This window comes from Helianthus annuus, chromosome 14, assembly GCF_002127325.2.
Source record: "Helianthus annuus cultivar XRQ/B chromosome 14, HanXRQr2.0-SUNRISE, whole genome shotgun sequence".
NCBI lineage: Eukaryota > Viridiplantae > Streptophyta > Magnoliopsida > Asterales > Asteraceae > Helianthus > Helianthus annuus.
The window spans coordinates 111,686,885-111,831,063 of NC_035446.2; the positions used below are offsets into that span (position 1 = coordinate 111,686,885).

A 144,179-nucleotide genomic window follows, 5' to 3' on the forward strand; every position below is an offset into this window, starting at 1 on the left:
CATGACCAATGAGTACTTTATGTTCCTTTGTATATACAAACTATATTCTACCTTTCAAACCAAGCTCAATCTAATTTTGATTCGACAAACTCAACGTTTTGTTTAAACAACTATACATGCACATCATCATACACATTTTAGTCGATATCTCGCGATAACATCATTTATATCGTTCGTATCTACATACTTAACCTTTTTTTTTTCTCTACAATGTCTCAACGTACACCATATACGCAATATTTATTTTTCATATCTACACCTATGTTCATACGTTTTATGCTTGTACTCATACACATACTACTTATACGTTTTACGCTTCTGCTTATACACATACTACTTACACGTTTTATGTTTATGCTCATACATACATGCGTATTCATACTTAAACTTATGCTCATACTTTCATCCTTACTCATGATTCGTACATTCGTACCTATACGCGAGCGTAATCCGAGGGATTCGCTTACGTGGGTCCCATACATGCTTAAACATAAACATGCTTACATACGACATTCTTCTACGTAAACATTCTTATTTTCAAATTCATGTATACCTTGATTCATACATAACTAGTACAAGCTATGTGGATCATGCGACAATCAGTATAATCGCGGGTGCACACGGGATTATAGTGATAGGCGTATGAGAACCATAGAGTGTACTACTGTGTATGGTAAGACACGGAACGTAACATGACCCCAAGTAACGAAACGGACGTAATGTGGTTAAAACATGGTGGATACGCCGCTGGTACTTCCTATATATAAGTGATTTCACCATGTTACCAAACTTTCGTAAAACGTGCCATGAGAAATTCAGTGTGTTGCAGACCTTTTGGACCTAATACAACTTCACGCAACTCACAAACGCATTATATCCGATTATTCATGACGAGACTTCATCCTTAACACACTACGTTCATCTATCCAACACTTATGTTATTCACATACTTGTACTCTTTAAGAGTCATTCGTTCATTCTATACTCGTATTATTTTATACAAAACTCGTTCGCAATCCAGCTTGTTTAAACATTTGAGTCCTAACTTACCTCGTTACCTATAAAATAGCCTCCCTATTCTTGATTCTTGTGAAACTATACTTAGTATACCTCTATTGCTTTATTTAAAGTAACAAACCTTTTCGTTCCTCTCAATAAACAGGTTTTACGAAAGTATGATTTTTTATACTATCCTTAAAAACTTCCCCTTGCAAATCTACCTTGACGTTCTCCAAAATTTGGTACTTTTCAAAACTTTCAAACTTCCCAAGTTTCAATTCTTAATGATCACCTTTATGCCAAAAACTCTTTCAAGCCTTCCTCTTGAATAAATTTCGGGACGAAATTTCCTAAAGGAGGGGAGACTGTAACGCCCTGCGTTTTCAAACATCCTACATTTAGAAACCTTACGTGAAATTCTATCTTTGGAAATCTTGTGTTCTTATAACCATTCTTTCATCGTAATCGTTGTAAAATACGGAACTTGCTTCGTAAATAAAACTTGTACATTACACTTTTTACCTAGTTAAATCATGTTTTATTTCATATTTCACCTTGTTACAAGTTAGGGGAAACATTGTTGCATATTATTACACAACTTAATTAACAAAATTACTCATTATAATGTTTTAAAAAATAAAAAAAATAAAGAAATATGGCAGCCCAATTCAGCAAAATTCAGCCCCATATAGTTGGGTTTTGTGGGCTAGTTTCAAGGTGTAACCCCTTCTAAACACTTCCAAAGCCCAACCCATTGAAACCCTAATCCTTCCCCCTATAAATACCACTTATAACCAGCCTCCCTACCACTTTTGCAACCCTAAAAACTCACAAAACATCCACCAAACCGTAGCTGAAAGCAAGGGTTCGAGTAGATTGACACCCCTTCACGAAAATGAGCATAACTTACTCAATTCTTATCCGATTCACTCGATTCTTTTTCCTACTTGCTTGTATAATCATGGGGTTCGATTCCTAGACTTCTCCTTGGAGAAATCAGACCTGGAAATGCCCCGAAATAGTCCATAAACTTTCTGTTTGTTTTTATGTTCATCAAAAACTTGTTTAAACCTATGCAACTTGTGTCTAACACATCTCATACCTATGTCCTAATGCTTACAACTTATCCCATGGTTGGTTAAGCTTAAAAACAAGGTTGAGACATTTAAAATCAGAGGATTAAACCTCATAAACTTGGTGTTTTGTTTAGGGTTTTTAACCCACAAGTCATGTCAAACTTTGTCTTTGATACATGAGTGATTATGGAACAACTTGGGTTGTCCAAACATACAATCCTCACATGATTTGATGATTTCTCTTAGTTAGTGTGTATATTTCTTATTCTTTATTGTATGTTCATGACCCTCCTTGGTTGTTTTTTTTACATCAAGTGTAGTGGTGAACACATAGAGGTGCCTAAATGGAAGACTTGATCTTCCTACCTCCTACATGACTTCTATGACATTTAGAGGTACCAAAATGAAGATTTTAATCTTCTACCTCATGCTTGAACTATTGGACATATATTATATAACCTAAATATATTATTCGAATAATCGAATCTTTGATGATGAACTAGTGTTCATATGTCGGGGTACTAGATTACATCATCCTAGACTATGATAACTTGTCACGATTCTAATGGAACCTTGTTCCATGAAAACATCTAAACTCCTTCGAGTTTCCTAGTGTCAAGAACAAGCATCATATGTACTAAATGATTATTTTCCATGTTATTCTCATATCTTATTTTTATGTTGTTTTAAACACCGAATCTCGACTCTAAACATACTTGAACCTTAACCCTTATACATTCGGACTCTAAATCTCTACTCGTCAATAATTGGATAATCGGAAAACATATGCAAACTTTGTGAGTATACTCGTACTTTTCCCCTTTTTACTTTTACTACTTTTGGGGTGTAACATGTTTACCTATTGAAACTTACACATGAACTTTTGTCTAAACACATGAACATTCCTATAACATGCTTGTATATGTGATGGCTTGATACTTTAAATTTGGGTGATTCTTATGTGTTGAACTTATCATTAACTTCGTACGAGCCAAACCTTGACATATGTAGCGCTATAGGATTAACGACCCGCCTCTACTGAAACTTTGGTTATGTCATGAGCAAGTTGCGTTTTCTTGGTTTGATATGTTAGACACATGCCATGTTTAAATGTTTATCTTGAATCACATGCTTGCTATGAGGAATTGTTCAAACTTATCTTTTGCTATGTACGTATCAAACTTGTATACTCGCCTTTGCTTTTGCATTGAACTTTATTTTAAACATGTTACAGGTTGATGAGGACGATGCTAAGAAAAGAAGTAGCGTTGATGCCTAGATACACATATAGACGTTAGGGTTTAATATGTTATATCAAATTTTGTTATGTTATCATGTTGTTATGTTAAACTTGTTGTATTTGAATTTCTTGTAATGTTGACTATTTGAAGTTATGAAATGAAATGAAATTTGGAATTTCTAAATATTGTCACAAATAGCGTTATGATGTCTCTAGCAATCTTCACACTTCGTCTCATCCCGATGTTTCCGCCATTGGTTGGGGTGTGACATATCGGGTCGAGATTTATTTTAAGGGGGTGAGGATGTAACACCTCGAATTTTTGTGTCCAATAATGTGTTAACACGTGTCATTTGTTTACACGTGGCATTGATATTTAATAAAGGACTAATTTTGACAAACCTTGAAAGTATATAAATTCGAGGGTTATAAATGTCAACAAGGGTAAATATACTGTATAGTAACCCTAAATAACGCTTGAACCTTCAAACGAATGAATCATAGATCGTACAGAAGCGAAACGCGAAAGAAAGTGAAAGATTACAAGCTACAGGGGTTAACCGTGTCAACATGTTTAATTATACCTCTGAGTGACCCTTTGACGTTCCCAAGGCTTTGTAACGGTATTGTACACTCACTAAAATATAATATATAAATTTCGCGAAGTTTCATTATGAAACGAGAAAGTTACGATCGAATTCGTGAGAGAAGGGTTAAAAGCGTCAATAATGAAAGTTAAGGCTTTCTGAATAATTAATAAACTAACCGGGGACTTAACAACGCGGGTAAATAACACGAGGTCCTTAGTTGTAATTAACCGAGGGCCAAACCGCAAAGTTACCCCTTCAAACCCGAAAGGTCAGGTAAATCATTACGAAAGATTTCGTTATTAATTACCGGATTCTGATAATCATTACAAAAGATTTTAAAAATCTGAAAAACAGGCCTCTCGCGACCCGCGTGATGTTTTGGCCTAAGTTGAGGCGGGCCGCGAGCCTCCTCTTTTACACGCCTGATATTTAATTCTCAGGCGACCCGCATTAAACATGCATGGAACTCCCATGCGGGCCGCGTGGGACGCCCAGATGCAGAAACATTGTGTTTTCTTGCCTTTTGAGCTTGTGAATGATCAAATCTCCAATAAATGAGGCATGGGCACCCTACACTTGACCCATAGCTCCAGGAGACACATGCCCATCATCCATACTCCTCTGTAGTGTGAGTTGTAATGATCTCATGGCCTTGTGAACACTATAAATAAGCACATTTGGTTCATAACATTCACCACAACACAAACACTTCTATCTGATCATTCTAAGAGCTCTCTAGCATTCTCTTCTGCTCTCTAAGCAAGATACCACTTCTGTAAGTCGTTCATAACCATTTTGGTCTTACATTTCCATAGTTGTAGCTTATAAACTCAACCGTCGTAACTAACGGTTGTTATAGCAATAACTCACAAATGGTCCAGTGAATTGTCGGATCAAAAGTAGTTTTGAGTTGGTATTTATGTGGGTAATAAACCTCTAAAAGGGTTCCCTCTGATCACCACTCTAACTATGTCAAATATCGAGTCAAACGCGCACTTAAAAAGTCAACAGAAAGTCATTTTGCCGTTTTCTACATAATCGGTAATGTATACGTTATGAAACCTGTTTTGATATTCATAAAACATGATATTAAGCATATAAACTTGTTTGCGCTCGTTTGAATCGACCATTTGCTATATTGACCCGGTTCGGAACCGAATGTCGCAAAAGTTTGACTTTTGCATTGACTTCAGTTCTGACCCGTTTTAGTGAGGTATAGATATACCTTAGGACTCTCTTAGGACCAGGTTACATGATGGTATAAACCTCTGTGATCGGTTCATGAGTTATCCGAGTCTTTTGCGCATTCCCGTCATTCGCCTAAAAGTTGACCGTAACGGCCTTTTGAAATTAAAACGAGTATTTCGGATACGTGAACGGACCAGAACCTTGCCTATTAAATTATAAGCATGTCCTTAAAGTTTCACGTCAATCCGAGGTCTAGAGTGAGAGTTATGCTAGTTAGCACAATTTAAATAAACTTTTGTAATAAACGGCGCAATTAGCATAACGTCCATCTAAACCAAGATTTCGTCACCAAAACTTTTACCCACTGTTATAAATTAATATTTTGGGAATTTTAAAGATTTTTAATAATTTTTACCTTGCTCATAACCTGCGGTTATGGCTACGGTTCGGTAAATACCGAATATGCCCTTTTCGGCCAAAACTTGAGTTCTACAAGGTCTTTTGACCCGATTCCAGTTGCTACTGATTTTAAATAATAAATAAAGTATTTTAGACTTTATAAACTATTCGGGAAACTCAGATTTCCTGTAGAACTCGAAAAGCTCTTTAAAAGTCTTTAAAATGACCAAAAAGCCCCTACGGGGCATAATATTAACTTAAACTCGTTACGGGCATCACGGGAGGTATCCTACTGATACCACAACCTCTTTGAGGCATATTGACTTAGGAAATAAGCGTAGGACTCTCATGGTTAACCGTTTCGCCTGTTGCGCGCACGGTTCGGCTTATGAAACTAGTTTTCATAAATTAGCCGATACGGGTCAAATTATATTATTTGAACCCCAAAATCCAGAGTGTGAACCTTGAACCCATATAAAACAAGTCTCTGAACTTGTTTGGGGCAGAATCACATTCCATTCTCGGTTTTCGCCTTTTCGCGCGATTAAACCATATCTATATATATCGGAACCAACCGGTCTAGGCTACGGCTAATATAAGGACCCGTTAGGATTCTAAGAGGTTAATTAAAACCTTCGTTCCAGATTAGGAGCCCCGGTAAAAGCTATCGGCGATTTAATCGAACTAAGGATTTATACTTGCAAAGGTAAATACTTTAACTTATTTCCCCTATATGGGCTTGGGTTACGGTATGTTAATACCGCTTGATTGAGCATTATATTTTTCCATCGCTTAGGTGGTTAATTAAATAATATGATCGGCTCATTTAAACAGTTTTGTTTCTTAAAAGCCTTTGGGGGGTTTAATGACCGTTGTCCCGGATATCCTTGGCATCATTTTACGAAATGGCCACGACCATCGACATCCCGGTGTAGGCGTACACCCGGTATATATTGTCGACATTAAATTAAAAGACGTACCGTTGGTTTTTATACTACGGTTTTACGCAATGTGGTGTGTCTATAAATCTTTAACCCGGCACGACCCGGGCTACTGAACGCATAAAAGAACATGTAAAACGTTCACAAGATTTTAATAATTTTCCCAAGTTATAAAAGAGTTTGTGCCTTGTGCATTCAAATGAATTTTAATAAACATTTTCAAATGTGTCAGTTGAATGTATTTACCAGTGTAAACTGACGTATTTTCCCCAAAAAGATTAAGTGCAGGTACTATACGAAATGGGCTGGTATAAGCGTCCTAAGCATCGTACATAGTCTCGCAAACTCGATGCTGCATCTGAATGAACAATATTTTATTATTTTTTTGATCCGCTGTGGATATATTCGACTTCTGTAATACATTTGATATTACAACCAGAGGTTGAAGTATATATTTATCTTTAAGCTTCCGCTGTGCATTTATATAATTGTGTGGTTTGACTATATTGTTGCCAACATCGTCACGGTAATCCCCCACCGGGCCCACTGGTGAGACACGTGGAAATCGGGGTGTGACAATCATAAAGTGTGTGAGTCGTCTCGGGATCCAAGATTGATCGTAAGAGTTCTTGACAATCAAGGCCATGTTTGCCTAAGTCTCTTACATCACTTGGTGAAGACAAGTGTTTAGTATAATACTTTTTATTTTTAATCTTTTGCACTTTTTATTTGGTTTTGTATTAATGACTTTAATAACTAGTTTCTTATGTTGAAGGTGACTTTTCCTTATCGTTTGTCCGTGGTGTCTTGGCACTATTTTACTGTCTATATAAAATAAAAGATTTTCACCATTCATATCTCCACGGTCTATATGGAGGTAAGTTGGCTACCTGGTCGGGGGTTAAGGGAACGGTTTGGTAAGGGTCTTGCCCTTGTTCAGCGTTTAGAGGTCCTGCAAGGGACCTGGGTCAAATTTAGTAGGATCTCCTTCAATACCCAAAGGTATTGGATGACGGGGATCCAAACTCTTTGACCCCCTCATAAGTAAACTACTATTAATACTATAACCCGACTATTTAGGATTGTATCCCTGCTGACTCAGACTACTTAGTCGAGGCTAACGTCACCTCCAAAAGAGGGGCCTACCATAATTTGCATTAATAACTTAATTCATTATCTTTCAAGAATCCGACCCTTTAGGATTGTATCCTTGCTGACTCAAACTACTGGGTTGAGGGTAACGTCGCCTTCAAAAGAGGGGCCTACTACAATAACTAAGATAATCTCTTAAACAAGTGCAAAAGTGCGAAAATAATCAAAGGTTATACTAATACACGAGTCGGATCCAAGTGATTCATCTTGTCTATCTGTTTTTATTTTTATTTTTATTTTTCAGCATTTAGTTAGTTTTATTTTCTTAGTTTAAAAATCTTTTCTAACATTTTGATTTGGTTAGACGTTGAGGATAAACCGGTACTAAAAGCTCTTATGTCCTTGGACGACCTCGGTATCTTACCAACACTATACTACGTCTGCGATGGGTGCACTTGCCCATATGTGTGTTTAGTGTTAGTAAATATCGTGTTTTATAAATTTAAAACTTGGCTAAAAGTGTAAAAAGGGCTTAAAATATACATCAAAAATATATTACACTACACACGCATCAGTCATACAATTGGGGCTGGTTGGAAGCCGGTCGTGATTAACCGACTCACCACTTATAGAACCCACAAAGGAGTTATCCCCAACATGTGGGTTTATATTTTAGCATTTGCATCTGTCAGGTGTATGCCTACACCCCGTGCATAGGTCGTGGCCATTTTCAAATGAAATGAGCCGAGGATATCCAGGACACGGTCGAATTAACCCCCAATGCTTATGTTATCAAACAAGACAGATTAAAACGGGTTATGCAATTTATTAATCACAATCCGATTAAATAATTTCATACCCGACCAAGTGGTATTATTATAATACCATATCCCAAGCCCCTATAAGGGAAAATAAGTTAAAAGTATTTACCTGATGCTAGCAGTATAATCTTAAAGCTTTTTGAAGGCACCTTCTACCGGAAGCTATTTAATCTGTATAGAAGGTTTATTAACCTATTAGGATGCTAACGGGTCTTTAATTAAGTCAAGGACTTAGACCGGCTAGCTAGAAGGAAACCTTACGGTTCTAAACGCTAGATTAAGCGGAGACCGAAATAGAATGTGGTTTAAACCCGACAAGCTTGGATACTTGTATAATATGGGTAAACTAAACACATTCTGGAAATTGAGAATTTAATGATAAGGTTAAGCCCGTTTCGGCTATTTTACGTAAACTAGTCACGTAAACCAATCCGAACGCATAAACGTGTAACGGGTAACCAAATAAATTATATACAGGTCTTAATCGTTATTATGCTCAAAATATGTTAATACAACAGTAAGATGTTAACATATATGCCCAAAAAGTAATTTAAACCAAAATAAGTCCCATAAGGGCATTTTGGTAATTTTAATGCTCATAAAAGAGTTTAAATATTAAACTGAGTTTCAGGTCTGATCAAATTAGTAAAAATATGTATTTTTATAAGTTATAACAGTAGGGTACTTTATATATGTGAAATTTATCTTATATAACCAAATTATGCACCGTAGGGGCATTTTGATAATTTCATATAGGCTTTAAAGGTCTAAATAGACTTCTGAGTTTAAAAACTTTGGCTTACTATTTAATTATATAAATTAACTTAAAACATCAGTGGGTAATAAGTTTTATATGCCGAAAATAGTTTTGACCCATACTAGGTGCTTAAAATGCTTACAGGTCGGTTTTAAGCGATTTTCGGGTTAAAATAAGAAATCTGAGTTTTTGATCAGTTTATAAAGTTCAAAATATTTATTTATCATATAAAATCAGTAGCAAAAAGTTTGACATCAAAATGTTATGTAAAACTCATTTTATGCATGAAAAGGGTAAATCCGACAATTACCGAATTCAAGCTATAATCCTATGTTATGCTCAGCCTAAAAATAAATAAAAATCTTCAAAAATCCCAAAATATTATTTTACATCAGTAGGTAAAAAGTTTGGTATCAAAAATCGGGTTTAGATAGGTTTTATGCTAATTACGCTATTTAATTAATAAAAAACTCCTTAATTACGCTATTGAGCATAACTCCTAATCTGGACCTCAAACTGATGTCAAATTTTCGGGACAAGTCTAAATATCAGTAGCAAAGGTGTTTGTCCATTCACATTGCTAAAAATCTCAGTTGTGTGTCAAAAGGGCGTTTATGGCATTTTTAAGCATAATTACGATCAAGTGCATATAATTCAAACCACTAGGCACCATGCAATATAACTCCAGAGGGTTATATTACTAAGTAATGTGGTCTTAATGGAAGCTTAAAACATGGTAGCATCAAGCTTAAACGGGTCAGAACTGAAAGTCAAAGCAAAAATCAAGCTTTTGCGACTTTCGGTTATAAACTGACCTTAGACTATTAATTGTCGGGTTAGGACTGATAAAACATGTGCTAATATTAATTACCAAGTCATTAGAATGTTAAAATATAATTTAGAACTTCTATTTTATTAATTTTAATCATTTTCAAACATTCTGTCCAGTTTGATTTTTTTGTCAAACTACTTTGACCCGACAATTGACTAGTCAAACGAGATAATTAGGAGGTGCCCTTTTAGGGGTTAATTACCTACCTTAATATGGTCCCATAACCACTTTCAATTTGATCAGTGGCTGGTCCATATGTAATTAAAACGAAAGTCAAATCTAAATTACGATAAGTTTGACTTCTAGGTAATTAAGCTAATTAAAACGACTAAGCAAGTAATTAGAAGCTTACTAATGGTCCTAGCTGTCTTTTCTACCCTTGAAAGTCTTCTCCTTGTCCTTTGCAAGCTCCAGAAGTTGAAGTATAAGAAAATGTTGCAAGTGTGCTTGTGAACTCAAGAACAAGTCCCTTTATATAGTAATTCACAAGATCTTAGATCATTTCCAGGTGTTAAGGGAGGCCCTAGGATCACCCCAGGTGTCCTAGTGAGTGAAATAAACCGACATACAGCCCCTAGAGTCGTTACAAACAAGGTTAAGGCGGTGGAACAGCCAAAACCCGCACCTGACAGCCATTTTCTGCGCTGGGCGTTCTCAGGCGGGCCGCGTAAGCCATAGAGGGGGTTTACGCGGGCCGCGTAGACCTGATAACCTGGTAAAACAATTTTTGTAACTTGGCACCTTTAGTCCCTGGTCCATTTAAACCTCATATAACCTCATTTTTGACATATAAGGCCCTTGTAGTCAGTTTGTTGAGGCTCAAGGATGTATGAACAAACTTCGTTAGGCTCGGGTTCGTTAAATATCACTATAAAAGCAAGTTTCGTCAAGTTAACATTTATAGCCCAAAGTCTTGAAAACATGCTTAACGATCTCGAAACCACGTGAAATTTTTATCACTTATTCTTGAGAGTATATTTGAATATTTCGAAGCCTCGGTTTCGTTAAAAGGTCACTCAGAGGTCAGAATTAACATGTTAACACGTTTAACCCTTGTAGTTTTATAATGTTCCGATTATTTTCACAAACGGCTTCTTATATCTAATCAATTTCTCATTTAAGAATTTATTCTTCATGTAATGTCATTCAGAGGCCTAAGTTTGGCATGTTGACACTTTTAGTCCCTCTGTAGACATAGTTTCACTGTTTGTCAACTTTAGTCCTTCAAACTCAATCTTTCACATATTTAGAGTTTAGGACACGTGTCTATACATAATTGGACACGTTTTTATGTGGTGTTATAGATTATTACATTAAAACCATTTTCTACACTTTTATTGTTTACAATTAATTCACATATAGCATTTGTCAATACTTAAATACTTGAACTCAACAGATAATACCACAAAACTTTGCAAACAATCATTTACTCAAAGAAGTTCCTGGTAACGTTGGCGTTATAGAGTGTGTAAACGGTATGAGATGGGATTACCGATTTTCAAAACACAATGGAACTTTTGCTCTAAAAGAAGGATGGTCCTCAGTTGTCTCTGACCTTTCATTGAAAGAAGGATGTCTGTTGGTATTTAAAAAAACTGCACCATATACATACCTGCTAACACCTTTTGAAAAAGTTCATCATTATCCAACAAAACTTCCAATGATTTCTATGTTCACATCAATATCGTTTGAGAGGAAGTTTGGATGTATGGATTCATTCTCCCATAGTTTTACTGATGTTTGTAAAGACGTGTTGGTAAGTTTTGGTATTTTAATCCAATACTTAAATGTTACTATAGGAATTAGTGATATATTTGTTAATTTTACTGTACCTTTGTTTGATTCATAATTTTATATGTTTTTGTTCAGCTAATACCCAAAGAGTTAGTCAACGTCAGTATTGGAGTTGGTAAACTTAAAGAGACATTTAAGATCTATGTGAATCAGTGGGACTCTTTTGATGTACTACTTCAACGTGATCCTCTTCAAAATTGTTACTTTATAACCGATGGATGGAAAACGGTTGTACACTACATGGGTATGCAAACAGGAATTGTACTTGTTTTAAGATACGCAGCGGATTACATCTTTCTGCTTACTGCCTTTTATTTGAATGGATGTGAGATTGTTGCACCAAAATCCAATGACAGTCCGATAGACGATACTTCCTCACCCAATTTGGAAGTTCCTCAAATTACCGAGGATCTACGACACCAGTCGGATGTTGAAGAATCCAATGACACAGATTCTGATAGTGATTATGTTGTATCGAATGAATCATCCGATGATATCGACGATGCAGATTTTGATGCCGCTGTCTCAGATTATGAAGTTGATACTGATGAATACCCCATACAAATCGTATGGTACTGCAGCAAACATTTTGTAAGTTTATTCTGTTAATATATTATTCCTCATTCAAAGGATGTTAAATGTTTGTTACAATTAAGCTGTAATTTTTGTTACTTTACTTAAATACATTATGTATTTCTATTAATTATTGGTATTTTATATTTATTTTTAAGCGTCTGAATGTGGAAGTAGCTTCTTTATCAAGGATTCATAGAACATTGAAGATGACAGTTGAAAATCTGAATGGAGTTAACACTGTAATTGACTTTCGATGGGAGAAGCATGGCAAGGGATTTAGATACGCGGCTTGTCAATTCACCAAGAAGTTCACTAAGCCCAATGGTATCTATAGAAATATGAGATGCAAATCTGTCTACTCTGAAGAAAAAACCAAGCTGGTCTTAAAGAAAGTCTACAGATAGTTGTGGTTATTGGTATTATCTCATTTGAGATGAATTATGGGATGGTGATGTATCAAACTTCTATATTTTGAAACCTTACGACTTACGAATATTTAAATTATAATCATGTATTCCTATCTTATTATTTATATTAACTTAAACCTTTGTTGTACATTCTCCATATATTTTAATTGGCTCTTCATGATAAATTATATATTGAATTATATTCTGTAAATTTATACACTCAACCTCTATTTAGATAAAATCTGACAAACCAAAAGCTCTGTCAAACAGAAAATCTGTTCAAGCAGAGTCTGTTGTTCCAAACAACATCTGCTAATAAACACTAGGACTGTTATAGCAAATAACATCTGCTAATAAACACAACCTCTGCTAATAAACACAAACACTGTTATAGCAAATAACCTCTGCTAATAAAACAACCTCTGCTAATAAACACAAAGACTGTTACAGCAAATAATCTCTGCTGATAAAACAACCTCTGCTGCTGAATATAAATACAAAAGTATTATAAAGCTAACATCTGCTGTTGAAACAAAGGTCTACAAAACATAACATATGTTGATCATTCCACAGTATAAATTGCTAACATGTGCTGTGACTTAATAGTGATACACTTAAACAGAGGATTTCAAACATCTGTTTACACATGCCTCATGATGAATATCTGCTGATAAATACCGCTCCAGTTCAAGAAAAGGTCTGCCAAAGAGAACCTCTCCTATGGACTAACAGATAATGCAGTTCAACAGAGAATGTTTAAGAGCAGTGCTTTAACAGACCACGATCAACAGATGATAATATAATAACAATAATATTCAAACTGTAGCAATTACATTTTAATAAATCTAACAACCATCATCGAAGCTGTAACAAAATCTAAACACCGATACACTAGACACTGTTACACAAGAACCACCGCTTCAATTCGTTTGAAATTTCAAATTACCCTCCCATTTTAATGAGCATCAGTCGTTTGAAATTTCAATGAACATCAGCGGTTGGACATGCTCTCTAGCTGACACATCAGCTTCTCTTATGTAATCCACTGTAGATACTGAACCACTGTTGTTACTGAGCAGTGGTTTTCCTTTGGTTGATCAGGCCTTAGGTACATAAGTGCTTCCTCTTTAACAGCTTTCATACACCAATGCAAGCATCTGAATAAACAATAAACAATCTATACAAATCAAAGAGAAAATCAAAAGCTACAAACATATCAAACAAATTTCATAAAATCATTTTATAACCTTGATCACATTCGGAAGCTCGGCCAACGAACTCAAGACTTCAACACCAAATAACAAATCCAGCAAGATCTACCTGAAGAACATTTAGCATCCAAACTTTCAGTTCATGATAAAAAGAAAAAAATCAAACATATCAAAATCAATCTACTCGTAATCACATGGTACACCAATGCAAGCATCTGAATAAACAATAACAAATCAAAGACAAAATCAAAAGCTACAAACATATCAATCAAATTTCATAGAATCATGATTTATTTTAAACACACACAGACATTACTCTTCATCAATAAAGTTGAGATCCATTTTATAACCTTGATCACATTCGGAAGCTCGGCCAACGAACTCAAGACTTCAACACCAAATAACAAATCCAGCAAGATCTACCTGAAGAACATTTAGCATCCAAACTTTTAGTTCATGATAAAAAGAAAAAAATCAAACATACCAAAATCAATCTACTCGTAATCACATGGTACACCAATGCAAGCATCTGAATAAACAATAACAAATCAAAGACAAAATCAAAAGCTACAAACATATCAATCAAATTTCATAGAATCATGATTTATTTTAAACACACACAGACATTACCTCTTCATCAATAAAGTTGAGATCCATTTTACAACCTTGATCACATTCGGAAGCTTGGCCAACGAACTCAAGACTTCAACACTAAATAACAAATCCAGCAAGATCTACCTGAAGAACATTTAGCATCCAAACTTTCAGTTCATGATAAAAAGAAAAAAATCAAAAAATATCATAATTTTAAACTACCGTTCGTCTGCATAATATTCAAATCGATACAAACCATGATGAATAAACAGACATCACCAGGTTTTCTAATTTGCATTGGGATTTCTCCTTTTTACAAACATATCAAAATCAATCTACTCGTAATCACATGGTACACCAATGCAAGCATCTGAATAAACAATAACAAATCAAAGACAAAATCAAAAGCTACAAACATATCAATCAAATTTCATAGAATCATGATTTATTTTAAACACACACAGACATTACCTCTTCATCAATAAAGTTGAGATCCATTTTATAACCTTGATCACATTCGGAAGCTCGACCAACGAACTGAAGACTTCAACACCAAATAAGAAATCCAGCAAGATCTACCTGAAGAACATTTAGCATACAAACCTTCAGTTTGTGATAAAAAGAAAAAATCAAAAAATATCTATTTTTAAACTACCATTCAAATCGATGATAAATGCAACGCCTCTGTCGTCTTCATCATCTTCTCTGTATCTACAGTTTTAGAAATAGAGAGTTGAGAGAGAGTAGACAGAGAGATTGAAATGAGTTTTTGAAATTATGATCAACTTTGGATTTGGGTTTGAATTTATATTTGAGAGAGAGAAGAATTCAAGCTCTGATGACATTAAATGCAAATTACATATCCCTATGAAGTTTTAAATTTCAAATTACCCTCCCATTTTAATGAGCATCAGTCGTTTGAAATTTCAATAAACAGTAGCGGTTTCATAATTGAATGTGGGCCAGACCTTTGAAATTAAAAGTTGGGGCAGTGGTTTGGATGGCAGATCTTTGAATTATGATGTCACTATGCTTCCTCTATCGATGCCACCTCATCGCGGATGACATAAGAAAAGCCTTGTTGGACATGCTCTCTAGCTGACACATCAGCTTTTCTTATGTCATTGAGATTTCTCCTTTTATAGAAAGTATAGATAGATATAGATTATTGTAGTTTAAGCTAATTTTTCATATTGAAACACTTTTATATAGTTTACTTTATTTTCATGTTTATGTATTTATGTATTTGAAATGCATCTTTTAGCTATTTAGAAAAAATAAACTAATTAAAGAGCTTATCAATAACCGTTGAGCATTATAAGCAGATAATCATATATATTATTATTATTTATATTAAACATCAAATTAGTTTTTCTTGCTTCTTTTACTCAGGAACAATTAGAAGGAACTAGTTTTTACTAGAGCAATAAAAATAATATATTTTTTTTAATTAAGAGTTACGATTTGTATAATAAATAAAAGTATTATTCTCTAATTTCGAGTTACGGTTTGTATAATAAATAACATATTTTTTAACTAAGAGTTACCATTTTTATAATAAATAAAGATTTCCATAATTTGTCGTTCCTTTAAATGTTAACAATACGTGTCACGTATAGCATGTCTCAAACAAAGACAACATGATAGGAGGGACTGGACAATATCATTTTCGAATCTTAGGGACGGGACAATGACAATGTACGATTGTGACAACGTCTTTTGAAATTTTGAAAATCAAATCAGAAAGAGTGGAATTTGTTGCTATCAATTTACGTAACACATCAAGGTAATATTTCATTGAACAAGTAAAAAATAAATCTAAATTATAAGACCATGTGTTGTGGGAAGTGTGAAGGCCATGGTGAAAAACTGGGCGCATAACACCGCCACCCAGGGGTGTTGTGCAGGTTGGGGTTGCGTGCGGGAGCATGCCAAGAGCTGCAAAGTTCCATTTTACATTTTGATGGACCAATCGCATTCACACACCTCACACTCTTTTTTATATTTGTATTTACGTATAAATCCCATTCTCTTATATGTACATGATCATAACACATGTTAGTAGGTATGAAAGTTGAAATCCCACACTGATCATCACAAGTGACACATATTTTTTTCTTTTCTCATTTCACACACCACAACATATAGTCTAATCTCCAATACTTGATTAATGATTATCATAAGTGATCTCAACTGTATTAACAACCCAATTTGGCATTTAACAACCCAATTTGTCATATCATGGAGAGAGTTTTGATGAGGGTTTTTATTGTCGAAGGGTATGCCGGAAAGGTGGGGTGGCTGGTGAGGAGATGAGTGTGGACGGCTGGATAGTGGGATGGAGGAGCTGTCGACGTCGGACGGTGGTCGACATTAGTTTGTCCAATCATGTGGTGGACCTAATCATTTGAACTACTCATATTAAATCTTCCAAACATATTTTATTATGTATTCTAAGATTCTTATCTTTTATCTTGTTCAGAAAGTAAAAAAATAATAATACTAATATTTTTTATCTTTTTTATATTTGTAAAAAAAAATAATATTTTTTATCCTTTTTATATTTGTAAAAAAAAAAAAAACAGAAGAAGTGGATGATGGGTGGTGTGGGTCACAGTAGGGTTTTGCTACTTTTTTAGATTTAGATTTAGATTTTAGATACATGATTTTCTTAAAATCTTAATGGGAGGTGGTTAAATAGAGATCGTTTGAGCCTTTTAGGACAAACCTTAAGTTTGGATGTATTTTTCATTGAATTTCTTTCTTTAACCCCCTTAATACAACTTAACCAGCTCAAGATGTGTTTTACATTTTTTTTTTTTTTTTTTGAATGACGAATGTTAACTTACATTTACACCTACTTTTACACCTACTTCTAACCTCCATAAATATATTTCTAGTTTCACTCTTTGTCATGAATTCAACCTTGATCTTCTTCCTAACATATAAGAGTCTCTAACACGCAGTAAGTTGTAATAGATGACTCCATTGGTTAGTAGGGCATTAGTGAGGTTTTGTAAAAAAAAAAAAAAAAAAAATTTGACGGGTTATTACGGCTAAAAATAGTTTTATTATTATGTGTATTTGCAAACATGTATTTGTGATATGTGATATGTGATATGTGAAGAATTTTTCTAGACTTATAGTTATGATAAGGACGTTAATTTGTTATGTTAAATGGTCATGTTTTCATGTAATAAAGTGGTTGATCATTATGAGAGAATGATCTTAAACTTCACTCTTCTTGCTATCGATTTCCCACTAACTCTTTTCTATCAACACTTCTTTTTACGGCATCATTAGAAACCTTCTAGCTACTACTTTATATTGCAATTTAAAAATATAAATTTTTAGATAGAATTATGATTTTGACTTTTTTTTACTTGTTAATTATATTACAATTTAAAAATATAAATTTTTAGATAGAATTATGATTTTGACTTTTTTTACTTGTTAATTATATTACAATTTAAAAATATAAATTTTTAGATAGAATTATGATTTTGACTTTTTTTAGGTCCAACCAGCTCTTCTATTACTGTTGCAAACCTGCGCATGCGCTAGAACTGATCCGCCAGTTCGCGTGCCTCGCTTCAAGGATCTCATGCCATGCTATATGGAGTCACGCGCCACACGGATGCTACTGCACATACCAGGACGCCACCTGGTCATGCGCCATCCATACTCGTGCGTATTGATAAGCCGGAAAAATATACAACATATTTTAAAAATAATAATTACATAAATGAAATATTCATAAATAGTTGAAAAAATAAGAATGTTTAACTATTTGACCCCCTATAGATAAAACTTAACTCAAATAGATATGTCTATAAAAAATGGTTGAAGTTGTCAAATGAGGCATACTTAGTCGACCCATACGAGCCATGAATGTAGAGAAGATTAGGAGAACGATGTATGCGTGTATGATATTACACAACATGATTCTTAAGGACGTCGGGCATACATTCTCACCAGTCCACATAAGGGGTCCTTTAGTTCAACCCGTTTTGGACAATGATGCCCTTGGTGAGATTATGGATCCACATACGCATTTCCGACTTCGCATGATCTTGTGGCACATATTTCAATTCAAGATCTATCGTATCTTGAAGATTTAGACGAGGAATAGCTTATTTTTATTTTGTATTATGTTCTATAATTTATTTTTTTAGTTGGATTTTTTTATTTTCTAATCTATTTTATTTATCTGAATTTGATTTATGTTTATTTGGTATTTAATTGTTTAATTTATTTATTGTTAAAAAAATTCGAGGATACCTTAGGGTATGTTTCGCCAGTTTTTGTGGTTTTAAGGTGTATCTTCCCCCAACTATAATAGAAAAAAAAAATATAATAAAATATGTTAGAAACATATGATAAAAACTATGCTATTAATTAACCTAGATGTATATAAACTAAATACGTGTGAATTTGTTTTTCTAACTAATTTAAATTAATTAATATCGACACATGCCAAGACTTGTTTTTAGATATATCTTTTTGTTTAACCAAAATAATGTAAGATCATCATTAATCTTAAAATTCGTTTTAAAAAATTATCTTCTCACTATTGATATATGTAACATTTTCTTTATTTTAATATCATTGGAGATAAAGTTAAAAATTATTATTTGTTATTTAATAAAGAGGTTTTTTTTAAAATAATGGCAAGGGGTATGAGAAAGTGACATGTGTGTCAAAAGATTTTTGTTTATTAGTATAGGAAGATTTAGGAAACAATGAACTTTTATGCTTAGAAAGTATATGATTTGAATTATTTTTAAGATATCATATTATAAAAGATTGAATATACAATATTTTTAAGTGATTTGGGCATTCTATTTAAGGTCAAGTACTCATAAAGCCCCGTTGTGGGCGTTATGCGACACGTGTTGCGACACGTCACACATGGGCTTTATGGGGCGTTATATAACTAGAGTTTGTAGTCATAAAGCCCCTACCCATCATTACCTAATTATTAATTAATTATAAAAACCCTTAACTAGTTTTGATTGGTCAAAGTTTGAAAACCAAACACACATAGCGCCGCTATATGCATGGTGTCACCCACCAAAAAAGCCCCCATAACACCGCCCTTCGTGGTGTTCGAGGCTTTATGGGAGAAAAAAACCAAACATCACACCCTATTATAGGGAGTCTAACTATTTATCATATGATATATTTATTATTTTTTGGTACCTGATATGATTGTTGTTATAAAGTGAGACATAAATACCTTCTTGACATGTTAATTACGCCACATGGCAAACAGTTAAAATCAATAACAAACATTGTAGTTTTTCCATTTCACTTGTAAATCCTTAAAAAAAACTAGAAAGGATTAATCAAAAAATTACTGAAAAAAAAAATATATATATATATATATATATATTTGCTTTATTAACATCATTAAACTTGTTTATAATAGATACATTATAGTTCCGTGTATTACACGATTTAAATAATAAAAACTATTTATTTGCACAACACAACAAGACAAGTAGATGTACCTTATAATCTTCTCACAAACTTACAATTTTTTACTCATAGTAAACAATACCCTTGGTTTTAAAAAGCGCATCTGAAGCACGAGGCGCACTAAGTCGCAGCTTCTGGGGCTTTTTCGCTCAGCGCCTTGTGTAATTACAAGAAGCGCCCAAAAGGCACAAATTTTTTGGTTTTTGGGGGGCTTTTTGGCCTGAGGCGCGCGGCTCATGTATCTAAGGCGTTTTTCTGCAGAAAAAAGTTGTCCATGGGTTTTTTGACTTGTACATGTAAGTAAAATGGTATAAAATCCTTATCTATAGCTATATTTTGGTTAAAAGAAGCTAAAAAACCTATGGGATATGTATGGGATATATAAAAAAACCCTATATAAACACCTTGCGCCTCGGGTACGAAAAGCCCACCGCTTTTACGCCTTGTGCCTCAATTTTAGACGTCGTCGCTTTTCTGCGCCTATCGCTTTTTAAAACCAAGTCAATACCCAACCTGCTTCTAAAATGCTTATTCATCAATTTTTTAAGAAGCTTTGTAGTTATTTTTACATCGTGTAGTTAAACACTGAAAACATATTTTTATAACCCATAAGTTTATTTTCCTTTATTTTGTAATAGAAATTAGCCTATCTTGCCTCACGTATAATTCAAAAATTGTTAGGATGTATTAATAAACTGTTAAACTATACTGATAAATGTCGCAACCCCCGGCCTCTAATCACCTGGGAACGGGCGGCCGTGAACCAGTATCAGTGGTATCAGTGTTTATCAATTTGGCAGCGGAATTTACATCAGGACCGTAGTTAGGAAATATTTTATCAGATTAAAATACCACATTTTTATAATATTAAATACATGGGAAATTCCCAAGTTTCCATTACAAACATGTTTATAGGGATAAACCCTAATTTATTGAAATAAAACATCTTCTTTATTTAGGTAACTTTTATAGGTACTTTTCCAAGCCTTCAGTGTTGTCCAGCTGCCTTCTATTTGGCTTTCACATTTTGTTACCTGGAACGCGTTTAAAAACATTTTATCAGCAAGAAATACTGGCGAGTGAATCCCAATTTAATCAAAACAGGTTTTATCATTGTACAGCATTGAGGGCGATCTCGCAATTACATTTGTTTACCATTCTACCTTAATTACCACCCACGGTACTGTCAACCCGACTTGTGGCCATGTTATTACTCACAGTGTAGTAACAAATTTTGTATACAAAACCCCAACATGCCAACGATAATTGTAGAATTACAAATACTCAATCACTGTGAAATATAATTTAAAACATTTGAGGTTTTGTAAAAACAGTTTGTGAAAAGGAGGATTACTCACATTGCTACTTTTAGGTATCTCCTTTGTGACTTCCTGGTTATAATTGTAACGCCCCGTATTCCCGCATTTATAGATATTTAGGAAATACGTATTCGCTTTTTATTTATTTATTTAGTATTATTATTATTATTATTATTATTATTTTATCTAAACTTTAGTTTACGACATTACGGAGCGTTTGGGTTGCAAAAAACGAGTCTCGTAGGATCTTACGGGCCGTTCTAATTATGGAGAGCGGGCTTGTGAGCCTTTGGCCCAAGCCCAAAGCCCACTAACTAAACCTACCTATATAATAGAAGTTAACCCTAACACCCTCTTCACTTATCAGCCGCTCACCTCATCTTTTTCCCTCTCACTTGTCTGAGCACCTTATCCTCTCATTTATTGGAATCACAGAACAATTCACACGCACAAACACTGAAAGCCTTCTTTTACATTACAACCCTAAACTAGATATACATACACATTCAGAGATATCCATGTCCCCATATCACTTTGCAAGACATCACAGACTCTCATCACTCCACCTCTCCCTCTCGTTGACGACAACAGCGGACGAAGACACGCTGCCGCTCACGGCGGCGGTGGTGAGTCGGAATGCCGGCGATAGCCCCCCTTAACTTGTTTTTGCTCCGGCGAGACTCCCCCTTCTCCGATCGATGTGATCGGCCGACCACCACCCACACCCTGTGTGGTGCAGTGGTGCGATGACGAGGAAGAGAGAGCGAGAGCGGCGGCAGAGCCGCCGGTGGTCACTGGCAGCGGTGGAGGTCAACATCAGTCAATGTCTCAGCTCTGTGTCTCGATTCGACAAACTTTCCGGTAACCATCTCCCTCATTTTTCTTCAATTCCTGCAAATTTGAAGATGGTTATGTTTATACCAAGTCTGATGATGTTCGGTTCCTAGCTGTTTATCAGTTGGTTCAGCTTCCGGGCTCGGGTTTGGTTCACCGCGGTACAGACTAAATGGTCAAGTGCTCGGGTTACGTTCAGATTCGATGTTCGGTTCATTTTTCAGTCTATGGGTCAGCTTTGGTTCACAGCCAGTTTCAGTTCAGGTTACTCTTGGTTGGGTCTCGGCTTTTGCTTCTATTCAAGTTTCATAAATCCCCTTGTTATCTAGCAGGTTCGAGTCCTGGTCGAGTTCCAATTTAGTTCAGTCGCGAGTTCGGATCAGCACCAGTCAACATCGGGCCTGGTTGTCTCGGTACAGGTACGGGTTTGAGTTATTCGATTCAGTTCGGTCAGTTTGTTTCAGCTCCGATTGGTTTTCGTTTCAGGTCAGTCGGTTCAGTCCCGGTTCCGTTCAGACTTTGTTTTGACTTTATTCGATTCAAGTTGCGTGCAGATGGTTTCGTTTCGGACTATGACCAGTCTCGGTTCAACTTTGGGTCTCGATTAGGTTCCCATCTGGTTATCAGTCGACTCGGTTCTTTGTGGTTCGAGTTCCGTTTCCAGATTTGGTCGGGCTTCCGTCGGGTCAACAGAAGTCCACGGCTGGTCAACAGTCATACTTGTCCGGTTCAGTTTCGTGTTCATTCTGGTTCCGTCAACGGACTAGCTCGGTTCAGTTTTGACTCGGGCAAACCGAGTCAATTTGGTCAAGCTGGTCAACTGTCGATCCGATACTCGGTATGATCTTAAACGACGTCAATATTTTTATTATTACTGTTCATGTATGTTTAGTCGCTTGAAACTTGTATAAAACTCGTATAGAACTCGTTTAGTTACGCGAAACTTGTATAAAACTCGTTTAGAACTCGTTTAGTTACGCGAAACTTGTATAAAACTCATGTAAACCCATATATGTTTTCGTTATAAAACTTGTAGTTGATTGTTGAATTTTGACAAATAAATCGACAACATGTGTTGTTGGGATCGTCCAAAAATAGAGGAAACCCTGCCCGTTTTTCGTAAAATTCCGTAAAACAAAACGTGTAAATTTTGTAAAACGAAACCTATCAATTCGGCTAAATTTTATGAAATAGATATAAAGGCATAATTATTTTTATTTTTGGACAACCTTTCAATAATACTTTTGAAAGAATTAATTTAGAAATATTACTAAAACTATATAAAATATATACATATATAAATTTATATATATATATATATATATATATATACACATTTATATCAACTAGATACTTTAATTTCCATTTCAAATCATCTGTCATAATTCCGTTACTCATGCACCATCGTTTACCCATATAGGGTGACCTTGGTGTTCCATCCTCCTGAACTTATACACTCGTCAACACTTGGATAATCGGAAGACTTAGCAATTTGTGAGTATACTCGTATTTCCCCTTTTTACTTTTACCACTTTTGGGGTGTAGCATGTTTATCTATCAACAAAACTTACACATGAACATTTTGCTTAAACACATGAACATTCCTATAACATGCTTGTATACGTGATTGCTTGATACTTTAAACTTGGGTGAAACTTATGTGTAGAACTTATCATTAACTTCGTACGAGCCAAACCGTGACATATGTAGCGCTATAGGATTAACGACCCGCCCGTAAACTTGAGGTAATGTCATGAGCATGTTGCGTTTCCTTGGTTTGATATGTTAGACACATGCCATATTTATCGTTTATCTTGAATCACATGCTTGCTATGAGGAATTGTTTAAACTTATCTTTTGTTATGTACGTACCAAACTTGTATACTCGCCTTTGCTTTTGCATTGAATTATATTTTAAACATGTTACATGTTGATGATGACGATGCTATGAAAAGAAGTAGCGTTGATGCCTAGATACACATATAGACGTTAGGTTTAATATGTCGTATAAATTTTGCTTATGTTATTATGTATTTCTTTTGAACTTGTTGTTACTTGAGTTTATGTAATGTTGACAATTTGAAGTTATGAAATGAAATGGGAATTATTTAATTATCGTCACAAATAGTGTTATGATGTCTCGAGCAATCTTCACACTTCGTCTCATCCCGATGTTTCCGCCATTGGTTGGGGTGTGACAATAATCTATTAATTAAACAATGCACACGTGTTAGTATAATAACCAAATTTACATTAGTTATACCCTCCCCGAGATAGAACTCCAATGACTACGTCGGGCAGAGCCTCGACAGGCGTTACGGAGCACTAGATCAATCGGGTAGCGTATCTAATACGTAACCGGGGGTTATGATACTTACATCGAGGCAGAGCTTCGCTATTTTAGTGGGTATAATACCCGACATTATAATTGCTATGTAGGAATTTTGAGAGAGAAAGATCGAAATGAACGAATTGGACTGAAGGCTGATGACCGCTATTTATAGGGTCTGATCTCGACTTCCTCGCGGCCCGCGAGAGATAAACAAAGGGGCTTCGCGACCCGCGAGCTAGACTATCTAGGGTTTAGCTTTGTTGAATCACGAGTGTAGGTTTGACACGCTGCTGCCATGTGGCAGCTCAGGGTTCCGTCTGGTGATTAGGTGCTCGGGCCCCGCGAAGGGTTATGTGTAGTCTGTCGTGCCCCGCGACAGACTTAAATTATTGTTTTTATTTTATTTTTATTAAATTAAATGTATTTCGGGATCATTTCTCGCATACGGGGTGTATTTTAGGACGTATAGAGACGTTCTAAATATTTTAGGAGGGTTGTTATAATAAACGTAAAATTTTTTAATAAAAAGAATATACTGTTAAATCATGTAATATGGTTAAATATGAAAAATATTTAAACTCATACTTGGGTTTACATTTGATTATTCTCCATAGTAACTCAAAATTTGTTTAAAATATATAATGTTTTCTATCACAATGCTTAAAAATCCATAGATTATGCATTTTTTCGGTAATACAAATCAAAAGTATCATTATTATTACTACTATAAATATAATAGAATTTAATTGTTTTAGCCAGTTTTAATACAAAAATATCATGATCTTTATAAATTATAAATTAAAAATATATTTGAAGTAGGAACGGATATAAAGGTAATGATTTTAAAAGAAGCAATATTGTCATTATATGATATTAACATGGCTAAAAAGGTAAAAAAAAAATCAATTTTAATTAGAAACGATTTTTTAGGTATGATATGATGTTGGCACATAACATACTTTAAAGTCGTGTATTAAAAGTAAGAATTGTTCTTCTAAAAGTATATAGAAAACCCATAAAAATTTTGTATCGATGAGATGTAAACAAATATGAAAACTCATAAAAATATTAACTGTGTACTTCTACGCTAAAAGTAGGAAAAAATAGTATATAATAATACAACACTTCTTAAATGTTAAAGATAATGGTAATAAAAAATGAAAATTAATGAAAATCATGAATTATAATTTCGATAATAATAGAAAAAGATAAAGACAGATAATTAGTTTTCTAAAAATTTAAATTGAAGGAGACGAGTTAGATTAAATTAAATTAAAATAATAAATAAAACATAAATAAAAAAAATGAGAGATTGTGGGAGAGAATGTTATGTAACATTAAATAAATAAAAATAAGAGATTGTAGGAGAGAATGTCATGTGACATTAAATGACGTCTTTTATCAATATTTAGATTAAATTAATAATATTAAAACCTTATAAATAACCAACAAGTTTATGCATATAGTAGTTGTAAAAGTGGCTTTGGGAGTTTTTCAAAAAAAAAAATGGATTTTTTATTTCTAACCCTAAAGTTTCAAGCTTTGGCAAGTTAAGTTTAAAGTTTAATCTTTATTTCCATTTTAACCCTAAAGTTTTAATCTTTGACAATTTGAGTTTAAAGTTTTAATATTTGGTAATTTAACCCCTTTAATTAATTTGATTTTTCACTTCTAATTCAAAAGTTTCCATCTTATACAATTTAACCCCTTTCATTAACTTGATTATTCATTTCTAACTCAAAAGTTTCCATCTTTTGCGATTTAACCACTTTGATTTTTTTTACTTATGTGTTGTAATCTTGGCTTTGATTTTTTTTACAAATCTATCCTCACAACTTTTTTTACTTTCAACTTTGTTCCTTTATAATTTTCATTTTCTACAAATTTTTCGCTTTATGCTTCGGTTTTTACGTTTCGTTCTAAATTTTGCGAGTTAACACGACGCAACGTGCGTGTGTGGGTGAACGTTTTTACATCGTCTATTTTTTCCAGTTTGACAGGTTCAACATAACGTGTGCGTCCTAAATCGACTTAGTTATAACTAAAGAATCCCCGCCGCATTGCGGCGGGTCGTAATTCTAGTTATTAATATTTAATAAGTTAAAGGAGAAAATGTCATGTTGCATTATTAGACCATGTGTAGTGGTTTGGGTGAATAAAGCCCCTACCCTTGGGCGTTTTCCGCGATGTGGCAGTACAGTCAGCAAGAGGCATTATTAGACTTTTTTTCTAAAATGGGTGTAGTGGGGATGTGGGCATTGTATTAAAAAGAGGTGTTAAACAACTAAATTAAAAAAAAAACATCCAAAAAATGGCATTGGGCAAGCATAGGAAAGAATGCATGTGATTGGCCAAACCATTTGATGTTTGGTGTGATTTAAAAACGCCGGAGGGTTTTTTTTTATGAAAAAACAAGCCAAATAACACCCATGGGGATGGGGATGGGGCAAGATTGGGGGCAAATTTTGAAAAAATCACGCCGACTACACATAGTGTTAGAATCATTTGTTAATATTATATATAGTTGTAAAAAAGTAAAACCATAACTTACCACCCCGCATATCAGTCAAAATTTAATGAAGTGATATTCCAAAGGTACAAAAACGTTGGTGAGGATTGTTTTCTTTATCATATAAAATTGGAGTAGATATGCATAGATTGGGGTGGTAGTTGACATGTAAAGTTTTTGTATTTCCTGGTGTATTGTACCCTTGTAAGCTAGTAACCTGCTAGCTGGTTTGGTGTGATAATGAATTTGCTGGCCTTTCAAAAAAACATATAAAATGTTATAAATTTGTTATATGACAGTAAAATTGATGAGCTATTGTACGAGCATTCACAATTCATCCATCAAATTCTGTGAGGTTTTTATATTATAAGAAATGGTTGTTACCAATCATCTTTGTATTTAAGGAGACACTATTGCCTCTCTCTATAATTTTCTAATATATTTTGAAAATGGTTGTAATTGAAGGAGAGAGAAAAAAGTAATGATAAAGATATAAAAATATTATTTAATTGAAAAGAAAAAAAGAAAATCTTGATTTTAGTATAATTATAGAGTAAAAATGGTGGAATGGATATACCCAACTTTTTTTATTTTGATAGAGTCCATATATGCAACGTGTGCGCGCGTCAATACCCGACTTTTTTATTTTTCAATATTTGCATTTTAAACATGTTCACAAACTTTAATATACCAAAACTGGCTTGAAGAATATTTTCAAACAAAATGAATAATTTGTTGAATTTACAGTATTACGCTATGTTTATATTCGATTCCAATAAGGAACTGTGACTTTTTTTTACCAACAGTAATGATAATATGATTGTTTTTCCCATTAGCTACGCCGATGGCATATGCAATATTATGAATATCCCATACACGCTCCACCACAATGTTTGCACACTACCATGACCATCAATTAAAAAACACCACACACACTTGAAAGCCTAAATCAATTTAAGATTACCTAAATTTTATTCAAGTGGTGTGTGTTCTCTTGTTGGTATTTGTTACTTTTAGGTGTTATGTTGCAACACATCGGATTTTGTGTTTATATATTGTTTGGAAGGTTTTGAATATTTTCATAATAATGTTTTGTATTTAAGTATGTTAGGTACACGAAAGACGCCACTTAGGTTTTGGCTTAGTGGGAGGTGTAATATTGTGTGTTTATATGATAATACGAATAGGAATTATTTCTGGTGAGGAGATCAAGGTTCAATTCTTGAGAGTTGTAATTTAGTATAAGATTTATAGGGAGAAAACATAGCTGTTAAAAAAAGGTATATGAAGACACTGACTTGTGTGTTTATATGTAGGGCTGTAAACGAACCGAACGAACACGAACAGGGCCTTGTTAATGTTCATTCGTTAAGGAAATAAATGTGTTTACGAACGGTTCATGAACACTTACCGAACGAGATTTTATGTTTGTGTTCGTTCATTAATGAAATGAGCGTGTTCACGAACGGTTCACGAACACAAACGAACACAAATAAATTTGGCGAACGCGATGAATGATAAAGGTGGATGTCCTAGAGCTAGAACTTGAATCCCTTATTGTGGAATGGAGGTAGATCATATTCGTCGATGTAAATAATGAGAAAAGAAAGGGAAATGATGCATAAACAAGGTGAAAAAGGGTTTCCTAGTTTAATTGTTAGGGTAATGATATAAATAAAAGTTTAATACTATAAAAAGTATAGAAAAATATATGAAAGTATAAAAATCTTTAATTAAAACACGAACACAAATGAACGAATGTTCACGAACACCTTACCGAACGTTCATGAACACAATTAAACGAACGGGACCTTTGTTCATGTTCGTTCGTTCATTTAACTAATCGAACGGAATTTGTTGTTCATATTCGTTCCTTTATTAAACGAACGAACATAAACGAACTTCCCGCCGAACGGTTCAGGAACTGTTCGCTGAACGTTCGGTTCGTTTACAGCCCTATTTATATGCTAATGTTTGACTAGTAATATTGTTCGACGTTGATTTTAGTGTTAGATTTTTTTATTATGTTGTTTTAACTAGGTTACAACCCCGTGTATTACACGGGTTTATAGATGTAATGTTATATAATTAATAATACAAAACAATGTCTTAAATAAAACAGATGAATTGCACTGGTAAATAATAACTGAATAAAGTATAATGTAATTTGCTAACATATAAATTTGTCAAGATATGTATTTAAAAAATGAACATTGATGTAACAATTATAAATTTTGTTAAGTTTAATTTTTAAACTCGTTAGCATGCATCAGCCCAAGAGTTTGTTTGTCGGCAATATATCGGTGGTCGTAAGGGTTTGCATCGGTTTCAGAAGGGATTTTTTATTTTTTTTGTTTATCCTCCTTTAAAAAAAAATTACAAAACTAATAAGGAATCTTCATAAAGTTTTTAATTATTGTTAATGGATTAGATATAATGCTTGAGACTCGGATAGTTAATTAAATGAGTTTATTTTGGTTATATGTTACTAACAAACGGAAGGAAAATAAATAAATAAAAAATAAAATACAGTCAATCCAGTTATATAAAATAAACATTATCTACAACTTATGGAAAGTTTATATATATATATTTTTTTTTTTGAACAGCTAATTTCTTTAATCCCCTAATGTCTGTGAGACTTGAACCCAAGACCCCCCCCCCCCAACCTTAGTGTTTTAAAGGCTTTTCTAATCATACCAATCTGCCAACTTTCATAACCAACTTAAAATAAAAGAAAATTAGATATATTTAAAATAAAATAGTAAATCCTTATCTAAATAAGTAAAATACAGTCAATCAATTTATATAAAATAAACCTTGTCTATAACTTATGGAAAATTTATATATTTCGAATCATACAAATTTGCCAACTTTCATAACCAACTTAACAGAAAAAAAAATTAGATATACTAAAATAAAATAGCAAATCCTTATCGTCACTAACCAACTGTTAGGTGGATTTTTTAATCAATATTATTAATAATAAAAATTTGTATTAATTTAGATTAAATATTATTATTATTAGTATTATTAATAATTTTAATCAATTAAATAAGAGAATGACAAGTGTCACAAAACAGTTTTCTTTTATTATATAGTATAGATAAGGTGAGCATGTTTGATTTTTTTTAGGTCAGTTTTGATATAATGATTGATTTCTAAATATGATTTCAAAAAAGTTTGCGTTTAGTGATGTATTTAAAAAAAGTGTGGGTTTAGTGATTGATTTCCAACTTTGGTTTCTATAATTTTTGGTTTAATGATTGATTTCTAGAGATTCTGATGATGATTGATTTCTAAATTTGGTCTCAAAAGATTTAGAGGAATTCGAGTGGTGAAAGGTGGTGGTAGTTGATGACAACACCTTATTATGTTATGTTCAAGTAATACGTATTTCTGGGTGAGGGGTGGGGTGACGTTATCAGTTGTAAATGTAGGACAACCGTTCACAAAATAAAATAAGATAACATCACAACTTTATTAATTCTAATACAGATTATAAATCAGAAATAAAATAAAAATAGTAAATAAATTACAATGAAAGTAAACAAAAACATGAAAAGAAACATGAGTGACTGATGTACGTGTTCAACACGCTTTTCTTAAAACAAATTTTGGAGGCACCCAGGTGAACCTGTTTGTTTCCCAGGTTACATCAGCCTAAGCAGGTTGTACTATCGGGGTTAGCCTTGCACCTAAAAGATTACCTGGAACAAGAGCTCGTAAGGATGCAAAATCTGGAAATTCGTTGGAGGTTGTTTGTGGTGAATCAAACATATGATTTTTTTTTATATTAACAAAAACACAAGTTTTTGTTTATATTACCAGAACATAAACAATCTTCTGCAATCTAGAAACTCAGTCAATCGATACGCACCCAAAAAACAATGAAGGAAGTGCAAAGTGCGCCGTAAAAACGTCACGTTATGCCCATTTCCCTCTTCCTGTGCCCGGGCGCGTGTTGGGTGCTACCCTCTTGGCTACCACCGGGTGTGGCTTGTCAAATAGAAATACATTCCCTTAAAGATTTTTACTTATAAGCTAGTTTTAGGCATAGTGGGCTTGGTCAGTTAATCCCTAGGCTCACAACCCACAAATCTGAAATCCTTAACTATTGGGCCAAACTCAAGTAATTGGTTCGGGTTAAAATACGGGTCAGTTTGCAAGACCGAGATCCAAGTATCCAACCGGATTTTCCACCCTGAACAGACAGATGATATGATTTGACTTCCAAGTCAAAAGAGAAGAAACGAAACAATATCAGACTTCAGAGTGACAAAAAGCTTCGAAGTTTATCAATTTCACAAAAACAGAGTTATAACTTCAATCAACAATCACAGATTCGAAACGGATTAACAATGACGCTACCAGTTGTTCCAATTGGGCTTTTGTTCATGATTTCAATCTTCGGTTTTTGCACAGGGTTATCTACTTCAAGAATTTTCGAACACATGCTGATCAAAAGCAATAGCACCAGTAAATATCTCACCACAGATGCACTCTGGTTCAATCAGACTCTTGATCATTTTTCCCCTTTTGTATGAATTCTATTCTCATAGTTCTGTTTGTGATTTATTTATTTATTTTTTTGGGTTCAATCTTTTATACTAAAGTTGTGAACTTTTTAACAGGATCATCGTAAATTTGGACAAAGATACTATGAATACTTGGATGAATTCAGGGTTCCTGATGGTCCGATCTTTTTAAAGATATGTGGTGAATCTGCATGTGGTGGGATACAGAATGACTATATCAGTGTATGTCCACTTAATTTGCCAAATTTCAAGATAAATGTGATGTTTTTATAACCTTTAAGGTTTCTTGTGATATAGGATTATAAAATGTGTATGTTTGTGTAAAGTTGGAGTTAGTTTTTTCTTACAGAATGTTTTAAATTAAAATAGGTTTTGGCTAAGAAGTTTAGAGCTGCTGTGGTGACTCTCGAGCATCGGTATTATGGAAAGAGTTCTCCATTTAAATCTTTAACTACCAAAAATCTTCAGTTTCTTTCATCGAAGCAGGCACTGTTTGACTTGGCTGCTTTTCGTCAGTATTATCAGGCAAGCTCTGCATTCAGTTAATTTAGAAAATCTGATAGGAAAGACCAGTGGTCCATAACAGGTTAAATGGGTTGGTGGGTTGACCCGTTGATCAAACAGGTTAACCCAAACAAGATACATTCAATTAAACGGGTCAACATGCACAATTGCACACGACCTGTTTACTAAACGAATTAGATATGACAACCCAAACTTGAGTATTTATGCCGTGTTTCGGGTTGTGTTGGAAATTATCTTATCGTCCCTAATTATATCCATGATCATGTAGGAATCCTTAAATTTGAAACTCAACAGAACGAATGTCGAGAATCCGTGGTTTGTTTTTGGTGTTTCGTATGCTGGAGCTCTCAGTGCATGGTTTCGTTTGAAGTTCCCTCATTTGACATGTGGCAGTCTTGCAAGTTCTGGTGTAGTTCTTGCTGTTTACAACTTCACTGAATTTGATCAGCAGGTGAAGCAAAAAGTTTTAACTTAATTGCATTTATTTTAATTTTTAGGCAGTATGTTTCTTATTTTTCTAATATATGTTTCTTCAAATTTGTGATTACGGCAGGTTGGTGAGTCTGCAGGACCTGAATGTAAAGCTGTATTACAGGAAGTTACTCAACTTGTTGAAGAAAAGCTTGCATCAAATCCTAAAGCACTAAAAGCCACATTTGATGCTACCGAGGTATAGAAAACTAATATTTTAGTTTAGCCATATGCCGGTCACATGTTGCATATATTTGGCGCAGAGAGAGTAGTTGAATAATTTTTTTAAGGTTGATGAGCCACTGTTATGTTTAATTAATGAAATGTCCTTTCAGCTAAAAATAGATGGAGACTTCTTGTATTTTCTGGCAGATGCTGCAGCCATAGCCGTAAGTTTGTTTCTGGTGTATCTTGTTCATTCAGTGGTATATATATGTTTCTGCCATAGGCCATAGCTCACATTCTAGGTAGGGCTGTCCATTTTTATCCAAAATCTGAAACCCGACCTGAATTCAAAGCCACCCGAGCCCGAAGTAGAGAATACCCGAAAAATATGAGCCCGAACAACCTGAAGCTTCTATGGGTTGGTTATCGGGTTGCTTTTTCCTACCAAAAACCCAAACAACCCGAAATACGAAAAAAAAAACCCGAACATTTATTGCCTGTTTTTATGGACGTGCTTTGGTTTGGAGTCTCTGGTATTTGGAACATTAACTTTTGGGACTTTTGAACATTTATCATATTGTCAAATAACGTTTGAACTTTAATATTTTTTAGTAGCAATATGAATTTTGGTGATGTTTTGTAAAAAAAAAAATCATTTATTTTCATTGTACATCTAAACCTGAAAACAAACAACTCGACCCGAAATAACCCGAACCCGACCAATCCGAACATTAAATGGTTCGTTTATTAGGTCACTTTTTCCCAGCCAAAAACCCGAAACCCGAAAAATGAGTAATTTTTGTATGGGTCAAAATCACGCCCTTTTGAAAAAAAAAATTGTTTCTAAAATAATTTAATATAATTACATAAGTTATATATTTACGATACCAATCTAATTTATTGAATAAAATGATTTAAGGAGGTTTTATGTATTAAATACACTCTTGGTGACTTTTGACTTGTTTGACCCGTTTGGTCGGGTTCTTTTTAATCTAATATTTTTTTTTTATTTAAATCCGCTTTAGCTGACATGATGTGTGAATTTGGTAGTTTCAATATGGGAATCCCGATAAACTTTGCACCCCCATGATAGCAGCTAAGAAAGCCGGAGATGATTTAGTGGTAATCCCAAGTTTCTTTGAATTTCTTTCATAGACTCATTTTTCTCTAATAATCTTTGATCAAAAAACTAAAAGACCTTTTATGCAGAATGCCTATGCGAACTACATAAAGGAATATTACGTTGGAAGTTTTGGTGCTGAAGTTGAAACATATAACCAAGAAAGCCTAAAAAAAACCACCCTGAGTGACTCATCTGGTGATCGGTTATGGTGGTTCCAAGTTTGTACAGAAGTTGCATATTTCCAAGTGGCACCTGCAAACGATAGCATTCGCTCTTCAAAAGTTGACACAAGGCATGAACACTACCGTCTTTCGTATTATTAAAATAATTTCCATGACTTTTTATTGTTACAGCACACACCACGGGTCTATCATTTGTTGTAATTTGATAGTGATTTGTGACAGGTACCATTTGGATCTATGCAAAAATGTGTTTGGAGAGGGCGTATATCCGGTTGTTGATGCTACAAATCTGTACTATGGGGGCACAGACATTGCTGGTATGAGCACTTAAATTTTACAAACTGAAGCTATCAATGATATGATTTGGTCTAAAGATTCATGTGTTCTCATCCTTAAAGGGTAATTTGGACATTTGATTAGTGGTAAACTGGTCATAATTTTATATTTCAACATGTACATCCAGGATCAAAAATAGTATTTACAAATGGATCACAAGATCCATGGCGACATGCATCCAAGCAGGTGTCGTCTCCAAGTAGTAAGTCGCCAATGCTAATATTTTAGCTGATTTAACTTTTCATTTTGTTTTTCTTTTACGTTTTCCGACCACGAAACTTGTTTTTTTTTTTTTTAATCTGCAGTGCCATCGTATCTAATCACTTGTGATAATTGCGGTCACGGAACTGATCTAAGAGGATGCCCACAGTCTCCTTTAGTTCCTGAAGGTCCGTATTTTTTGGACATAAACAATATAGTTTGCATCAATTAAATCTTTTTTTGAACAAGTTGTGACCAAATTTCTTAATCATATATTGCAGGAAACTCTGGGAACTGCAGCTCACCTGATGCGGTTAACAAAGTAAGACAAAAGATGATAGAACAGATAGACTTATGGCTCTCTCAGTGTCAAGCAGCCAACAGGTGCTCAAGTTAACCAGTCTTCAGAAACATGTAACCGTATACATGATGCCGATTGATTAACTGAGCAGCAATTTCTGTACATTTGTTATAGTTGCTGTCACTCATGATGTTATATCTTCTTATTGAGTCATAGCATGCATCCTGATGATGACATATGATGTATACGACCTTCGTTATTGAATAAATTGCATCTTTTTAAGTAAAGCTCGGCATTATTCTCAATTTCTTGCGTCCCATACACAAAGATATGATATTCGTGTCTCAGGTGAGGTGGAATCATACTTAATATAACTATTATGTTGTATAATTAGGAAAATGCGTCTTATTATGGGCCAAATAAGTTGAACGGGTCAAAATTAGTGCAAAGTGTAACTTATATAATACTGTTTGTAATGAGAAGGCTAAACGACAAAGGGGTAGCACCCCAAGCAGCGAGCTCGGGAGGTATCAATGATTGGATTTTGTTAATGGTATGACTACTGAAGAATATGAATAATTCGATATCTTGGCTCGCTGGAAAGGAAAGTAATCCCAATCTCTGATCCTAGCCGCTATGGCCCGTGATTTACCAACTGCCCAAGCTTTTACAGTAGCTTCGGAATCTGCAATTTCTCTTAGTGGTAGGGTTTTATCGATACGAAAAACATGACTCACTCCGCCGGCGTTGGAGATGTCCATTTGTTTAAAGGATCACTTGGACGCAGTGGATCGTGTACAACACCAAACAAGTCTCGAAGACGAGACGGAAGTTGCAGAACAGATACACAATGAAGAGGCGCAAGAGGGGCTAGGTGATCCCCTATCCGACGAAGAACTCACTTACGATGTATCGATTCGCATATACAATAGTTTGGGCAAAGAATAAGCACAAAATAAAGAAGTAAAAATGTATTATTAATATATTTAATTTTTAGAATTGCGTTATTTTGTTGTTTCGAAAACTATAAAAATTAGTTAAAAAAACTAATAAAAAGTTGAATTTTATGAGTTTGTCTTTTGGGTCTTAAAAAAACTTAAAACGTGCGCGTACAAACTGGCTCACGAATTGAAGCCGAAACCAAACCGGTTTCTCCCCAAACCGGTTCCACTATGAACTGGTGGAGGCCCCAACCGTTTGAAACCGGTTTAGGTTTGGGGCCCTACTCAATTTGTGCACCTCTACGGTTCTACCTAGAGTCCAACTTAAATCTAGTTTTAGGCATAGTGGGCTTACTCAGCTACTCCTTAGGCCCAATAGACTGAAATCCTTAACTATTGGGCCATTCTCAAGTATCCTATTCGTAAATTTGGTCAACAATACTATGAATACTTGGATGAATTCAGGGCTCCTGATGGTCCGATCTTCTTAAAGATATGTGGTGAATCTGCATGTAATGGGATACCAAATGATTATACAAGTGTATGTAATTCACAGTGGTTAAATCCTTGCCATTCAAAAAAAAAAAAAGTTCAAATGGGAGGGTATTTTGGTAATCTGAATTTGACACAAGCAAATACCAGCGCTAAATCAAGTTCGTTGTTCGAGTTCTCAAGTACAATGGCATCAATCTCTCGAACATTAACCCCCACCAAAACCCACAAACTTCAACCTCTTCAATACAACAATCAAAAATCCCAACAAACCCTAAACCCTTCAAATCCAATCTCAAACTCCCACCAAACAAAAATCTTGGAATCAAAACTAGTCTCCTTACTCGACACCTCCGACAACCTCAACCAATCCAAACAAATTCACGCTCACATCATCCGTAAGGGCCTTGATCAATGCTGCTACGTAATTACAAAACTTATTCGCGTTTTAACTGCTAAATTCAATGTCCCTGTTGACCCGTACCCGATTCGGTTGTTTCAACATGTGAAACGACCCAACCCGTTTCTGTTTACGGCTTTGATACGTGGGTATGTGATGCAAGGGTCGTTAATGGAGTCTGTGGGAATGTATAGTTTGATGAGACGACACGGGATTGGTCCGGTTTCGTTTACGTTTACCGGGTTGTTGAAAGGGTGTGTTGGTGTTGGTGGGGGCGGGTTGGGTGTGCAGATTCATGGGCAGGTTGTGAAGTTTGGTGGGTTTGAGTCTGATTTGTATGTGGGTAATACTTTGATTGATATGTATGTGAGATGTGAGTTGTTGGGTAGTGCGCGTAAGGTGTTTGATGAAATGCCTGAAAGAGATGCGATTTCGTGGACGTCGTTGATTGTTGCGTATGCGAGGCAGGGGAGTATGGAAGAAGCGGGTGAGTTGTTTGATGGAATGCCTGTGAAAGATATGGTGGCGTGGACGACGATGGTGATGGGGTTTTCGCAAAATGGTAAGCCGAGGGAGGCTTTGGAGTGTTTCGATAGAATGCTTGAGGCGCGGGTTGAAACGGATGAGGTCACATTAGCTAGTGTTATTTCCGCTTGTGCTCAGTTGGGTGCTACTAAGTATGCAAAATGGGTTCAAGATGTTGCTGACAGGGCGGGGTTAGGAGCTACGGACAATATCGTCATTGGGTCTGCGTTAATTAACATGTACGCAAAATGTGGTTGCATTGAAGAAGCACGTAACGTGTTTGATAAAATGAAGAACAAGAATGTTTACTCCTACAGTTCGTTGATTCTTGGACTCGCAATGCACGGTTGTGCACAAGAAGCAATCAGCTTGTTTGAAAAGATGTTGAAAACGGATATAAAACCGAATAAAGTTACATTCTTGGGAGTTCTTAGTGCTTGTTGCCATGCTGGTTTGGTACAACAAGGTCAAAACTTTTTCGTAGCGATGGAGAAAGAACATGGTGTAGCCCGGACCGTTGACCACTATACATGCATAGTTGACCTTCTTGGAAGGGCTGGACTCATTAAAGATGCCTATGATATCATCAAAACCATGCCAATGGCACCACATGCTGGTGTTTGGGGAGCGTTGCTTGGTGCTTGTCGAATACATGGAAACCCCGATATTGCTAAAATCGCTGCTAGTCATTTGTTTGAACTCGAACCAAACGCTATAGGAAACTACATACTACTCTCAAACACATATGCATCTGCTCGAAAATGGAACGAGGTTTCAAGAATTCGAGCATTATTTAGATCAAAGGGTCTTAAAAAGAACCCTGCAAGTAGTTGGGTAGAAGGGGAAAAAGGGGTGATTCACGAGTTTTTTGCTGGCGATATGAATCATCCGAGGACTTCTGAGATCAAGCGAGAGTTGGAGGATCTTGTTTATAAGTTGATGTTAGACGGGTACACCCCTGTATTGAGTTGTGTGCCGTATGATGTGAGTGATGATGAGAAAAAGAGGATATTATTGGGGCATAGCGAAAAGCTAGCGTTGGCGTATGGTTTGTTGGTTGATTGTGGGATTATCAGGATCATGAAGAATGTAAGAATATGTGAAGATTGTCATGTGGTTATGTGTGGAGCGTCGAAGATTAGTGGTAGGGAGATTATTGTTAGGGATAATACGCGATTTCATCATTTTTGTAACGGTGTATGTTCTTGTAATAACTTTTGGTGATAGGTTCAGGAGGATAACAAGTTCAAATTGATATTACGTAAAATAATTTAATAATTCAGTTAATTGTATATATTAAGTTATTAACACAAACCAGAACCAAATATATAAAAAAGTACATCACATCCCCTGTATGGTTTCATATTATATACAACTCTTTTCTTAAAGAAATATATACATCAAAAACTTCTTTTAGAATACTATTCCTAAACAATGACGATTCAACGTTGTGATGAATTACATGATCAAAATACTAAAATGCTCTAAGATTAAAACCAAGATACAAACCTTAGAGATTGATTATGCATGAAGAACACACCAAATGTTGAAGGAAGAAAACCATCGTACCCCGAAAAAATATTAAATTCGGCTTACGTACCTAAAACATTTCCAATAAAGTCCTTTAGCTTTTAAAACCATCCATAGGTACAACAAACTTCCCCTTTAAACAACTTTAATCCGACAACTTTAGAAAATTATTTGTTTTCACTCAAAACATAAAAACTATCTTAGAAATTTTAAACCAAATATATATTCTGCTTTGTGTATTGAATAATTACTTTCAACACTTTACCCTCATCATAAACCAAAATATAATATGCATACGTACATACACAACAATATATCTATATATTGTGAGTATATTCAACAAGACATATATGGAATAATGACCGATGACTCTCATATAATTCGTCATTGCTTGTCCTTATCTTCTTAGTTAAGACTTAAATTGCGGTTTCTTATAAGAAGAAAACATAGACTAGCACTATTTCATATGGTTAGTCAAACACTTTTTGTGATTATTTGTGTTTTGAAGACGTCAAAATCCAACAATCTCCCGCAAACCACACTCCCACGCACACTCTTAAAATTGAGTAGCCACATTGGTTATCGAGAGGTGTTACTGAGTCTGTTAGCTCTAAACCAACATTATGTGCATGTTGGCACTACTATTTTTCTTTTAAAATTTACAAGGTTCGAAAAAGAGGGTAGCAAGAAACGTGAAACTAGAAAATAAACAAAAAAAATCATTGCAAACCATACCAATTCATCCTCTTATCTATTTCAACAAAGAACCACGACTCACCACCAAAACACAAGAAATCAAGGTTAGAAAAGGAGGGCTAGCATGGAAGGAAGAAGTTGTCAAGTTAGCCAAGAAGACTGCCTGATAGCCAAGTTTTAACCAAGTTTTAAGATAGATGTGATGTTTTTATAGGCTTTGAGTGATTTTTTTACACAATGTTTTTATAACATAACAGGTTTTGGCTTAAGAAGTTTGGAGCTGCTGTGATGAGCCTTGAGCATTGGTATTACGGAAAGAGTTCTCCTTTTAAATCTTGGACTACCGAAAATCTACAGTTTCTTTCGTCTAAGCAGGCGCTGTTTGACTTGGCTGCCTTTCGACAGTTTTATCAGGCAAGCTCTGCATTCAGTTCATTTATAAAATCTGAATGGTCCATAACAGGTTAAATGGGTTGGTGGGTCGACCCGTTTGATCATACAGGTTGGCGGGTCACCCCTTTAATCAAACAGGCTGACGGGTCTATTGAAGTCTAAAAAGATGATAGAACAGATAGGCTTATGGCTCTCTCAGTGTCAAGCATCCAACAGGTTCTCCAGTCATCAATAACATGTAATCGTATACATGATGCCGATTAACTGTATATATATCTTCTTATTGAGTGCATGCAATCATGATGATCATGAGAATAAGACATACGATGCATACGACCTTCTTTGTAACATATAGTGCATCCTTTTTTAATAAAGCTTGGCATTATTCTCATTTTCTGGTGTTCTAGTGTCTTAGGTGACGCGATATCATACTTAATATAACCATAACTAAGAAAACGCGTCTTATAGATTTCTCTTGAAACTACAAGATATAAGAATCCATGATTCCATCTCATTATCATCAATAGCATGAAAAACTTATAGTAGATATGCTATGAACAAAAGTAGCAGTCTCCATGGGCTAACGACGACACAAATTCATAACATCTTTTTCTTAAACTTAGTAGACATAGCCCTTAACAAACATTCCCTTTTTAGCCTCCTCGGACTCACCCTCACCAGTGTATTTCCCGAGCTGAGCAAGTGAGTTGGCACTAGCCCTAAGGAGCAAAGCGTCCTGAGCCGCCTTCACATTCTCGGGCCTTCCTCCCCATGTCTTGAGGCAAGTGTTCTGAAGAGCACGTGCGTACGAAAAGGACACGTGCCATGGGTTCGGGCTCTGGTTCATTGCATTCAAGTTGAGTGTAGCCTCCACCTCAGATTGGCCACCAGACAAAAACTGCATATCAAATTAAAATGGCCAAGTTAGGTAACAAATTCGGGTTGGAACGTGTCGATTTTAGTACAAGTATAAACGAGCCGTAAATAGTTAATGGTTTAGGGGTACTTGCCATGATTCCGGGAACTGCAGGTGGGATTCTTCTCTGAAGAAGGCTTAAAGTGTAAGCAGCAACCTCTTCGGGTGTGGCCCGTTCTTTGCAATCGGCTCCGGGTGTAACCATGCTGGGTTTCAGGAGGATACCTTCAAACAACACATTGTTTTCGGCTAAGTAAAAGAACACTTCAGCCCACACCTTTTGTGCAACCTCAAAGGTCCTGTCAATTCCGTGCTCTCCATCAAGCAAGATCTCGGGCTCAACAATCGGGACCAGACCGTTGTCCTACAAAACACACCAAACCAAAATTTCAGACCTTGAACCACATTAAACCATTGTTCATCAGTCAGTTTATTACCTGAGAGATAGCAGCGTAACGAGCTAGACCCCAAGCTGCTTCCTTGACCGCAAGTGCTGATGGACCGTTGGGAATGCTCACGACTGTACGCCTACATGATCCATAAAACTGAATTTAGTGATTGTGATTTCAATTTTTGCCCATTTGTTTTTCAACAGATGATTTGGGTTGTGTTTTATTTCATTCGGGTAAACGGGCCAGGAAAACAAAACTCAACCCATATGAAATGGGCCAAATAGGTTGAACGGGTCGAAAGTAGTACAAACTACAAAGTGTATACATCCAAAACTGTAATACATATATGATACAACCTACTAATCACTTTTTCCAAAAGTCTATTTTATTATTGAAAAAATCTGGTTTTGTAATTATATTTAACTTCAAATAATACATAGAATGTCCAACAGCAACCCGGCCCGTTTAACCGTTTTGACCCGCACTATAAAGTTACCCATTTCGACCTAAACCCGTATTGGCCCGTTAACTAACCAGCCTATCATTAACCAAACAAGCTAGCGAGTTAAGCAACTAACTATATGGACTTACCATTTGGCGAAACGAGCCCCCTGCTGGTAGTAAGCAGCGGACCGTGAAGCAAGTCCATCAAGACCTTGGCACCAAGACTCATCATTCGAACCAGCCAACGGCACAAGACCCTATCAAACACAAACCTTCAGTTAGCCACTCAGTCAAAGAGACTACAGTTGTACAATAACTAACGTCGAGTCTAGACACATTACCTTGTCGACCTTGATTCCGGGAACAATCCCCTGTTCCACAAGGATATCCACAATCTTCTTACCATCGACGGTTGACTGGTACAAAGTCTCCTCAAACAAGATAGCACCCGAGATGTAGTTTCCTAGACCCGGTGCACTAACCAGGAGTGTCCGGTAAGCTTGACGGTTAGCCTCAGTGTTCTCCAAACCGATAGAGGCTAACCGCTTTCCGCATGTAGCATTTGACTCATCCATGGCCAGGATTCCTCGGCCCGGGGACGCAACAGTTTTCTACATAAACAAACATGTTTCATGTCATTGGTCTTAACATGTTTGTAATAAAACAATGCATAAAGATGGATAAAAACACGAACCGCGGTTTTGACGAGCTCATCAGCGTATGAGCTTGCATGGACAGTGAGTGCGGATGGTGCGGTGGAGTTGAAGCGGACGAGGGAGACGGGTTGGCGGAGGGTCTGGCCCTTGACCCAGTCGGACTTATCAAGAATGGTAGCAGGAGATGGCTTGAAGAGAGAAGCTGAGGCCATGGTTGGTGTGAATGTACTAGCCTTCTATCTATCCTTTTGCATTAAGCACCACTCATTGTGTGTTTGGGTTAACTGGTTATATACTGATCTACTAGTGTCACTGCTGATATGCTTTTTGAGGTTGTGATGCGTTGCCCAATGAGAGGTTGACACGTGGGTTGATAACGTTGCTCACATCGAAGTGGGAATTGGGCAGTTGTTTAGAGATGATATGTGACGAAGGGACCAAATTTGATTTCATTCAGGAAGTTCATATTTGCCGTTAATTGAACTTGTGGTTTAGAGTGAGTTCATAAATAGTCCCTGGACTTTTGCTTATGTTACTTTCGGTTTCTTTTCATTATTTTTGTCTATATGAATTATTGTTTTTTCTGGTGATCATTTGAGGACGATTATTGAAAAACTGACGAAACCCGTCAATAATCTCTAATCAATGAGATCAGGTAAAATACAGTTTGGGTTGTGTAAATGACCTTCAAGATGGATGATGTATATTAAACATGAATTGTATTGATGAATAAAGATTACATACTAAAGGATAGATAAGCGATTTGATCACTCCTAGGTATGAACCTAACATTTAAATCACCTTGAGCCACTTGTTCACGAACAAAGTGAAAATCTATTTCAACATGTTTCGTACGAGCATGAAACACACTAGATTAGCTGAAAGATAAGTAGCTCCAAATTATCACACCAAAAAGTAGGTGCAGTGGCGGAACTAGAAGAAAAATTTAGGGGTATCCCAATTTTTTTACCTAGATCCGTCCTTGAAAATTTGAGGGGCTCGGTGTGGTTAGTAAAAATGGGCGGTCTTAAAAATTTTCTTTTACCTAGGGTCATTCCTAAGAATTCGATAGTCCCAGGGGCTTATGCTTGTGTGTGTGTATATAATATTACGAGGTTACAAACCCGTGTATACACGAGTTGAATAAAAAAAAGTTAAATAGGTGGTATCACATGCATGAAAGCGTTAATCAAACTTTAAATGTTATTTAAAAGTTTTATAAATAATATTTATTTTGCAATAAAAATATTTTCAACAACAAAAAGTATCGAAAACTCATCTTCCTTCAATATTTGTTAAAGTATGTTGTCTTATATGACTTTTCAAAAATAGAAATCCTGGGCTTTAAAATTAATCCTTTTCCAAAATCTTTATCTTTAATTTCATATAACTAAAGTTTAAAAACTTTGTTATTTCTATATCCGTAGAATCGTAGAGATAAAACATTCATATTTTTAAACATGTTTATAAAATATTTCTTTTCATTTAAACAAAAAAGATAACCTATTAAATAATATATATAAAATGAACTATTTTGATGTTTTTTCCTTGTAGTATTTTCACTTGTACCTTTTATATAAAAAAGATCTTTTAATGTTTCTTCTATTTTCAATTTTTACCTTTTTGTTGTTTAAAAAAAGAACCAAGAGTAAATGTCAATTTACGTCCCTGAGGTTTACACCAAAAGACATGACCATTCCTCATTGGAAAAAACGCTACAATCAAGTCTCTATGGGACAAATTAAGTAAAGTATGTGGAAACTATAAAGTGAGCAATAAACAAAGTAAAATAAATGTTGGTGCAGTTGTCTGTCAACTACATCTTCGTTTGAGTCTTAGGTTAGGATTGTTTGTACAGTGCACGAAAATCAAGAAAACATGTTTTAGTGTTGATTTCGCTCGTAATGACCTCTTGTCAATTGGAGCGAAATCACCATAAATCTTGATTTCGCTCATAGAGTTTGTGACTGATTTCGCTCGTATTGTTTTGTCTGATTTCGCTCGTATTGTTTTGTCTGATTTCGCTCGAAATGCACTTGCATGTTCGAGCGAAACCCCAAGCCTATATATAGGCAGTTTGGGGTGAAATCAGTAAGTTAGTAGTCTTCTTTCCGACGGCGAAGCTCCGTCGAAGTGTCTCCGCGTCTGTAACAGCTTTATAATCAATACAAGAGACAATTAATAGTGAAATCAAGCTAAACAAAGACTGAATCAATGAATTCCGCCTCTGATTCAATCTGAGCACTCTTCTGATCGACTCATTAGGTCGTCTAGCGATCCTACAAGTGGTATCAAAGCTCAGGAGGAAGAGTTCTTACCGTTTAGCTCGTTTTCGCTGGAAAATTCTGATTTCTACACATTCTTTTCTCAGATTTTTAAGTTTTCACGGTTAAAATCAGCCAAATTTTTGACATATTGTGTAAAATTAAACATTGACAAACCCTGGAAAGTTACACACCTAAATTCGACCTAAAAATTGACAAAATAGACATCCGAGCTGATTTCGCTCGAAGTGGAATTGTCTGATTTCGCTCGTAATTCAGACTTAATTTCGCTCCAAGCAACCAAAATTTGCTAATTTCGCTCCAAAGTGCAGTGTGATTTCACTCCAGATTGTTAATCTGGGGATTTCGCTCAAAGGGTTAAATTTCTGATTTCGCCCGAAATTAAGATTCTGATTTCGCTCGAGGGTTAAATCTTGATTCCGCTCGAGATTACCATCTAATTTCGCTTAAGGGACAATTGTCAGTGATTTCGCTCCAAGTAGCAAAATCTGATTTCGCTCTTGTACAAATATCAGATTTCGCTCCAAGTGATCAGGATTATTTCGCTCCAAAGTGTTTTCCACTTGAAAACTCTAATTTCGCTCGAAACATTATTTGTGTAAGAATTGTCGGGACAGTTTAAAAGATGGAAACGGTCTTTGATGAAAAAGAAAACAATGATCTTGAAAGAATAAATGGTTGGTATCGAGGATATTTCAGTAGTCATTATCAAGGTTTGCCCAAGAATGTTTGGAGTATCCGGTTTGAATGTTTTCTGTGTAAGAAAGATGAAAAATTGGATGATTTGTAGAAGCGATTTGATCGTTTGATTGACTATTTGAAAGAAAATCAGATAGTAATCTCATAAGCTGAAATGGTATCAAAGTTTGCTAATGGATTACCAGCTGAATGGGATGATTTTTTGAAAAATCTGAGAGAAAATGCTAGTTTTTCAAAATTATCTTTGAGTAAATTCATCAGTAAACTTAAAAATCACAGTTATGAAATTTATAAAAAGAAGAGAGATTTGATGGATAAAATAAAAATGAATTTAGATGATTTGAATTTAGATGTGATAGATGAAATAAACAAAAGAATCAATATTTGTTGTGCAGCAAAAAGAAATTTGAAATACGATATGAAGAGGGGTTTTTGAATTGACGAAAATGGAAATCCTCTTGATTTCGTTAAAATCTTTGGTGCATGAACATACAAAACAGAGACAAAGGAAATTGCAAAGAATGAAGAATCTGTGAAGAATGAATCTTCAAATTCTGAATCAGTGTGCTCCAAATGTGACAACTTTAAGACTGACAATGACAAACTCTTGAAGGATGCGGAAAGTTTGACATCGGAAGTCAAGAAGTTGAAAGATGAGAAGCAAACTGATGTAAAGCAGATTCTGGATTTACAGGGAAACTGTGAAAAGTTGAAGTCTGAGAATGTTAAACTGTTAAATGACTTAAACAGTTTAACATCAGAAAATAAAACTTTGAAAGAAAAAGACTTTGAAAGCAAAAAAGAAATCTTCAGAAAATGAAGATTTCTGGATAAAACTGGAAAACAAGAATCTGAAAGCAAATGAAACAAAATTTCAAGAACAGTTAAAAGTTTTGGAAAATGAAAAATCTGTTCTTGAAAACATTAAGATTGAGAATGAAAAATCAATCAAGTCTCATCTTGAAAGAATATCTCAGCTTGAAAATGAAGCTGAAAATTCAAGAAACATGATTAATGAACTTGAAAAGAAATTGAAAGGTTTTGTGACTTCATCAGATATTTTGAATATTCCATGTCCAAAACCCGATCAATTCAGTTCCAATAAGTGAAAATGTCACAAACTTTGACAATGTCAAAGTTGAAGATTGTGATGAGAAATCTGATGATGAAAATGAAAAAATTAAAAAACAAAATTTGTTTTTGAAATTAAAAGAAAAGTTTCAGAAAATTGTTTTGCAATCAACTGAAACAGGTGAATGTTCAACACAGAAACCTGTTAAGAAGATTGTAAAACAAAAACAAAAAGGTAAAAATTTGAAAATGTTAAAAAAGAGAATAACAGCTCATCAGATCGATCATCCAATCAAAAACAAAAATTACAAAAAGTAAAAAATGAAAACTCTAAAATTGTTGGCAATAAGTGGTGCAGGTCGGACCACAGTGCTCAAAAGCCAAATCCAGCAAACATGAGGAAGGAATATCACCAAGCCAAACAATGCTATGATCTGAGCATCTGGTGTGAAAGTGGTGAATGGTACGATAACAGAATGTGTTACTCTTGTGGAGTGAAAGGACACATTGCTGTTAACTGCCAGAATTTGAGATATAAGACGAGAAGATGCTATAACTGCCAAATCAAAGGTTACATTGCTAGAGATTGCCCAAGGAGATCAAATGAAAGATTGAGGGCTAATTCTCAGAAATTGGCAAAGATTTCAGTCAATGTCAAGCCCCATGAACAGAAGGTTCTAAAACCTAAAGTTCAAGAACAGACAATTCAAGAAAAGAAAGTTAAACTTTCACAGGGGCAGAAAGACAGACTGCGAAAAAAGAGGAAGAAGGCGAGAGAGTATCTGGAAAAGATATTGTCCTCGGGTTCATCTGTTGGAAAGAATAAGAGTTCTGATGAATCAACTCCCTCGATTGCAAAGTCAAGCAAGACGAATTCATCGGATACGAATCTGAGGACGAAAGAAGAAAAGAAGAAGAAGAAAATGGTCGGCGATGAATCTGACGTGTCAAAGTCAGACAAGCCACCTTCAGGCAATGAATCTGACAGGTCAAAGTCAGACAAGCCATGTGCAGGCAATGATTCTGGTTCGTCAAAGCCAGAGGAGCCTGGTGTTGAGGTAAAAAAGGAGAATTCGGGTTTAACAATGGATGATGCAAATTTTCCACCATTGTTGAACAAGAATTCAAAATCGTCCAAGGATCGTCAGGCTTGGGTGAATCTGTTCAAATAGAAAAGCCTGACTTGCCGGAGTTCCCAGGTTGGTAAGCGTGGAACATGAATCGGCACATTTCTTGAGAAATTTCACTCTGGTGATTTTTCGCCTTACATGTGGTAAATCAGGGACATTAAGTTGTACTTGATTTTCTACAAGTGATGTTTGAGATTTAAAACTGAAATTGTAAAATCTGTCATGTGTATGAAGAAAACAATGTGATGAAGTGACCCCGAACCTACAAATGATTGGTAAACAAACTAATTTTTCCGGAAAACCCATTTTGATTAAAACAAACTTAAGTGTTTTGAAATCATAATGGGAAAATAGTTTGTTGTGAGGGGGAGTTCTGATTGTTTATGTCAGGTGGATGGAGAATTAAAGTGATTCTCATCAAGTTGTCAAGTTTGTACAGTTTGCTTCAAATTTTCCCAGAAAATCAAAATTGAAACATATTTTGATTTTAGGGGGAGTAAAAATTTTTAAAAAAATAGAAAATTTGAAAATGTAAAACACATTGAAAATTTTAAAAATGAGTTTTGCTGAAACAAGAGGAAATGATAGAAAATCAGTGGACTATCACAGCATGCTAAAGAAATGTAAAGTCTAAAAGTGATAAACGGTCTCACTAAAGATGTGACGATAGACTCAGCTAGACTAGTAGATTTGCAATAACGATACAAACATAAAGAAAAAAAGCCTAGTTCTAGTGGAAAACATGATCAAAAGCATAGTACTTAGTTTTGTCCTTCTTGATTGTATGCCTGCTCAGTAATTGCTGAATGCCAAAAGCATAAAAACTGGTTAAGTTTGTGAGCTTTCACAACTTCACTAAAAATGACACTGTGATTGTGCATTTCATTTTGCAAAGATTTAAACTTGTTTTATTTCTTTATTTTGTTTAAGCATTGGACATCCTCTGCGTATACGTGAGTATCGAGCTGGATGTTAGTGCCGAAACGTTCTGCTTTATTTTTTTGGTGTTTCGTTTAAGCTTTGGATCACCTCTGCGTATACGGAAGTATCGACCTGGTGGTTAAAGCCTAAACAATTTCAACTTATTTTTATTTTCTTATTTTGTTTAAACATTGGACTTTCTCTGCGTGAAGTATCGACCTGATTGTTAATGTTTAAACATTCTGCTTTATTTTTGCATAAATCACAGTTGATCAAAGTTTAAAGGCATTACTTGAGTCTGTGTATTGCATGATGAGGGGATATGCTGAGATCGTGGGGTTCATAAGAATTTAGTGCAAAATTAATATACCTAAGCGTATCGGAAAGCATTTCGAAAGTTTTTAGATTGAGTTTAAGTGGACAACAATATCGTCAATCTACGTGAATCGTTTAGAACTTAAAACGATTAAAAGCTTAACAGTGCTTGTGATGTGTCTAAAACCTGATATGATCCTCTTTCGCAAACTCACAAAAATATTGTTTGTACATATTTCATCTCTGCATTTAATTTCTGTTATTGCATTTATGTTTCATATTTTGAAAAATCCAAAAAGATTTTCGACAACTGATGTTGGAAAGCTGATATACAAAATCTCAAAGGCTAAACATGATGAACAGATGGTATGGTTAATTGGTTTGAAATGTTTAAGATGATTCATTAAGTTGAATCAGAATTTGGAATGTTTCAAATTTTTGATCAATTTTAAATGAAAATGATTCTCAAAGGTTTAGTTGATTCATTAAGTTGAATCACAATATTGTTTGTTTGTAATAGAGTGTTTGAGATGTGTAGGTTTCTGATCCTGTTGCTACGGAAAGCCAGGAGATGCATCAGAACCTGAGAAGAGCTTAAACTGAAAAAAACCAGGATTTGATTTCAAAGGTGATAACAAATTCCAGACAGCGATCCCAGCTCGATGATAGGGGGAGTCTGACGAAAGTTAGAACCAGAGAAAGATCCGGGTATATGATTCCAGGAAGAGTTCCTGAAGAAGACCGATCAAGATTGAAGAGTCGTCATGTTGAAGACTCTCACTGAAGATTCCGTCAACATTCAAGGGGGAGTCTGTTGGTGCAGTTGTCTGTCGACTACATCTTCGTTCGAGTCTTAGGTTAGGATTGTTTGTACAGTGCACGAAAATCAAGAAAACATGTTTTAGTGTTGATTTCGCTCGTAATGACCTCTTGTCATTTGGAGCGAAATCACCATAAATCTTGATTTCGCTCATAGAGTTAGTGACTGATTTCGCTCGTATTGTTTTGTCTGATTTCGCTCGAAATGCACTTGCATGTTCGAGCGAAACCCCAAGCCTATATATAGGCAGTTTGGGGCGAAATCAGTAAGTTAGTAGTCTTGTTTCCAACGGCGAAGCTCCGTCGAAGTGTCTCCGCGTCTGTAACAGCTTTATAATCAATACAAGAGACAATTAATAGTGAAATCAAGCTAAACAAAGATTGGATCAATGAATTCCGCCTCTGATTCAGTCTGAGCACTCTTCTGATCGACTCATTAGGTCGTCTCGCGATCCTACAAGATAAATGTTTAGAATGCCTTTTAAGTTGTAAAGAAAAAAGGTAATGTTAGAGTAAAATAAATACCGTAATTCAAATAAAGTAAATGGCATATTAATTGAAAAGAGGAGAGTGTGTCAGGGGCTCTGATGAAGTTTGACTAAATATTTCATTATCCCATATTTCTATTATTATATTAATATAATACTATTCATCATCTTCATTCTTTAACAACGTCCGACGTTGCAGACTTCCGGCGACCGGAAATTTTTGTTTCCGTTGACCATATATAATTTCAGTTCATCTTTTCTTTAGCTACACTCAGGGGTATCCTAATGTTTGCTCAGGGGTATCCTCGATATATAAAATGGAGATTAAACATAAATTTGCACTTCGTCAAGAAAGTTGAGGGGTATCCCGTGCACTCCCTTGCCACCCTATAGATCCGCCCCTGAGTAGGTGATGATTTTGTAATAACACCAAGTTCGCGAGGAAGGTCCTTTAACCAAGTTAACTCTGTCACAGTATCAGCAAAAGCTTTGTATTCTGATTCGGTAGAAGAACAAGATACAATTCGTTGTTTTTGTGTTGTTGATGAGATAAGATTCGATCCCAAATAGACAACAAACAAATTGTTTCACTGAATAAACTCATTTAAGAGATTGTAAAATCTGAACACAATCCGAACCATTTCTAAGATGCACAAAAGAATATGGATTTCATCTTTTACAACTTTAGCAATATTTTTGGAAAGCAGTTACAACTTTTATGTATCAAGATTAAATCTAAGATAATCATAACACAAGACAGTATGAACTCAACCATCGAACGAACATTATTCTTCAAACAAAACTAGAATCACTCAGATGAATGGTGGTGGTGGCAGCAGCGGTCATGGTGACATTAATAGGTGGTTTAACGTGATAATGACGAAGTTTTGGCGGTGAACTGACATGAACTCACCACTTTTCTGAAGATCATTTCGACACTTTAAACTTAATGGCATAACGAAATCAAGAGAGAATAAAATCATCATAAGCACAAAAGGTTTAAACAATAAGTCACAGTAGTAATGTCATGAAACCCCTTGATACAACATCTTAAAGGCAAGAAACTAACCGAAAAAATGACCTCTACCATCTTCTTAAAGAACAAAATTTTGGAATTCACTTGAAACAAACAGTTGATTCTGTCATTTAAGATAAGTAGAAGAAACCCATAGAAGCACATAAGTTACCAACGATGTTGTCACTTCTAAACTCCTTGGCCCTTTGAGTATTGGTGGGATAACCGACACCATCAAGAACGTTCCCAACAGCCATGACACAGCAAACGTTCCAACCCTGAAAGTCAAAATGCATCAACATTAGCATGAACTTCTTTATACTAAATTCCAGAACTTTGGTTTCTTGAAGGGCTAAATGCTTAAGAAAGTAACCAACTTTGGTTAAATAATGTTGTGTAACCAACTTTTACTAGTTTCTATTGATTTGAGGTAATTATCTAATGTATCCAATTTTTAGACCAACTCAGCCGCCACATGAAAATAAAAGGTCAACATGGTCAAAAGTTACTAACCTGTCAGCTGCCACACATAGTTGTCAATAGTGGTTGCTATGGTTGCTAGAGCGAATAGCGTATCGGTCGAAGGTCGCTACAGGGTATGTAGCCATAAATAGCGGGATTTCAGGTTTTTTTAAATATAAGAGTAAATTACTTTTTGAGTCCCTATGTTTTAGTGGTTTTAACCACTTGAATCCAAAATCAAAAAGTTTACGCCCTAAGTCCCTACCTAACCGCTCATTTTATAACGTTTTGAGTCCCTGTGTTTTAGTGGTTTTAACCATTTGAGTCCAAAATCAAATATACAAGTTTTAAAAATTGGACTCAAAACATTATAAAATGAGCGGTTAGGGACTCAGGGCATTAAACTTTTTGATTTTGGACTCAAGTGGTTAAAATCACTAAGACACAGGGACTCAAAAAGTAATTTACTCTAAATATAAATAGCAATTAAATATAGCTATAAAATAGCTGGATTATAGGCTTTTGTTAAATATACATGTAAAATAGCGTATATAGCAGGGTATTTTGATATAATATACATACAAAAAAGATCATTTTTTTCTAGTGTATCGCTATTTATAAAATAGAGTCCCGCTATTTATCGTTATTCGCTATGTAGCATATAGGTACCTTATCGCTATTTTTCGTTTGTTCGCCATTAACAACTATGCTGCCACGTCATCATCATTTTGGCCCATTACCATGTGGGTCAGATACTCAGATCACCTTAAATCAAAATTCTGAAACTTTGATGTTTTTTTTCTAGCGTAAACAAAGTTTGTTACTAAAAATAGACATTTGACTAAAGTTGGTTACTTTTTTATGCAATTAACCCTTCTTGAAGTATAACCCAAGAATTGCTAAAATATCAGAACCGGTTACAAAAATGGCAAGTATGAAGCATACCCGTAAAGAAAAGCTCGGAGTTTGCTCTTGAGCCGGTCATGTATGAAATATATTGTGGTAAACAGTGATATGGCAACCTGAAGGGTGGGTCCTTCTTCAGTTGGAAAGAGAACCGTAAGAGCTGCAAGTACCACAAATGCGATGGATGTTTTGATAATGAAGTTAGTAGCCGGGGTTCTAAATCTGCTTGTGACAGCCTGGACAACACGAGACTGGCTTACTTCCCTCATCTTTTTCTTCACATTGATCTTGGGGTTTTTCCGTTCATAGAACTTTTGCATTATTATTTTGTCGTGTGCGGATTCAATTGCATCAACGCTTGGTTTGTGACCGGCGTATTTTTGAACTAAGAAGTTTCTAGCACTTTGGATTTCGTCTTCAGAAGCTTCGTTACTGATACCAAGTCTTTTGTATGGATCCTTTATGTTGATTCGTGGAAAGATGACTGCGGTTAGACAAAAACATAACGGTTGTGGGGATTGGATTCCATTAAATCTATCGAATAAACTGAAATTCACATAAAACAATAAGCGTAATCTTGGAAACGATAAAGGGGTGTTTGGATGTGTGTTTTGGAAGTGATCGAGCGATATGAAATGAATAAGAATCGGATAATCAATTATAATCAAATGGGTTACAAAAGATTGTGTGCGGATCATAACTCATAAGATAATCAGATGTTAGGTATCGCAACGGAAACACAAACACACAATAATCACGTGGTAAACAGAAAAGAATAAACGATACATGACACAAGAACTTTACGTGGTTCGGTCCTAGTGGGCGACCGACGTCCACAGGCTTCAACTAGGTTATTATCAAAAATTTCTAATATTTTAAGAAATTAATTAATAAAATGACCACAAAGGATGCATTTGAAGTTAAAAACGAGAAAACATTTTGTGAAATGAGAGTAAAAAGTCCCTCAAATTTGGTAAAAACTAGGTGTAAATAAGCAACTTGAGCGTACCCTTAGATAATCAGTTTTGTTGCAGTTAGTATGAATAAATAATCATCTGATCACATATCGGTTCCAAAACACAAATCAAAAACCCTGAAAGAAACGTGCAAAACTATAGATTGTGACAGTTCATAATTTATAAACCTAGTCCACGTCAAAGATATTGTTTTTCAGTGAAGAATGCCACACACATGTTATGACTTATGAGTTATGACCATTGTATCATACAATATAGAACTAAAAAGTTACCAGATGATTCATCTCTAGCATCACCGAATGAAGCATCCATGGCACATTTCATCAAAAATGATCTCTTTGTGATACATCTACTTGTTGAACCAGCCAAATTATTCCGTCTATTAAGATAATCAATTAATATAACATAAGAAAAATAGTTTCAAAAAATGTCATTACCACATACAAAGTCATAAAGAGTGATCAGTAAACCTACCTTTCAAGACAAAAGAAGTTTCTACGTATACCCTTATCTTGGAAAGCCGGCGCGCGCTTACAAGGTACAGCCGGACTTCTTGAATGTAGACGGAAGCAATACTTTGCCGGGCTACCAGTCAATCCAGACAGATTCATCTTCTTTATACGTTGAACTAAACTTGGTCACAAGCCTACAAAACACTACCAAGATTGGCCATAAATACGAAAGCACCAAAACATAAATCACAGTTCCCTAAGTGAAAAGAAACAACTTTCACAGTAATTTTAGTTAACCTAATCTGTATTAAACTAATCTTATCACAAATGCAGTTATTAGTTGTTGTACAGTACAAACAAGACATTGGCTACTACACCAGTAAACCCCAACAGAATATAATGCAAAAATACATCATAAAGTTGAAATTTTTAAGGTGAATCAACAAAGAAAAAAGAACGCAGGTGTTGAGTATCAGTTGCAATGTCAAAATTCAAATATAACTAAATCAATTTATACAAAAGTACATATCAGGGCATGTGGTATAGGATAAAGGTCACACTAGCATGACATAATCAACCAACATATAAAAGGCGAATTACCTGAAGAACGAAGAGTTCAATTGCGCAGTAATTTTGATTAAAAGAGGTTGAAGAAGATATACATGATTTCCATGAAAAATTAGATGGATTAGGAGCAGCACCGAAGCAGTCAAGGGTTTTTTGTCCGATTTCTGAACCCTAAAATAAAAACTGTTGATTTTATTTTAAAGAGAGATACAAACATCAATCCGTTGTAGTCTAGTTGGTTAGGATACTCGGCTCTCACCCGAGAGACCCGGGTTCAAGTCCCGGCAACGGAACTTTTTTTAGTGCTTAATAATTTTCTTGTGTATCATCTTTCCTTTTCAATTACATTGCTATTTAATCATATTCTATTTTTACTTATTTTATGATTTAAAATTACTTAACCAATTAGTTACACGAGTATTCTTCATGTTATATTTACATCACATATTTGATCTTTTGTTTTCAGAAGTTGCAACTGGGCTACTACAACTCACCCAACTGTAACTTGTTTGAATATTTCCATTTCATCATCAGAGGTCCGTTTCAATCGCTAGATGAAAATGCCAATGTTTAATTGACAATGGAAAGGGAACCACCATTAGTCGTCAGAAAATACCACCAGAAAAGTAACGTGAATTCAAATCATTGTAAGTGCACGGTCAGATGATATTTAGGTGTAAAATGTTAATGTTAAATCGGACAATGACACAATCTTCCGCTTATTCCAAATGAGATTTTCCAAATGGGAAGGAGTATAAAGGAGTAAAATGTTTTTGTGGTGGGAAACTATTGAGAATGTTAATAAGGTGAGGGTGGAGGGAGTGGGTTCGACAATATGGTTTTGGCAAGGTGTGGCATGAGAAGTATGGAAAGCATGCCATGTTGTGGGGTGTGGCAAGTCACGGTAAGGTAGAGAGTGGCAGTGTGGGTTAAACCTTTGCCACAAAGTGAGTGTGTGTGTGTATGAGAGAGAGAGAGAGAGAGAGAGAGATAATGGTGGGTTCCTTCCTAAATTAATCAATTACACTTTAGTTATGGCAAGTAGTAGAAAAAAACTAATGTGAGGGATAAAAAAGTTGGGACAAGTGTGGTAAGAATGGCAAGCACTCCTTACACCCTTAAAGAATCATAAACCTTTAGTTATGAATTGTAAACTAGTTTGGCAAACCATGAGTAGTTATCCATGGGTTAGTGATGGGATGTACAGTTTGTCAGAGCACCCACAATGTGGGTGTTTGTCTTCATCCGCTCCACATGGAAACAAACAGACTTTCCCCTATCGGCCTTGCACATTGTGAGAGGCGTCCGCTTGGAAAGTTCGAGAAATTGGTCTGGTTCTACGGACTTGGCCTAGATGCTATGGTGCCCCCATTCTCCCTCTTGCCATTTGATCTTCCGATCAACTACGGTGATCCGATGATATCGATGTCGATCACCCACATTGTGGAAGCTCAAATCTAGCACCCATGATGGAATCAAACGAGTATAGTAGGCCCCTTTACCCTCCTTCTTGCCATTTGATCTTCCAATCAACTAGTTAGGGTATGACTTTTAATCTAGTGGTTGGTGGGACCTAACTTCCTGAAAAGTGTGTTGAATGGGGAAGATACCTTCCTGCCATGAATCAACAAGTTGCTACTACAAACTATATTGTGGATCAAATTACAAATTTGCCATCATTGTACGAACTTGGTGAAAAGTCGAATTTAGCACGTTGGGTCATTGGCTAAGGAATCAATTTCAGATTTTTTTGGTTGAAGTTGATGCAATTAAGCCTTGAAATGGTGTCCCGTCACCTACTTCTAGAAGGAATAATTTTATTGATAATTTGTTTAATGGGTCAATGGACGATTTTAGCCCAACTACAGACCTGGGTCGACAAAATGAAGGGTTTCGCTTCATTACATATAGTCATTTATGTCGTCAGTCCACGGGCTTACAATTTTCTTTGGGGCTTGAGAACAAACCCATTTGTGTTATTAGTATTCCTCAGACAAAAAATTTAGACACTGTAGGTTTTAAGTGGGTAGAGCATTATGCTCTAGCATCTTTGCCAAGACAAGATTGATATAAATCATTCTACCAGGGGTGAAGTTGATATCAAAGGCCTACACCATAGCTGTCATGGCGAAAACATAGGTCATAAGGAAGTTAATTGTGAAAACGAGTGAACATGTTAAAGCATAGGTAGATGGAACACAAATTCGCGGGTTTCCAGATGTACATGTAGATGAGGAAGAAGGTGAGTTTATCCACCCGGGGGCGACACCATAACTACTAGCACCCCAACTACTACTACCCTTATTCCAATTGTCACAACAACCACCGCTGACAATGGGATTGGACATGGTCATTTTACGAAGACTTAGGACAAGGATGATAATCTCAAGGAACCATAAGTATAGGTTGTCACACCCCAGACTTTTGATACCTTAAGCGTGCTACCGAATCGGTTGATACCAGGGGCGAAACCAGAGGGGGTCAAGAGGGTCCGTTGACCCTCCGGTCGCCTGAACGTTATGAATTTTTATTTACAAATTTTGAGTTTTTGAAGAACAAACTTAGAGATAGAACCCCTAATTTGAACCAGTATAGAATATAAGCTTATGATGACCCCCCAACTAAATCGTTCTGGTTCTGCCACTGGTTGATACCTTGTTTTAATTAATCACAATGGACAACATTTCTCTTTCTTTTATAAAACAACTTTTTATTCTTTTATAAACGCTGATTTAAATACCCCTTGTTCGCACAAAACATTTCTTTAAAAACCGTAATCTTCTACATCATTTTTGTCTTATGACAGTTTTACAAGATTCTCGCCACATGGTATTATCATGCCTAAGAAGTTGTAATTTCTTCAGCATCTACCCTTTCTAATACATTCATTCATGATTACATAGAAATGTTTTGAAAATAATATATCATTGTCAGTGATAAAAGCTAATGAATAACAACTAACAAAATTTCATATAAGCAGTGTTAAATCTATTTGCACATAATAGTATGATCATGATGCCTAAATGAAGTTCATATGGAGTTGCGACTTGTAGTTGCCTCTACCTATCATTCAACTAATCTATGTTAAAGACCCACTGGAAAAACCTGAATCTGATGGAAAAATCGAAACCCAAAGTACCCAGTATGAAATATGTTATAAGATTAAGGTAGTGTTTGGTATGCAGGAATGAGAGGCGTAATGAAGTGGACCATTACGAGGGAATGGAGAAAAGGGTTTTTGTGTAACAACCCGACTTTTGAAGTCAAAGTACAAGTCAAAGTCAACGTCAAAGTCAAGAACAGTCAACGTTCAGATCTGTCATTTCTGACTTAATTACTGCTTGTACTCCCCGACCCGATAATCGATACTTTAGTTTACGCTATTTTGTACTACGATTTGTAATATGTGAAGTAACAATGCGATAAATGCAATTAAACGCTAATCTACTTAAAGCTATTACATCGCTACCGCATCGCAACTAGAATCGCAGTTATTTGATTGTTCTATATGTGTGTGTGTTATTAAGTGCTTTACTTGTGCATGTTTATATTTGTTTAAAGGTGTTATTCGTAAACGCAGTCGCAACTCTATCGCAACGCTATCTAATCGCAAACGCTAAACGCAAGTTTACATACTTTTATGTTGTTATGTGTTAGTTATGTTATTTGTGTAACTATTGTTTAAAACTATATCATCGCTTACTCGACACTCGCCTAAACGCAACGCAACGCTCAACGCACGAAACGAAAGTCGAAAAACCAACTCACGAAAGCCCTCCGATCGAACGACCATACGATCGAACAGTCGTCCGATCCATCAACCTTGCACCACCTTTCACCTCTCCCCCTATAAATACTCAGCAGTCACATCAACTGTTCACTTGATGTGACAGCTCCCTCAAACCCGTGCACTCTCAGCCTCTTTTCTCTCGATTCCTCGCGATTCTTGTAAGTTTTCACTCTAAATCTTGTACTTCCACAATCAGCACACACTTTCTCATCATCTTCTCCAACAAATCACAACTTTTCACCATGAAATCACTGGATTTGGGTTGTTCTAGGGTGACGTCATCATGGAGTTCTTATGAACATTGAAGTGTGACCTCATCTCATCAAGAACGGTTCGGATCTAATGGATTTCTACATGTTTAAACACTGATTTCGCCTAAATCTAAACATTTTTCAACTGATTTCCACTTTTCTTCAACATCTTTCACTTTTCACTTTTCATTAAAAAATCGTTAGAATCTGGACTCGTTCGGGCTCTTCACCCATTCTCTAGTGAAGAACCGGGCTGAGAATGGATTTCTAACAAAGAGAAAACTGATTTACGGATTAAACATGAACCTCCGTCAAGAACAGTTGGTTCTGATCGAACAGGGTGATTCCCGTCCGATCGAACGAGTTGGACTTGACGAGATTTCCGTTGTTTAGCACGCTGTCACACCATCTCCGTCAAATCGCAAACTTTCTAAACTTAACTGATTTTACAAGTTCTCAAACAAACTGGTTACTCAATCGAATAGTCGTCCAATCGGATCGAACGACTATTCGACCAGGTGCCATTGATTTTATATGTCACACCCCAACCGATGGCGGAATCATCGGGGCATGGCACTGAGCGAAACAGATTGTCCAGAAGTTTCCACAACAACTATTAATACTATTCAGTTAAATGATACGTCCCATACCGTATCCCAAATAATACAATAAATTATTACAGATAACAACTAGTCAAGTAATTCTGTTCCGACAACTCAGATTTAAACATAGTAAAATGAATATTGTTTCTGCTTCTAAAGACCCCTAGTTTGACTGCTACAGACAACTATTTGTTGGGGGCTCTAGACGCTTTATTCTAGCCTCGCTTCCCTAGCAAGAATGCATCTTAAACACCTGTCACATACGTTAAAATAATGTCAATACATAAATGTAAAGGTGAGCATACAAGTTTGATATAGCATATAGAGTTCGAAATAGTTTACGCATAACCAACACGTACACAGAGGAAAACGAAGCATGTTAATTATCGACATGGATCTATTGATACCAATGACTGCAGGTTGACTGTCCGAGACAGTTCGCAATACATGATTACCACCGTAATCCATGCAAGTAATTGTCCTTAACAACCCCCGTGTGAACGGGTGCTGAGTCCAAACTATAGTACTACGTCGTTAAGGCAGGTAGACAACATTCCACGTGTAAACACAATCAACAAGCATTCATTTAGTCACATAATACATGCGAATCGGTTAGCGTTCAAATAAATTGAGTAGTGTGTTCGATTGTGTTTTAGATAGGTAACGTATGTAACACCCAAAAGTGCTAAAGCAAAAAGGGTTCGAGTATACTCACAGCGATTGATTGATGGATTGAAGGGGGCGCTTGAGAGTAGGGTTAGTCTGAATAGTTCGATAGCATAATGATGAGTAACGCGCAAAATGGAAACAAGTGATGATGGGTCGAACAGCCTGGTCGATCGGACAGTTGGTTCGATCGAACGGGTTGTTCGTTCGGCTGGACAGTCTGTTCGGACGGCCTATTCGATCGGCCGGTAGGCTCGATCGGTTAGACTGTTCGAGTGGATTGTTTCTTCCTTTGAGTAGGATGTGTTTGTGTATGATGGTTTGACCTTTTGAAGTTTTCGTTGTAGTATTTGAGAACACTTAAGTGTTCTTACCTTTCAGGTCGATCGATCGAACGTCCTGCTCGATCGGCCGGCTTAACCGATCGGTTAGACACTTCGCTAGTGAGTCCTCAGCTGGATGTCACCTGATCGATCGAACAGCATGTTCGATCGGGTGGCACTTCGTACGACGAATGAGTTGCAAAATCGATTAAGGGTTGAAGCATAGTATCTCATGATCCGATGAGTAATGTTATCGAACAGCTCGTTCGATCGAACATCACCTCGTTCAACACTACACTTCATGAAATTGTCAAAGTGTGGGGCCACTTGCTAGCCGATCGGCTGACATGTCCGATCGGCTGGGCTGTTCGTTCAAACAGCCTGTTCGATCGGTCAGCATCCTGACCTGGTCGGCCTGTTCGTCTAACACTTGGCTGTTCTGATTGTTTGATGTTATATCGAGTTATTTTGACAACGAGCTGAACAATGGAACCTTCGTTCTTACTTGTTTCTCCTGCTCGGACAGGAATCACCCAAGTCCGGCCGGTGAACGGTTCGGAACGGTAGTTTAACGTTTAACCCGAAGTCGGTGAACCTCGTAGATAGAATCCGAATCTTGAACCACACAACCATGAGAATGATTAGTGAGTTGGCTCAAGTTCCGTTTCTACCGGTTTGAAAGCATTGAGTGTAGAAGAGTTGAAAGAAGGTTGAAAATCATTCTTTCAATCCTTCACATTATGTAAATGTTTAGATCTGTGATAGATCTTAGTTTGTTTATGTGGAAATCGGCTAGATCCAATTGATTCTTGGTGGATTGAGGCCCAAAACATGCTGTTCTTGAAGAACACCATGATGACATCATCCTAGAATGCTTAGATCTTGATGATTTCACGGTTAGAAATCAAGATTTGAAAGATAGAAAGGTGTAGGAGCATGTATTGATCAAGAAAGTACAAGATTTAGGATGAAAACTTACCGAAATTGGAAGGAATCTGAGAAAAGAAGGGGAGCACGAGCTGGTCGGTCAGAGAGTTTCCAAAAGTGGAAAGAATGGCAATGACATGCCTATTTATAGGCTTCCCAAAGAGGAAAGGGTTGGCCGATCGGCCAGGCATCCCGATCGGACAGCCTGCTCGATCGGACAGTCCATCCGATCGGCTGGGCTGTTCGATCGGCTAAGAGCCTGATCGATCCACAGCCTGTTTCGAGTGTTCGGCGCGACGATTTATGATATTTCGATTTCTATTGAAGATGATACGAGTACGATAGAGTTTCCTATTCAAATTACTTTTAATCCCAACCACTATATCTACATACAAGCATCTACATTCCATATTCGATTTCGATTTCGATTGAGTTCGATTGGGTTTCGAGTTTCGATTCGAGTTTCCATTGATTCGATTGAATACCACACAAAACATAAAGTAAGCACGCACAGGTAACACATAAGGCACACACACAAGTAATATAACACCAATTTCGCATAATTCGAGTTTCGAGTTCGATTGATGATTCGATTAGCTTGATTATGGATTGATTAACTTTATCGCATTGTTACTTCCTACTATTCACAGTCGTAAATCATTTCGCGTCGATTAAACATTCGATTACTTCGATTCCTTTGATTGACAACACTTATTCCACATAATACAAAACATAAAATAGACTAATTACAGTCAAGAAGTCAAAGTTGACTTGGACTTTGACTTTGACTTTGACATTCGAAAACACGGGGTGTTACATTATAAGTTAAACACTTGAAGTTTGTAAATTTTCAAAGATCATCAGTTTCAAACGAACAACCATCCGATCGAACGGCCATTCGTCCAGATGACCATCCGATCGAATGACTTTATTTATACTACAACGAAAACTTCAAAAGTTCAACATTTTACAAACACACTCCCCTCAGTCGAATGACCATCCAACCGAACGGTCATCCGTCCGGATGGCCATCCGATCGAACCACCATTCGATCACTCTTCTCACCGACACGTTGTTTTACGCACTGTCCAACGCTTATACAGTCGTGCTGTGATCAGGCTAATCTCTCAAGCGCTCCCTTCAATCCAAGCTTGTGTTTATTTATTAAACACGATCTGTGAGTATACTCGATCCCTTCTTGCTTAACGCACTTTTGGGTGTTACATACGTTACTTATATCAAATCACATCGACACACAACACAACTACTTTTACACGCTAACCGCTCTGCCTGTTATACGTGTTATTCGATGAATGCTTGTATGTTATGTTTACATAGTGATTGTTTCCTGACACCTTGGCAACGATAGTACTATAGTTTGGACTCAACACCTGTCGTGGACAGGGGTTGTTAAGGGTATTTCTTCACGTGTCACGGTGGTGATATGTGTTGCGCATTCTACAACTCGCAGTCATGTTTGTGCATACTTCATTGTCGATAGCTTACTTGCTTCACATTTCTACATGTTACATGCTGGTTATGTGTAAATCGCTTTTCGCTACTATTATGCTATTAAACTTGTATGCTCACCCTTACACTATGTGTATTGACCTACTTTAACGTATGTGACAGGTGTTTAGGATGCTTTTATTTGCTGGATGTCATGGAATCAAGTTTAGGTGGTCTAGAAACCCGCGAATAATTTATGAGTTGTCGGAACAATATTTGTCTTTGAGAACAATTATCTGTAATAGCTATTTTTACTTTATCTGTTAGTAGTATGTGATATTAACGTTAAGGATTTGGTAATATATTAGTTGTTATAGATTCTCTTGGACAATTTGTTTCGCTCAGTGCCTCACCCCGATGTTTCCGCCATCGGTTGGGGTGTGACAGTTTGGTTGGACAATAAAATGAAATCACCTATTACATAAGGAATTCCATTCCCTCAAAATCATTTCATTCACCCCCCATGTTTTTTTTTTCATTCCATCCCTTCTTGCACCCTTTATTAACAACACCACAAGCCACCATTGTCGTCACCAACCACCATCACCACACACCACCGCCACCACTATCCACTAGTCGCCGCCACCCGCCATCGCCTTTGCCGCCACCCCGATGACCACCACTGCCACCGCCACCCACCTGTCACCGTTGCCACCCACCACCGCCTTCGCCGCCACCAACCACCACCGACGCCCACCGTTGCCACCCACTGTCGCCTTTGCCGCCACCAACCACCACCGACGCTACTAGCCACTCATCGCTACCGACGCCACCCAACCGATGCCGCCTCTACCACCACTAACCACCACCGCCACCACCCGTCGCCGTCACCACCCACCGCCGCCACCGCCACCACCCACCACCTATTACCACCCACAATAGCTGCCACCACCAATTTTATTCCTTCATCTTTTCTTACCTACCAAACAATACACTATAATAATTCATTATATTCTCACATGGTAATCAAACAAGACATGGAATGATAATGATCCATTGCATTCTCTCGTCTATTCCATTACCCCATACCAAACATACCCTGTTGTAATCTTTTTTTTTTTTTTTTTTTTTTTTTTTTTTGCATCATGGGAATGGGTTGATATTAGATGATAGTATTCAGTTACCCAACATTGATACAAGAGTAAACTTTTGTTTTGCTCCCTGTTGTTTGGTCATTTTAACGGTTTTGCTCCAATAGTTTAAAAATAGTCATTTTCCTCCCCGATCTTTCGAGTTTGTCGCTAGTTTGCTCCCTAGTCTTTCGAGTTTGTCGCCAGTTTCCTCCCTGATGAAATTAGAGGCTGGGAGCAAAATGAAGATAAGTTAGAAAAATTAGGGAGGAAAATGGCTATTTTTAAACTATTGGAGCAAAACCGTTAAAATGATTAAACCACATGGAGCAAAACGGAAGTTTACTCTTGATACAATACCTATCTATCTACATTAAAAGTAAATGCTTAAATACTATTTTGATGTGGTTAGTAAAGTGAAATTATAAGATTTATGGAATTGTATTTGAGTATTTTATAATTCAAGTTAATTTTTAGCACGGGTTTAATATTAGGTTTTAGGTGATATAATTTTGTATCTAAATGCTTGTTGTCTAATGGTACCAAAGTATTGAAAATGTGTCACTGTCTATGAGGTTGAAGGTTGTAGTTCAATAGTGGACAAAATGTTTAAATTTATAAGTAGAATTAATTGGTGTGAGTTAGTTATTTAAAAAAAAAGTAGAATTAATTGGTGTACTTTGCCTAACTTTTACCTTCGAATACTGTAGTAAACTATACCAATCACTTTTGATACTAAGAGGCTGTGTGTTTATTTTTTAATGAGGCTCTTAATGGTTTAGATCTTTTACTGGTTCTGCACTTAATGATTCAGACTGTTTGTTTCACGAGCACATGTCTGAATGGTTCAGACATTTGGCTCTGAATGATTAAGATTTATAAGAGTCTGAATGGTTAAGACCTCTAATCTGAATTGCTCAGACATTTGCCTCTGAACGGTTAAGCATTATATATGCTCTTAATGGTTCAGACCCCTTACTGATTCAGCACTTAATGGTTCAGACCTCTTACTGGTTCAGCCCTTAACCATTCAGATGTTGCCAAACAGCCCCTAATACCGATACCCATTATTGACAATTTATATGCCAAGCACTTTTAATATTAATACTGATACCATTGACAATTTTGAATTGGTACTTTTTTTTAAAAGGTGTGAATTATTTGCAAATGTCGGGAGGTCTAGCATACGTTGTCTTAACCGGTTCCGCTTTAAAGAGCCCCCTCGCACAATAGATCCCCAATTTAAACCACTCAACGAGAAACCCCTATCACCCAGACTCGAACTTGAGAGCTGAAGGGGAAAACTCACCCGGACCCATCATAGGTGAAATTTAAATACCCGTGGCCACCACTAGAGTACTAGTGATGGTTTGAATTGCTACTTTTGACACTGGTACGTCATCGAGCTAATACCTACATACTAAACAAATAAAAAAGTCAAACCAAAATAGAATGTGAACATTGACATACTAAAGGGGTGTTTGGTGTTGCGTTTTCAAAATAGATTATGCTTTTTCAAAATAAATTTTGCGTTTTCAAAACTGCGTTTGAAAAAGCATGTAGGTATATTCTTCTCCAAAACTGCGTTTTGAAGTCATATAATCACTTTTTCATCCAAACACTTTTTTAGATTACTTATATTTTAAAAACGCAATAATCAAATAATTACTTTAAAACGTAATCTCAAACACCCTCTAAACGAATAAAAAAGTCAAACCAAAATAGAATGTGAACATTGAAAAAGATGAAAACAAATAAAAAGTCAATCCAAGAACACGAACGGGCACGAAACGCAGTTTAAACAATCACGAGGGACGAATCTTGCAACAAACTCAATCAAAGTTCAAAACGGTGGATCACGAGCTCTGCCGACGAGTTGAATATCCAGACAAACAGACGATCAAATCAAACCGATCAGTGACAAATTTTCTAACCAAATCATCCAACACATGCAAATTAACAACCAATTCAACTTCCACCATCGAAATGCCTTCAAAGTTAACACACACACAGAGATATGCGGCTGCAGCTTTATTCGGGTTGGCCCTAAACCAGGCCCAGATTCACCAAACCCTTCTGTTGGGCTCCTCCTACAATGAACCCACAGAAGATCGTGTTAGCAGTTCAAGCAGTAGCGATTCAGTTTCTGAAGATCCTCTGCTTTGGGTTAACGAGTCATCGGGTCTGCTCCGACCCATTTTCAGGTTTTCTTTAATCGTATTAAACGAGTTGACAATTTTATATTTTTATTCTAATTTTGCTAGTCTGATTATGAATTTATGATGTGACGTTTGTTCAAGTAGTGAAAATGTGATTGCATTAGTGATCAAATATTGCCCTAATTTAACAATTCTTTGTTGTCATAGTTACTAACTTGGTTATAAAAATTAAAAAGTGTGTGAATATCCGATCCCAAAAGCCCACATTGCGTCATGTATGCGAGGCGTTGGTTATCAAAAGAATACGAAAAATCATTTGTAGATTAATATATTAGGGGGCTATTTGTTTACATTTTAATGAGGCACTTAATGGTTCAGTGGTTCAGCACTTAATGACAACACTTAATGGTTCAAACTGTTTGTTTCACGAGCAGATTTCTGAATGGTTCAAACAATTACCTCTGAATGGTTAAGCATTATACTGAGTCTGAATGGTTAAGACCTCTAATCTGAATTGGTCAGACATTTGCCTCTGAACGGTTAAGCTTTATACTAGCCCTTAATGGTTCAGCAGTTCAGACCTCTTACTGGTTCAGCACTTAACCATACAGATGTTGCCAAACAGCCCCTAAATTGTTAACTTTTAAACACTTAAATTTAAGATATTCTAATCATGTTTGGTGAAATTTGTTCAGTCGATGGTCTGATTTGTTCAAATACTCAAACCCATTGCTCGATCGATGGTTAGATTTGTTCAATCAGTCTGAAAGACTCGGACCCATTGCAACTGATGGTCTTGTTTGTTTAAATATTGGTCCACTGTATAATGCGTCACATCAGACCGAATCACGCATCAGGTCGCATTAAACAGCATCAGTTGCGTCACATCGCTGCACTTGATGCGATATCATTAGTGCATCACACATTATGCACTTTTGATGTTTAACAGCTAACTTTTATGTGCTATGCTATTTAAAAGGAACTGGTTCGACTATATATGCTTGTGATCGCAATTTGTTATGAACATTAACTTTCGTTAAAAACAGGTTCCTCGACATCAAAGATTCATCCTGGTCTGGGCTAGAGGAAACTGCCGGTTCTTCTTCAACAAGTAGTCATATTGGAGCGGTAAGCCACATTGCACCTTTCTAATTTTTTATTATTCAAAATAATTTCTTTAGCAATCACAAAGGCACCCACCATATATTGCATTTGCGTGATATCTTCTCACGGGTCACCATTTAATTATTTTCTCTGTAACCATTATTTATATTATGACAGTTTTTAAGATTGCTAGCTGAAGAAAGTGACGACGAATCTGTAGAAGCATTGGACCATGAACTTGCTTTGTCCAACGCTGTCAATGCCATGGTGGCAAGCATAGAAACAACTCCCGAAGATTATATAGTAAAAAAAGAGAAGCAACGTGCATACGCTGATGAGTTGCAGGAAAAGCTTACCACTAATGAACCCACTAATGAATCCACGCCTGAACTGGAAAATCAGTTGAAAAATCTAAAAAGTGAGGACGTTAAAAACGAGCGGGAGAAAGATTGCGAAAAGGAGAACCTAAAAAACGAGGACGTTAAAAACAAGCAGGAGAAAAATCTAAAAAGTGAGGACGTTAAAACCGAGCAGGAGAAAGATTGCAAAAAAGAGAACCTAAAAAACGAGGACGTTAAAAACAAGCAGGAGAGAAATCTAAAAAGCGAGGACGTTAAAAACGAGCAGGAGAAAGATTGCATAAAGGAGAACGTTGAGAACGAGCAGGAGGAAAGTTGCAAAAAGGAAAACATAAAAAACGAGCATGAGAAAGAGCGCAAGCCGCCACCTGGCACTAAAGAACCGCGTATTGCATCCAACAGTGACATTGAAGAAAAACTCGTTGAAGAGAGGGGGATGCTCAGTTATGGAAGAAAAGTGACAGTTTTATACGAGCTTCTTTCCGCTTGTTTGGCAGATATACCTGAAGACAATAAAACTAAAACCAAGAGACGAGGTAAAGGTTATGATGCTAGACACCGTTCTGCTTTGCGGTTGCTGACAACATGGTTTGACATCAAATGGATAAAAATGGTTCGTGTTGGTATGCTTGATGTCGTTTTGACGTTAAAATATCATCCCCGTTGTTATGTTCTAAAAAGCGGTTTTGTTTTTTCAGGAAGCAATTGAGATAATTGTTGCTTGCTCTGCAATGGCTGTACTGAAAGAAGAAGAGGCAAAAGAAGAGGAACAAGCACCGAAAAGCATGTGGAGTAAGTGGAAACGTGGAGGTATTATTGGAGCTGCTGCTTTAACTGGCGGAACCCTAATGGCAATTACTGGCGGTATAGTACGGCTATCTCGAGTTTTGTAATCTTTTTCTACAGTTTATCTCATCTGCAAAATGCGAAATGGTAATTATATTTCTTTATTTCTACAACAGGTTTAGCTGCTCCAGCAATTGCTGCAGGGTTTAGTGCTTTAGCACCTACATTGGGCACCATTATACCAGTAATCGGAGCCAGCGGGTTTGCTGCTGTTGCAACCGCTGCTGGAAGTGTTGCGGGATCTGTTGCAGTGGCTGCCTCTTTTGGAGGTGAAAAAAATATTTTTGTTAGTTTTTATTCTATGTAGACTTAAAAAGAAAGGTATGTGGCTATGCCACAGACAAAATAAAAAAAAGAGACCCAAACTTTAGAAATTGACTAAAACAGCCCCTTAACTTTCGAAATTTACATTTACACCCCTACATTTTCAAAAAAATTATAAAATGTCATTTTCACCCCCTTGAGTTCTACTTTTCACACTTAAAAGAAAAAAAAAACTAATTTTGTACGTGGTTATTTGTATGTATGTGTTGGTATAAATTCACGTTTCTACGTAATTATTTTTGGAAACGAGTCGGGTCAAATATAATGCGCTTTCATGCTCTTTATATGTACATTTTTAGTTGGTCTACATTTTGATATTTTAATATACGTGTCGGTATAAATTCACGTTTCAGCGCAAGCGATAGTAACTCATGTTTCGACATAAATTTTTTCAGAAACGAGTCTGATTAAATATAATACGTTTTCATGCTTATATTTGCGTACATTTTCGGTTGGTCTATGTTTTGACGTCAATTGTGTTCGAAAACGAGTTGGTTCAAATATAATACGTTTTCATTCGGTGGTATAAATTCGAGTTATTGTACATTTTGACGCCACTTGATTGTAGTGGTTAGGTGGAACCTTCACTAAACGAACCAACTTGGGTTCAATTCCGTTTCTTTTGTAACCGCAATGTGTTAGATCGGATACGTCGAAACATGCGTTTTCATATGGTTAACGCATCACATAACGTGCCGCGAGCTATGAACAACTAAGACGTCGCTGCCGCAACGCGCTGCCTATGACAACAATCTAGTTATTATAATAATACATGTCATTCAGTCTAGTAACAATCCTGATGGCTAGCATTTAATTCGATTTAGCTGCTGGAGCGGGACTTACTGGGACCAAAATGGCTAGAAGGACAGGAAGCGTTGATGAATTTGAGTTCAAAGCCATAGGGGGAAACCATAACCAAGGCGTGAGTTTTTTTTCCTTAGTTTTTTTTTTTTAATATTTGTGACCGCTTTTTTTAATATCAAGTTTTTGCTACAGAGACTTGCGGTTGAGATATTGGTCTCGGGATTTGTCTTCGAGGAGCAAGATTTTTTTAGACCTTGGGAAGGTCAAACCGATAACATGGAAAGGTGACTCAACTTTCATGAAAACTTTTTAGCGTATCTTTTGTTGATTTCTCTGTACTTTAACTATCGAGGTACGAATATATCAGATATGTGCTACAATGGGAATCAAAGCATTTGATTGCTGTAAGCACCGCAATTCAGGATTGGCTTTCATCAAGTAATTACTTAATTTTTTAGAGACTATTAATTTACTAATTATATAATTGATGATACACTCATGTATAACTTTTATGCAGCACTTGCAATGGAATTAATGAGACGAGGTGCAATGATGACTGTACTAAGCTCTTTTGTAGCAGCTTTCGCCTGGCCTGCAACTCTTCTTTATTTAACCGATCTTATTGACAGCAAATGGACAATTGCTGTGAACAGGTTTTTCAATTTACAGTTTTGCTTCCCCTTCTTTCGAAAATTTAAGTTGCTTATTTGACTTTATGGTCAATTAAAGTCTGAAATTTAGACGATTGCATGTGTCAATAGTCTGTAACGGTTTCTGCGATCTTAAAAATGTAATATCCATATTTAACTTTTAATTTCCACTCAGATCTGACAAGGCTGGAAAGCTGCTTGCTGAAGTGTTTATCAAGGGGTTACAAGGCAACAGGTGCAACAATTATTAGGTTACACCATATATGCATCATTAAAATGTTCCGTAAAGGCGTAAATTTGTAATCGCCGCATGCTTATAAATTTCAGGCCTGTGATACTAGTGGGTTTCTCACTTGGAGCACGGGCAATCTTCAAGTGTCTCCAATATCTTGCTGAAGCTGGATACGGTAAGTGGTTAGTTGTGAGGAATCGGTTCTTTTTTTTTGTTGTGAAATTTCTGGTTTGAGAGAGATTAATGTATATTTTTTTTATCGAATTTGCAGATGGAATTGTAGAAAGAGTGGTTCTACTTGGGACGCCTGTTGCCATACAAGGTGAAAATTGGGGAGCTGTTAGGAAGGTATCGATGTTAATATCAGGCCATCGGATGGCTTCTTTATATTATATTATACTACTTTTATTTGCCAACAATGACTAAATTAACCGGCGTCTATTTATGTATAAAAATATGTACCTTTTTAGGTAGTTTCTGGCAGATTTATAAATGCTTACTCCACAAATGATTGGATGCTGGGAGTAGCCTTCCGTGCCAGGTATGTCTTAAATCGAATCTGTTGTATTTTGCTTCAGCAGTTTTTGATAAGATTTGATTATAATTATATGGTTACGTTGACAGTCTCCTTAGCCAAGGATTAGCTGGGATTCAGTCGGTGAATGTTCCTGGAATCGAGAATGTAAGTTTTGGTTTGATTTGGTTATTACTTGATTATTATTTTTAAATAAATATAAATATATTGAAAGTTTGTGTAATGTGAACGAACAGGTTGAAGTCACAGAACTGATTGATGGGCACTCGTCTTACTTATGGGCTACACAGGAGATACTAGATCGGCTGGAACTAGAATCGTACTTTCCGGTTTTCAATAAAAATTAAGATTGTTGGTGCTAGTCGAGGATGGTGGAAAGGTACATGTCTTCTGATTCATGAGGTTGGTGTATAGTTGAGGATGTCTCTCTTCATAGTACTTCTGTACAGTTTTGAGGTTATCTTGGTATAAAAAATACATTTAATATATTGTTCTCTTTTGTAAGGTTTTCATGTTCCTTGAACAGGGTTCATATTCAGGTCTAAAAACTTGGATGGACATATAATACGAGTAACTTTCGTTAGCCTTGAGTCGTGTTGTGGGTTATCGGCAACTTTCATTGGGTTTTAGGGATAAGAATTCGATTTGTCTTAATAGAACAATATCATGATAAACATAGGTAAGTGGGTAAGTGACTCTTCAAATGTAAGATTGGTTCATGTCAACAAATTATGTTTTTTTGTTAAATAAAGTGTTCTAAATTTCGATCATCTTTTCAAGTCTTGAACCAGTCGACACGAATCATGCCCTTTGTAGTTTGTTCGTTCTAAATATGCGACTGCTTGTTTGTATGGCTTTTTACATCTGGTGGATGAAGGTGGAGAGATGTAGTCGTGTCTACCGCATAATTGACTAGAAGACGCTTACGTCGGAGAAGAAAGGGTCACATATTGATTAGTTGAACTGAACACCGCATTCACCATAAACAAAAACAAATTATATTTGTAAACGAGTTGAAACTAAACCTGTATTTGATTCATTTATAACTACGTCTACAACCAAGCCTCATGTCTGGATATGGTTTACGAGTTGGGTCTCACTGGATGCAGCTTCTCTATCCCCTAGGATAGAGATAATGTTTGCCTATATCTCACCCTCTCATCAGACCTTACCTGTAGCTTGGCTACAAATGAGATTATAATGGGTACATTTGTTGTAGTTGTTTACAAATACATTCGTAATTACAATAATATAATACAATCAAGTTATTATTAATAAATACATATAATAATAGTTGCCTGTGTTATACACTTATACATATCATCATATCATATATTTATACTAGTAGTAGATTCAGTTAGATTTGATTCAAACTTTTAATACACCGATCTCAAGTAGATTAATAGCCACTCCTCGTTTACAACTCTAGGAAAAAACTAATGTACCACATTTAATCCCACAAATATATTCTCATTTAATATAAAATATAAATAACCAAGACACAAAAATTACATTTCAATAAAAGTATTTACAATGACCGAAAATTGACCCAAATCTAGTTCTATCTCGGAAATGATTACTTTTATCAAGGTTTCCACATGAATTTTGTTCGTGCAGAGTAAATACTAATACACAAATAATCGAAACCCAACCTTACAAACTTTTAACGACAAGGCATGGGTATCACCCACTAGTTATATTACAAATCATCAAAACCTAACCTTATGAATTTTAACACCATGCCGTAACACGTGGGTCCCGCCCACGCCCACTAGTTATACTACAGATCGTCAAAACCTAACCTTAGGAGTGTTTGAGATTCCTTTCAACTTATGACTTATCACTTCTGAGAAATGATAAGTGAGAAGTAAGAATTTCTTACTTTTTAATTTCTCCTTCTCAAAGCCATTTGATGGCAGAGAAGTCCTTATTTAAGAGTGTTTGGAATTCCTTGTTCTTCTCAAAGGATGTTTGGGTTTCCTTTTCGCTTCAATAAGTGAGAGGTTGGTGCAAAATAAGGAACCCAAACACCGCCCTTATGAATTTTAACACAGCTAACACCTGGGTCCCGCCCACTAGATATAACAAAACTGTGCGATCAAACACCATTTTTTATTCCTGTCTCCACAATTTTTTCATCAAGAAGTTGGTTAGCAAGTACGAACGAAACTAATCTGAAGCAAAGTTAGCTGTTCCACATATAATTTGTTGTATTCATCAGATAGATAGATAGATTAGGGAGGGGGTGAAATAGATGGGGGAAGAAGTGAAAGGAGCAAACCCTAGCCCCAAAGATGATAATAATCTACACTTATTGAACGAGAAAGGTGCTTCGAGAAAAGGTAAATCGTGTAAAGGATGCTTGTACTATTCATCAACTCTCAAATCTAATTCTCGGAATCCTGTTTGCGTCGGCATCACTCGTTCTCTTCCTAAAGGTATTCATTCTATTCCATTCTATTATCACAGATAGATATTTCGATTGCTTTGATTTCTTCTGGTTATGCATCTGCAAAACATGTTAGGTTTTGATTCCTATCAGTTCCTGATTTTGTTATTTGTTTGTATGTCTAATTCAACTGATATTTGTTATGAAAAAAGTATTACTGCATAAATTTCACTTGTAAGTAAGTACACGTCCTAACATACAGAGATGTTAAGTTACTGTGATGCTGTGGTTAGTGAAGCATTGTTTTGCTGGAGTTGCCTGCCTCCTTTGAGTTATCTTCGGAATTCGGTCTGAGCTTTGTGTGATTGTATATATTCTTTTCATGGATCGTTAACGATTAACTTAATTTTGATGCCATATTGTTTCTGATACAGTTTCTTGCTAAATGGTTAGTTTAAAATGTTCCGTAGTTTAGGATTGTAAAGCATGAAGTTTATCTGATTAATATAATTTTCTCCTACATAGCTACTTTCTACCTATCGATCGTTTTTGTAGAACAGATTGCTCAATTTTTAGATCACTGCTTCTTTTAGTTTTATTATGAATTAGGAAACCAGTCATGGAATCGTCTAAATTCAATTTCAGCTTGTAACTATATCAGTTTGTTTCTAAATAAATACAAAGTAGGTGGTCACTTATGATACAAAAAGTAACAGCTTCAGTTTCAGTTTCAGTTTCATGGATTAGGATCAAATACAAAGGATCCTAATTGTAAGAAGTGTAAGAAGGATTTATAGAGTGACAAGTGTCCAATAACCTAAAAAAACCCACTACACAAAAAAAAAAAAAACCTTAAACATCCACCACCACCAAAAACCTAACCCCCCCCCCCCCTTTTTTTGCCGAGGGGGTGGGGGTTTTTAGTTTTTTTTTTTTTTTTTTTTTTTTTTTTTTTTTTTGTGGGGAGGGGGGGTTAGGTTTTTTTTAGGTTTTTTTTTGGGGGGGGGGGGGTTAGGTTTTTTGGGGGTTTTTTGATGAGGTATAGTTTTTTTTTTTTTTGCCGGGGGGGGGGGTAGGTTTTTGGGTGGTGGTGGGGTGGGGGTGGGTGTTTAGGTTTTTGGTGGTGATGTAGTGGGTTTAGTTTTAGGTTATTGGACACTTGTCACTCTATAAATCCTTCTTACACTTCTTACAATTATTAGAAGCCTTTGTAGAATAACTTGACCCTCAGTTTCATATATCAAATTACTTGTTTGAATTGGGCTGAAGTAGTCTTCTTTTAACCTGGCTACATTTTGCTTCTTGATCAAACCTATTGCTTTCTAAATAAAAAATTAAGATGAACTATGAAGTGTGTGTAGGAATTGATGGCAGCGATTTTATTTTGCAGTATTGGTTAATTATTGTATATTGGTATTAAAGTTGTTAATATAAGTATATAACTTAACCAAGTGTTTACATCTGGGAAGGAGGCAATACCTTTCTACTATATATTTCAGACAGAGTTTGTGGCATCATCATCTTCAAGTCCTACTTGTACAGACTTAGACAAGCTAAGGTAGTGGGATCGTGAATTTTATGATCTTAGAGGCATTCTGCAACTGCCAATTAATTTGCAAGAAATAGTATACGTGGTGGATTAAAGTCCTGTTGAATCCGATCGATCCATTTCGTTGAGATATAGACATGGCGATTATAGGGTGCTTGTAAAATATTTATAAATTATTGGAAAACAGATTTTCTGAAAAGAACTTAGCTACATGTTAAGCATGTGCGGTGTCTGACTGTTATCACATTGTTTCACCATTGGAAAACTTATTGTGTCTTTTTATTTTGTGCATTATAGGTAATAGTAATATTAAGATTTGAGATTGTTAGTTTATTGCTGATTTAAATATTATGACAATGTTACCTTTATACCTTATTACATTTGAAATTCATAGTGATAACACTAAAACATTTAATAACTTTTTTGAGTTGTTGTTGCCTCACTATAAGACTATCCATGTGGTATTGGTTGAACTTTGACTTGTTTAAGTTGTTTTTGATGTCAATTAGTTTACATATGATGGCAAAATGATGATCTTGTACTCATGCAGTTTACTGTCGCTAACTGGTATAACTATAAACAAATTGGAAAAAAAGAGATTTACAATCGCTCTTGCTTGAAAGTATTTGAACACTCTATTGGATACAGTGCCATTCATTCTTAGAAAACTAGTGAACTCTAACATGAACATTAATTTGTCATGGAAAATAGAAATATTCTTGCTGGAATTATTTTGTTTTTGCTGTATGCCGCTTGATAAATTAAAAAAACACGGGATACTGAGTTTCAACATTTATGACCAGTACCTCACTACTATGTTGGAGAATCTGAGATGGAAGCTTCAAAAGAGGGTAGGAGCCTTACTGATTTCAGATACGGTTGCGTTGGTTACTCTGTTTATCCAGATATCAAAGATCCCTCTGCCCATGTAAAAGAAACACAACAGGAGTTGCCAGTCTGTGTTGGCATTGAGGTCCCCTCTCTCTCTCTCTCTATATATATATATATATGTCTTCTCTCTTTATCTGTATGTCTATATAAATGCAATAACAACACCTTTTACTTAACACTTTTGGCAGGTTCTAGTGGACAGAAAAGTTACTAATGCTAACTCTGCTCCTACTCATGTTCATAACAAAGGTAAATTGTTTAGTTAACATCATGATCTTAGTTTGTTAAGCGTACTTGTTACTAATTTTAGTGTATTATGGGACATAATCTCTTATTGTAGACAGTATTTTGTGACCAATGGCATTAGAGTGAACTCCAAAATATATATTTATATGATTAACTCCCTTTGTCATCTGTTAGTTGTCATCCTTTGGTTTGAATGTCAAACTTATATTATATGATTGTGAGTTTGTTACGTATGTTTTTTGTACATATTTAACGAAGATTTTTATTCTAGTTTTAACTAGTGGTAGCTGTGCCTTAAGGTGTTGTTATTGTTTCTCCCAAGATAGTAAATATACTCTTATGGGTTTTGAAAGGTTAAAAGGGCAAATTTGTTTTTCAATCTATATCAACGGGGTAAATTTGCCATACCACACGTATCAGGACCCTATCTTAGCTTTGCTATTGGTGGGATTTACTGAGTATGATGATGATGATGACATGTATGAGGACCATAAATTTATCACCCATCTTTTGTATATAGCAAACAAATTGAATCTGATAAATTAAAAGTTGGTTATGTGGCACCCAACAATCCATATACTTCATTTGTATGTGGTAGAATACTGGAACATAAACTACTCTACATAAGACACAATTTATTTAATATTATTAAAACTTGTACTTAATGCAGTTATAGTTGTACATTTGTAAGTATACCCGTATAGTATCATCACATTTTCATTTTACCTAACCGATTGTCAATATTTAATGGCAAATAGACAAACATAATATTGTTTAGTGGGTAATTCACAAGACTTATATTGTTGAATCAGTTCTTTTCATAAGACCACAGGAAAATTGTAAAATTTTGGATTGACAGTTTGACCTTTTAGTCTTGTTCAGTGGTAAACTTGAAAAGATTGGTGTCAAATTTACCCTCTTGATATGTATTAGATGGCAAGTTTGCCCTTTCAACCGCCTCTTAAAATCAAAGCTAGTTCATATGATGATCAATGCCGCATTATGGTGTTTTATTCGCTAATGCATTGTATTTTTTTGAAGATAATCATGCAATTCCACAACCACGAGTAAACAGGCCACCTCAGTCTGCATCAGATGATTTCTTTAGCAGGCAAGTAGTTATGTTTATGTATTTAAATGTGTTCCATTTGTTCCATAATCGTCACGTCAAATTTTGACTTCTGAGGTCAAATAAGTTGATTTCCAGCTAAATCCAGCTTCATAATGATGCAAGATTTAACCTTTTTATGGGGAAATTAGTAATAAAAATCAGTGGGTTTGACCTCAAATGTCAAGGTTTATCATTCTGACTTTCATAAACTGTGCTTACCAGATTTACCAGAAATGCAAATCTAGTTGCATCAGGGGTAGCAAAAAACGTTCGCAAAGTTGGGAATCAAATAAAGGAAAGTGTTGATGACATTCTGTATCGACGACCAAAGTAAGATATATATACTGATGATCCTGTGGGATGAAGAGTATGGTAAATCTCGACCTTTAAGGATGCTAGAATTTTCATTTTTGCTCATAATGATTGTGGTAAAACTAAATATCAAAGTCGATGATGATTTAGATTTGTGATATACATCTTAGTGCTGTTTTTGTACACCTATTGATGATTGCAAAATGAGTTTACTATTGTTTTGTATATTCCGACAGCAGATGAGAATAAATGTTGCTGAAATGATCTTTATTTCGCTTACTTATAGATACAACCTTTGCTTAATATCCTACATGATTACACTTTTAAAACTCGTAGTCTAGAGATTACTTTAATACAGAACCAAATAAGCAGAGTATTGTGAAAATAACATGAACACTTCAGTTCTGTGTAGTGTGGATCAAACATAGAGGGAGAGAGAAGAGATACGGTTATACGGTTATATGAACGTCTTATGTATCATAATTAAATCAATGTAAGAATGTGTTTACGTGTAAATGGTGATTTATCATAGAACAATTTTAAGTACAGAACTATAAGAATTGTATAAAGACGTATATATATTGCTTTGATTATGACACCTAAGACATTTATAAACCCGTCTCTTTCTCTCGCTATATATGACTTTGATTATGACTTTTGCTATGTATGACAAAAGTGTTTAAACGATTCTCTACTAAAATTCCACCTAAACCAAACCGTAAACCTTTGTCATCCTTTGAAGAGTACTTCAAAATAACAAAATTATCATCTACTACATTAGTAATTAAGCTAAAGGTCACAACATTTAACATCTAATTTAGTTTTACCATAAAACCAACAACAAATTCATTTTGTTCGAAACATATATGATTGGTGAAGAAAGGAATTGGAATTCATTCCCTCAGGGTTATCGGATTTTATCACCCCTAAATATTGGCTATTGGCCGTTGCCACCTCCAACCATCACTTTAACGCCCGCAACCCCCAACTTAACACTTAGTATGTTCTGTCACCATTTCGTTACTGATCACTAACTTTTGATCCTGTTACTATACTTTTGGGGGTGTCATATGGATCTTTTGAAAGTTAGTGATCAGTTAATGATGTGATGACAGAACACACTAAGTGTTAAGTTGGGGGTGACGGGCGTCAAAATGATAGTTGGGGGTGGTAGCGGCCAATAGCCAATAGTTGGAGTGATAAAATCTAATAATCCTTCCGTTAGTGGAATTTAACTTTACTTTGTTTAATGAAATGAATAAACAAACTTTCCGTCAACCACTTTCAAAAATTATTTACTTACTGATTGTGTCTGGTCAAACATCTAAAATAAGTCTATTTGCTTTATTGAATGTTCGAATATTTTCCAACTCTTGTGTCTGGTTGTATACTCCTATACCTAAAATAAGTCTGATTCTTCAAAAACCAGAAACAACATCAGATTTCTTTTAAAATAATTATTGAGTAAATTGTCAAAATCGTTCATGAGGTTTGAGCATGTCTAAGATTTGATACTTTTTGCTATTTTCATCCAAATGTCTAATTTGCTTTATATTTTCTGTCAGATATTTGGATGAAAATGGCAGAAAAAACCCCAGATCTCAAAGACGATTTTGGCAACAAAGTTAAATGTTTGGATAAACATGGCAAAAAATCACAAAAGTGAGGGGCAATATGGTACAAAAACATTGTTTTGGATGAAACCAACAAACAAACCCAAACCTCAGGGACTAGTTTTGCAATTTACTCATAACTGTTTTTTGTTAACACTTTTCTTATAATATTTTAACTTCATTACAAAGCAGGAGCCCGTCTAGCTCAGTTGGTAGAGCGCAAGGCTCTTAACCTTGTGGTCGTGGGTTCGAGCCCCACGGTGGGCGTTCTATTTTTTGTCCCTGCTTCGTCAAATCTTTCACACCGCATACCAAAAAACGTGTACGGTTGGAGTCTTAATCAAGCAAACTCCTGTAGAAACGTCTAAATACCAAACCCTTATTAATCCACTTCCCCACGATTCCTTTTGACCCAAAACAAAAATCCATTTTCTTCATTCTGTGCAATCCACATCCCTCTTTAATCAGTTTCTGTTCAACACTTGATCGATTATTATTCGAAGATCGTTATCAGTTCCGTCTAAGATCCTCCATTAATGGCCGCCTGTATCCGGGCCGGAACCAAACTCCGATCCATTCACACCGTCAATTCTTCGCTTTTCAATCGCATTGTTCCTACACCAACCCTAACATCTTCACAATCGTCATCTTCATCTCATTGTTATACCAGATTTGATTGCAGGCAGATTTCTCAACTTGTTCAATCCAACGGCAAACGCTTGTTCCTTGTTGATACGCTTGCACTTGTAAGCCTCTTTCCTGTTTTCAATTTCATGAAATGAATTAGGTTTGATTTTTCCCCAAATTCTAGGGTTTGGTTAATTTGAAAACTGAATTTCTAGGTTAGGAGATTGGAAGGACAAGGCGTGCCTTCAAAGCAAGCGGAAGCGATTACGTCTGCAATTACGGAAGTTTTGAATGATAGTTTGGAAAATGTGGCTCAATCTTTTGTTTCCAAGGGTGAAATGCAAAGGGTTTGTTTCTTTATTACGTGAATTATATTGCTACTTTTTTGCTTTTACCGAATTAACTGAAGCGTAACTGAATTAACCGAACTGAAGTGACGGAACTGAGCAAATAATTGATGGTTTGGTTATGCGATATTTGATTAACCGAAAATTGTAGTTCGGTTTTGGTTATGGTGTGTGGCATAGCAAATTAACTGAATCGAACCGATTATACATATGTCTATTCAGAATGTACGATTTTTGTGAGATTAACATGATGCAATAAAATGTACCTTTAATATTCTTATGCAATCTCATTTCCCTGATGTATATTTGAAGTCCAACAGTATGGTTTAATCGTCACAGAAATTCTGGTTTTAGTTATGTGATTTTGCTTTGTTCTTTTGTACCATAGACTTATATGTGTCTCATTATATATGTAACTATGTTATGTATACGATCAATATACGTACCTTTCACGATTTGACTGTTGATGCTTGGTGATTGAATTTCACAATTGTTGTGGTTCTTTTTAGATTGAGATGACTCAAGATGGTAATTTAGGGAAATTTAAGTCTCAAGTACAAAGTTCTCAGGTGATTATTTTTTGTTCTTCCTTTTTTGAAGTTTTTTTATATAATGTCGTTGTATGCATTATGCAATTTTGAATATTCGCAAATGAAGTTTTGTTCTTTTGCAGGAAAATCATTTCTCTTTGTTGCAACGCGAGACAGAGAAGTTGAGGAATGATATAGAGAAGATGCGCAGTGAGTTGAGGTACTATGCATAACTGACTATTGATTTGAGTACTTTTTACAGCCTTCAACGTTTCACTTGATAATGGTAGAAATGTAGAATATAAAACCCGGCCATACAAGTTCCTAACACGCGTCATTGAAATTTTAAAACCCAATTCGTGACGTGAAAAATACTGATTCTGTATGTGACCCAGGTACGAGATAGACAAAGTCACTGCAGGGCAGCGTCTGGATTTGAACCTTGAAAGAGGGTAAGGAGATACAATCTCTGCCTGACTTAGAATGATACTTTGTTAGCCTGTACCTGATGTTAGTCATCAGTATTGTTCTATTGATCGTAAAAGTATAAGGTCAGAAGTTACTTCTGTGATTCAGATGTCGCTTCTTCTGACCAAGTACCAAGTCAGATAGAACACAATCACATATACTGACCAATTTTGCGTTTCATTGCCAATTTTGAATAAATTGTGGGAATTTAAATGCAAAAAGAACCTAATTTGTTCAACAAGTCAGACCATAAGTCCATGAATGATGCAATAAGTCAAACATGAATGGTTATGAAATAATGATGTTTATCTGTGGTCAGTTTAAATGAAATTACTACTTAACATTTACAGCCAATGTTATAATATCAGTGATTGATAAATGTAGGAGAATTCGTGATGAGCTAGCAAACCAAAACCAAGAAACTGCCAACCTCACAAACAAACTTGATCGAGTGAGTAAACATCACATTTTTTTGGTTCTGCATTGGTCAAAATATTAACTTTGACCAAAATGCTGACTTTTTGTCTTTGAAATTTTCAATGAAACTAGGAAATTCATTCGTTAAGGGCCCAGTTGGAAGCAGCAAAATATGATGTGATCAAGTACTGCATAGGTACTCTTGTCTCAATTTCTGCTGTTGGTTTGGCGGTATTGCGTATACTCATGTAAACTGTAATCTTGCTAATTGTAACGATTAGCAATAACCCCATAGACAGAAAACCATGATTAGTTCACGTGCTTTTTAATATCCGTGATCAATTAGTAAAATGTAGCATAATGAAAGTAGTTGATAAGTGATTCTTGCTTTTTTTTTTCTGCACTTGTTTTGCCACCTTGATGTTCTTGCAGTGATGTAAAACCATACTGACAACCCTATCACGTTAGTGGTTAACGATTTCTGGTTTGATTTACCTTTGCTGCAAAAGACTGTAAGGCTATGTATATTGGTTTCATGTTGCGTGTTATCTCTGATAACAACTTCGACATTAATATGAAGTGACTTTTTCAGTGGTAACGTCCTTGGCAGTATGAAGTTTTTCTTCATTAGTTGTAAGTTGCTTGACAATACTAACTTATCTTTATTAGTATCTAGTTGTTATCAGCAACAACTTTTCTTCATTATTTACCGGTATCATGTATTTCCATCAGTAGGAAATGACTTGTTATCTTCAAACACATTGATAAACTGCCATCAATAGCAAGTTGTCTTCATTAGTGGATTCCCATATACGCATTAACACTATCAACACCAAGATCCACGTCAACGCCAACTTAGTATAATCAACAAGATACTTAGTTTTGTAGACAAAAGATCAAATACAAATAAATTTAACGTACGAATTGAAGGTTTTGCTGAAAAAACGCGGTGACATTTTTCGTAATTATTAGTAATTATCAAAATTACTCTACAATTGATTATGTAGAGTAATTTTGATCTCTTTTAGAGTAATTTTGTAAAATGTTCTTGTAGAGTAATTTTGATCTTGAGGGTAATTATCAAAATTACTCTACAAGTGTATCAAAATTACTTTACAAGTGAATCAAAATTACTCTGCAAGTTTATCAAACAACATACAATTCAAAATTACTCTACAAATGATCATGTAGAAGAGTAATTTTGATCTTGTAGAGTAATTTTGTAAAATTTGTTTAGCATTTAGTTATGAGGTTTAGATTTATGTTTGATAATTTGTAGAGTAATTTTGATAATTACCCTACAAGCAGATAATTACAAAAATGTCACTGTGTGTTTTTGTCTTTTTCATGATATCCGTACGTTTAGTACGTTAAAATTATTTGTACGGGAACTTTACTCTAGTTTTGTATCCATTAGTTCCAAGGGCTATAGATTAGATTAAACAAATGCTTTTGGTGATTTGGTTCCCTAAAAACTCTTCTCATTTTACCCTAAAAAACCATCCAACGTCACCGACTACCCTTCATCATCAAGAAACAGTACCCCTTTCGCAAACACAACCAACATATCCACTATAAAGCCCGAGCAGTCGTTACTGGTGGAGGGCCACTGGGATAGGTGGATGAAGGCGAAGTGTTCGTTACTGGTGGAGGGCCACTGGGATAGGTGGATGAAGGCGAAGTGTTTCTTTTATTACGCATTTGAAATACGTTAGTTTCGCAAAGTCGGACTCTTCCACTCGACGATCAAGTCCAACAATATCTGCTAGCTCTTGCTGTACATGTATCATCCCGTCCGGTCGGTGTATGCATTAGTTCCGCCATGACCCATTCTATAGCAGAAGCCACCGTCTCCGTGCCACCAAACATTATATCCTGTCAAAAAGAGTACTATTTCAAGTTTTCAACACACATTTATGCATATGCATATATACACGTACATGTATACATACTAATATTCCTAATGTTTTTATAACCAGATCGGTCTTCAAATCGGCTACCTTACCGGTCACTATTTGGACCAATTAAAAAACCGAACATCGTCATAAATAATTTAAAAGTTAAACCTACAAATACATACCGAAAATTTAAATAAACAAAATATAGTTTTGTAGTACATAGAGAATTAAATAATATTCTGAAACGAAAAGAGAGAAAATGTATAAAAAACTGAAATACGGTTCAACTTCACATAACTAGACCATTTATGTGTTTGGTTTTATGTCTTGTACGGTTCTGAAATATATATTCTAGTTACCGTTTATCTGCAAATTTTATGTAATTTTTCTAACGTTAACGAAAGCAACCCACTTTATTTCAAATTAAAAAGTTTACCATAATGATCGCCTTGATATTATTTCTTGTGAGTCTAACAGGACCCTGCAAATCCTCATCTTTTTCTACTTCCTCATCACTATAAAACGCCAGCATCTCGTCAACAATATCACTATCCACATTATCATCTCCGGTTTTCTTCCCTCTCATCAAATGCTCATCAATAATCTTATCAATAAACCGGTCCAACGCAGAGCGAGCCGCGGGTAACCGCGTATTAATCCCAGCCGGGTCGACAAACCCAAGCCACGGAATAAAATCAGCCAAGTTAAAAGCACTAAAAAGCTTAGTATACTCCTCAAGTATTCCAATAAACTTTTGTTTCCCTTCAACTGAAACAGAAAACCGACCCGAAATCTTAGAACGTTAAGGGAAGTGTTATGGCGTAGAGTGTGGTGGGTGATAAAGATGTGAGTTGTATTAACTCCATTTTTTAGGATTAAAGTGTTGTGATCTATTGTATGCTATGTCTAGTATAAATAGCATGCGACTCATTATGAATAAAGCATTAAAGATAATTGAACTTTTGTTGAATAAATATGCATGGTATAGATATAGAGCCTATATATAAGGCCGAACAAGGTTGGTAAACAAACTAAACCTATTAGGGGGTAGGAGTGGTTATCACTCACCACCCATTTATCACTCACAACATCCAATCAATTTTCGCCATGTCATCAACCATTATTCCATCACTCACAACCTTTTTTAGTGGAAATGCCACCCATAACACCCAACAATAAACTCTCACACCCCCACATGTTCCATTTATCACGCGTCAATTTTATCACGTGGATTAAGATTCACACGTTAACATCTATGGGTGGCGGTGGTTTGGTAGCTTGTATCACGCGTGGAAGTATTTTATAACGGGGAAATTAATCCCCACCCCGGGTCCCCTTACAAAACTATTGAAACTCAAATATAAGCTAAACATAGCTATTAAGATTGCAAGCTATAAGTATAAGGTACAATTTTTTTCTATAAAAATTAGTGATAGCTAAAAGCTGATATTCTAAGTCAAAATCAAAAGCCTCATGGTTCGAATTTTGTGAAGCGTTTGTGCTAAATAGTAGAAAGAATAGGCTGATTAAGAAAAAGAAAAAAAAAAGAAATACGTACAATCAAAAGTGAGACGTTGATTAAGAAACTTAGGTAGAAAAATAAGCTAAGTTCTCAAGTTTGGTGAATAACCATCTCAGCTTGGTGTCTTTGTCTTTCAATCAAATGCCATGAAAACTGAAAATACCAAACCATAATGATAGTTGTCAATAAACAAAATAAAATTGTCAAACTGTAATGATAGTTGTGAATAAACCAAAATAAAATTGTAATAAATATTGCAGTTTAGTTATACATTTTTGTCACATTGATTGGTTATATATTTATGGATAGAAAGTATTTTAGTTCAATTTACCTATTGGTCCTGTACCTTTTACGTCATATACCGCAAAATTATCCATTTCGTTGTGACAAATGAACAAGCGACCTGATTCTATGTTTGGAACAGTTTTGGGTCAAAAGAATTTATGTGAAAGGCAGAAGAAACAACTGGATTTTATAAACAGATCATCTTAAGAAAGAAAATTCGGTATGAGACATACATAAAGTGATGAAGTCTTATCATAAGACTAATAGCTCCAATCTTCACCCCCATGCTTCAATTCCAGGAAACTCAGCTCATGGTGTGTTTTGGGGTTGAGGTATCACTTTCTAAGTGTTACAAGGTGTTTCTAAACATGGGTAAATTGGTAGCTTTTTGTGTGTGTGCAATGCATATAACGGACGGGTGAAGAGCTGTTGTCGAATTTGTGGATGGCGATGGTGATTTATAGGGATGGAAAAAACATCCAAACCCGACAGGAATACTTAGAACCTGGAATACATGGGTATGTGATCTGGCATTAGATTAGTGATAATTACACGGTCAGTATTTAATATTGGCATGATCCAATGGTTAAGGTGAGTCCAAAAACCGATTGGACTCACTCGTGTCATTATAATATATAATGTACGAAATGTTTTTTTTTTGGGATTTTATCAAATCTTGTATCACTCAGAAAAATATGTTCTTTTGTTCCACAACGTAAGATGTGGTTGCTTTTACATATGGTCCAAATAGATTTTTTGGTTTACAAAGATTACTAGTGTATCATTTTAATGAGCATTTAGGAAACCTTACGTTTGAAAAATGTATCAGAACTCTCAAGAACTATACTTGGGTGTTATATATTTAGGCTTGAACATTGGGCCAGCTTGAATTTGACCCAATTTGAGCCCAAAAGCACAAAAATCCATGCTGAAGAGTGCAAAACACTGATTTCGGACCCAGCCACATCAGGAATGTGATTAAACCCTAAACTCTAAATTAGTCCTGAACCAATTTTTTTTTCTGTAGATAGAGGACATAAAAGTCGAAACCCAACCTGCCAACCATATACAACCAGTTACACAGGCTAGTGCTTGTGTAACCCAAGGGCATGTGGATCTGATGTGGAGGACAGAGGGATGGGAAAAATGCGCAAGTACATAACCGCCCATGAAGGATTGTGAGCCAAGAGGAAAGAATCTATCGGTTTTCGTCCAGACAGGAGTACAACGTGTCCCTCTTAAGTTGTAAATGCTATAAGACAAATCAATTTTAAGAAATCCTAAATTAGATTAGATGTATAAGAATATTCTAGTTTTAGAGTAACAAATATCATTAAACTAAACCATACATCACATTACACTCTCCGGTTCACATGACCCGGGACCACACCAAGTTATCTCAACACAACCGGTTCACACTTTCTCCTACTTCCTATTCCTACCTGCTTCTATCCGCTCCTTCTTCAAATTCACGGCCTCCGCCTTCTTCTGCCGCATCTCAAGAACTTTACGGTGGTTATTCGAGTGAACTTCACTCGAAAAAGTGGGACTACAAGCCGGTCTATATTCTGGAAAAAGCCGACCCGACTTGAACCGGACCCCACACGCATTACACAGCGTTTTGGGACCTAACGGACCGGCTCGCCACTGTGGCGTTTTCTGAACCAGACAATGGCTACAACGCCGAGGCTGCGGCTGGCTTGTCCCAGCCAAGCCGCCCATAGCCGCCACCCTTTTCATTTTCTGTATCTGAACCGGCAGAGGTTTTGAAGTGCATGAAGAAACAGAAACAGAGGAACTTGAAGTTGATGACTCCGTTAACGGCGACGTTGACCGGAGTGACCAAACGTTACCGCCGTTACGGCTCCGTTTACTTCTGGCTCTTTTACAAACCAAATTTTTAAATGTAGGGTTCACAGCAACTAAGGTTACCGTTTCCGTTTCCGTCACCGTCTCCGGGCACTTTTGCGCGGGAAATGTTAGGGAATTGTCGCCGGAAAATGAGTCGTTAACAAACTGAGACACCCAATCAAGGTCATCCACGTCATTATTTACCTGTAATCAAAGTTTCAAAACCTAAAAACCCTAATTTCTCAAAAAAAAAAATCACTTTAAATATTATAAAATTAATTGCAAGGTTAGTTATATGTCCATATTTTGATGATATTTTGATGCTGATACCTATCTATTGGAAATTACACTAGTGCCAAATTTTGTAGCGGGTAACGCAAATATGTGAGTGGGGGCTAAATTTGTTACCCGCTGCAAAGCGACGCTAGTGTATAAACTTTCCAATAAATATATATTGTAACAAAAATATGAATATATCGCGTGCACTAACCATGTAATTAATTCATTCAATTTTAAATATTCTCACCTGAAAACGGAGCTCTGCCTCCGGTGTGGTGGTTTTATCCGAAACAGAGGTTTTGTCGTTATTCGTATGAGAATTATCGTTTTCTTCGACAAAACCGGGGTCTGTGGGGAAGTCTAGTAAGTCGTGGATGGAGATTTCGTCGCCATTGACGGTCCATAAGTCGTGAGAAAATGATGGTGTATGGTGGATTAAATTGATATTCATGAAATTGGGTTTGGATGCTCCTTCAACACACTCCATTTGGGGTTTTAAACACACCAAATGATTCAAATTTGGAATAAAAGAGGCGTGTAAATGTGTAACTGAAGAGCTGTGAAAAGGGAAATAAGATACAAGGAGAGGAATAGATGGAGTTTTATGATTGATGTTATCAAGGGAACAAGGATAAGGGAGCAAGTAGTTCTGGTTAGTTACCCCACATGCATACAAAAACAATTTGAAAAAAAAATTAATATTTCAATTAAAAATCAATTTAGTGATATTTAAGATTGGCTCGATTCGTTTATTAGCATTTAAAACTAAGAATAATGTAATCAAAGTTTGTATTAATTGAGTCGATAAATTCAATCTTGGCTTGAGACAACTTGATACGTTTAAGCTTGGCTCGATCAGATGATATATATGCATATAATAGGTGAAGGTTAACGTACAATAGTCTTTAACATGCGATGCGTACGCGAGTAAATTCCGCATGTAATAAAACTCAAACCCAAATCACGCATGAACAAAAACCATAATAACGCATGTGGTCACCAAAAAAACAACAAAATCACGCATGTTATATTCATAATTACACACGTTAAGAACTATTGTATTTTAAACTTTTTCTATATATATCAAGGTCTGGTTAGCTCAAATTGATACTTTTAAGCTTAATTCAATCTGATAAGAAAGTGTATTTACTATGTAGACTTTTTTTATCAACTTACACACCCTCTATAATTCTAATATTAAATCTACATATTAAAACTTCAACGCTAAACCAGGGTAATGCTAAACGATTGATTTGGAAACATTTGCTTTCACATTGTTGTTAACTAGAAGAATGTTTGGAAAGATATTTTATTAGTGGGTGAGAAATTTCAAATGAGTGGGGCTACCACTTTTGACTAATTTGCATAATTAGTTAACTTACCACCTCGGGGGTACCACCATTTCCGCCGCGTTAGTTACCTTTTCTTCCAAATTTGTACACCTCTTGCGCCTTTCCTTATAGATATTTCAAGACACTAACATCCGAGAAGGTTGAGACTACATACTAGATTGGGGAACATGATGAGGCAACACACTTAATATGGGTTAGACGCACTAATAGATGGTTCACTAAGGTTCAGCTCGTTAGATCACACAGTGTGGGCGTGAATATGTGCGTTTATGCCTTTCCACGCTACACACATCACACCGTCAGCGGCGTTTTTCACGGCGTTGTTGAATGGGCTTGAACATCTCCACTGGCGTTAATAGCATTTCATGGTAGACGTGACGTTTGTTAATTGGATGTTAAAATTTGAACGTTGGCCACAACGGCTAGTAAAAAAATGACGTTTTTTTTTAAATTACTCATACATATAAATACATCATCTCTTCCATTTTACCAAATCATTAATCTATCATATCATTTTACATGTTAAAACACACTCTCATAAAACCATACGAAATGCCAGTGATTCCTTGGGTCGTACAAGAGGATATCGCGTTATGCGAATCATGGGTCGCGGTGGTGAACACCCACGGGGCTACGTTACAAACGACTCGGTTTTGGGATCAAGTTTACCATGAATTTTTTTACTTAGGGGTGAGGCCATCCGTAGTGTGGACGCACTTTGCTCACGTTTTCAGATGATTCGTAGGGAGTGTACGAGATTTGAGGCGATAGTAAACAGTGTGGACAATGACTATAGTGAGCTAAACAAAGACGACATCATCCAAATCGCTTGCGTCGAGTACCATAACATGTTCGGCCGTGACTTTAGACACTACGCGGCGTGGCAAATAATGCGTTTTTAGGTTAACGTTTTAGTCTAAGCTATATAATATTTTTAATTTTTTATGTTATGTAATGTTTTAAATATTTAAGTTATGTAATCTTTAAATTTTAAATTATGTAATCTTCTAATTGGGTTTTATTTAAATTTAGTAGAGTTTATATAATTTATAAATAAAAATAATAATAAAAAATATGTGTCACGTGTACCTCTCCCTTTTTTCCACTATGCCATTTTTTTGACGCACGCTGACGTGTGGCATCCACATGTCAAATACCGCTCATTTTTCATACCCCTACACACCGTATGATGTTAGTAATAACCTTCACCCTTATAAAGGAAACTTAACGCAACAACGTGTAGATTTTCTTAACTCCAACGTAGTTATCTTAGTCTTTCTATATACTCTATACTTACTTTCTATATATTCTATACAACATACATGATGTTGTGTTACAAAAAAGAAATAGTCCATGCTGTGTTAAAATTTAAAGATAGATTCCAGTTAGTTGTTTTTCAAAATAAAACATATTACAGAAACAATGTATATTTTATGGTGTGATTTTCAATTACACCCTTTTTTATATTACCTAATTACGAGATATTTTTAATTTGCTATTTGTTGGGTGGTGACAAAAGAGGAAATTGTGGGGAGGACATGTGTTGTAGGATAAAAAGTTAGAAATCACGGGATTCAAATTCTAGACGAAATATACGGATAAAAAGAAAGCCATACATATCATGTTCAGATTCATCTCGGTGGTGATTTGGCTTCGAGCCAGAAGCGGACTTCGCAGGGCCGATCCGTTAGATTTACCAATCTAGGCACGGGCCTAGTGCCGTCAAAAATCAACAGTCTCAATTTTAGTAAAGTTCTATATATTGTATATTGATGACGGGGGTAGCCCAAGACTAAATAAAATGACTTAGACATATGAACGCTTAAAAGGTTAAGGGTTAAAAGGTTCAGATCCCGCGAACTTGGGTAAACAGCAAAAAGGATGTGAACAGTGAGTCATCACTTCTCTAATTACTTGTTCAGTCTCTCACAGCCGAAAAAGAAGACATGTACACAGAGTGTAGTCTTTTACTCGCAGGTCCAAATGCTTCAACCCCTAAAAGGGTAAGTCCCCCACTGCAGACATATCTCACTAGTCAATGGTTTCCTCTTTGAGTGATGACCTTCCCTATATATATGACACTTCATTTAGTGCTGGAGACATTCCGATCAGCTCTGATTCCATTGGGATCTCTGATCTTTGCTCTTGAGTGCTTGTTCCATGCAAGTCACTCTTCCTCACATTCAACACACACATTTCCTTTGCTCCCACATCCGAAGCTGAACACACTTCAGTGGAGGATCTCGAGCAAACAACAAAATCTAACTAGTGAACCTCTCTCCACGTCTTGCAAACGTGGGGGGGGGGGGACCCCACGACCTGCGTTAGGCAAAACTAAACCCTTCAACCATTTTGTATCAACAAGTTGGCGCCCACCGTGTGGCTACGCCACTAATTTTCTTCAAAAAACATAGTAGTGTAGCTCCATTTCTGCTCAAGAATCAACATGTCGGAAGGTGAGTCTCCGGGAGAGGTTAACCAAGTCCCTCGTACCTCTACCCCGAACACTAGCCAAACTCCACTGGCTATACCAACCTCCATCTCAACACCGGGAAGCACTCCAACTGCAGCAACATTTCCCGAGTTTCTCACTTTCCAAACGCCGACACCATCTCGTTCCGGATTACCTTCTCCCAACATTGGTGCCTCTAACACTCCCTCACGTGTTGACCTTACTCCCGATGGGGTTGCTAACAACTTTCTCGAGTTAAGATCTCTTCTTAACCAATACGTGAGTAGAGAACGAGATAAGGGAGTGAGGACCCGTTTGGACTATGACGAGCCGGAGCCGTCACTTTCTCCTGGACCACCTGCTCTTCCTTTTGCAAGCTCACAACCAGCTGTGTCCAGGAATGAGGCTGGTCCCAACAATCCTCCTCCGAATCCTAACCCATATTTGTACACGAGGTCAGATCCAATGTCTTTCCCTCTCTTTTCTTCTCAACCGATTGCAACCGGTGCTCCCTTGGGGCACGAGCTGACCTTGGACCGGCTCCTACAATCTCCAGTAGCAAGCCTTCCACCCTCAGCAACAACTACATGGGAACAAGCTTTGTCTGTGCTTCCCTTGGCATGGAGTGACGTTATAAGCACTCCCTTGGGGGTAAACTGCCCAGTTGCACCTGGAAGCCTTCAATGCTTCAACCTTATGCCCCAGATGATGGCCCAGCTGATGCCAAGCTTCCCGTGGCAACACTTTATTAATAAAGTGTTGGCCACCCAAGGGAACAACAATAACAACAACAACACAGGTGCAAGAGTGGAAGAGGATCTGGTCAAGCCATATAAACCAAGCAATTTGTCATGCTTCTCTCAGCAGATCGCTGATTATGATTTTCAGACGAAGATCAAAATGCTATCCCATATCAAGACATATGATGGGACTGAAGATCCTGGGGACCATCTTCAGATCTTTACTGGTGCTGCTAGGATTCAGAAATGGTCAAATGCTGAATGTTGTCTCATGTTCATGCAAACCCTTGTCGGGTCAGCAAGAATCTGGTTCAATGATTTACCTGCCCGAAGCGTTCGAATCTTCGATGACCTTAGCAAGGGGTTCCTGGCCAACTTCTCCCATCAAAGGCGATACGTTAAAGATGCTACAGTAATCTTCCAGATAAAAAAAGGGATGACGAGAGCCTTCGAGAGTTCATAGAAAGGTATAAAAAGGACGGTCTAACGTATGTGGGGGCAGATGAAAAGATGAGAGTAGCCGGTTTCATGAATGCAATTACCTCCAAGTTCCTTACCAGGGATTTCAACAAGTCCCTGCCAAAAACATTAGAAGAAGCTCTCGAAAGGGCCAAAGCCCACATCAGAGGGGAGGCGGCTGTAGACATAAAAGAACAAAGGAAAAGGGGGTCCAGTTGGTGAGGTAACAGCCCAGCTAGGAAAAAGGGGAACTTTCATTCCTATGACAGACGCCAAAGGGGTTCAGAGCAACGAAGGTCTGAAGGCCGAAACCCTCCAAGCAGGGAGAAGGTAATGAATTTCATACCCCTCACCAAGACCCCTCAAGCGATTCTTGCCACGGAGGAAGTAAAGCAAAGCTTCCGACCTCCCAGGCCTCTCTCTAAAAGCAAAAGCAATGAAAATTCCACCCAATTCTGTGAATTTCATGAAGAGAAGGGCCACCATACTAATGATTGCTTCCAACTCAAAAAGAGGATTGAAGAGGCCATCAAGTCCGGGGAGCTTGCTCACTTAGTGAAGAGGGTAAGGGAAAAGATGGCCGAAGGAAAGGGCAAGGAAGTTAACATGGTGGATTTTAATGGAAAGCTTCCTCACAAAAGGCAGCGGTTGGAAGCTTGGAAGCTTCAGTGTGTCTGTTTTCCTCCAACAGAAAAAGTCCCACTCTCAAACCCCCTTGTGGTTGAAGCTACTGTGGGTACACTACAAACAAGCAGAGCATACATAGACACTTGTGCAACCACTAAAATCATGTTTGAGAAGTTCTTCAACCGTTTAAGCAATGAGGAACGTTCAAAGCTTCAACCCTCAGGAACCTCCATAAAAGGTATTGCTGACATACCCCTCAAGCTTTTAGGGCAACTAACCCTTGATGTCCGTTTCAGCGAAGGCAAGATGGAGAGAGTTCAACCTCTCACCTTTGGGGTTATCAATATACCTTCAAACTATGACGTGATCATAGGAAGGCCGGGGCAGTGTGCATTCTACATAGCTGTTTCTGTTGGTCATGGCACCGTCAAGTTTACTACCGAGAGAGGGATTGCAACCCTTCAACATACTCAAGAGGCCTACATGGTTGAAGGGAAAGTTCCAAGAGTGAAGAAGATAAGCAAAGGCTACTCATAAACCCTAAGTACCCCGAACAAAGGATAAGGGTTAATTCAAGCCTTTCACAAGAAACTCTCTCATATCTTGAAAAGCTGCTAGTTCATTATAGCGATGTCTTTTCTTGGTGCCCAGAAGATATGACCGGTATCCCTCGAAGCATTGCTGAACACGAGTTGAAAATACCACCCGATGTCAAGCTTGTTGTCCAAAAGAAGCTTAGTCTAGCACCCGAAAGAAGCTTGGCTGCATGCCAAGAGGTTGAAAAGCTTGTATCAGCTGGAATTCTCCGGGAAGTCAAGTATCAATCCTGGGTTGCAAACCCAGTCATGGTTCAAAAGACCGATAACTCTTGGAGAATGTGCATAGACTTCAAGGACTTGAACAAGGCTTGTCCTGAATATCGTTACCCGTTGCCAGAAATTGATCTCAAGGTTGACTCCCTCACCGGTTACCCTTTCAAGTGTTTTCTCGATGCTTACAAGGGTTACCATCAAATTCTCATGAAGGAAGAAGATGAAGAGAAAACTGCCTTTCACACAGACAAGGGAATCTTTTACTACCAAAAGATGCCTTTTGGTCTCAAAAACGCGGGTGTAACCTACCAACGCCTAGTTGACAAGGTTTTTGCTAGTCAAATTGGTAGAAACATGGAAGCATATGTCGACGATTTGGTAATCAAAAGCAAAACAGAACACCAAATGCTTGATGACATCCAAGAAACCTTCAAGAACCTAAGGAAGGTCAACATGAAGCTCAAACCCGAGAAATGTTCGTTTGGGTTTGAAGAAGGTAAGTTCTTGGGGCATATTGTGGGAAAATAGAGTATAAAGGCCAATTCAAACAAAGTCAAAGCTGTTCTCGAAACCAAGCCACCACGAAGCAAAAAGGATGTTGAAAGCTTAAACGGGAAGCTTGCAGGCTTAAAGCGTTTCACCTCAAAATTGGCTGAAAGATCGTTGCCTTTCTTCAAAACACTCAAAGGATGCTCTGACAAAAATGATTTCAAGTGGACTGAAAAAGCTGAGGAAGCCTTCAACCAGATGAAGCAACACCTAGCTTCACTCCCAGACATTGCAGCCCCAGAAACGGGAAAGTTGATCTATGTATACCTTTCGGTTGCTAAAGAAGCAATAAGTGCGGTCCTCACTTTTGAACGAGATAAAGTTCAGGTACCCGTTTATTTATTCAGTAAAACTCTAAAACTGGCAGAGATCAAGTATCCTTCTCTGGAAAAAAATTGCTTTAGCCCTAGTCCAAACGGTTAGAAGGCTTCGAAGGTATTTCCAAACACACCCTATACAAGTGGTCACTGACCAACCCATTAAGAGTGTGCTTGAAAAAACCAGAAAATTCAGGACGATTAGCCAAATGGGCAGTGGAACTGGGTGAACATAACATCACCTATGTTCTAAGAAAAGCCATCAAAGCCCAAGTCTTGGTTGATTTCATTGTAGAAGTCCCAAAGAAAACGATCACTGAAGTAAACACAGCTGCCACTAAACCCTCAGACCTTGAAGCCTGGAAGCTTTTAACCGATGCGGCTTCAAGCGTCGAAGGGTCAGGGGTTGGGCTCATTCTGATCAACCCGGAAGGGTTAAATTCACGTATGCTCTTCGATTTGATTTTCAGACCACCAACAACGAAGCTGAATATGAAGCGTTGATAGCCGGCTTAAGGTTGGCTAAGGAAATGAAGGTTCAAAAGCTTGAAGTGTTCACAGACTCGTTGCTGGTATCAAGTCAAGTGAACGACAGTTATTTTGCAAAGAAGCCTAATATGAAGAGGTACAAAGAAAAATCTAAAGAGCTGATGAACACTTTCCAAACATGTACCATCAAGCAAATTCACAGGTCTCAAAATAAGAAAGTAGATGCTTTGAGTAAACTAACTTTTCTCACCTTTGCCCACCTCACTAAAAAGGTATTAATAGAAGTGTTGAAAACTCCATCAATTGAAGAATTGGAAGTTCAAGATGTAATCACCGAAGAAGAACCCAATTAGATGACTCCAATTAAAAAATTCCTTAAACATGGTGAGTTACCTGCTGATCAAACAAAGGCTGAAAGCGTTAAAGTCAAGTCTAGACCGTACGTGTTGCAAGGCGAAATCCTCTACAAAAAGGGTTACCTTGCACCCTTGCTGGGATGTGTCGGTCTCGAACAAAGCCAGTACTTGATCAAAGAGGTTCATGAAGGGATATGCGGAGCTCATTTTGGAGCAAGAACGGTGGTTGCTAAACTAATGAACCTTGGGTATTTTTGGCCCTCCATGCACCGAGACACCGCTGAACAACTGTGAAAATGTAATTCCTGCCAAATTCATGCACCGGTCCCAAAGAGCCCCAAGCATGACCTTGTCCCGATATCCTCAGCATGGCCATTATAGATGTGGGGAATGGACATCGTTGGCCCATTCCCACCAGCCAAAGGTGGAGTGAAGTTCTTATTAGTGGCCATAGACTACTTCACCAAGTGGCCTTAGGTTAAACCACTTGCAAAAATCACGGGCAAGCAAGTCATTGACTTCGTTTGGGAAAACATCATTTGTCGCTATAGATTGCCGGGGGTGCTTGTCACCGATAATGGAAAGCAATTCCCTGAAAAGCCTTTTAGCGTTTGGTGCAAAGAATTCAGAATAACTCAGGTTTTCAGCTCAGTGGCATACCCACAATCAAACGGTCAGGTTGAAAGGATGAACCGAAGTATAGTTGAAGGAATCAAAGCCAGATTGGGAAGGCATGAAAGCAATTGGCTTGAAGAATTGCCAAGCGTTCAATGGGCCATAAGAACAACCGAAAAAACAAGCCACAAAAGAACACCTTACAGCTTGGTGTTTGGATCTGAAGTCGTGATTCCAGCTGAAGTAGGAGTTGTAACTCAAAGAACGGTTAACATGGATCCCGAAGCCAACCACAAAGAGACCATGTTGAACTTACAACTCCTAGAGGAAGCACGAGACCAAGCTGCAATTCAAGAAGCCAAGTACAAACAAATGATGGAAGCCTATTATGTCACAACCCCCGGTCCCTAGTTCCCGGGGACGGGCGGTCGTGAGCCAGTTTCGGTGGTATCACATTTATTTATCCAATTTGGCAGCGGAAATTTTCATCAGGACCGTAGTTAGGAAATATTTAATCAGAGTAAACCACCATGTTTTATAACATTAAACATATGGGTAAAACCCAAGTTTTCAATACACACATTTCATAGGAATAAATCCTATTTATTTAATAAAAACATCTGTTTTATTTTTAGGTAACTTTATTGTCACTTTTCCAAGCCTCCAGTGCTGTCCAGCTGGCTTCTATTTGGCTTTCAGATTTTGTTACCTGAAACGCGTTTTAAAAACATTTTGTCAGTGGGAAATACTGGTGAGTGAATCCCAGTTTAATCAGGTTTAAATAAAATTCACAGTGAACAGTATTAAGGGCGATCTCGCAATTACATTTGTTTCCAAGTTATATCAATTATCACCCGTTGGTACTGTCGACACCCGACTTGTGGAAATGTTACTCCTTAACCAGGTTGTAACCAATTTTGTATACAAAACCCCAACATACCCACGATAATTGTATTCTTACAAATACTCAATAACTGTCATTCGCATGGAAAAGTATGTAAGGTTTTGTAAAAACAGTTTACAAAAAGGAGATTACTCACATTGCTGTTTTAGGTTATTCTTTAGGGTTTCCTGGTGAATATCTATAATTTACACAAATGCACGTGTGTTAGTATAATAACCCATTTTAACATTAGTAATACCCCCCCCCCCCCCGAGACGGCATTCCAACGACTACGTCGGGCAGAACCACGACAGCCGTTACGGAACCCTAGATCAATCGGGCAGCGTATCTAATACGTCTCCAGGGGTTATAATACTTACATCGTAGCAGAACCTCGCTATTTTAGGGGGTATAACGCCCGGGTATAGTAACGCCACTACAGAAATTAAGAGAAAGAAGGAAATTTGAACGATCGGAAAGTGAAACTGATGCGTTCTATTTATAGTTGTGAAATCGAACTTCCTCGCGGCCCGCGTTAAATAAGGCCAGGCTTTACGCGGTCTGCGTCAACATGCGGTCAATGCGTAGCTTGGCCCGGTCATCGCATAGACTCGCCACGCATCGGACACGTGGCCACACCGGGCTGTGCCAGATTTTAGGACGCTCGCGGCCCGCATAACTTAAACGAACTTGTACGCGGCCCGCATGAACTTAAGATTTTAGCGAAGTCTGGTTACACCCTTACACGGCCCGCGTTAAGTTGAGGTGAGGTCCCATGCGGCCCGCCTCAACTTATTATTTATTGTTTTTAATTTATTTAACATGTTATATCGTATTTTGGGCTTGGTTTTCACATACGGGGTGCATATAAAGACATATTGGGATGTTTTTAGGATATATTAGGGTGTCAGAAATATTATGAGGGTGTCGGTTTTACCGAGGGTTGTTATATCCTCCCCACCTTGTTTTAGAGCTCGTCCTCGAGATCTACTGGAACAAGTGTGGATATTTCTTTTGCATTTCTGATTCAAGTTCCCATGTGTATTCAGGTCCTCTTTTGGAGTCCCATTTCACTTTGACCAGAACTAATCTCTTATGCTTGAGATTTTTAATTTTTCTATCTTCAATCTGTAGAGGCCTCTCTACAAATTTGAGTTGTTCATTAACCTCTATATCTTTGAGAGGTACTACGAGTGATTCATCAGCTAAACACTTTTTGAGATTAGATACATGAAACACATCATGTATTCCTGCCATTTCCTCTGGCAGTTGTAGCTGATAGGCTACCGGTCCTACTCTTTCAAGAATTTTGAAAGGTCCAATATACCTGGGACTTAGCTTTCCTCTTTTGATGAATCTTACCACTCCTTTCCAGGGAGAGACTTTCAATAATACTTTATCTCCTACTTGAAATTCTAATGGTTTGCGTCTGTTATCGGCATAACTCTTTTGTCGATCACGTGCTGTTTTCAGTCGTTCATTGACTTGAATGATTTTATCAGTTGTTTCTTGTACTATCTCGGGTCCAGATAATTGTTTTTCCCCAATTTCTGCCCAACAGACTGGGGTTCTGCACTTTCGTCCATAAAGTGCTTCGAATGGTGCAGCATTGATACTTGTGTGATAACTGTTATTATAAGAAAATTCTATTAAAGGTAAGTGTTCGTCCCAGCTACCTCCAAAATCAATTACACAAGCTCTAAGCATGTCTTCCATTGTCTGAATTATCCTTTCGCTTTGTCCGTCCGTTTGAGGATGATAAGCTGTGCTTAGATTTAACCTGGTTCCCATTGCTTTTTGGAAACTTGACAAAAAATGAGAAGTAAAACGGCTATCTCTATCTGAAACAATTGATAAAGGAATGCCATGTAAAGAAACGATTTCATTTACATACAATTTGGCTAATTGTTCCATACTAAAGGTTTCCTTCATTGGTAAGAAATGAGCTGACTTGGTTAACCTATCTACAATCACCCAGATTGTATCATTACCTTTCCTTGTTTTAGGCAATTTGGTAACAAAATCCATTGTTATCAATTCCCATTTCCAAACTGGTATTTCTAATTGTTGTAACAATCCTGAGGGTTTCTGATGTTCAGCTTTAACTTGTGAGCAAGTTAAACATTTAGAAACATAAGCTGCTACATCCTTTTTCATTCCTATCCACCAGAAATTTTTCTTTAAATCCTGGTACATTTTATCACTTCCTGGATGCATCGTATATTTAGACTTATGAGCTTCTTCTAATATACGGTGACGTAAATTTCCTAGTTTAGGTATCCACATTCTCTTTTTATGGAACCTCCAAATTCCATCTGTTCCTTATTCTAATTCCTTAATCATTCCTTTTAATTTTTCAGTATCCTCTTTGATTACTATTTCTTGTGCTTTTCTAATCTGATTGTTTAAATCTGCTTGTAGATTTAATTTAAGAGAACGTACCCTTTTTGGCTTTTCGTGATATTTTCGACTTAAAGCATCAGCCACCACATTGGCTTTTCCTGCATGATACTGGATATCACAATCATAATCACTAAGCAACTCCATCCAGCGTCTCTGTCTCATATTCAATTCTTTTTGCCCGAAGACATATCTTAAACTCTTATGATCTGTGAATATGGTAAACTTACTACCATAAAGATAGTGTCTCCAAATCTTAAGGGCAAAAATTATGGCTCCTAATTCCAAATCATGGGTTGAATAATTTCCTTCATGACTCTTAAGCTGTCTAGATGCGTAAGCTATAACCTTTTGACGTTGCATTAACACACATCCATATCCTAACTTAGAAGCATCACAAAAGACTACAAAGTCTTCAGTTCCTTCTGGTAACGCTAGTATGGGTGTATGGGTTAATCTTTGCTTAAGAATTCTAAAGGCTTCTTCTTGTTTTGGTCCCCATTCAAACTTAACAGATTTACAGGTTAACTTAGTTAAAGGAATGGCTATTCTAGAAAAATCTCGGATAAATCTTCTATAATAACGGGCCAATCCTAAGAAACTTCTAACTTCAGTTGGTGACTCTGGGGTTTTCCATTTGGTAATTGCCTCGATTTTCGTTGGATCTACATGAATTCCTTCATGGTTAACTAAATGTCCGAGAAATTGTACTTGTTCTAACCAAAACTCACACTTTGAAAATTTAGCATAAAGCTTTTCCTTTCTCAATAAACTTAAAAGTAAGTGCAAGTGCTTTGCATGCTCTTCTTTACTTTTAGAGTAAATTAGAATATCATCTATGAAAACAATTATGAATTTATCCAAATATGGCTTACATATTCGGTTCATCATGTCCATAAATGCGGCTGGGGCATTGGTTAAACCAAATGGCATGACCGTAAATTCATAATGACCATACCTTGTTCTGAATGCGGTTTTAGGAATGTCCTCTTCCTGTACCTTTAGTTGATGATATCCTGATCTTAAATCGATTTTGGAGAAAAATCGAGCTCCTTGACGTTGATCAAACAAATCATCGATTCTTGGTAATGGATACCGATTCTTAATCGTGACTTTGTTCAATTCACGGTAGTCAATGCACATACGCATTGATCCGTCCTTCTTTTTGACAAATAAAATCGGTGCTCCCCATGGCGATGAGCTTGGCTGTATAAATCCTTTCTCCAACAATTCGTCTAATTGTTTCTTCAGTTCTTGCATTTCAGCGGGTGCCAAACGATAAGGTGCTTTGGCAATTGGTGCTGTCCCTGGTAACAGGTGAATTCTGAATTCAACTTCCCTGTCTGGCGGTAGTCCTGGCAATTCTTCTGGAAAGACATCTGAAAATTGGGACACTACTGGAATGTCTTTTAACTCTTTTCCTTTAGTGTTAGTGATTATAGAAATCAAATACACTATAGATCCTTTCCTTATACAACTTACAGTTTTCATCACAGAGATGAATTTAGTGGATCTAGATGGCTTATCTCCTTTAATTGTGATCTTTTCACCTCTTGGTGATTTTATCTGTATTGACTTTTGATCACATAAGATATTTGCTTTATTGGCTATTAACCAATCCATTCCTAATACGACATCTAATCCTACTAGATTCATTGGGTAAAGGTTTGCAATAAATTTTTGATTAAAAATTTCTATTCTTGCTTCTTGCAAGATTTCAGAAATTCTAACGGTTTCTCCATTTGCGGTTTCTACTAGACATTCTTGTGGTAGTTTAGTTAATGATTGATTTAGGAGTTTGCAAAATGAAGTATTAATAAAACTTTGGTTGGCACCAGAGTCAAATAATACTTTAGCAAAAATATCATTAACTAAAAACGTACCAGCAATTACATCTGGAATTATCCTGGCTTCATCTGCAGTTAAAACGAATGCTCTAGCATTTTTAGTATTCTTGTTGTTTGCAGCTGGAGTCAATTTTGGGCAGTTGGTCTTAATATGACCTTTTTCTCCACAGTTGTAGCACATTCCATTACTGGCTTTTCTTCTGCAATTTTCTTCCTTGTGTCCTGGCGCCTTACAGTAATTGCAGTAAGTGGAGCATTTTCCAGAATGCTTCTTCTTGCAGTTCCTGCAGTATGGTGCAGAGGTAGAACCTATATTTCTACGGTTGGAATTCCCAGAACGGAATTCATGGGTAAGCCTTTGGGTTAGGTTTCTCCTCTGGTCTTCTTCTCTAGTACGGATTAACTCATCTGTCAAGGTATTGGCTAGTTCTACAGCTTCTTCTATAGTTTGGGGTCTAGCTGCCTTGACTACATGTCTAATCTCTCCAATTAATCCCCAGATATAACGGGAGATTAATACCGGTTTAGGTGATGCAAGGGTTGGTACTATCCTAGCATATTCAAAGAATGTGGTAGTGTAACCCTTACTGTCTACCCCGGTCATTCTAAGATTCAGAAACTTATTTGCTATCTGTTCCTTTTCATTGGGAGGGCAGAATTTTCTTTCTACCATATTTTTAAATTCCTCCCATTTCATGTTATAAATCCTATCACTTCCTCTTGACTGGAGGATAGTGTTCCACCATTCTAAGGCTGCGTTTTTAAACAGATTTGAAGCAAACATTATCTTATCTTCTTCAGCACATTTGCTTATTTTTAGAACAGCCTCAGTTTTCTCTATCCAGCGTAAGGCTGCAATGGGTCCTTCATTGCCCGAGAATTCTATTGGTTTACAGGACCAGAATTCTTTGTAAGAACAACCATATGGCATGGTTCTTCTTCTTTTGTGAATGGGCGCTTGAAGTACGGGTCCATTGTTCACGCTGTGTTCCGGTTCACTTGGTCGCTTACTGCTATGCTTACTTTTATTATTCGCTTCTTGAACCGTTTGAATAATAAATGGCATTGCATCTATAATTCCTTGTGCCACTATATGTTGAACGGCACTATTATCCATTTGGTTTCCATTGTTATTGTTGTCCGGATTCTCATTAACCACGTTAATGTTACTCTGGTTATCGTTATTCAGATTATCTTGATTTTCCTTGTCGGCCATCTGAATTTTAAACAATTTACCAAATATTAATATCACAATTAATATTTGATATAGCCAATCACATAACACGCACTTTTAACCAAAAACGTCGAGCATTGCGACTTTTACTCTATTTATATAGTATGCATCATTACACACTAGCACTGAAATTTAAATTACAATACTGACTGAAATGTAAAGCTACAATACTAATAGTAGGCATCCATAGTTTTTTTTTTTTCTAACACACACACACATATATTTTATTTTATTATTAACATTACTACTACCGTTTCTGCCATCACCTTCACTGATATGGATTCATCCAAAAATCCATATTACGCTCATCGTATTTCCATACGAGGCGTTCTCCCACCTGTCGCATTCGATCACTGCTTTCTAAAATTTCCTCCCCAAAAGTCCTAAGTTCTTGGACATTTTCTGCACTCATTGGGGGTGCAGGTTCTAGGACTGGGTTTGGAAACTGGGGTACGGGTTCCTAATACGGAGGCATAGGGGCCTGGTACGGGTATGGATTCTCTAAAATTTCCCTAACATATGCGTCACTAATGTTGTAGGGATCTTGAGGATCTAACCCTGGGTAAGCTCCTAAGTTGGGCATTGGCACATTTTCCTGTATTGGGTTTTGTTGCACGTAGTCCCTAACATCGTCCCACCAGGGGTCGTAGTTGTTTGGGTCTAGAGGATCAGGTGCAGGTACCCTAGGTATCTCCTCCGGGTTGTAATCAGGAATTTCTATCTGGTTTTCTACTTCCATGGGTTGGTCAGGATTTTGTGGTTGTGGTGCTAGCATTTGTTCCAGGTTTGGGTCAGCAGCAATGGTTGCTAAAATATGGATATTAGCGATACCCCTATTGAGCATGTCCTGATTATAAGCATCAGTTTCTCTTTTTGCTGCGGCTAACACTCGCTGTTCCTGCAACTTTTTCATTCTTTTCCTACGCTCGTGCGCTCCCCTACTGAACCATCCCCTCTTTTTCTGAGGAAATGGCTCTTCAGACTGAGCCTTAAACACAAAGATTCCTTCTTCTGTGTCAGCAGAATACCCCGAGAGGGCAGGCTGAGAAGAGGAGGTGCCTTCGCTCCTAGGCGAACCAGACAGTTGACGATAGGCGTCAGAAGGTCCTTGGTCGCTCATACTGTAAACTAAATAGTCAGATAACACAGAGCAAGAAATACAATTATACACGTATTTCCATAATTTATTTCCTAACACTTTGAATTTTGATGTCAGCAGAACACTTCTGTGGCTGAATCAGTGGCATAGCTCTGATACCACCTTCTGTCACAACCCCCGGTCCCTAGTTCCCGGGGACGGGCGGTCGTGAGCCAGTTTCGGTGGTATCACATTTATTTATCCAATTTGGCAGCGGAAATTTTCATCAGGACCGTAGTTAGGAAATATTTAATCAGAGTAAACCACCATGTTTTATAACATTAAACATATGGGTAAAACCCAAGTTTTCAATACACACATTTCATAGGAATAAATCCTATTTATTTAATAAAAACATCTGTTTTATTTTTAGGTAACTTTATTGCCACTTTTCCAAGCCTCCAGTGCTGTCCAGCTGGCTTCTATTTGGCTTTCACATTTTGTTACCTGAAACGCGTTTTAAAAACATTTTGTCAGTGGGAAATACTGGTGAGTGAATCCCAGTTTAATCAGGTTTAAATAAAATTCACAGTGAACAGTATTGAGGGCGATCTCGCAATTACATTTGTTTCCAAGTTATATCAATTATCACCCATTGGTACTGTCGACACCCGACTTGTGGAAATGTTACTCCTTAACCAGGTTGTAACCAATTTTGTATACAAAACCCCAACATACCCACGATAATTGTATTCTTACAAATACTCAATAACTGTCATTCGCATGGAAAAGTATGTAAGGTTTTGTAAAAACAGTTTACAAAAAGGAGATTACTCACATTGCTGTTTTAGGTTATTCTTTAGGGTTTCCTGGTGAATATCTATAATTTACACAAATGCACGTGTGTTAGTATAATAACCCATTTTAACATTAGTAATACCCTCCCCGAGACGACATTCCAACGACTACGTCGGGCAGAACCACGACAGCCGTTACGGAACCCTAGATCAATCGGGCAGCGTATCTAATACGTATCCAGGGGTTATAATACTTACATCGTAGCAGAACCTCGCTATTTTAGGGGGTATAATGCCCGGGTATAGTAACGCCACTACAGAAATTAAGAGAAAGAAGGAAATTTGAACGATCGGAAAGTGAAACTGATGCGTTCTATTTATAGTTGTGAAATCGAACTTCCTCGCGGCCCGCGTTAAATAAGGCCAGGCTTTACGCGGCCCGCGTTAACATGCGGTCAATGCGTAGCTTGGCCCGGTCATCGCATAGACTCGCCACGCATCGGACACGTGGCCACACCGGGCTGTGCCAGATTTTAGGACGCTCGCGGCCCGCATAACTTAAACGAACTTGTACGCGGCCCGCATGAACTTAAGATTTTAGCGAAGTCTGGTTACACCCTTACACGGCCCGCGTTAAGTTGAGGTGAGGTCCCATGCGGCCCGCCTCAACTTATTATTTATTGTTTTTAATTTATTTAACATGTTATATCGTATTTTGGGCTTGGTTTTCACATACGGGGTGCATATAAAGACATATTGGGATGTTTTTAGGATATATTAGGGTGTCAGAAATATTATGAGGGTGTCGGTTTTACCGAGGGTTGTTATATATTACAACAAAAGAGTCAAGCACGAACGCTTCAAGCCAGGAGACCTGGTGCTTAGAAACAATGAGGCTAGTAAAAAAGAGAACCAAGGAAAGCTTGGCCCAAAATGGGAAGGGCCATATACAATCCTTGAGGCACACAAGGGCGGATCCTACAAGCTCGCCGACTCAAAAGGTAAAAAGCTTCCAAGACATTGGAATGGAAAGACCCTTAAGAGGTTTCATGTCTGATCAAGAAAGATTGGTTTGTATTTCACAAGTTGTATTTCAAGAGTTGTCCTATGATCACATTTTGTAACACAATATCTCTTGACTGAATGATGATGTTTTATCAAATTTGTCTTTCTATCCTAAAATCAGGTTGAGAATCTAGCAAAAAACTCCATGGCAAGAGCCATGTAAGGGGATGAGCTTCCAGGTCATATCGCTCAATAGGTTCAAGGGTTGAATGAACATATATAAGGGGTGAGTTCCTAGATCAATACAACTCCATGAGACTTATAATTAAAAACAAAGTTGTCTCATAGACGGGTCCGAACAGCCCACACCAAGTGTTCCTTAAGCCTTAGTAAATTTATCAAAAACAGGCTTACGAACCAAAATCAAACTAAGGAAAGTAATAGGATAGGTGCTATGTCTTCTTGTTAAAAATACCAATGCTAAGTGACTGCAGCACTGAACCCTTTAAGGTATAAAAAACATAAAGACAACACAAACCCAACAAAGACAATACCATAAAAATAAAAAATAATTCAAGGGACAATGCAACAACATAAGTAAAAAGGTTGCACACAACCCAAATCTCAAAAATACAAACCAAGACATCAAGCCATAAAACTAAAAGCAGTAACCAGAAGCCTTGAAGGCTTCAAGCTATAAACATTTAAACAGCCAGAAGCCTTGAAGGCTTGAACCCAACCAAGCGGCCTTACTAAAACAGGCACCAACACAAAAATCATAACACAAGGCAAGTAATAGAAACTTAGTAACATAATAAAAGAAGCCTTAAAAGGCTTCCAATCATCCAAGCATGTTAAAACAAGCCTTAGTGGCTTGTAAACCTAAGAATTGTTCAAACGGCCACCAAGGCCAAACCACAACCACAAAGCAAGAACCTTAAGGGTTCCTGCAAAACCTAAGATTGCTTAAGGTAACATACAAACCATTAAATTGTTTTTGGGGTGCTAAGAAAGCTACGAATGTTTTTCAATCATCAACAGGAGGCTTAGAAGCCCCGGAACCATCACCTTTAACCTTCTTGGCCTTCTTTGACTTCTTAGCCTTTGACCTTTAACCATCACTCCCAACACCTGAACCTTGGAGACTTGCTTCCTTAGATACATCGGCATCATCTGAAAAAGTTTCATCACTATCTCCTGAACGAGAACATTTCTTGGACAGGGAATCAAACACCTCAGCACAAACTTTTTCATTAAGCCCAGCCGGCTTAAGTTCCTGTAAGACAGAAAGAGGTTTACCAAAGCAATTAGCAACTTGACTTACATATGGGTATCCGTAAAAGCAACATCAGATGTATCATCACTCTTGATAAAGTCCAAAGCAGACATGACTGCAAAATATTTCAAAAAACAAAAAACAAATAAGTCACCAAATAAAGATATCCCAAAAAGGCAAAACAAAGAAAAAGCATACCCTGGCCATTCCTCATAAGAACCGGATCCCGATTAGCCCTATCCCACAATTTGCTAACACCTAACAGAACTAGCAAATGTTCGGGAAAAGGACGAACCCTTGAAGGGCACTCTCGGATGGCTTTAAGAAAAACTTCATTCAAATCAGACTCGGAAGGTTCCAGTTCATTGAGAACGGCATCCGGGTGCCTCCACACCATTTTGAAGGGGACAATAGAATCAGAAACCCAGAAAAATCGATCCTTCCAAGAACCAAGTGTGGTAACCATGGAAGAGATTAGACAAGTGTCAACCTTGGATGTCTCAAAGGTTGAACCAATCACCGTTTTTTGCCAAACGAAAAAACCGACGGAACAACAACAATGAAGGGTCAGAACCACAAGCCTGGCATAAAACCTCGAAGTGTAAAACCCTAGCCATGCCCTTCGGATGAATTTGACCAAAGGAAACACGATAGTACTCCAAAACGTTCAATACAAAAAGCGAGAAAGGATGACGAAGGTTGGAAAATTCAAAATGCTGACAGTACAAAGCAATCGAACCAGGGGGACATTGATCGACAAATTTATCACAACCCGGTGCAATCGGATTAAATTTAAGACCAATGCCCCAATCCATACAAAAATTCTCCACTTCCTCTTGAGTGAGGCGTGAAAAACTAACGGAAAGATCTTTCTGGGCACCCATGATCAAAGTAAAGAAACAAGCAAAACACGCAAGGAAATAAGAACTAACCTGAGTTTAGAAGAGGATAAGTGAAAAATCTCACAAAAAGATGTTAATAAATGAAAAAGTAATTAAATGAGAAGTTATCATTACCTAGTCTATAAAAACTGCCGACTGAAAAACTACCACAAATCAATCACATCAGTTGTCAGTTTTAAAATTCAAAAAAATCTCAACTGTTCTCAACCCTTGAAGCCTTCAAGCCTTTAAGCAATACAAATAAATGTGTAAAGGTCAGAAGTCTTTGAGCTCATTTCCCAAAAACCTCTGACTTGGGGGGCTGATGATGGGGGTAGCCCAAGGCCAAATAAAATGACTTAGACATATGAACGCTTAAAAGGTTAAAGGGTTAAAAGGTTCAGATCCCGCGAACTTGGGTAAACAGCAAAAAGGATGTGAACAGTGAGCCATCACTTCTCTGATTACTTGTTCAGCCTCTCACAACCGAAAAAGAAGACATGTGCACAGAGTGTAGTCTTTTACCCGCAGGTCCAAACGCTTCAACCCCTAAAAGGGTATGTCCCCCACTGCAGACATATCTCAGTAGTCAATGGTTTCCTCCTTGATTGATGACCTTCCCTCTATATATGACACTTCATTTAGTGCTGGAGACATTCCGATCAGCTCTGATTCCATTGGGATCTCTGATCTTTGCTCTTGAGTGCTTGTTCCATGCAAGTCACTCTTCCTCACATTCAACACACACATTTCCTTTGCTCCCACATCCGAAGCTGAACACACTTCAGTGGAGGATCTCGAGCAAACAACAAAATCTAACTAGTGAACCTCTCTCCATGTCTTGTAAATGTGGGGGGACCCCACGACCTGCGTTAGGCAACCCTTCAACCCTTTTGCCTAATCAGCCCAGCTACTACCATAGGTCTAGTATTTGTTGTATCAACATATATGTATCATGCTAAAATAAAAAGCAAAACTAAACCATGTTTTTTTAATAAAGTTACACAAATAAAAATTGTTTAAGAAAAAAGGCACACGTTCAAGACCCAGTTTCGAAATTAAACCACAGACAAAACTGCAGTCTGTAACAACCCTCTACCACTCGACCTCATCCGAATTCGGTGAATCAGCGTCAAAAATCCATAAAATTGAGCCGTAGTCATCGTTCCTACCTCCTATCGCAACCTGCTCTTTCGAATTTCTAGGTTATCGGCTATCACTAACCGTAATCACTCATGGCGTCGGGTCTGTTGGGATTGGTGGAGAATTTATGGGCAAAACTAGGGCTAATTACTAATCGTAGGTTAACTTTAGCAAGTAATTTTTCTATTAATCTCTATATGTTTTTCAAAAGGGCCTCCACTTCATAGTCCGCCTAGGGTTATACAAAAACGTTGGAACGGCCCTCGGACTTCGTTAGAGAGTCCACGAGGTTTAAACCATGTAACACAGAAACCACTCACTTTAAAAATGACAAAAAAATAGTTAAGAAAACCACAGATGGGAAACCTCGTTTCTTCTATATTGAGTATTGTTCTGAATGAAGTTTCACTGAATGGATTCTTCTCTGAGGTAGGTATCTCTATAAGCTTTTGCAGAATGAGATGGACAAATTATTCAAGAAAAAGAGACCGATGACACTAATATGTCATCATGTCACTTTGTTCTTGATGGATATATTGATGGCATGAAGGGATCAATACCAGTGTAAAAAATGTTATTTTGAACTCCGTTATTATAATAGCATTCAAGCAGGCGTTGATCTTCAACATGTCACCAAATAAGAATATATCAAACCAAAATACAGGATGCCAGTAAAAATAAGCTTATTCTAAAGACGGGCATTATGTAGGAAATTAGCATCTAAGTAAGGTATTCAAAAAGGTTCAAAACGCCAAAAACGTTCAAGAAGAAGAGGCTGATGACAGTGAAGATTTGGATGAGAAATTAGATTAGAATTTTTATTTTTTTTTCATTTTCTATTGTTTGTTATCTAATTCTCTGTTGTTTATTTCTAATTCTCTACTAATAAAAAAATTGAGTATAAAACGCCAAAAACTACAAACACCAAAACGACTGACAGTATGAAAACTGTGAGAACGGATGCTAGCAAAGCACATTGTTGCTTTATAAAACGCCAAAAAATGCCAAACAATGTATTATTAGAAAACAACACTAATTGACAGATGAAACTGAACGAAACAGTAATTGTAAACAGTAAAAATGAAGAGACGGGAACATTATTGCTAAACAATTATTATATTAAAAGCCACTACATGGGAAATTGAATTTATTTATCTTTTCAAAACGCCATAATTGTCTGTCACATTATAGGCTTGCATCCTACATGCACAACAATTGATAAAAAAATACACATCAAGAAAATCACTGATGTTTTTTACCGCCAAAAACAAATATCTACCTGGCAAAAAAAAAAAAACTCATTATATAAGTACAAAAGCTTCACACTCCACACATTCACTGAAAACGCCACATCTTGTCTAAAACACGATATAATTTAAAAAAAATGGTACATGTTATTGCATGGAGGTTTGAGAGGTCAGAGGACGTTTCGTCATTAAGTTCCCTGACAGGAGAAGGGTGAAAGTCAAAACAATCAAAGCCATACTTAGTTAAACGCCAAAATATTTACTATGCTCCTGATCTAAAAAACAATAAAAACGCCACGTATTTGTTAAATGCCAAAAAATGGAGAGATGTTGTGAGACACGTTTTAAAAAAATATGAAAGGACAAAAAAGCCCCTCCGCCCTTCACTATGTCGCGTGCCACGAGTTAGGCCAGGATCCGTTCTCACCGTTCTCACACTTTAGGGCGTTTTCTCCTGATCCCGTATATATAGAATATTCGGTTTGATAATCTGCTACTAATTCTTCTTCTGCTTCTAGTAAATCAAAACGTAATCGTTCACACTCGGCTAGGGAAGAAATTAGAAAAACTAGAAACCCTATAGGTTGACGCCACAAATTCCATCCCCAAAAACCATATTTTGACTGCGCTTCAACTATATCAACTGTACTTGAACTGTTAGATAATCATAGTAGATGAGAACATCACTGTTCTCATCCCTATTGCAGAACCGTACATGAGATTTTCATCTCATACGGCTCCTCAAAGGTCATAAATAAATCTAAGGACCCGTCCATTATTCTTTTTATTGATATGTTTGTAGGATAGATAGATATAAAATTAAATCCATTGTAAGGTCCCCATTAGACACTGGAATTCTGTCTGCTATATATAATAAAGTGCTTCTGAATTCATCTTATCTTTTAATCATTTCAATTCTTCTTTGTTGAGTAATATATATATATATATATATATATATATATATATATAGGGGAAGGTTTAAATGAGAACGCTAAATATTGTGAGAACCGTGAGAACAAATGAAAAAATCACGAGAACTTGGTAAAAAATAATTCAAATTCAAAAAAATTTTCTACACTTATCATTATTATTCGAATACAATGTTAGAAATTTAATTTACACGTTTAAATTTACGTGAATTCACAAATAAAGAAAATTTACACATGTGTAAGTTTGCCATTTACACATATGTAAATCTGTTATATTTACACATGTGTACAAAATCTAAAAAGAGTGATTTTGAAAGGAGAAATGAATTATTTGATGTTGTAAATTCTTTTTTTGATGTTGTATCTTAATTACAACGAGGTTTGTAATAAAAAATTGGTTTTGATTGGTTTTTTCATTCGTTCTCACGATTCTCGCAATATTTAGCGTTCTCAAGATAACCATCCCCTATATATATATATATAGGGGATGATTCAAATGAAAACCACTTTTATTGTGAAAACTCGAAAACTAACTAAAAATAGCCTAAAAAACACACAATTTTTTTTTTCAATTTTTTTTATAAAAATCGCTAGTTTTTATATATAAAAATTTTTTTTTTTCAAAAAAAAAAAAAAAATTTTGTGTAGTGCACATGTGTAATAATACACATGTGTAGTACACATACATATGTGCAGTATTACACATGTGCACTACACAAATTTTTTTTTTTAATTTTTTTATATTAAAAAACCTGCGAAATTTTGATTGCAAAAAAAATAAAAATAAAAAAAAAATTTTTTGTATGTTTTTTTGGCTTTTTTTAATTAGTTTTCGAGTTTTCACAATAACTAGTGGTTTTCATTTGAACCTTCCCCTATATACATACATATATATATATATATATATATATATATATATATATATATATATATATATATATATATATAGGGGACCGCTAAAATAAGAACCACCCCCAGTTGTAAGAACCGCGAGAACCACTATCAACCAATTAGATGCTGCCATTCAAAAGGGTAATTTGGTCATTTACCATTAAATGTCATTTCCATCTCTCTCTCCTCAATCAAATTGTCAGATCACTTTAAATGCCATCTTTCTCTCTCTCTCACTTCATTTGAAACTCATCTCAGTCATCTTTGTCTCTCTCTCTCTTCCTTTGAAACTCATCTCTACAACTAATGAAGCTTCTGAAGATTTTGATGAAGCTTCATCCACCATGAAATCTTGTTGTTGTCTCTTGAAGATCTGTTCACCCGTCATTCCGCCGCCCACAACCACCCTTCTCCGCCGCCCACAACTTCCCTTCTCCGCCACCCACAACCTACCGCACCACCCTGCCACCGCCCCCAGATGTTCAACGGTCACCACGGTCGATGAATGGAGATGATCGACAGTCACCACGGTCGATGACGGCCGATGCCGGTGAGATGATTGGGTGTTTTTAACTAAAAATGATGGGTGTTCTTTACTAAATTGGTAAGAATTTAAGCCTTTGATTCCCCCTGTTGTGTTCAAAACGGAGATGTCTACGATGAAGGTCTCTGTTTTTGTTGTTTGAATCTTTTTTTTTGAGTGGTGGGTAGAGGTGGTTCCGGTGATTGGGTAGAGGTAGTGGCGGTTTTGGGGGTGGCCCGACGGTGTTAGCGGCAGTGGTGTTGGAGGTGGTGCTGTGTGACTGGTTTGGTCGGCGGCAGTTGAATCTGGGTTTTGAATGTGGGTTTTGAATGTTTGATCTGTGGGTTTTGAATGTTTGATATGTGGGTTTTGAATGTTTGATATGTGGGTTTTGAATGTTTGATATGTGGGTTTTGAATGTTTGAATCGGTTGAATCTGGGTTTTGAATGTTTGATTTATGGGTTTTGATCTGTTGAATCTTGGCCTGTGTTCTTGATCTGTTGAATTTTTTGTATGTGTTCTTGATTTTTCTGGGTTTTGAATCGGTTGAATCTTGGCCTGTGTTCTTGATATATGTTCTTGATCTGTGGGTTTTTTGTTGCTGTTAAATCTAGGTTTTTGTTGCTGCTGAATCTCTGTTGAATCTCGGTTTTTGTTGCTGTTGTTGCTGTTGAATCTCTGTTTTTGTTGCTGTTGATTCTGTTGAATCTCTGTTTTTGTTGCTGTTGAATCGGCTGTGATGATGCAAAAAAAAAAAAAAAAAAAAAACTGACGATGGCGCGGCAAGGACGGTGGAGGGTAGGTTTTTGAACCCGCAACCCCACTTTGCAGCCTCTGATTATCGGGAAATCTGAGCCAAAACTTCGTTTTTTTTAACCCGATTTTTTTTTGAGATACACTTTGTTTTGATGTTGTTGTTTTTTTATTTTTCCCACTTTGCAGCCTCCCGAGTTTGCAATTTCTGAGTGCGTTCATTTTTGCGTAAAAAAGTTTTTGTAAAAAAAAAGTTAAACTTTTTACGTAAAACGTAAACTTTTTAAGTAAAACGTAAAACTTTTTACGTAAAACATAAAACTTTTTACGTAAAACGTAAAACTTTTTACGTTAAACGTAAAACCGTAAACTTTTTAAACCGTAAAACGTAAAATGTAAAAAATTTTAACGTAAAATGTAAAATGTAAAAAAAGTTTTTGTAAAAAAAATTAAACCGTAAACTTTTTGACGTAAACCGTAAACTTTTTAACGTAAAACGTAAAAATTTTAGGTAAAACGTAAAAAACGTAAATTTTTTTACCAAAATGTAAAAAACGTTAACGTAAAAAACCTGAATTTAAAAATGTTAACCTAAAAAACGTTAACGTAAAAAACCGGCGCGTAAAACGTAAAAAAACGTTAACGTAAAAAACCGGTGAGTAAAACGTAAAAAACCGGCGCGTAAAACGTAAATAACGTTAACGTAAAAATGGCGCGTAAAACGTAAAAAAAACGTTAACGTAAAAAACCGACGGGTAAAACGTAAAAAACCGGGGCGTAAAATGTAAAAAACCGACGCGTAAAACGTAAAATAACGTTAACGTAAACGACCGGCGCGTACAACGTAAAAAAACGCTAACGTAAAAACTCGGGGCGTAAAACGTAAAAACGGCGCGTTGAAAAAACGACGCGTGAAAAAGTTGGGCGTAAAAACGGCGCATCAAAAAACGAGGTGTGAATAGGCCGGGCGTAAAAACGTTAAACGTAAAAATCTGTAAATAAATCTGAATATGAAAATGTTTAATAAAAAAACTAAGTTTAAAAAATAAAAATCTAAAACGGCGCGTCAAAAAACGTGGCGTGAAAGGCCGGGACATGAATACGGGAAGCTAAAACGGCGTTAAAAAACGGCGCGTAAAAAACGGCGTTAAAAAAACGGCGTGTAAAAAATGGCGTTTAAAAAACGGCGCGTTAAAAAACGACGCGTTAAAAAACGGCGCGTTAAAAAACGACGTAAAAAAATGGCGGTAAAAAACGGCACGTAAAAACGACGGTTGAAAAAACCCGGCGTGCAAAAACCGGCTCGCAAAAAAAATTGTCTTTTGTTAAAAAAATTTGAATTTAAAAATTTTTTTACTAAAAAAATCTTTTAAAATAATAAAAAGTAATATAATAAAACTAAAAAGTAATATAATAAAACAAAAAAGTAATAAAAAATAATAAAGGTAAAAAGACAAAAAAGAGTTATTTTACTTAAATACCATTTTGGATTAAAATAATAAAGACATAATAAGACAAAATCTATTTAATATTAATTTTTGTTACTTTTAATCCCATCCATTCATCTTGTTGATCCAAAGGCTAGAAAGTGGTTCCCATGGTTTTTACAACTAGAGGTGGTTTTCATTTTAGCGATCCTCTATATATATATATATATATATATATATATATATATATATATATATATATATATATATATATATATAGGAACAGGATTGAGAGAGAACGCCTCAAAGTGTGAGAACGGTGAGAACGATTCTCAGCCACAAGATCTTAGTGGTTTGTGGCTTAGATTGATGCGGTGGCATTTCTGTAAATAATATGAGCCTTGGAACTATCAGGAGGGGTAAAATAGGAAGATCCAAGCAAATGTGCACATGCTAATCACATGCCATTTTCCCCCATCATATTTAAACGACAATAACGTTTTTATATGTGATTAATTTTTGAAAAAAAAATACACCATAAAACTCAGCGTTTTTTATCTTTCCAACGAGTATACTATTGATATACTTTTCGAAAATAAATTAACTGGGTTTTATGGCGTTTTTTCTGAACTGAGTGTTTTATGGCGTTTTATAGATTAGGTATTTTCATGGCATTTTTCTAAACTTGATCCATAATAGCGCATCCCACATAATAACGCATGCCATATATTAGAGCATCTGATTAGAGCATCTAGTACTAGAGCATCTATTATCTGATTAGCGCATCAAACAATAGAGCATTTGCTGCTGCTCTATTCTTCATTGCTTGCATACTGCATTTGTTTTCTAAGCCTACATTTCTAACAATGTTTTTCTGAACTAGGTGTTTTTATGGCGTTTTTTCTAAACTGAGTGTTTTATGGTGTTTTCAACTGAGTTTTTTCATGGCGTTTTTCTGAACTGGGAGTTTTATGGCGCTTTTAACTGGGTATTTTTCATGTCGTTTTTTCTGAATTGGGTGTTTTTATGGCGTTTTATTTGAACACCCAGTTCATGTGAGTGGGTTTTTTGACAATATTACCCCTTAGTGTAATTTAGCATCAATTCCACATGTCACCACCAAAATCGTTCTCACTTTCTCACACTTTTCACCGATCTCTCTAAATCCTGACCCTATATATATATATATATATATATATATATATATATATATAGGAGAAGAATCCGTTAGGAACCACTCTTTATTGCGAGAACTGCGAGAACCAAGTGTGAACACAACAAAAAAATACCTAAAAAAAATAAAAAAAACACTCAAAATTTTTTTTAACTATTTTTTATAAAAAAAAATCGATATATTTCGTCACCAAAAAAAATTCGAGTAATAATTATCCATGCATATGTGTATATGTACCATTTCTTTGACAAATTCCGTAATACATTACTAATATCAGACAATTGTACTTTTATTTACACTACCATTCGTAATACACTACTTTTTACATTAACAATATTAGAAATGCACATGTGCATCTATATGTATGAACTTGTTATAACATTAACAACACTAGAAATGCACATGTTCATCTATATGTATGAACATGTTATAACGTGTTTTGGTACACCACTTTGAATACACATTCCCTTTCATCTATCCTACCATCCATAATACACTTCCATTACCTCCTACTATCCGTAATACAATACCGTTGCCTCCTACCATCCATAATATAACACTATTACCAATATTTCACTTTATTACATGTACATCAACACTAGGTGTGTAAACAAGCCCAGAGGCTCGAGAGCTACTCGTTATCGGCTCGGTTAAAAGCTCGAACGAGCCGAGCTTTAACGAGCCCGAGCCCGAGCTCGAGCCTGAAATAGAGCTCGTTTAGTTATTGAGCCCGAGCTCGAGCCTGAAATACAAAGCTTGTTTAGGCTTGCGAGCCTAAATGAGCCCAAACAAAAATTTATTTATTTTATATATAATATAAGAATAATGATGATAACATTGGTGAGCCGAGCTCGAGCCGAGCTTTGGCTCGTTTAAGCGATGTTGAAGTGAGCTCGAGCTGAGTTTTTAGCTCGTCTGAGGTTGTTCATAAAATATCTCGAGCTCGAGCTAGAGCTCGAGCTTTGGGTTTTACTCGCGAGCCGAGCTCGAGCTCAAATAAGTAGGCTTGAGCCGAGCTCGAGCTTCATAAAAACATGACGAGCCGAGCTCGAGCCCAGTCGAGCTCGGGCTCGGTCCGGCTCGTTTACACCCCTAATCAACACCCTTTATACCATCCAAACAACATATTACATAATAGAGGGACAAATATAATCAAACCATCAACCACTAGATATAACTAACCAAAACACATGTATATGGCGTAACACCCCGTGTTTCGAAAGTCAAAGTCAAAGTCAACATTGAAGTCAAAGGTAGAAAAGATTGCTAATTGCGATCTGTCACTCCTTGCTCAACTACTGTTTTGACTTCTTTGACTTGTAGATAATCTATTTATTTTATCGCATTAGTTGTATTATGTGGAGTACTTGTTAATAATCGAGGTTTAATCGATATTTATCGCATGTTTTGTCGCTTTATCGCTTATCGCATCGCAATCGCATTCGCAACCCGAAATATGCGTTCTGGATATTGTTTTACGTGTGTGTGTTACTTATATGTTACTTGTACATGTTTAATTATGTTTACTTGTGCAGTCGATTGTTATCCGATCGACTGGCCATCCGATCGGATTGCCATCCGATCGGATTACCACCCGACACTTATCACTTTGCACCGTTTTATGCACCGCTTATCGTTTATGCTATCGTTAACTGTTCAGGCTAATCTCTCTCAGCTCTCCGTTCAATCCAAGAGAGTGTTTACTTGTTAAACACAATCTGTGAGTATACTCGATCCCTTTTTGCTTTATGCACTTTTGGGTGTTACATACGTTATCTATATTCAAATCACAATCGACACACAACGTAAACACTATTTATACGCTAACCGCTATTGGATGTTATACGTGACTCGATGAATGCCTGTTTGTTATGTTTACACATTGATTGCTGTCTACCTGCCTTAGCAACGATAGTACTATAGTTTGGACTCAGCACCTGTCGTGGACAGGGGTTGTTAAGGATATTACTTCACGTGTTCGCAGTGGTGAACATGTGTTGCGCACTCGTTACTCGCAGTCAAATCGCAGTCATTTGTGTTGATAGAATCTTTTGTCGATAACTTACATGCTTCACATTATACGTTGTACATGCTGGTTAAGCGTAAACTATTTCGAACTCTATTATGCTATTATCAAACTTGTATGATCACCTTTACACTATGTGTATTGACCTCTATTTTAACGTATGTGACAGGTGTTTAGGATGCTATCTGTTAGGATGCTGTGTTTTCCTGCTTTTGTGGAATCAAGTACGATAAAGTCTAGAAACAAAGACAATTTACTATTATTTGAAATCTGAGTCGTCGGAACATTGATCTGTCTTTGAGAAAACAATGTCTGTAATAACTGCTTTTATTTTATATATTATGGTATGGGACATAATGATAAATATCTGGTAATTTTAGTTGTTATGGATTTCTCCTGGACAATCAGCTTCGCTCAGTGTCGCGCCCCGATGTTTCCGTCATCGGTTGGGGTGTGACAGATTGGTATCAGAACCATAACTATAGGAAATTAGGCAAGACTCGGCCTAGTCTGGGTCGATGTCTTAGAAACGACCTAGTCTATAGTCTAAGTACCAACAGACCGACTTGTGCATACCCTTAGGGGTATTGTACGAGCTTACTTGCTATATCTCGCTATTCTCGCCTGCACTACACTATCACTGCACTCGATTTTCGAAAATAAACGGGTGATTAGGTCGAGATTAGGTGTGAAAACCGTAAACTCTCGACTAAATTACTTGTTCGACCCATATTTCTATTTATAAACAAGAGAATTTCCGTTGAATCAGGAGTGAAATTCGTACTTTAATGCATATTTTCTTCTCTATTTTTATCAAAACAGGAACGAAGTTGTTATGTCAGGGGTGAAACCCGAACCTTGACGACTTGTTCCGTTCTTATTTGGTTTTACAATACTCTCACGAAAGCCTCGACAGACTCCAACGACTTGAAGACACGTTGTGACTGAAGGCATGCATGTCATTCGCCCGAATTCGAGGCGAGAGCACAGTCCCAAAGGCCAAAATGTGTACCAAGGGTCCTTGTGAATAGTCGAATCGCTTTGGATAGTCAACGTCTATCGAGCCTTAGACAATCTATCTCTCGATTTTATGTGTTTCGATTCTGGAACTCGCTGACGCTGACTCTGGTAATTTGTCATTTTATGTGGATTTTTAGGTTATTATGTGGTTTTACCTGTTTACGTGTTTTGATTTTTGGTGATTTTGTTTGCTTTTTTCGCTTCGCTTTGATCGACACATACGACCCGCACTGCACTATTATCTCAAAACGCTGACAAATCGTTGCTATTTGTGGATGATCACATGCTATGTTACTCACTTATGCTATACTACTCGCTGTGTACTCGCTAATCGCAATCGATATTCTCGAACACGCGCGGACTTTGAATAATAGGTTTCTGTATTTTGACTGCTTCTATGTGCCCTATGTGCCTTACGTGTTTATGTGTTCTGTGATTATGTGTTTATGTGCTTATGTGTTTATGTGTTATATGATGGTGTTCCTGAGCTTTAGTATTAGTAGATGAGTGAAGTGAGATTCGATTATATTGTGTTTGAGTCCTGTGGCGATGTTTGTTGCAGACAATGTCGTCATCTGGATCCCTTCACTCTCGAACTGCTCGCCAAAACCAGAAGGACAAACGCCTGCTGCTCTCGTCGCTAAGCAGATAGCGAAAGTCATTCCTCATATCGTTAGCGACCTGCACGAGAGTGCCAGCAAGTCTTCTGAAGAATCCAGGACGGATTCGCCAAAGCCTGTTTTTAGCTTCAAGCAGTTCAAAGCTTGCAGTCTGAAAGAATTTACTGGCGAAGATGGACCTACGGCCTTGTTCCAATGGTTTGATTCGATCGAGGTCACCCTGCGCCAGAGTGGCTGTCCTGATAATCTCCGCACTCTGAACGCCACTGGCGTTTTCCAGTCCCGCGCGTTAGACTGGTGGACGGCCGAGGGAAACAAACGCGGAAACGATGCAGATTATGGTTTGACGTGGGATGAGTTGAAGAACATCATGTTGGAAGAGTTCTGCCCTCCCCATGAGCGCCAAAAGTTGGAGGACGAATTCTAGCATATCAAGCAGAAGGATGGTGACAATGCTGCCTTGACTGCTCGCTTCAAGCAGCTAAGCATAATCTGTCCTGATCAAGTTAAGACTCCTGATGTGACGATCAAGAAGTATATCCGAGCTCTGCCGGATTGTGTTGCAGACTTTCTGCAAGCTTCAAAACCAGCAACAATCGAGGAAACTTACCTGCTTACCGCTGAGATCAATGACAAGCGAGTCAAGTCTGGTTTCTGGGATAAGGCTTCCAAGAACCTGCATCAAGCTACCACTGCCGCAACCGCTGAAACCGCCGCCGCTCCGCAATCATCAAAGTCCTCTCGTCGCAAGAGGAAGAACAGCAACTCCAGCAACAAGAACTGTGATGTCACTACCGCTGCCCCGCTTCAAGCTGTACCAGTTCAGCAACAACCTCAACACCGATCAGCTACAGCACCGGTTACCAACGCATCTCCTGCTAAGCGTGCGTATACTGGTCCTCACCCTGCTTGCCCGACTTGTACTTATCATCATCCAGTGGGAATCACCTATCGGTATTGTGTGCATTGCAACACGTACGACCACTTCACCGCAAACTGCCGTACTGGTCCTCGTCAAGCTACAGCTCCAGCTACTGCTCAACAAGCTCTACTTCCCGCTCCTCAAGGCCAGCAAGCGGCTCCTGCACCCGCGATCCATGCTAGTGCTTGCTTTGCTGTGGTGAAGCAAGAGCCACAACAGCAGCAGCAACAACAACAAGCAGCTCGCGCCCGAACCTTCAACATTAATGCGCGCCAGGCTCAAGCTGATAACAATGTGGTTAATGGTACGTTCCTTGTGAATGGTACTTATGCTTCGTGTTTGTTTGATACTGGAGCCGATAACTGTTTTGTATCGTTTGAATTCGAAAAGCTCCTTAATCGTAAGCGCGCCCATCTCCCCTCATCGTTCGATGTCGAAGTTGCCACTGGAAGAACCGTCGCTGTCAATTCTGCTCTTCGTGATTGTACTCTCGAACTCAACAATCACATCTTTCCTATCGATCTTATTCCAATGCAACTCGGTAGTTTTGACGTCATAGTAGGCATGGACTTTCTTCGTGAAAACCATGCTGAAGTTGTTTGCTTCGACAAGATGATTCGATTCTCACTCGCTAATGGTGATCAACATTGTGTGTATAGAGAAACTCCCTCGAAAGGTCTCAAACTCATGTCGTGTGTCCAAGCTCGCAAGTATCTCCGCAAGGAATACAGAGCTTTCTTGGCCAACATTGTAGTAGCGGAGAAGGAAAAGAAAGGTAATCCTAGAGTGAAGGATGTTCCCGTGGTTTGTGAATTCCCTACCATCTTTCCCGATGAGTTACCTGGTTTGCCGCCAAGTCGTGATATCGACTTTCGTACCGACCTCATTCTTGGAGCAAACCCTGTTTCTAGAGCTCCTTATCTACTCGCTCCGTCCGAAATGCGTTAACTCTCGAGTCAGCTCCAGGAATTGCTTGATAAAGGCTTCATTCGCCCTAGCACCTCTCCTTGGGGCGCACCAGTCCTTTTCGTCAAAAAGAAGGATGGGTCATTCCGGATGTGCATCGACTACAGGGAATTGAATAAGCTAATTGTAACACCCATCTAATTTACTTGAATTTAATAATAGTTAAAACCATTTTAGATGAAAGATGCTTAGTTAACAAAGATTTCATAAGTAGCAAAGACCTTAGTCAACTAACGACTAAGTTAAAACATCCAAAAGTTGTTTAACAATTTGTTTACAACCCATAAGCATAATCTATCAAAGTTTAAAACATTGCGGAAGCTTGTAAAAAGTGTTCGGTTCTTCAAAAGCTAGCTCGATCATCTTCCGGTTAGTTCCAACATCACCTAAGATCAAAACCACAACAAATGTTAGTTTTGATAAAGCTACTATGGATATAAACAAGTTTCAAGGGTCAAACAATCAAAAAATAAAATTTTCTCAGATCAAGGGGGCGTCGTGACGCCAAGGGCCTAGGCGTCACGCCTAGCCCTGATTTTCACAGACTCTTCGTTCAGTTGATGCTGTATATTCCCAGCTCAAAGTTTAATCAAGTCCCAACTTAAAATAGCCATAACTTATGATCCGTAAGTCCATTTTTAGTGATTCTTTTTCCTATATGTCTGTAATTTCATTACCAACGTACCTAATACGATAGTCATACCAAAATTTTAACTTACGGACAGAAAGTCTATATATCGTTATACATTTATTCGACCCATTTCTACTTGACACAATTTACTACCATTTAGCTAGTAAACTTATGATGCTTTATACCCAACATCCCGGGCTTATCATCACTCGCATTTCTTGACCAATCTCATGGCTTAATGCTCTTGTGATTTCCAATACCATTTTGACTCTCTAAAACACTGAAACAACAATTTACACAATTAAATGACCCGTTTGGCTCATCTTATGGAATTCCCCAATATGATGACTACCAAACGATTCTTTATCATTCTTAGACTAGTAATTCAAGTAACGATCATGGTCGCTACAATCAACACCCTATTTATCCTATAATGAGACTTCGCAAAATTTAACAACGATTCATTTAATGTAACGGGTCAAGTTACATACCTTCAAAGTGGACCCTTCAAACGCAAGTTGCCACCGGCTTGTCCGCTTGAAGCTTCGGTGTCCTTTCCTATAGAGTTCAATTATGGCATATTTAGAACTCTCTTTAAGTCACATATCGCATAATTTGCCGAATCATCGTAATTATGCGTTTTAACTTAAATTCTCAGTTTTAAGCCTTCTTTGAGGCATTTATGCAAACACTTTATGGGCAGATTTTTACATGATTAAATATCAAGTCTCTAGTTTATCACTTAGCCCTAATTTCACATCAATCAACCATTTAACATAATTGTTAGCTTCTATAATTCTGAAATCACTTCAAAATTGTCAAGTTACACTAGAACAATATCCAATTTCCTAGTGTTTATCAATTTCTACATAACCCACTAATCACCTACAATGGTGTTCATAGGTTTCACTAAAATTTCACATGATTTCAGCTTGTGTTTGTCTAGGGTTTGTCCCTAGACACTATATAGTTCCTAATTCATCATAAAACAAACATGCATCCAAGAATTTCAGATTTTCCCAATTTCATGAGAATTTCAAACAGAGAATTAACACCAAATTTGACATACCCTGTAACCCCCTTGTGATGAGGATCACGAATCTATGTTCAGATCTCGATTTGGGACAGGAATTAGCCTTCAATTGATCAAATTTATGGAGTTAGGGTTTGGTGAGAAGCTTTGGTCGCTCCTCCCGTGTTCCTGATCGACCAGACACCAAATGGTGTGTTTGGATTTTGTTTTAATTAATTCTAGTTTCAGATTTTTACAAGATTAACCCCTCCTCTTTTGTATAACTTATAGTTTGGCTGTTTTTAACCCTATTGTAAGTTATTTCTAGACTATTAGCTAACTAGGTTAAAATTTCTAGTTAGTTGTAACACCTCGAAATTTTGTGTTCAATAATGTGTTGACACGTGTCATGAGTTTACACGTGGCATTAAATATTAAATAAAGGACTAAAGTTGACAAACCTTGAAAGTATGTAAATTCGAGGGTTAAAAATGTCAACGAGGGGCAAATATACTGTATTGTAACCCTAAATGATGCTCGTACCTTCAAACGAATAAACCATGGATCGTACGGAGCGAAACACGGAAGAAAGTGAGAGATTACAAACTACAGGGGTTAAATGTGTCAACATGTTTAATTTATACCTCTGAGTGACCATTTGACGAACCCGAGAAGTTGTAACAGTAAAATACGCTCACTAGAATATACGGTATAAATTTCGCGAAGTTCCGTTTCAAAACAAGAAAGTTATGATCGATTCGTATGCGAGGGGTTAAAAGCGTCAACAATAAAAGTTAAGGCTTTTCGGATAGTAATTAAACTAACCGGGGGCTTAACGGCACGGGTAAAAGTCATGAGGCCCTTATTCGTAAATAATCGAGGGCCAAATCGCAAAGTTACCCCTTCGAAACCGAAAGGTCAGGTTAATGATTACAAAAGATTTGAAAATCTTGAAATTCAGGCCTCAGGCGGCCCGCATTAGCGAAACAAGGAAGTTCAGGCGGGCCGCGCGCCATCTGTAGATACGGTTACTGACATTAGGATTCAGGCGGCCCGCGTGAGCCTAGCCTGAATCTTAATGCGGGCCGCGTGAAGTCCCCAGATGCAGAAAACTTGGACAGATTCACTGTTTGAGCTTGTAAACGATCTTGGATGCATTAATAGAAGCATGGGCGCCCCCTACATGTCCCCTAGCACTCAGGGACACCTGCTAATCATCCATGAGCAATTATAGGATGAGTTGTAATGATCTTGTGCATGAAATTTCACTATAAAAGGCAATGCATTGCACACAATTGAAACACACCTCAAACCTGCTCTTTTGATCATCTCTGGAGCTCTAAAGCATTCTTCTAACATCTCTAGTCGTGCACCAAGCTTCTGTAAGTATGCCCAACCCTTTGTGGCTTAGTTTTTGCATAGTTTAGCTTAAAAGTCAATCCGTCGTAATTAACGATTGACTTTGCGATAAATCACAAATGGTCCAGTGGTTTGTCGAATCAAAAGTAGTTATATGTTGGTAATCATGTGGGCTTTAAACCCCTAAGAGGGCACCCTCTGATTCCCACTCTAACTAGTCCGAATGTCGAGTCAAACGTGCTTAGAAAAAGTCAACAGAAATGCTATTTTGCGATTTTATGCTTAATCAGTAATGTAGATGGCGTGTAACCTGTTTTAACATTCATAAAACATGATAATAAGTATATTAACTAGTCCAAGCTTGTTTGATCCGACCATTTACTATTTTGACCCGGTTCGGAGCCGAAAGTCGCAAAACTTTGACTTTTGCTTTGACTTCAGTTCTGACCCGTTATGGTGTGATATAGATATGCCTTAGGACTCTCTTAGGACCAGGTTACATGATGGTATGACCCTATGTGACCGGTTCGTTGTTTGTCCGAGTCTTTTACACCTTTCCGTTAAATGCTTAAAAGTTGACCGTAACGCCCTTTTCAATTTAAAACGAGAATTTCGGACATGTGAAAGGACCATAACCTTAGTTACTGAATTCTAAACATGTCACTAAAATTTCACGTCAATCCGAGGTCCAGAATAGGGGTTATGCTAAATAGCGCAATTTACGGAAACTTTAGTAATTAAATAGCGCAATTAGCATAACGCCTATCTAAACCCAGATTTCGAAACCAAACCTTTTACACACTGATGTAAAATAATATTTTGGGATTTTTAAAGATTTTTAATTATTGTTAACCTGCTCATAACCTGCGGTTATGGCAACGGTTCGGTAAATACCGAATATACCCTTTTCGGAAATAACTTGAGTTCTACAAGGTCTTTTGACCCGATTCCAGTTGCTACTGATTTTAAATAATAAATAAAGTAATTTGGACTTTATAAACTGTTCGGGAAACTCAGATTTCCTGTAGAACTCAGAAACCTCTTTTATAATCTTTAAAAAGACCGAAATACCCCTACGGGGCATAATATGAACTTAAACTCGTTACGGGCATTATGGAAGGTATCCTACTGATACCACAACCTCCTTAAAGCATATTGACTTAGGAAACCAGTGTAGGACTCTTACGGTTACCCGTTACGCCTTTTGCGCGCACGATTCGGTTTATGTAACTAGTTTACATAAACTAGCCGAAACGGGTCAAACCTTATTGTTTTGGCCCCAAAATCCAGAGTGTGGTTATTATACCCATATAAAACAAGTCTTCAAACTTTTTGGGTCCAAATCACATTCCATTCCCGGTTTTCGCCTTTCACGCGATTAAACCGTAATTATCCTTCGAAACTGACCGGTCTAAGCTACGGCTAAATTAAAGACCCGTTAGGATTCTAATAGGTTAGTTTAAACCTTCGTTCCAGAATAGGAGACCGGTAAAAGATATTGCAATTTATTCGATTAAAGATTTATACTTGCAAAGGTAAATACTTTTAACTTATTTTCCGTTATACGGGCTTGGGTTACGGTATTTAAAATACCGCTTGGTCGGGCAATTGACCCCAACTCATTAGTAGTTGGGTATTATCATTGTGACCCGTTTAAAAATTGTTTTGTTGGCTTTACGCCTTTGGGAGCTTAATGACCATGTCTCGGATATCATTGGCAGCATTTTACGAAATGGCCACGACCTTGACATCCGGGTGTAGGCGTACACCCGGCATTATGTCCATAATTATAAAGGTATAGCCGTTGGTTTCCCGCCACGGTTTTATGCTGTGTGGTGTGTTTATTAAACTTTAACCCGGCACGACCCGTGCAACCGAACGCATAGTAAAGATGTAATTCTTTACAAGATTTAATTAAAAATTATCCCAAGTTATAAAGAGTTTGTGCCTTGTGCATTCAAATCAATTTTATTAAACATTTTACAAAAGTGTCGGTTGAATGTATTTACCAGTGTAAACTGACGTATTTTCCTAAAAAGACTAAATGCAGGTACTAAGCGTAATTGGCTGGATATTTCTCCTTAGCATCAATAAAGAGTCTCGCAAGCTTAAGATGCCTACGTCTGTTGAACAATTATTTATATCTTATTATCGATCCCCTGTGGATTTTATTTCAACAATGATGATACTTGATATTACATTCAATGTTGAAATATATTTATCTTTATGCTTCCGCTGTGCATTCATATATTGTGTGGTTTGACTATATTGTTGCCAACTACGTAACGATAATCCCCCACCGGGCCCACCGGTGAGACACGTGGAAATCGGGGTGTGACAGGTTGGTATCAGAGCCAACGTTGAGTGAATAAAACACTATCCTTAAGTGTTTAATCTCAATGACACAATTGCACATACTTGAGTCTAGACAAGAACATAGGACAAATTCGAACTTGTTATTCCAGTTTGTCTTTTATTATTTATTGTGATTTAAAGTTTTGAAAGCAGGAAATATGCCACCAGCAATTAGAAAGCAATTAGAAGAAGAAGAGGAGGAAGAGGCAAAGGGACGATCACTACTCACAATGATCACGAGGCCGGACCTTCGAACATGCGAGCTCCTTCCAGTACAAGGAGTGAAGAACCTCAGAGACGTAGAAGAAACCTCTTTGAGCCTGCAAGACATTCTACCTCGCACAGTTCGACACCTTCATACCATCACTCTTTTGGACCAAATTCGGAAAACGATCCCAGTAACCCTCAACCATCATTTATACCTCTCCAGCGTTCAGCTTCACATCGTTCTTTTGGCGATCCTACTCCTTTCTTCCGAGGACAGTTCAACCTGGCGGATTATGTCCAAGAACCAATAGGGTACAACCCTTTAGGGCCAGAGGATCACTTTTCTGAAGATAATGCGGTAGATATGGATGAAGACACGGATCCCATAGAACCTGCAAGGGGTACTCCCAATCATCCAATCGAGATCTCTGATGGGTCATCCTTTCATGGAACACCCTATCAAGGTCCTGACAGTTATCAGGCGAGGTTTGACCAATGTAATTGGTACTTCACACTTTCTCATCATTTCTCGCCTCATGACCAACAGCAACAACAGGATCCTTCTGAGGATTCGCGGTTCGTGGCAGTTACGCCACCGCCTCCACCGCCACCAGTTCAACCAGTACTCCCTGATCCGCCAAGGCGTAGGAGATCAGGCGCGTGGATGTCCACCCGAGGAGGGGAATTCCATTTCAGCACCCCTCGCCACTCGAGTGCGAGTCACTTTCCGCCAGTGCCTGAAGAACCACAACTAGGGGAACCTTCGGGTTACCCTGCAGAGGTAAATTCTGCACCAGTTGCACCACCTCTGCCACCTTTTGGATATGACAATCCGATACCAGCGTACGACGGTTCCACCACATACAATCCGTTTGAGCAGCCGACTCACACGCACTACAACTATAACTATGATGCCGATCCATACGTGGTAGCGGCTAATTACAATGCCCTCCATGGAACCTCTTGGAGACCAGATTACTCAGCTCATGGGTATCCAATACCTTCTAGACCTCCGGTTCAGCAACCGTCGCAGCAGCCACGTTTTTCTCCACCGGAGCAAGAAGAAATCCTTCACCGTCTAAACCGAGTGGAACGAAACTTCGAACAAGAACGTAAGAGTAATCGTGGATTCCTTAAAGGCCTAGCAAACCTACTAAAAGGAAGGAAGAAACGAGATCATTAGTCTCTTTATGTATTATAGTATTTACTATTGCAAGCAAAATCCCTGCGAGGACATTTATTTAGAGTATTTTAGTCCTTGCGAGGACATTTATCGTGTTTAGTCCCTGCGCGGACAATTACTTTTAGTTCCTGCGTGGACTTATCTTTTAGTCCCTGTGCGGACATCTATCTATGTATTTGGTCCCTGCGTGGACTTGTTTCCTGTAAACCTCTGCGTAGGTATTTAATTATTTAAAAGTCCCGTTTAGGGCAGTGTGTAACCATTATCATGATTAATGGAATATATGTTATAAATTTCATTTTGATATTATATACAATGAAACAAAAATCATTCCTTTTAAATTAGTCTGCCTAAATAAAGAATCTTAATGGTGAAACCTAGCCAGGTGTCATTATAAGACCCGGCCAAGATGGTAAGACCTAATTAAAAGATTCAGATTTCCAGTTAACCGCTGTAAACATGTTAACGTTCTTGGCAGATGTGATTCGTTAAAATCGCACGCGTCATTCTATTATGAGAATCCTTCTAAGGATCCCAAAGCCCAAATTAATGATTTGTAAATCATGGGTTAAATCATCAATAAAGATGATCACTTATTAAACATCCATTAGCGATGTAGTGCCTACGGGCCAAACTTATTAAACATCCATTAGCGATGTAGTGCCTATGGGCCAAACCTATTAAACATCCATTAGTGATGTAATGCCTACGGGCCATACTTATTGTCATATAAGACAAAAGACAGTTGTAGTCTATGACTCCCTGTCAGAAAAGGTAAAAGGACTACGGTTCAAACCTTCATGCCTTGATTCTCTGTAATTCCGGCTTATATTATAAAAACGTCCTTGTGACTAGGCTCTTGTGCCACTAACAATAGTGTTTGTAATTAGGATAAGTTATATTCAAATCCTAAATAAAAGTGAGTAACAAATTAACCAGATATGGTCTATGTTTACCATGGTTAATGAATTGCCATAAAAGACAATTCCATAATAAACTCCTAAATAAAACTTTGTCATTATCTTCTGTAGCAGATTCAAGTTACAATGGCTGGTCCAAATGAAGTGAATAGTCATTCGAAAGAAGATGAAAATGATAACGCCCAGGTTCATTTAACGGGCGCGGAATTGAAAGCTCTTGTCGACTGTGCTGTTAAGGCAGCCTTGGATCGACAGTATGAAGAATACACCGAGTCCCGGAGCAGAACCTTATCTACACCACACTCAAAGCAAAAAACCCACTCAAAATCTCACAGCAAACCACCCTTGGCTACGTCTAAGCCTAAAAAGGACGACGATAAACACTCATCCAATGAAAACAGTGTTCGTCCTAAGGAAAAAGCGTTTACTGATGCATCTCGCGCCAGGGGTTGCACCTACAAGTATTTCGTATCTTGCAAACCCCGAGACTTCACTGGGGAGAAGGGCGCGGTAGATTGTATGACTTGGTTAGACGAGATGGACACCGTGGTGGACATCAGTGGTTGTGCAGAGAGAGACGTGATAAAGTTTGTTTCGCAATCATTCAAGGGCGAAGCCCTGGCTTGGTGGAGATCGTTGGTTCAGGCCTCGGGGAAGACTGTTTTGTACAGCATGACGTGGGAGGAATTCATTTCTCTCATCAAGGAAAATTACTGCCCTCAACATGAGGTTGAAAAGATCGAGTCCGACTTCCTATCGTTGGTTATGACGAACCTTGACTGTCAAGCTTACCTCACGAGCTTCAACACAATGTCCCGGTTGGTTCCGTATCTGGTAACCCCGGAACCAAAGAGAATAGCTCGTTTTATCGGTGGTTTAGCCCTCGAGATAAAGGCAAGCGTAAAGGCCTCTCGGCCAGCTACTTTTAGATCTGTAGCTGACATATCTTTGTCCCTCACTCTGGATGCGGTCAGACAAAGATCGCTGAGGAACAAAGAATCTGAGAAGAGAAAACGTGAAGATGATACTTCACGAAGGTCGAGCAAGAAGCACCGTGGAAACGGTGACAACAAGAAAGGGTCTGAGTCAAGGAGAGATGGGCAACAACCTGGTGAGAAGCCCAAGTGCAAGACTTGCAAGAAACAACACTTTGGAAAGTGTAGACTCGAATCGAACTCGCAGACTCAGTCAAAGTCATTTTCTTGCGGGATATGCAAGTCCAAGGACCACAAGACCTTGGATTGCAAAAAGCTGAAGGATGCAACTTGCTACAGTTGCAATGAGAAGGGGCACATTAAAACCAACTGCCCTAAATACGCCAAGAAGCCTGAAGAGGCCAAGAAGACCAATGCAAGAATCTTCAGGATGGATGCGAAAGAAGCTGTGCTAGACGATAACGTGATCACAGGTACTTTCCTTGTAAATGATGTCTTTGCAAGAGTACTTTTTGATTCAGGCGCTGATAAGTCTTTCGTAGATCATAAATTTTGCAAATTGCTGAATATGCTTGTCAAAACCTTGAGTATAAACTATGAGGTAGAGTTAGCAGATGGCACCATAGAAACCGTCACTACTGTATTAGATGGATGTGTGATATCCATTAAGAACAACTCTTTTCCTCTATCTCTACTTCCCTTTAAATTGGCCGGTTTTGACATAGTATTGGGTATGGACTTGTTATCTCACAACCAGGCCCAAATCGTCTGCAACAGAAAGCAAGTGGTGATAAAGACTCCGTCTGGTGAATCGCTTACCATTCGGGGAGATACCCAGTATGGATTGCCTGAGCAAGTGACTATGCTCAAGGCTTCAAAATGTTTAAAGAAGGGTTGTGTCATCTACATGGCACAAGTGATTATTGATGAGCCTAAACCGAAGATAGAAGACATCCCCGTCATTTCTGAATACCCAGAAGTTTTTCCGGAAGAACTACCTGGTTTGCCACCAAGTAGGCAAGTAGAATTCAGAATTGACATCATCCCTGGAGCAGCTCCTGTTGCTAGAGCACCTTACAGGTTAGCACCGACCGAAATGAAGGAGTTAAGGACCCAACTGGATGAACTGCTAGCTAAAGGTTTCATCAAACCTAGTTCGTCTCCTTGGGGAGCACATGTCTTGTTTGTCAAAAATAAGGATGGATCGATGCGTCTGTGCATCGATTATCGTGAGCTAAATAAAGTCACGATAAAGAATAGGTATCCTTTGCCCAGGATCGACGATTTGTTCGATCAGTTACAAGGGGCAAGTTATTTCTCGAAGATTGACTTAAGGTCAGGCTACCATCAACTGAAGGTCAGAGATGAAGACGTACATAAAACCGCATTTAGGACTCGTTATGGTCACTATGAGTTCCTAGTGATGCCTTTTGGGCTCACTAATGCACCGGCCGCGTTCATGGATCTCATGAATCGCGTTTGCAAGCCGTACTTAGACAAATTCGTCATCGTTTTCATCGACGATATTCTTATCTACTCGAAGAACCAAGCTGACCAGGAGAAACACCTTCGCTGTATTCTCAAACTCCTGCATCATGAGAAACTCTATGCCAAATTCTCTAAGTGTGAATTCTGGCTTCGAGAAGTCAAATTCCTCGGACATGTTGTCAGCGAGCGTGGTATCCAAGTGGATCCCGCTAAAGTGGAAGCTGTCATGAATTGGCAAGAGCCAAAGACGCCTACAGAGATTCGTAGTTTCCTGGGGTTAGCAGGATATTACAGGCGCTTCATTGAAAATTTTTCAAGTATTGCTGCGTCCTTAACTTCCTTGACCAAGAAGAAAGTAAAGTTCGTTTGGGGCCCTAAGCAGCAAGAGTCCTTTGATATTCTAAAGCAAAAGTTGAGCAACGCTCCTGTACTGACATTGCCTGAAGGTACCGAAGAGTTCGTAGTTTACTGCGATGCTTCACACACTGGCATGGGATGTGTGCTTATGCAGAAAGGCAAGGTTATTGCCTATGCTTCAAGACAGTTAAAGGTGCATGAAAAGAATTACACCACCCATGATTTGGAATTGGGTGCTGTTGTGTTCGCACTAAAACTGTGGAGGCATTATCTGTATGGTATCAAGTTTGTGATCTATTATGATCATAAGAGCCTTCAACATCTGTTTGATCAGAAGGATTTAAACATGAGGCAGCGCCGTTGGATGGAGACTTTAAATGATTATGATTGTGAAATCAGATACCATCCCGGCAAGGCGAATGTAGTCGCTGATGCCTTGAGTCGAAAGGAAAGGGTGAAACCCATCCGAATCAATGCCAAGAGCATTGAAGTGAAGAATAATTTGATTGAAAGGTTGTGAGCTGCACAGAGGGAAGCTGTGTTGGAAGCTAACTATCCTAAAGAAAAGCTAGGAGTAACTGAGGAGCAGTTAACTCTTAGCAAGGACGGAATTTTACGATTAAATGGACAGATATGGGTTCCAATTTACGGAGGACTTCGAGATGTCATCCTCCAGGAAGCCCATAGTTCTAAATACTCCGTTCATACTGGAGCTGATAAGATGTACCAGGATCTAAAGGCAAATTATTGGTGGATAGGCTTGAAAAAGTCTGTAGCCGCTTATGTAGCCAAATGCTTGACTTGTGCACAGGTCAAAGCTGAGCATCAAAAGCCGTCAGGCTTGCTACAACAGCCTGAACTTCCCGAATGGAAGTGGGAAATGGTAACTATGGATTTTATCACCAAGTTACCTAAGACAAGGAAAGGAAATGATACAATATGGGTTATAGTTGATAGACTGACTAAGTCAGCACATTTCTTACCCATCAAGGAGACTTATAGCTCCGACATGTTAGCCCAGTTATACGTTGATAAGATTGTAGCCTTACATGGCATACCTGTGTCTATTATCTCTGACAGAGATACTAGATACACGTCGCATTTTTGGAAAAGTTTCCAGCAATCTTTGGGCACATGTTTGAATTTCAGTACGGCTTACCATCCTCAGACAGACGGTCAGAGTGAGCGTACTATTCAGATGTTGGAAGACATGCTATGTGCATGTGCGATCGATTTGGGTGGTAGTTGGGATAAGAACCTACCATTAATCGAATTCTCCTACAACAATAGCTACCATACCAGCATTAAGGCTGCGCCCTTCGAGGCATTATACGGTAGAAAGTGTAGATCGCCCGTTTGTTGGGCGGAAGTTGGAGATGTCCAATTATCAGGACCAGAGATAGTCTTCGAAACGACGGACAAGATTGTCCAGATTCGAGACCGTCTCAAGGCTGCCCGAGATAGGCAGAAAAGTTACGCAGATCCAAAGCGTAAAGATTTTCACTTCAAAGTAGGTGATAAAGTGTTGCTTAAAGTATCACCCTGAAAGGGAGTGATGCGTTTTGGTAAGAAAGGCAAGCTAAGCCCGAGATACATAGGACCTTTCGAGGTTATCGAACGTGTCGGATCAGTTTCCTATAAGTTAAACTTACCCGAAGAGCTCAGTGGAATTCACAATGTGTTCCACATCTGCAATCTGAAGAAGTGCTTCGCTGATGAATCACTGGTGATACCACACACAGATGTGCACATAGATGAGAGCTTAAAATTTGTGGAAAAACCTTTGTCGATTGAAGATCGACAGGTAAAGAAGCTTCGAAGGAAGCATGTACCTATTGTAAAGGTCAAATGGGATGCCCGTAGAGGTCCCGAATTCACGTGGGAGGTTGAATCCACGATGAAAGAAAAATACCCTTATTTATTTTAGTAAATCTCGGGTCGAGATTTATTTTAAGGGGGTGAGGATGAAACACCTCGAAATTTTGTGTCCAATAATGTGTTGACACGTGTCATGAGTTTACACGTGGCATTAAATATTAACTAAAGGACTAAAGTTGACAAACCTTAAAAGTATGTAAATTCGAGGGTTAAAAATGTCAACGAGGGGTAAATATACTGTATAGTAACCCTAAATGATGCTCGTACCTACAAACGAATAAACCATGGATCGTACGGAGCGAAACGCAGAAGAAAGTGACAGATTACAAACTACAGGGGTTAAATGTGTCAACATGTTTAATTTATACCTCTAAGTGACCATTTGACGAACCCGAGAAGTTGTAACAGTAAAATACGCTCACTAGAATATACGGTATAAATTTCGCGAAGTTCCGTTTCAAAATAAGAAAGTTATGATCGATTCGTATGCGAGGGGTTAAAAGCGTCAACAATAAAAGTTAAGGCTTTTCGGATAGTAATTAAACTAACCGGGGGCTTAACGACACGGGTAAAAGTCATGAGGCCCTTATTCGTAAATAATCGAGGGCCAAATCGCAAAGTTACCCCTTCGAAACCGAAAGGTCAGGTTAATGATTACAAAAGATTTGAAAATCTTGAAATTCAGGCCTCAGGCGGCCCGCATTAGCGAAACAAGGAAGTTCAGGCGGGCCGCGCGCCATCTGTAGATACGGTTACTGACATTAGGATTCAGGCGGCCCGCGTGAGCCTAGCCTGAATCTTAATGCGGGCCGCGTGAAGTCCCTAGATGCAGAAAACTTGGACAGATTCACTGTTTGAGCTTGTAAACGATCTTGGATGCATTAATAGAAGCATGGGCGCCCCCTACATGTCCCCTAGCACTCAGGGACACCTGCTAATCATCCATGAGCAATTATAGGATGAGTTGTAATGATCTTGTGCATGAAATTTCACTATAAAAGGCAATGCATTGCACACAATTGAAACACACCTCAAACCTGCTCTTTTGATCATCTCTGGAGCTCTAAAGCATTCTTCTAACATCTCTAGTCGTGCACCAAGCTTCTGTAAGTATGCCCAACCCTTTGTGGCTTAGTTTTTGCATAGTTTAGCTTAAAAGTCAATCCGTCGTAATTAACGATTGACTTTGCGATAAATCACAAATGGTCCAGTGGTTTGTCGAATCAAAAGTAGTTATATGTTGGTAATCATGTGGGCTTTAAACCCCTAAGAGGGCACCCTCTGATTCCCACTCTAACTAGTCCGAATGTCGAGTCAAACGTGCTTAAAAAAAGTCAACAGAAATGCTATTTTGCGATTTTATGCTTAATCAGTAATGTAGATGGCGTGTAACCTGTTTTAACATTCATAAAACATGATAATAAGTATATTAACTAGTCCAAGCTTGTTTGATCCGACCATTTACTATTTTGACCCGGTTCGGAGCCGAAAGTCGCAAAACTTTGACTTTTGCTTTGACTTCAGTTCTGACCCGTTATGGTGTGATATAGATATGCCTTAGGACTCTCTTAGGACCAGGTTACATGATGGTATGACCCTATGTGACCGGTTCGTTGTTTGTCCGAGTCTTTTACACCTTTCCGTTAAATGCTTAAAAGTTGACCGTAACGCCCTTTTCAATTTAAAACGAGAATTTCGGACATGTAAAAGGACCATAACCTTAGTTAATGAATTCTAAACATGTCCCTAAAATTTCACGTCAATCCGAGGTCCAGAATAGGGGTTATGCTAAATAGCGCAATTTACGGAAACTTTAGTAATTAAATAGCGCAATTAGCATAACGCCTATCTAAACCCAGATTTCGACACCAAACCTTTTACACACTGATGTAAAATAATATTTTGGGATTTTTAAAGATTTTTAATTATTGTTAACCTGCTCATAACCTGCGGTTATGGCAACGGTTCGGTAAATACCGAATATCCCCTTTTCGGAAATAACTTGAGTTCTACAAGGTCTTTTGACCCGATTCCAGTTGCTACTGATTTTAAATAATAAATAAAGTATTTTGGACTTTATAAAGTGTTCGGGAAACTCAGATTTCCTGTAGAACTCAGAAACCTCTTTTATAATCTTTAAAAAGACCGAAATACCCCTACGGGGCATAATATGAACTTAAACTCGTTACGGGCATTATGGAAGGTATCCTACTGATACCACAACCTCCTTAAAGCATATTGACTTAGGAAACCAGTGTAGGACTCTTACGGTTACCCGTTACGCCTTTTGCGCGCACGATTCGGTTTATGTAACTAGTTTACATAAACTAGCCAAAACGGGTCAAACCTTATTGTTTTGACCCCAAAATCCAGAGTGTGGTTATTATACCCATATAAAACAAGTCTTCAAACTTGTTGGGTCCAAATCACATTCCATTCCCGGTTTTCGCCTTTCACGCGATTAAACCGTAATTATCCTTCGAAACTGACCGGTCTAAGCTACGGCTAAATTAAAGACCCGTTTGGATTCTAATAGGTTAGTTTAAACCTTCGTTCCAGAATAGGAGACCGGTAAAAGATATTGCAATTTATTCGATTAAGGATTTATACTTGCAAAGGTAAATACTTTTAACTTATGTTCCGTTATACGGGCTTGGGTTACGGTATTTAAAATACCGCTTGGTCGGGCAATTGACCCCAACTCATTAGTAGTTGGGTATTATCAATGTGACCCGTTTAAAAATTGTTTTGTTGGCTTTACGCCTTTGGGAGCTTAATGACCATGTCCCGGATATCCTTGGCAGCATTTTACGAAATGGCCACGACCTTGACATCCGGGTGTAGGCGTACACCCGGCATTATGTCCATAATTATAAAGGTATAGCCGTTGGTTTCCCGCCACGGTTTTATGCTATGTGGTGTGTTTATTAAACTTTAACCCGGCACGACCCGGGCGACCGAACGCATAGTAAACATGTAATTCTTTACAAGATTTAATTAAAAATTATCCCAAGTTATAAAGAGTTTGTGCCTTGTGCATTCCAATCAATTTTATTAAAAATTTTATAAAAGTGTCGGTTGAATGTATTTACCAGTGTAAACTGACGTATTTTCCTAAAAAGACTAAATGCAGGTACTAAGCGTAATTGGCTGGATATTTCTCCTTAGCATCAATAAAGAGTCTCGCAAGCTTAAGATGCCTACGTCTGTTGAACAATTATTTCTATCTTATTATTGATCCCCTGTGGATTTTATTTCAACAATGGTGATACTTGATATTACATTCAATGTTGAAATATATTTATCTTTATGCTTCCGCTGTGCAATCATATATTGTGTGGTTTGACTATATTGTTGCCAACTACGTCACGATAATCCCCCACCGGGCCCACCGGTGAGACATGTGGAAATCGGGGTGTGACATTAGTAAATTCTTGTTTATTTATACTTTATGATCCTAATATCAAGTTTTATATTTTCGGGATGTTACAAGTCCATCCCCCTTAAAGGGGTTTCGTCCTCGAAACCAAAGTACGTACCAAATAAAGTAGGGTAGAGACGTCGCATCTCCTCTTCGGACTCCCACGTAGTATCCGAGCCTTTCCTATGCTCCCACTTGATCTTGATTTGATCGATTTGTTTGTTTCGCAAGTGCTTGACCTTTCGATCTAAAATCTCCACTGGTCTCACCGCATAATTCAGGCTATTATCCACTTCGATATCATCGTAATGGATACAAGCCGTTTCGTCCGCTAGACACTTTCGCAATTGCGACACGTGAAACGTGCCATGTATTCCATTCAATTCTTCCGGCAATTCCAGGCGATAAGCCACCTTGCCAACCCGTTCGATGATTTTAAATGGCCCAATAAACCTCGGGCTTAGTTTTCCCCTTTTTCTAAATCTGATAACACCCTTCCATGGGGAAACCTTTAGCATAACCATATCACCTAACTGAAACTCAATCGGTCTTCGTCTTTTGTCGGCATAAGACTTTTGTCTATCTTGGGACGCTTTCAAATGGGCTCGTACCACTTCAATTTTCTTATTAGTGCTTCGGATTATATCCGTAGGTGCTAGTCCTCGTGGACCCACTTCTCCCCAACATACCGGAGTTCGACACTTTCTACCATATAACATCTCATACGGGGCCATTTTAATGCTCGCGTGATGGCTATTGTTATATGAAAATTCGACCAAGGGTAGATAGACATCCCAACTACCCCCGAAGTCAATAATGCAAGCCTGCAGCATATCCTCCAGCGTTTGTATTGTTCTTTCACTCCGCCCATCCGTTTGTGGATGGTAAGCGGTACTAATGAACAGTTTAGTTCCCATTTGCTCTTGGAATTCACGCCAAAATTTCGAAGTAAACCGAGTATCTCTGTCCGACACAATGGATATCGGTACCCCATGACGTGCTATGATTTCATTGGTGTACACCTCCGACATCTTCTCGGATGTATAAGTCTCACGAATCGGAATGAAGTGAGCACTCTTCGTCAACCTATCCACAACTACCCATATAGCGTCAAACCCGCGGTTAGTTTTGGGCAATTTGGTCAGCAAATCCATGGTGATTTGTTCCCATTTCCAAACTGGGATGTCTAATGGTTGCAGTTTGCCATATGGCTTCTGGTGCTCCGCTTTGACTTGTAAGCAGGTCAAACACTTCTCCACATATTTCACAATATCTCTTTTCATCTCGGGCCACCAATAGTTTTGTTTCAGATCATTGTACATCTTGGTCGCACCCGGATGAATTGAATATCGGGATTTATGAGCTTCATCAAGTAGAAGCATCTTCACCCCACAAGTATTTGGAACCCATATTCTTCCGGATCGAGTCTTCAACCCGTTATCTCCATCCGACAAATCTTTCAACTGGCCGATTATTCTTTCTTTCTTCCAATTCTCCTCTTTCACTGCTTCTGATTGCGCCTCTCGGATACGTTCAAGTATACCCGAGGTCACCACAAGCTGCATCGATCTTACTCGTATTGGGACATAGTCCGCTTTTCTGCTCAGAGCATCCGCCACCACATTTGCCTTTCTGGGGTGATAGTGTATTTCACAGTCGAAATCTTTCACTGTTTCTAACCATCGCCTTTGTCGCATATTTAACTCCTTCTGATCGAAGAAGTATTTTAAGCTCTTGTGATCAGTAAATATGGTGCACTTTACCCCATATAAATAGTGCCTCCATATTTTTAATGCAAATACCACCGCAGCCAACTCGAGATCGTGCGTGGGATATTTCTTCTCGTGTATCTTCAATTGCCTCGATGCATAAGCTATAACTTTGCCCCGTTGCATCAAAACGCACCCGAGCCCCGATAGTGAGGCATCCGAATAAACCACCAAGTCTTCGACCCCGTCCGGTAATGTTAGTACCGGAGCTTGAGTTAATTTCTCTTTTAGCGTTTGAAACGCTCTTTCTTGATCTACACCCCAAATGAACTTTTCTTCCTTCCGGGTTAGTTTTGTTAGCGGTGACGCAATCTTGGAGAAATCTTGAATGAATCTCTTATAGTATCCCGCAAGCCCCAAGAAGCTTCTAATTTCCGAAGGGCTCTTCGGGGGATTCCATTTCGACACGGCTTCGACCTTTGACGGGTCTACTAACACTCCATCGGCACTTATGATATGGCCAAGAAATTGCACCTCTCATAACCAAAAGGCACACTTAGAGAATTTCGCATACAACTTCTCTCGTCTAAGTGTTTCCAACACCTCTTGTAAGTGGTGTGCATATTCAGCTTCACTTTTTTAATACACCAAAATATCATCGATAAACACGATGACTGACCTATCCAACATTGGCTTGCAAACTCGGTTCATGAGGTCCATGAAAGCCGCGGGTGCATTTGTTAGCCCAAATGACATCACGAGAAATTCGTAATGTCCATATCTCATGCGGAAAGCCGTCTTCGGCACATCTTCCTCCTTGACCTTTAGTTGGTGATACCCCGATCTAAGGTCAATTTTTGAAAACCAGTTTGCACCTTGTAATTGGTCAAATAAATCATCTATCCTCGGAAGCGGGTATCGATTCTTTACCGTGAGTTTGTTTAACTCCTGGTAATCGATACACATGCGCATGCTTCCGTCTTTCTTTTTCACGAATAGTACCGGTGCGCCCCAAGGAGACACACTCGGCCTTATGAATCCTTTGTCAAGCAGGTCTTGAATCTGGGACATCAACTCTTGTAATTCCGACGGTGCGAGTCGATATGGTGCTTTTGCTACGGGTTTTGCGCCCGGAATCAATTCGATCCCAAACTCTACTTCCCATTCAGGAGGTATCCCCGGTAAATCCTCCGGAAACACATCTTCATAGTCTCGTACTACCGGTACATCTTCAATCTTCCGTGATTCTTTCTCAGGTTCTTTTGCGTATATCATGAATGCCTTGCATCCTCGCTTCATAAGCTTGTGAGCTTTCAACATTGAGCATACTATGGGGTTGCCTCCTTTTTCACCATAGATAGTGACGTGTTTCCCGCTTGGAGATATTAACTTTATCTCCTTACGAAAACACACGACCTTCGCGTGGTGCTGAGACAGCCAATCCATCCCAACGACTACTTGAAATTCCCCCATCGACATCGGGATTAGGTCTATCAAGTATTCTTCATCGTCAATGCTTAATTTGCAGCCTTGACAAACATCACAAACTATAAAACTTTTGTTGTCCCCTATTTCAACTTCTAAGGGCACAGATAACTTTGTCAATATAAAAGAAGGATGTCGAATAAATCCATGCGAAATGAAGGATTTATTCGCACCCGTATCAAACAATACACGTGCTGGAATTGAGTTAATTGTGAATATACCTGAAACCACATCGGGTTCTATTTTTGCTTCAGCCGCGGTAAGTTGGAAGGACCTAGCCTTCGCCTTGGAAGTTTCTGTTGGAGACTCTTTTGTGTCTCTCTTTCCAACCAACTCGGGGCATTCAGACTTTTTGTGGCCAGGTTGATAACATTTATAACAAATGGAAACTTTTCCGGAACATAACGATGCAGTGTGCCCCGTCTTCCCACATACCGGACATGGCTTGTCTTTGAAGTGGCACTCGCCTTTGTACCCCTTTCCACATACTTTGCAACTTGGCGACCCGCCTTTAGCATCGACCTTCTTTCCCGATTCTCCAGTTCGGGCTTTCTTTGTAGGGCTTGGATTCACATATTGTGCCCTTCGCTGACCTCTTTCAACTTGTTTCTTCAACTCGATTTCCCGTTCCCGAGCAACGTTTATGATTTCGGTAAGGGTCTCGTATTTTGAAGGAGTCATAAACTCCTTATATTCAGCGCTCAACATGTTGTAATAATAGTATATCTTCTGCTCTTCAGTGGTGACTAACTCGTCACAAAACCTCAGCTTATCCATGAAGATGCCCGTGATCTTATCAATTGATTCCCCCTTTTGTCTTAATTGGACAAATTCCTCTTTGATCCTGTTGATAACTGCTTTGGGACTATGGTGTTTAAGGAACGGCACCTTAAACTCGTCCCAAGTCATGACCCTTGCCGCTTCGGCTCCCATTTCCTTCTTTTTATTGTCCCACCAATCCTTGGTTTGATTTCTCAATTGACCGGTTCCGTAAGCAACAAAGTCACCTACGTCATAGTGGGTTCGTTCAAACACTCCTTCGACGTCACTCAACCATCTTTGACATATTATCGGGTCGACCTCCTCGTTATATATTGGCGGTTTACACGCCATGAATTCCTTATATGAGCACCCTTTGCATTCTCCAGTTTTGTCTTTCATAAGGTTGACACTATCCTCCAACCTTTTAACTCACTCTTCGACAAGCGACAACACCGTGCTTTGAATCTTGTCTATAAACCCGGATAGGCTACCTTCAATTGCCTTCCCTACTTCTTTGGTAATTATTTCTTTCATTTGTTCGGTGCTTGTTTGCACCGGATTATCATCATTTCCATCAGACATCTTGAAACTGAAATGTTTACATTTAAACGATAAACATTTCATTTATAACATTGCTTCTTTTGTTTCGGTTTAGCCAAGTTCTCAACTTGCTTTAACCATTCACATTTGGTGCACTTTCCGGGTTTGAGTGTGTTAACACGCTCTTCCCATGCACTTCAATTCCTTTCTCATTCTTATATAAGATATAATTTGTTAACATAATAAGTTAATTCTTACCGGGCGATCGATCGAGCTTGAACCGAACACTTTGTTGACAACCTTAAGCTCTGATCACCCATCTAATTTACTTGAATTTAATAATAGTTAAAACCATTTTAGATGAAAGATGCCTAGTTAACATAGATTTCATAAGTAGCAAAGACCTTAGTCAACTAATGACTAAGTTAAAACATCCAAAGGTTGTTTAACAATTTGTTTACAACCCATAAGCATAATCTATCAAAGTTTAAAATTGCGGAAGCTTGTAAATAGTGTTCGGTTCTTCAAAAGCTAGCTCGATCATCTTCCGGTTAGTTCCAACATCACCTAAGATCAAAACCACAACAAATGTTAGTTTTGATAAAGCTACTATGGATATAAACAAGTTTCAAGGGTCAAACAATCAAAAAATAAAATTTTCTCAGATCAAGGGGGCGTCGCGTGACGCCAAGGGCCTAGGCGTCACGCCTAGCCCTGATTTTCACAGACTCTTCGTTCAGTTGATGTTGTATATTCCCAGCTCAAAGTTTAATCAAGTCCCAACTTAAAATAGCCATAACTTATGATCCGTAAGTCCGTTTTTAGTGATTCTTTTTCCTATATGTCTGTAATTTCATTACTAACGTACCTAATACGATAGTCATACCAAAATTTTAACTTACGGACAGAAAGTCTATATATCGTTATACATTTATTCGACCCATTTCTACTTGACACAATTTACTACCATTTAGCTAGTAAACTTATGATGCTTTATACCCAACATCCCGGGCTTATCATCACTCGCAGTTCTTGACCAATCTCATGGCTTAATGCTCTTGTGATTTCCAATACCATTTTGACTCTCTAAAACACTAAAACAACAATTTACACAATTAAATGACCCGTTTGGCTCATCTTATGGAATTCCCCAATATGATGACTACCAAACGATTCTTTATCATTCTTAGACTAGTAATTCAAGTAACGATCATGGTCGCTACAATCAACACCCTATTTATCCTATAATGAGACTTCGCAAAATTTAACAACGATTCATTTAATGTAACGGGTCAAGTTACATACCTTCAAAGTGGACCCTTCAAACGCAAGTTGCCACCGGCTTGTCCGCTTGATGCTTCGGTGTCCTTTCCTATAGAGTTTAATTATGGCATATTTAGAACTCTATTTAAGTCACATATCGCATAATTTGCCGAATCGTCGTAATTATGCGTTTTAAATTAAATTCTCAGTTTTAAGCCTTCTTTGAGGCATTTATGCAAACACTTTATGGGCAGATTTTTACATGATTAAATATCAAGTCTCTAGTTTATCACTTAGCCCTAATTTCACATCAATCAACCATTTAACATAATTGTTAGCTTCTATAATTCTGAAATCACTTCAAAATTGTCAAGTTACACTAGAACAATATCCAATTTCCTAGTGTTTATCAATTTCTACATAACCCACTAATCACCTACAATGGTGTTCATAGGTTTCACTAAAATTTCACATGATTTCAGCTTGTGTTTATCTAGGGTTTGTCCCTAGACACCATATAGTTCCTAATTCATCATAAAACAAACATGCATCCAAGAATTTCATATTTTCCCAATTTCATGAGAATTTCAAACAGAGAATTAGCACCAAATTTCACATACCTTGTAACCCCCTTGTGATGAGGATCACGAATCTATGTTCAGATTTCGATTTGGGACATGAATTAGCCTTCAATTGATCAAATTTGTTGAGTTAGGGTTTGGTGAGAAGCTTTGGTCGCTCCTCTTGTGTTCCTGATCGACCAGACACCAAATGGTGTGTTTGGTTTTTGTTTTAATTAATTCTAGTTTCAGATTTTTACAAGATTAACCCCTCCTCTTTTGTATAACTTATAGTTTGGCTGTTTTTAACCCTATTGTAAGTTATTTCTAGACTATTAGCTAACTAGGTTAAAATTCCTAGTTAGTAAATTCTTGTTTATTTATACTTTATGATCCTAGTATAAAGTTTTATATTTTCGGGATGTTACACTAACCATCAAGAATCGCTATCCCCAGCCTCGAAGCGATGATTTGTTTGATCAATTGCAAGGTGCTTCATGTTTTCGAAGATCGATCTATGCTCATGCTATCACCAGTTACGTATTCAAGAGGAGGATATACCCAAAACCGCTTTTCGCACTCGATACGGTCACTATGAGTTCGTTGTTATGCCTTTTGGTTTAACCAATGCACCCGCGGTTTTGATGGATCTGATGAATCGCGTTTGTAAACCATTTCTCGACCGCTTCGTCATCGTGTTCATCGATGATATCCTGATCTATTCCAAGTCGAAAGTCGAACACGCGCAACATCTACGTTTGGTTCTCAAGCTACTCGAGGGGAATCGACTCTACACCAAGTTCTCCAAGTGCGAAATTTGGCTAGAGGAGGTTCAATTCCTTGGTTATATTGTCAATAGTCAAGGTATTCACGTCGACCCTGCGAAGATCGAAACTGTTAAGAGTTGGGTTACACCTAAGAACCTGTCTGAAGTCCGTTCTTTTCTCGGACTAGCGGGTTACTATCGCCGATTTATCAAAGGGTTCTCTAAAGTCGTCGTGCCGCTTACTTCCCTCACGCACAAAGACAAGCCTTTTGTTTGGGGAACTGGACAAGAGACTGCCTTTCAAACCCTCAAGCATATGCTCTGCAATGCTCCCGTCCTTGCTTTACCCGACGGAAACGATGACTTCGTTGTCTATTGCGATGCCTCGAACCTCGGTCTTGGTTGTGTTCTCATACAACGAGACAAGGTTATCGCTTACGCATCTCGACAGCTCAAGATCCATGAGAAGAGCTATACAACCCATGACCTCGAGCTAGGCGCAGTTGTTTTTGCGTTGAAGATTTGGCGATACTACCTTTATTGTACAAAGTGTACGGTCTTCACCGACCATAGGAGCCTACAACACATCTTCAGCCAAAAGGAACTTAATATGCGTCAACGCCGATGGGTAGAACTTCTTAACGATTACGACTGTGAGATTCGTTACAATCCTGGCAAAGCAAATGTCTTTGCCGACGCCCTCAGCAGACGAAGCTATTTGCATA

General features: G+C 37.5%; 8 protein-coding genes and 2 non-coding genes across 13 annotated transcripts; 7 read left to right on the plus strand and 3 right to left on the minus strand.

The window, feature by feature from the left end:
- The first annotated feature begins 31,203 nt into the window (after positions 1-31,203).
- Positions 31,204-35,139, plus strand: LOC110909024 (probable serine protease EDA2). The gene is made up of 12 exons (XM_022154032.2): positions 31,204-31,533; positions 31,627-31,752; positions 31,900-32,055; positions 32,324-32,506; positions 32,609-32,725; positions 32,862-32,915; positions 33,742-33,813; positions 33,901-34,106; positions 34,219-34,313; positions 34,460-34,534; positions 34,638-34,721; positions 34,815-35,139. Exons 1-12 carry the CDS (start codon positions 31,354-31,356, stop codon positions 34,928-34,930), a joined length of 1,464 nt encoding a protein of 487 aa, XP_022009724.1. The 5' UTR covers positions 31,204-31,353; the 3' UTR covers positions 34,931-35,139.
- Positions 35,140-36,335: 1,196 nt separating this feature from the next.
- Positions 36,336-38,447, plus strand: LOC110909023 (pentatricopeptide repeat-containing protein At5g44230). The gene has a single exon (XM_022154031.2). The coding sequence runs from the start codon at positions 36,371-36,373 to the stop codon at positions 38,414-38,416; it is 2,046 nt and encodes a 681-aa protein (XP_022009723.1). The 5' UTR covers positions 36,336-36,370; the 3' UTR covers positions 38,417-38,447.
- A 1,802-nt stretch (positions 38,448-40,249) lies between these two features.
- Positions 40,250-42,604, minus strand: LOC110909022 (fructose-bisphosphate aldolase 1, chloroplastic). The gene is made up of 6 exons (XM_022154029.2): positions 42,258-42,604; positions 41,905-42,174; positions 41,711-41,820; positions 41,165-41,255; positions 40,822-41,091; positions 40,250-40,709 (listed from the first exon to the last, which is right to left on the minus strand). Exons 1-6 carry the CDS (start codon positions 42,429-42,431, stop codon positions 40,431-40,433), a joined length of 1,194 nt encoding a protein of 397 aa, XP_022009721.1. The 5' UTR covers positions 42,432-42,604; the 3' UTR covers positions 40,250-40,430.
- An 8,303-nt stretch (positions 42,605-50,907) lies between these two features.
- LOC110909021 (protein CHAPERONE-LIKE PROTEIN OF POR1, chloroplastic) lies at positions 50,908-54,502 on the minus strand. 2 transcript variants are annotated; one of them, XM_022154027.2, is made up of 5 exons: positions 54,360-54,502; positions 53,782-53,963; positions 53,580-53,686; positions 52,370-52,814; positions 50,908-51,240 (listed from the first exon to the last, which is right to left on the minus strand). In XM_022154027.2, exons 2-5 carry the CDS (start codon positions 53,916-53,918, stop codon positions 51,090-51,092), a joined length of 840 nt encoding a protein of 279 aa, XP_022009719.1. In that variant the 5' UTR covers positions 53,919-53,963; positions 54,360-54,502; the 3' UTR covers positions 50,908-51,089. The 2 variants fall into 2 exon arrangements, with proteins under 2 accessions (XP_022009719.1, XP_022009720.1); XM_022154028.2 differs by having other exon boundaries at positions 53,782-53,953; positions 54,360-54,499.
- Positions 54,503-54,546: 44 nt separating this feature from the next.
- On the plus strand, positions 54,547-54,619 carry TRNAE-CUC. The gene has a single exon. It is a non-coding gene; the product is annotated as a tRNA-Glu (tRNA).
- A 10,661-nt stretch (positions 54,620-65,280) lies between these two features.
- LOC110909020 (transmembrane and coiled-coil domain-containing protein 4) lies at positions 65,281-71,131 on the plus strand. 3 transcript variants are annotated; one of them, XR_002575068.2, is made up of 16 exons: positions 65,281-65,668; positions 66,670-66,751; positions 66,905-67,699; positions 67,785-67,950; positions 68,049-68,201; positions 69,081-69,178; positions 69,253-69,344; positions 69,428-69,498; positions 69,578-69,713; positions 69,886-69,945; positions 70,038-70,117; positions 70,214-70,290; positions 70,413-70,483; positions 70,567-70,624; positions 70,714-70,879; positions 71,004-71,131. XR_002575068.2 is itself a non-coding variant. In XM_022154026.2 (16 exons), exons 1-15 carry the CDS (start codon positions 65,451-65,453, stop codon positions 70,822-70,824), a joined length of 2,268 nt encoding a protein of 755 aa, XP_022009718.1. In that variant the 5' UTR covers positions 65,281-65,450; the 3' UTR covers positions 70,825-70,856; positions 71,004-71,131. The 3 variants fall into 3 exon arrangements, 2 of the variants coding, with proteins under 2 accessions (XP_022009718.1, XP_022009717.1); XM_022154026.2 differs by having other exon boundaries at positions 70,714-70,856; XM_022154025.2 differs by having other exon boundaries at positions 70,714-71,067.
- Positions 71,132-72,475: 1,344 nt separating this feature from the next.
- Positions 72,476-77,245, plus strand: LOC110909019. Its single transcript, XM_022154024.2, has 5 exons — positions 72,476-72,915; positions 75,219-75,388; positions 75,495-75,555; positions 76,594-76,663; positions 76,886-77,245. The coding sequence occupies exons 1-5, from the start codon at positions 72,732-72,734 to the stop codon at positions 76,995-76,997; spliced, it is 597 nt and encodes a 198-aa protein (XP_022009716.1). The 5' UTR covers positions 72,476-72,731; the 3' UTR covers positions 76,998-77,245.
- A 1,537-nt stretch (positions 77,246-78,782) lies between these two features.
- Positions 78,783-78,855, plus strand: TRNAK-CUU. The gene has a single exon. It is a non-coding gene; the product is annotated as a tRNA-Lys (tRNA).
- Positions 78,856-78,918: 63 nt separating this feature from the next.
- LOC110909018 (protein FMP32, mitochondrial) lies at positions 78,919-81,550 on the plus strand. The gene is made up of 7 exons (XM_022154023.2): positions 78,919-79,334; positions 79,431-79,562; positions 80,072-80,131; positions 80,236-80,312; positions 80,488-80,544; positions 80,945-81,011; positions 81,110-81,550. The coding sequence occupies exons 1-7, from the start codon at positions 79,125-79,127 to the stop codon at positions 81,227-81,229; spliced, it is 723 nt and encodes a 240-aa protein (XP_022009715.1). The 5' UTR covers positions 78,919-79,124; the 3' UTR covers positions 81,230-81,550.
- A 4,429-nt stretch (positions 81,551-85,979) lies between these two features.
- LOC110909017 (GATA transcription factor 5) lies at positions 85,980-87,440 on the minus strand. Its single transcript, XM_022154021.2, has 2 exons — positions 87,060-87,440; positions 85,980-86,737 (listed from the first exon to the last, which is right to left on the minus strand). The coding sequence occupies exons 1-2, from the start codon at positions 87,297-87,299 to the stop codon at positions 86,108-86,110; spliced, it is 870 nt and encodes a 289-aa protein (XP_022009713.1). The 5' UTR covers positions 87,300-87,440; the 3' UTR covers positions 85,980-86,107.
- Positions 87,441-144,179: the final 56,739 nt, after the last annotated feature.

Bases quoted from the DNA above. Each gene is read 5' to 3' on its own strand.
- LOC110909019 (XM_022154024.2), top strand. From the start codon at position 72,732: ATGGGGGAAGAAGTGAAAGGAGCAAACCCTAGCCCCAAAGATGATAAT. The intron at 75,389-75,494 runs GTCCCCTCTCTC...CACTTTTGGCAG, and splicing joins CAGTCTGTGTTGGCATTGAG to GTTCTAGTGGACAGAAAAGT. The intron at 76,664-76,885 runs GCAAGTAGTTAT...TGTGCTTACCAG, and splicing joins TCAGATGATTTCTTTAGCAG to ATTTACCAGAAATGCAAATC.
- LOC110909021 (XM_022154027.2), bottom strand. From the start codon at position 53,918: ATGAATCTGTCTGGATTGACTGGTAGCCCGGCAAAGTATTGCTTCCGT. The intron at 53,687-53,781 runs GTAGGTTTACTG...TTATCTTAATAG, and splicing joins AACTTCTTTTGTCTTGAAAG to ACGGAATAATTTGGCTGGTT. The intron at 52,815-53,579 runs GTAACTTTTTAG...GTCTAACCGCAG, and splicing joins TGCTAGAGATGAATCATCTG to TCATCTTTCCACGAATCAAC.
- LOC110909022 (XM_022154029.2), bottom strand. From the start codon at position 42,431: ATGGCCTCAGCTTCTCTCTTCAAGCCATCTCCTGCTACCATTCTTGAT. The intron at 41,821-41,904 runs GTAATGTGTCTA...TGTGTTTGATAG, and splicing joins CCGGAATCAAGGTCGACAAG to GGTCTTGTGCCGTTGGCTGG. The intron at 41,256-41,710 runs GTAAGTCCATAT...TGGATCATGTAG, and splicing joins GGGGCTCGTTTCGCCAAATG to GCGTACAGTCGTGAGCATTC.
- LOC110909017 (XM_022154021.2), bottom strand. From the start codon at position 87,299: ATGGAGTGTGTTGAAGGAGCATCCAAACCCAATTTCATGAATATCAAT. The intron at 86,738-87,059 runs GTGAGAATATTT...CTTTGATTACAG, and splicing joins AGGCAGAGCTCCGTTTTCAG to GTAAATAATGACGTGGATGA.
- LOC110909018 (XM_022154023.2), top strand. From the start codon at position 79,125: ATGGCCGCCTGTATCCGGGCCGGAACCAAACTCCGATCCATTCACACC. The intron at 79,335-79,430 runs GTAAGCCTCTTT...CTGAATTTCTAG, and splicing joins TTGTTGATACGCTTGCACTT to GTTAGGAGATTGGAAGGACA. The intron at 81,012-81,109 runs GTGAGTAAACAT...CAATGAAACTAG, and splicing joins TCACAAACAAACTTGATCGA to GAAATTCATTCGTTAAGGGC.
- LOC110909024 (XM_022154032.2), top strand. From the start codon at position 31,354: ATGACGCTACCAGTTGTTCCAATTGGGCTTTTGTTCATGATTTCAATC. The intron at 32,056-32,323 runs GCAAGCTCTGCA...ATGATCATGTAG, and splicing joins CTTTTCGTCAGTATTATCAG to GAATCCTTAAATTTGAAACT. The intron at 32,507-32,608 runs GTGAAGCAAAAA...TGATTACGGCAG, and splicing joins TCACTGAATTTGATCAGCAG to GTTGGTGAGTCTGCAGGACC.
- LOC110909023 (XM_022154031.2), top strand. From the start codon at position 36,371: ATGGGAGGGTATTTTGGTAATCTGAATTTGACACAAGCAAATACCAGC.
- LOC110909020 (XM_022154026.2), top strand. From the start codon at position 65,451: ATGCCTTCAAAGTTAACACACACACAGAGATATGCGGCTGCAGCTTTA. The intron at 69,345-69,427 runs GTGACTCAACTT...CGAATATATCAG, and splicing joins CAAACCGATAACATGGAAAG to ATATGTGCTACAATGGGAAT. The intron at 70,625-70,713 runs GTAAGTTTTGGT...GTGAACGAACAG, and splicing joins ATGTTCCTGGAATCGAGAAT to GTTGAAGTCACAGAACTGAT.